The sequence below is a fragment of the Pleurodeles waltl genome, chromosome 6, assembly GCF_031143425.1.
Source record: "Pleurodeles waltl isolate 20211129_DDA chromosome 6, aPleWal1.hap1.20221129, whole genome shotgun sequence".
NCBI classification, from domain to species: Eukaryota; Metazoa; Chordata; class Amphibia; order Caudata; family Salamandridae; genus Pleurodeles; species Pleurodeles waltl.
Window position 1 is genome coordinate 428722422 of NC_090445.1, and position 144179 is coordinate 428866600.

The 144179-nt window shown below is 47.6% G+C and overlaps 1 protein-coding gene across 3 annotated transcripts; it reads left to right on the top strand.

The window, feature by feature from the left end:
- The first annotated feature begins 51534 nt into the window (after nucleotides 1-51534).
- On the top strand, nucleotides 51535-104366 carry OPTC (opticin). Of its 3 annotated transcripts, none has more exons than XM_069238444.1 (7): nucleotides 51535-51732; nucleotides 74057-74336; nucleotides 75265-75415; nucleotides 81718-81876; nucleotides 87356-87558; nucleotides 88900-88995; nucleotides 102684-104366. In XM_069238444.1, the coding sequence occupies exons 2-7, from the start codon at nucleotides 74064-74066 to the stop codon at nucleotides 102852-102854; spliced, it is 1053 nt and encodes a 350-aa protein (XP_069094545.1). In that variant the 5' UTR covers nucleotides 51535-51732; nucleotides 74057-74063; the 3' UTR covers nucleotides 102855-104366. The 3 variants fall into 3 exon arrangements, with proteins under 3 accessions (XP_069094545.1, XP_069094546.1, XP_069094547.1); XM_069238445.1 differs by having other exon boundaries at nucleotides 51535-51690; XM_069238446.1 differs by lacking the exon at nucleotides 51535-51732 and adding an exon at nucleotides 52809-52912.
- Nucleotides 104367-144179: the final 39813 nt, after the last annotated feature.

Sequence of the window (144179 nt, forward strand, 5' to 3'; positions counted from 1 at the left end):
CCAGCGTGACGGTACGCACCGCCGCAGACGTGACCACCATTTTAAATCTGTTCATTCACTTGCTACCTGACCTTCAACAGGAGAGCACCTACTGCATTTGCTGCTGTGACCTGTATCTGGAACCTACCATGGCTCGTGTGACTGGGGAAAGGGCCCCTGCCTTCACCTCGGTGGAGTTGGAGGGACTGGTGAATGGGGCCTACCCCAGTACCGACTGCTGTATGGGCCTCCAGACCAACAGGTGAGTACACTGTGAGCACGATGCATGGGGCATGAATGCATGGAGTGGTGTGTGTGCAGGCCTCGTGTATGAGGGGGGTGTATGTCCCCTGGGCAGCATGCAGCATGCATGCAGGGCCATGTCTGTGCTAATGAGGATGGGAAGGGGCATGGTGGGCCATGAGTGTAACAGGCAGGACGGTCTGACTAATACCTTTCCCTGTGTGTATTTCTCTGCAGGTCAGCGCCCATCAAAAGAAGGGTATATGAAGTGCCATCAACAAGGATGTGCGGACCCTGGGGGTCTACGGCAGGCGGAGCACCCACTGTCGGAAACGGTGGAAGGACCTGAGACGCTGGGCACGGAAGATGGCGGAGGCCCAGCTCGGGATAGCCTCCCAATGAGGAAGGGGTGCCCGTTGAACCCTGACCCCCCTGATGGCCTGCATACTGGCGGTGGCCTATCCGGAGCTGTATGGTCACTTGGGGGCTTTACAGCAGCAACAAGGGGGTGAGTACAGTGCCCTTCATTACAAGTTACGCCTGGTGGGGTGGTATCCAGGTGGGGGATGTGGGCCTGCGGGTGCCCCTAGGCCAGGCCTGACATTGCAGAATAGGACCCATGTTGGGCAGGGTTCCGATGTGAAATTCCTCCAACCTAGCTAGTAGGCATCCACTACTGGGCAGGGGTGTGTGGGTCTCAGGTATGCTCCAGTTGGCGGTATGTGTCCCTACCCAGGTCCTGGTGACTAGCATTGTAACTGGTAGTGCATTGCCTAGTGTGTAGGGCTGCCCCCGTGTGTGAGTGTGTTGTGTACGCCAACAGTGGTGTTGGTGCCGCCACTGACCAAGTATATCTTTTGTCTCTTCCCCCCCTTTTTGTTTTGTCATCCTGTTCTTATGTGCATTAGCATCATCTGCCGGAGGAGCAGAAGCACTGGCGACAGAGGGAGCTGCATCCAATAGGACCCAGGAGGCTGAGTCCACCGACGGTGAGGGCACCAGTGGGATAGAGGGCAAGGGGAGCACCACGGTGGAGACTGGAGGGGACAGTTTGGACATGGATATCTCCTCCGATGGAAGCTCCCTGGTGGTGGCGGACACCTCTGTGGCCACCCCAGCTACAGGTACAGACGCCACCCACGTACCACCACTGCCCTCCCTGCATTCCCTTAGTGAGTTTCCCATGCCCGCTCACCCAGGAGGGTGGGCACCTCCTTCGTCCAAGGCACCTCAGGCCCTGTCCCAGTTAGCCCTGCTGCCATGAGTGAGGAGGCTATTGACCTCTTGCAATCCATCTCTGTTTGGCAGTCAACCATTGTGATTGCCATCCAGGGGCTGCCAGCCCAAATGCAACAGTCCAATGCATTTCTGGAGGGCATTCACACTGGCTTGGCGGCCCAACAAAGATCAATCCATGCTCTTGCCTCCTCTCTGATGGCAGCCATTGTCCCTGTTTCCACCCTCCCCCCTACAACTTCCTCTACCCAATCCCACTCCCCTCAACCCCACATCCTATCCCAAGCACACAGGCAGATGAGCATGCACACAGGACAACACACAAGAGTGGACATGGCAAACACAAGCACCACACTCCATCCCACAGGCACTCACTCGAACACCATTGAGATGCAGACATACCAACATCCACTGCCTCCACTTTGGCCCCCTCCTCCTCGTTGTCCACCTCCCTCCCAGTTGTGTCTACACTCACACCTGCATGCCCTACATCCTCATCCACTACTCCCATCACCAGCACACCTATCAGATCACACAACTCACTGGCAGTCACCACCCCCACATCCATGCACACGTCCCCTGTGTCCTCTCCCACTGTGTCTGTTCCCCCTTATCCCAAAGTACACAAACACAAGCACTCAGACACCCAACAGCAATCCACCTCACAACAGCATCCAGCCCATGCACCTGCACCCAAACACAGCAGACTGACACCTCCTACAACCACTCCCTCTTCCTCCACTCCCAAACCTTCTCCACCTTCCCACCCCAATGTCCCTAAGAAGCCTTTCCTCTCCACCATTGACCTCTTCCATACCCCTCCCTCCCACCGTCCTTCACGTCAGGCCAGGGTGGTCAAAACCCAGGCAAGCACCTCAGCCACCCAGTCCACTGGCACAGTAGTGTCCCCAGCAACTCCAGGTGGGAAAGGATCCCGGCCACCAGCCAGCCAGACGGAAAGGGTGCCTGCCCCAAGTGCTGCATGAAGGAAGGGCAAGGAGCCAGCCCCAAGTGCTGCAGGAAGGAAGGTCAAGGAGCCAGCCCTAAGTGCTGCAGGAAGGAAGGGCAAGGAGCCAGCCCCAGGTGCTGCAGGAAGGAACGGCAACCAGCACCATTGGGCAGCCGTCCGAGGCTGCAGGGGATGGGCTGGAGCTTCCCTCCACCACCACCACCAGCAGAAGCACCACTGCCTCCACTGAACAGCCGTCACCGCCAGCGGACATTCTGTAGACCTGCATCCAGGGGCTGTTGTGCGGCCTGCCCCCTGCAAATCCAGTGGGTATGACACCCACCTGAGAGACTGTGACCTTGCACTCCCCAAGATCTGCATCACAGGGCACGATGCCCCCTCCAGAACCAGTGGAGATGCCATCCACTCACCCTATCCTCCCAAAGGATGAAGCCCACAGGGCACAATGCCCCCTCCAGAACCAGTGGAGATGCCATCCACTCACCCCATCCTCCCCAGGATCATGCACAGGGCATGTTGCCCCCTCCAAAGCATGTGGGCAAGTCACCCACTTGAGAGATTGTGGCCTTGCACTCCCCAGGATCAAGCACAGGGCATGTTTCCCCCTCCAGAGCATGTGGGCAAGTCACCCACTTGAGAGACTGTGGCCTTGCACTCCCCAGGACAGAGTAATGGCCATGTTGGCCCCTCCAGGACCACTGGCGTTGTGCCATCTTCAGGCTGAGGTGCCCCCCGTTTCCCGGCTGAGGTGCCTGCCTATTTTCGACCTGATGCCCCTGCAGTGTTCTCTCCGTGTTGTTGCAGGAGTAAAGTGGGGCCTTGGACTTTGTAATGTGGCCCTGTGGCCCACGAACATTGAGGACTGGGCAGTGTCCCTACATTTGTAAATATGTATATACTTTTTGATTTTGGATCATGTATTTCTACTAGTTTATCTTATTACACTCTTTTTACTCTATTAGAGTTGTCCTTGCATTACTCCTGAGGTGTACGGGGTAAACATGTTATGTTGCTGCATCTGCTTATGTGTATGGTGTTGGGGGTGGGGGTGTTGCGTGTGTGTGTCGCTCTCTTTTTCCTCCCTCCTTCCTGTGTGTGCTAGGCAGCTGTACTCACGTGGTCGTCTTCGCCATCGTTGGTGCTCGTAGTGGAGCAGCACGTAGAAGAGCACTGGGAAGACATGCAGCTGGGGCTCCATGGCAGCGTGGTTGTTCCCTGAGTCTCCACAGGTGAATTGTTTCCCTTCTATGTAGTGTTTCCGCCAGGCTTTTGATTTCATAGGTACCACCCCATAAAAGGTAGCAGATTGGTGTGTCTTAATACATTGGGCGGAACACTGTCTTCCACCTGGTTTAGGCGGTTACCGCCGTGGTGGCTGCTGTTTCCACCCTGGCAGTCGGTGTGTTAAAGTGGCTGTCTGTCTGAGCTGTTTCCGCCATGGTCATAATTTGGTGGTATTTACCGCCGGCCTGTTGGCGGTATTACCACCACTTTATTACCAACCGCCAGGGTTGTAATGAGGGCCATAGTGTGGGCAGGGGTCGGTTGGGGCTCCAGAGTGGATGCTGCTCATTCTGTCGCAGAGCCCATGAGATGGAGGGATGTTGGTGGTCTCGGCTTGTGGTTTGGCGAATTCTTTGATGACGCTGAAAAGTTATTTTGGGTTGTGTGTGGTGGAGCTGATGCGGTCCTGCATGGCAGATTTCCTGGTGGTCCTGATGAGGCTGTGGTGGGATCTTGTGGCGGATTTGAAGGTTGGAGGGTCTTGCTGGGATTTGCGGTTTCTCCATTTCTTCTACAACCTCCTGCATGAACGCTTTGATTTCTGGAGTGCGGGGTGAATCAACTGGCTTTCTTGGAGGAGTGTGTCCCTGTGGTTGTCCTGAGAGTGGCTAGGGTGTCGGCGCGGTCGGTGATCCATTAGTGGAGACTATGAGCAGAGGTGTTTGCATCTGTTGTGTCGGGGTGGTGAGTTGCTGAGGGTGTTGATGAGTTGCTCCTCTGAGATCTGGTTCCATTTCCCATAGGCGGGGCGCATTGAGTGAGTGTGTGTTGAAAGCGTGGAGCAATGGATGCAATGGTGGTTGGTCCAGTGTAGCAGGGTTGAGTTGACAATGGTGACGTTGTTCCTGGAGGAGAAAATGGGGACGAGAGTGTGTCTGGTGGTGTGCGTTGGTGAGGTGACCAGTTGCTTGAGCCCGACTTCCAGGGTTTACTTATCTTCCACAAATGCATTATGGTACTTGTATGCCTTACCCGATAATGAGTGCTGAAGAGGTGACTTTAAGTGAATCTTGTTATGCTTGGAACTCCAGCTTACCTTTTCCATCATGCCCATGTGCTCCCTTGCATGAATCCCTGTCACATTATGAAATAAGATCCCATCCATATTTCACTCTTTATTTTCATTGTGCTCACTGGTTGCTTTGAAGAACCTCTGTGCACTCCTTCAGGCAGAGAACTGGAAGAGGGACTTTGACTGCTCTCACCTGCACTGTGCTGCAGCCTGCTCATACCGATTCTGAATTCCAATCAATCTGTGGGGCTGTGAGCTGGGAGGTGAGATTTAAGTCTAGCTTCAGCGTTCAGAATGCTGCTGTAGCTGGATGATCCTGCTTTCTTCTCCAGCTGTCTGCACTCCTGAATCCTTGAAACCGTGAGAGGAGTTCCTAATTCCTGCTACTGCTTTTTCGGGTCCCAAGACCCTCCAAGCCTCCAAACAACTCCCAGATCCATCCCATCGAACCACTACAGACCCTGCACCGCTTGACCACCCTCATCACAGACGAGACCCACACCATCATGAACAGCATCCACTCCGGAGCCCCTACGGACCCCTGTCTTCACCACATTTTCAACAAGGCCAACACATCCATCAAACCCAAGCTCCGACACACCCTCATCTGTTCCATAGAGACAGCCACCTTCCCAGAGGACTGGAAGCATGCCGAGATCCTCCCACTCTTGAAGAAACCCACGGCCAACCCCCTGGATCTCAACAATTACAGCTCCATCTTTCTGCTGCCTTTTCCAGCCAAGATCATCGAAAAGGCCATCAGTGCTCAGCTCCGTAAGCACAACATCCTGGACACATCCTAATCAGGCTTCAGGAGCAATCACAGCACGGAGACCACCCTCCTCGCCGCCACAGATGACATCCACTCGCACCTTGACCACAGCCATACAGCAGCCCTCATCCTACTGGACCTATCGGCTGTCTTCGACACGGTCTCACACCTCACCCTCAGACTCCCGCCTTACCTGTCAGCACCTACGGAGATCAGCTGCAGAGTTTTACAGGGCTCCTCCCTGAGCCCCACACTCTTCAACGTGTACATGGCCCCTCTCACATCCATCGTCAGAGACCACAGACTGAACATCATCTCATATGCTGATGATACCCAGCTAATCATCTCACTGACCAAAGACCCCACTACTGCCAAGAATAATTTTCACAACGGGATGGAAGCCATCGCCACCTGGATGAAGAATAGCTGCTTCAAGCTCAACTCTGACAAGACCAAGAACCTCATCCTGGCCCATCCAAATCAGCCTCGGATGACTCCTGGTGGCATCAACCCTCAGCACTCACTCCACCCCAACAAACTGCGCATGCAACCTCGGTGTCATCCTGGACTCATTGCTCACCATGACCCGCCAAGTCAACTCAGTCTCATCCTCCTGCTTTCACAGACTCCAACTTCTTCGGAAGATCTACAAAAGGATCCCAAAGGACTGCCGCAAAACTGTAACCCATGCCCTGGTTACCAGCAGACTCAACTATGGCAACACCATCTACGCCAGTACCACCCAGAAGAACCTCAAGAAGTTACAGCACATCCAAAATGCCTCCGCCAGACTCATCCTGGACATTTCCTGACGCAAACATATCTCCAATCACCTAAGCGACCTCCACTGGTCCCTATCGAGACAAGAATTAACTTCAAGCTCCTCGTTCACGCCTACATGGCCCTCCACAACCTCTGACCCGCCTACCTCAACCACTGCATCATCTTCTACTCTCCCACCAGACCTCTCTGCTCTGCTCAACAAGCAGTAGCCACTGTACCCTGCATACAGAAGACTTTGGCTGGTGGGAGATCCTTCGTCTATCTCGCGGCAAAGAGCTGAAACACCCTGCCTCTGCATCTCAGGCAGTCACCATCGCTACCCCAATTCAGGAAGGACCTTAGAATCTGGCTCTTCAACTAAACATCTGTTGAACAGCTTAGCGCCTTGAGACACCTACGGGTGAGTAGTTGCACTTTATAAACCCTGATTTGATTTGATTTTGCAGTTTCCTGTTTTCCTGTGGCTGCCCTGAGCAGCATTGTGTTATGTGTTTTCTTGTTTCTCAGTCTCACCTTCCTTTTTAGCCTGATATCCTGATTTCTCTGTTTTCCCTATTGGGCTTCTGACCTTGTATTCGCTGAGTTGACAGAGGTTCCCTTTATTTCATTGTTCTGAATCTCTGTTCTGTCCTGGTTCTGAATTACTGTGTTTATCCCATGTACCAGTAGGGCATAATTTGTTCCAGAGCCTGTTGAGTATGTCCTCAAGTTCCTTGCTAGGAATCCTAGTTCCAGTTTCTCTGAAGCAACAAGGCATTTCTTGTTCCAGTGCCTCTTGGGTACAGCCTTGAGTTTCCTGCCCTAAATCTAGTTCCAGTTCCATGTAACTATTGGGCCATTTCTTGTTCTAGTGCATGTTGTGTACAGCTTTGAGTTCCTTGCTCTAAATCCTAGTTCTAGTTCCCTGTACCAATTGGACATTACTTATTTCAGTGCCTGATGGGTATAGCCAGTCCTTAATTTCTGTATTGCTGTTCTTTACTTCTGAAGCCCTGTTCATAACTCCTTATCCTGTTTTTCTCCTTGTCTGATTGCTGTTTTATCTGTCTTGTATTCTGGTTATTATTCAATTCTGGTTTTCTGTTCCAATCCAAATTTGGTTGACTGTTTGTTGCAGTTCCTATCCGTCTGGCTTGGTCTCTGTTCCGATCAGGTAAGGGAAAGACTTCTGTTGTTGCAACCAAGTCATTTGGAGTCTTACCCATCTCAGTGTCGTCAGTTTTGGTCCATCTTGCACTGAGGGCAACAAGCTCTATACAGCAGGCTCACTATTACTTCGCTTTATGACTGTTTCTAAGAGTAATCTGCTGGTGTCAGTCCAAAGGGTTTTCTCTAAGCTACCTAGAGACTTCTTCTTCATATACCAGTAAACCCCTTACTTTGATTATACTTTGTTCTTGTCTATATCCTGTCCTGTGTTGTTTTGCGCCTCAGTTATATCCTGAGTAGCCTGGTACTACACTGTCTCCTTGCTAAATGTTACCTCTGGAATCAATCAGCCCTGCCTTTGTTCCCTGACAGCAAGGCCCTGGAACTATCTATCAGTGGCGAACCTCAGAATTACATGACTGCTCATGTTTGTCAAAAAAGAGCAGGGTTCTTTTGTTGACTGTGCACAATCCCATTGTTCATATTTGTGTTTAAACACAACCCGGCTGTAATTAAAAAACAAAATTGACAATGAGATCATCATTTTTCCACTTACCACACAATGAGCTATTTAGCACATGCTCACAGGATGCTGCTAAACATAAGGCATACCACAAAATAAAGAAGGAAAACTGTTGTGCAAATCATTCAATTTCATACAATCATTCTGACTTAACCCCTTTGCTGCTAAGCCTCCACCTCCTTCCCCCGCCCCCCTCTTCTCCCTTCACTGTGCTAAGCCTTTTTTGCCTATTTGCCAAAAATACAGCTAAATTTGGGGGTTTTGGGGAAAAATTTGAAAAAGTGCTGCAGAAGAAAGCATCTGTTATTTCCCTGCAAATGGCATCAATGAAGGGTTTGTGATGCTAAAATCACCATCTTCCTAGCTTTCAGGAACAGGCATACTAGAATCAGAAAACTACCTTTTTCAACACAGTTCTGGCATTTTTCCTATTTTTTGTGCTTTCACCCTTCTTGCAATTAATGACAGAAATGGGTGTGAAACTAATGGTGGATCCTGGAAAGCTATACATTTCTGAAACGCAGTTAAATTCTGAATTTAGGAAGGGGTCATTTGTGTAGATCCTTTAAGGCTTTCCTATAGAAAGTAATAGTTAAAATTAAAACATATTGAAATTGAGTTGGAAAAACAGCCATTTCTGTCAATGGTTCAGCTGTACCTTTTTCCAACTATGGCAATTTTTCAAAAGCAACATACCGTTACATCCGCTGGACCATTCTTGTTGCAGGAATATTTAGGGCTTGTAGTTTCACCAAGAACCCGAGGTACCTACAGCCAATAAATGAGCTGCACCTGGCAGCGGGTTTTCTTTGTGTATCAGGTATACAGCAATTCATTGATAAAATGTAAACAGTGAAAACTAGGTATCAAGGAAACCTATGTATTTCTGAAATGGGCAGAAGATATGGAGTTTAGAGGCAGTGATTATTTGCACATCTCTGAATTTGTGTGTACCCTTACTAGCATGTGAATTAGAGGGCATTTCTCAAAATGACTTCTTTCTAACAAACTGTCCTGCATTTGGAAGATGCAAATGCAGAGAAAGACAACTGGCAATAACACTTGTTCAGCTATTTTGTTCCTCCATGTCTCCCGATAAAAATGGTACCTCACTTGTGTGGGTGGGCCTAGTGCCACGACAGGAAACAGCTAAAAATATAACATGGACACATAACATTTTTCCACTGAAAACTGACCCTATTTTTGTAATGTGCTTAGCTGTGAATTTTGGACTCTAGCTCAGCCGGCACCTAGGGGAACCTAGCAAACCTGTACATGTTTAAAAACTAAACACCTAGGGTAATTCAGGATGGGGTGACTTGTGTGGCTCCTACCACATTATTCTACCCAGAATCCTTTGCAAATGTCACAATTGGTCTAAAAAAACACATATTCCTCACATTTCTGTTATGGAAAGTTATGGAATCTGAGGGAAGCCACAAACTTCCTTCCACCCAGCATTTCCCCAAGTCTCCAGATAAAAATGATACCTCACTTCTGTGGGTAGGCCTAGTGCCCACGACACGAACGCCCCAAAACCCAACATGGGCACATCACATTTTTCCACAGAAAATTGACAAGTTTTTTGCTATGTGCCTAGCTGAGAGGTTTGGGCTCTAGCTCGCCCTGTACCTAGGGAAACGTAGCAAACCTGAACATTTCTGAAAACTAGACACCTAGAGGAATCCAGGGAGGGGTGACTTCTGTGGCTCCTGCCAAACTGTCCTACCCAGAATTCTTTGCAATTCTAAAGATGTATCTAAAAAAACACATTTTCCCCACATTTATGTGATGCTCAGGAATCTGAGGGGAGCCACAAACTTGTTTCCAACCAGCATTCCCCAAAGTTTCCACATAGAAATGGTACCTTTGTGTGGGTAGGCCTAGTGTCCGCAACAGGAAACACCCCAAAATGCAACGTGGACAGATCACATTTTTCCACTGAAAAGTGACTCATTTTTTGCAATGTGCCTGCCTGTGAATTTTGGGCTGTTGCTCAGCCGGCACCTAGGGAAACCTTGCAAACCTGTACTTTTCTGAAAATCAGTCACCTATGGAAATCCAGGATGGGGCAACTTGTGTGGCTGTCACCAGATTCTTTTACCCAGAATCCCTTGCAAACCTCAAACCTTGTCTAAAAAACACATTTCCCCACATTTCTGTGATGGAAAGTTCTGGAATCTGAGGGAGGTCACACATTTCCTACCACTCACTATTTCCCTGGGTCTCCCAATAAAAAGGATACCTCAATTGTGTGGATAGGGCAAATGCCTGCAACAGGGAAGGGTAAAAAACCTGTAGAGATTGACAGGGCATCAAAACGTGTGTGGAAAGGCCTAATGCCACGCACACTGCCAGCCAAGCGCCAGTCCACGGACACCACCATCACTTTTTTTTTAAACAAAAAAGAAAACACAAACCAAATGTGAGTAAATCCAAACTAGTAACACAACAGCTCTAACTAAATACATCAAAATATTTCCAAACGTGAAACTGCACAAAAATATAAAACGATACAGACCAGCCAATGCTCAGGGGCACTCCCCAAAATTATTTTGCATGTGGTACATTCTAAAACAAGTTGGCACACAAATGCCAGATTTAGAAGGACAACCAGGGCAGTGCATATGACTCGTCTTCCGCATGCCTCTTCGCATACAGACTCTACATCGCTTACAGGGATTGTTTTTTTGGGGCGTGGAAGGAATGTGATAAGCAGAGTAGAGATAATTCAATCTAGCCACATCCTCCACTAGTCCAACTCTAGGAACACTCTCCTATTCCACTACTACAAGGCTGCCTATCACAGACTCCTGAAACTGAACAAAAGTCATCTTTGACTCTGGAGAACAATCCTTGAGCACAACAAAAGCATTAAAGGTTGCTAAATGAAAGAGATAGATAGCCAACTTCTTGTACCAAATGTAAGCCTTACAAAGAGCAGTGTAAGGTTCCAACCTATGATCTACTCTATCTAAACCAACCATGTGCTTATTGTAGTCTAAAATGCACTTCAGCAACCTGACCCTAAACAGTCACAGGTGAAGTACTTTCATCATGGATGGTAGTCAGTATGTAGACATCCCTCCTGTCAGCAAATTTCACAGCTAGCAGTTCATCACTATGCAAGACACTGCACTGTACCCTCTCACATTTTTACAAACAAGTTCATTTGGATAACCTTTATAGTTAGAGCTGACTGTGCCACAAGCAACAGTGTCCACTTTGAACAATTCCCTGAACAATTGCACACCAGTGTAGAAGTCATCTAGGTACAAATGGTGACCTCTGTTAAAAGTCCCCTACCAAGTTACCACATAATTTTCTCAGTAACTCCAAAAGTGGACGGACAACCAGGGGGGTCAGTAGTGGAATCCCTACCAGTGTAAACCTGGAAATTATAGACATATCGTGTACTACTCTTAGTATATACATCTCAATTCCATAATGTGCCCTCTTGCCAGGAATGCACTGCCTAAAAAAACAATCGGCCCTTGAACAGGACTACAGACTCATCCACAACTATTTATTTCCATGGATCATAGATCTCTGAAAATCGAACTACAAAGTGATCAAGGACAGGCCAAATCAAAGAAAGACGGTCACAATCGGGGTGATCTCGTGGCAATGATAGAGCATTATCAACAAAATGCAGCACCAAAGCAGAAGCAAATACCAGTCACGACTCATGATTGCCAGGAAATATGGCCATTGCCATCAAGGGACTGCTAGGCCAATATGAAGACAGTGACGGCTTCCTAATCAAGCCCCTCAAACAAGTTAACCCCAAGAACTTCTTCAACTTCAATCTTCCAGATTTGTGGGAGTCCACCGGGTAGCTCTACAGCGAGACTTAAGTCTGGCACTGTTGTCCCTCAAATACTGTTCAGCATAGAAATTAGTCTGCTCAATAATCTCATCCAAAAATACAATGTTTATTAACAACTGAAATAAATTTATAAGCAAAAGGTTTTCAGTATTCACTCTACACCCTGCAACACCAGTAAAGGCATGCACACCAGCTACACCATGTCAGGAATATCCCAGAGTTCAGCTGTTCCAATGGGAAGCCTTTCAGCCCCAGGCAGCAATCCAGATACCTCTTGCTGCACTATTGCAACATCAGTGTCACCCTATGAAACAGGTACTTCATCTGCACTGACAGCGGTTTCATTATCAGATGATTCCTCTCTGACAGAAAAGTCAAAGCCAGTATCTTGCACTTCCTCTTCTCCCTCATATGCAGAGTCAGTCTGATAATCATAGTAAAAGGAAGATTCAAAAAGCATACCAACAACCTGCTCAGCGGTCATCTTGGGACTAGTCATAATCCTTATTAATAAAAATAACACGACAAATAAATCAACAACACCCACACTGTAAAATAAATAATAAACAATGTGTGGCTTTATCACAAAGACCTATATACTTACAAACGATACCAAACACTTGCCAGAGACAGCTAGATTCACCAGCACCTATTCTGCCCAGACACAGCAAGTACCAATGATATCCCACTAAAAAGGAAAAACAAAATAAAATTACACATAAGAAAACACAATACACATTGTGCACAAATCCAAGGAGAATTTCACACACAATAAAACATAACCTAAATATGCTGCATTATTACACCATTTACAAAAAACTCATTCATGCATGGCAATGATACTCATTTGGAGAAAACAGTACAAAAAAGTTTTACCACAGCCAGAACCACAAGCAAGGTCACAGCAAAGGAATCAAAAGCTTTGCACTAGAATAAAAAAAAGAAATAGAACATGATCACAAAAGCAATGTATGTGCCAGTCCACTCACACTGCGCTACCAAACAATCAGAAACTTTCCCTGGTATCTAGTGGTTTTCGGCACCCCTTGGGAGCACATGCACCTCAAAATAATTGCCAATGAGACAGCCAAAATATTCTCCCATAAAAGAGGAGTGATCCTTTCCCAAGGGATCACTCCCCAAACACAGAAATAATACATGTATATAAATCCCTGGTGTCTAGTGGGATTTTGCCTCCATCTGAGGGAGATGACCCTAAATTATAATGGCTGATTTTCCCCCAAGGAGAGGCAGAAATGGCCAAATTATTCTCCCCCAAAAAGGAAGTGACCCTTGCCCAAGGGGTTGTTCCTCAAACACAAAAAAATAGAAGCATACTAAATGCCTGGTGTCTATTGGTTTCTGCCTCCTTGAGGGGAGATGGGCCTAAAGAAAAAGGCTAATGCCTGAATACTTGCCCACCACTGAGGAGCAACTCTTGCTGAAGGAGTCGCTCATCACAACACAATAATCATGGTCAAAAATTATATCCCTGATGTCTAGTGATTTCTGCCGACCTTTGGGGGCAGATCAGCCTAAAGAAAAAGGATGATCTGCCCGTAAGGGTGGGTGGGGGGTCGGAGATGGTAAAAATACTTGTGCCCCAAAAGAAGGGGGTGCTCCCACAACAGCATGCTGCCCAAATAAAACATCTCTGGTGTCAAGTGGGCATTCCTGCTGCACGAGTGCAGCACCATGCGTGATCGTGCAGCTGGAATGCACACTGTTAGAAATGGCCCTTTTTGCAGGGTTATCCCCAAACTTTTTGCCTTCTTCCTCCTATTTTTTCAGGTCTGTTTTTGCTGGTTTATTGTCTCTGCGCACTTTACCACTGCTAAACAGTGCTAACGTGCATATGCTCTCTGTGTAAATTGTACAGTTGATTGGTTTATCCATGATTGGCATATTTGATTTACTGGTAAGTCCCTAGTAAAGTGCACTAGAGGTGCCCAGGGCCTGTAAATCAAATACTACTAGTTGCCCTGCACCACTGGTTGTGCCACCCACATTAGTAGCCCGGTAAACATGGCTCAGACCTGTCACTGCAGTGTCTGTAAGTGCAGTTTTAAACTGCCAATTCGACTTGGCCTAAATCTTCCCTTTTAATACATGTCAGGCACCCCTAAGGTAGACCATAGGTAGCACCAGGGACAGGGTGCAGTGTATGATCAAGGTAAGACATATACTAGTGTGTTTTATATGTCCTAACAGTGAAAAACTGCCAAATTCGGTTTTCAGTGTGCAAGGCCTATCTCTCTCAGAGGTTAACATGGGGGCTGCCTTTAAATATCCTTAAAGCATAGATTCCCTTTGAGAGCAGATAAAAAATATGGAGTTTAGGATCTCTGAACTCACAATTTAAAAATACATCTTTTAGTGAAGTTGTTTTTTAAATTATTTGTTTGAAAATGCCCCTTTTAGAAAGTAGGCAATTTCTTGCTTAAACCATTCTGTAACTCTGCCTGTTTGTGGATTCCCTGTCTGGATCAGTTTGACAGTTGGGCTGTTTTGCACCTTTCTAGACAGTGACACAAAAAGGGGCAGGGTGTAGCCTGCATATCCTGATGAGCCATCTGAGCTAGAAGGGAGGGAGGAGTGGTCACTCACACCTGAAAGGACTATGCCTCCCCTCACACAATGCCGTCTCCAACCCCCTAGTGAGTGTCTGGGGCCTGGCCTGGACAAGGAAGGATCTTGCAAACACTTGAGACTTTGCTTTGAAGTTTGCAAACTTCAAAGGCAGAACTGGGTATAAGAAGCAGACCCAAAACCCCAGACTTTTAGAATCTTTCTGGAATCAAGAGGAACCTCTGCAAGGAGAAGAGCTGAAGGAGGAGTACTGTCCCTTTGCTGTGCTGCTTTGCTGGACTGGCCTGCAGTTGCTGCTTCTGCCTGAAAAGAGTGCAAAGGGGGAACTTTGCTGTGTGTTCTGCTTGAGAAAGTTCGCCAAGGGCTTGGAGTAGAGCTTGCCTCCTTTTGGAAGTCTCAGGGACACCAAAGACTTCAGTTTCCTCGACCTGCAGCACTGGGAACTGTGTGTTTTGTGCTGTTCAAGAGGAGAAACCACTGTGATGCCCCCAACGAAGCCGCTGGGCGCACTGTGACCTACCACCGCCACACAGAGTTGCATTGCCGAGCTTCGCACCGCAACCCTGGTTTCACCAACGCCGTCATCAGGCGACTTCACCAACCCACTGCTCGCACCGCGACCTTTGGGCCCCGTACTCCAGAATCGCCTGCTCACACCACAGCCTGGGCCCCCTCGACGACGACACTCCTGCTGAAACCGGTGCCCCTGCCTGCACTGTAGCCTGTGAACACTGCTTGTGAGGAGCACAAAGCACCATCCTGTCCCGCACCGCAGCCCCAGACCTCCGATGCCAGCACCATTGACTCAAGTGTCGTCACCAGGCATCCCTTCCTGCACTGTGGCCTGTGGACACCGCTCGTGAGGGTCATGAAGCACCATCCCGTATCGCACCGCTGGCTTGGGCCTACCAATGACAGTGCTTCCGCAACGACGACGACGCTGTCTGCACCGTGACCTGTGGGCACTGCACATCACATCATCCCGCTTCGCACTGCAGCCCAGACACCATCCATGCCAGCGTTTCTGACTTCATCAGCCTGGAGTTCGATCTGTAACGTGTGGGGCTTCAAGGGTCCAACGACTCATGTACCGACTCTGGAACCAACAACGCGACGTCAGTAACACCGCTCTCCGGAGCTCATCGAGAGGATCACGACGACCTGCAAATCTGAGGTATTGTTTGCGGGTCTTCTCGACACCTTAGCTGGCCCGTGGCGCCATGGCCAGCCTGAACTGTTGGTTTTGTTGATCACGACGCCGTGATAGCCCCAGGTGGAGCTATTGACTTCAAGGAACTGTATTTTTGAGTAAATCTTGCACAATTCATATATTTATTACTGTATGTTGGATTTGTATCGTATTTGGTCTTGTTTTAAATAGATAAATATTAGCTATTTTTCTAAAACTGGTGTGGTGTCCTTTTGTAGTGTTTTCACTGTGTTACTGTGTGTTATGTTCAAATGCCTGACACATTGCTTCTGAGGTAGGCCTGACTGCTCGTGCCAAGCTACTAAGGGAGTGGGCAGGGGTTATCTGAGCAAGTATCTCCCTTATCCTGACTAGAGTGAAGGTCCCTACTTGGACAGGGTGCAAACTGACTTCCAGCTAGACACCCCATTTCTATCACACACCAAAGAGACATTGGGGGAAAGGAAAACCCTTTACTTTTCCCCAATGCCTCTATGGCTGTCCCAAAACCCTCTGCAGAGAAAAAAACATACTTTTCCTCCACTGCACTGAATGCAAATGGCTTCAAGCTCGGTCCCGGACGGTTTTGATTATGTCATTAGATCGTCGGGGCATGGTTCCGCTGCCACCCTTGGTGGCGGGTGGACAAGGGCGGCCCATGGAAGGAGCGCCATTGCTTCCCCCGTGGGTAGGTGTCAGGGCGGCCAGGAGCCGTCCGATGCACACTCTCACCATGTCGTCGTTCACCTTACGACTGTCTGGAGCACAGAAAGCATTGAAAAAGTAATGTTTTTTCTGTAAAATTATTTGTGAAAGCGACTGAAACAGTAACAGTGGCCATTATTTCAACATGATCCCACAGATACCATTTTTCAAGAGAACCCAAGTCAAGACAATCAGCCATTTTTGTTCAGTGTGGAAATGACTTTGTTCAAAAAAGTGCATAGTTTGCAGATAGACACAACTATAGCACAGGTGAGATGATTGTTTAATGTGTTTTTCCTTTTCTTAACTGCTCTGAATTACTGTAAATCTGCAAGTAGTAGCTACATCCCTTTCCTGTACAATTTTGCGGAAAGTTGTATATGTGTTTTGTTATCTAATGTTTCATATAGAGATGCTGCACCTAGAAGCAGTTGTCTTCTACATTTTACACAGAACACTAGTGGGCTTGCAATATAGGCTTGCAATGACCTTCGAGGAATGGAGAGATTGCAGAGCCAAGTCTGAACATATTGGTGGCAGAACTGCCAAATTGAAAATAATATTTGCTGTCTGAGAAGGGGGCATGGACTTTGAGGGGTCAGAGCTTTATGTGGAGAACTGCCTTTGAGGCCTGTCTGCACACCCATCCCAATTCCCTGCCCCCAGTGATCTACTTCTGCCACGGAAAAAACAAAAACACAAAAGTTGTTGAGCCTGCCTCTGATATCCTAGGATGCTTACATGCCCCTTAATGGACATCGGCTGCTTATAGCCTCTAATCATGAGCTGGAAATCCACTCTGCAGTGGTTTTCAGCTCGCCTTGCCTGTCACTGTTTGATTTCAGCTCCACACTGGGTGACCATGTGAAGGGAGCCAATATCATGAGGTGCACATTTGTACCATATGGGTTGGCAGGTCTATGGTCTACCGTCCTTTCTACCTTTCATTTTGAGTACTTGTTGTAGATAGTACCATGGGGAGTGCTTCCACTGTCTCCTGCTACAGATCCATTTTATGGTTGTTCTCTTTCAAGCTTCCTTCTTAGACTGACACCCCCAAGACACCGGTAAAATAAACATTGATAAAAGAGAGGATAATATCCTAGGCTGGCGCATCAAAGACTTAGGTATAACCCTCAATCAAACTCACCATAAGAGCTGATGTCAGTTTTGCATTTGGTAGAGGATGAGGATTTAATCAATAAATGTATTCACATTTTTTAAGAGAGGCTTGGCCTTTTGGAGGACTTTGTGTGTAAGCTCATAGTAAAAAGGGAGGTAAGCCTTCAGTCCACAAAGTGAGAAAGGTACTGCTTCTTTTAAAAAAGCCACTGAAAGATTAACTTCATAAAGTAAAACTTAGAGGGGCCATAAAAGAAACAGAGGCTTTCTAGTGATTTGGGCTGGGTTTGCTGATGACTAGAGCAGGGGGTAGGTGCCTTAGGATATGTATGAATCTTTGAAATCTGAACAAAAATATATGGATTGATACAGTGTTATTGCTCATCAGCTCAGAGACTTTGGTGATTTTAGGGGAGGCCTAGCAGGTCACTGTCGTGGACAAATCTTCTGAGTATCACCAAGTGGTACTGCATGACAAGTCTAGGCATTTGGCCTCTGTTCTAACACCTCGAGGAATGTTACATTTCAAATGGATGGCCTTTGGTTTAGCATCAGTTGTAGCATGCTTCTAGAAGGTTAAGATGGTATTGGGAGACATGTAACATAGACTGTTTCACGACTTCCAATGCTATATTTATAAGCTTCTAGCATAATATCTCGGTGTACTAGAAAGATAGGATAAATTCTGACAAGATTCTCTTGGAGGTTTTACCAAGGCTGGAATAGGGTGAGCTAACATGAGAAACAAATGTCAGTTTTGTGTAGACACGGGTTGCAAACTAGGACACAGAATTTTGTGGGAGGGCATCAAACTGAAATTTAAGTTGGTGGAATCTGTTTGTGTTAGAAATGGGGTCTCTAGTTGGCAGTCAGTTTGATCCCTGTCCAAGAAAGGACCCTTATTCTAGTCAGGATAAGGCAGATACCCACTGAGATAACCCCTGCTCACCCTCTTGGTAGCTTGGCACGAGCAGTCAAGCAATGTGTAAAGCATTTGCACATAACACACATTAACAAGTGAAAACACTACAAAAGGACACCACACCAGTTTTAGAAAAATAGCCAATATTTATCTGTGTAAAACAAGACCAAAACTATAAAAATCCAACATCAGATATGAGTTTTGTAAGATTTAGCTTAAGAATACAGTTCCTTGAAGTCGATAGCTCCATTGGGGCTATCACGATGTCGTGAGCAACAAAAGCAACAGTTCAGGCCGACCACAGCGTTGCGGGCCAGCTAGTGTCTGGAAGACCTGCAAACAGTACCTTGGATTTGTAGGGCGTTGTGATCCTCGTGGTGAGCTCCGGTTCCAGAGTCGGTGTGCGAGTCATCAGACCCTTGCAGTCACGCACCTCGGGGATCGAACTCTGGGCTGATGAAATCAGTGCACTGGCTTGGATGGCGTCGGGGCTGCGGTATGAAGCAGGATGATGCGACGTGCGGTGCCGACAGGTCACGGTACAGGCAGCGGCTTGGTGACGGCGTCCAGCGGCATCAGTGAGACCAGGGCTGCAGTGTGAAGCGGAGCGGTGCAGGCAGCAGCATCGTCGTTGCTGAAGCATTGTCGTCGGTTGGCCTAAGCCAGCAGGACGGGACAGTGCTTCATGACCCTCACGAGCGGTGTCCACAGGCCATAGTGCAGGCAGGACACCTGGTGATGACACTGGAGTTGATGGTGCTGGCATCGGTGGATCGGGGCTGCGATGCGGGACAGGACGGTGCTTTGTGGACCTCACGAGCGGTGTCCACAGGCCACAGTGCAGGCAGCAGCGCCAGTGTCAGCAGGAGTGGTGTCGTCGGGGATGCCCAGGCTGCAGGGTGAGTAGGCGATGCCGGAGTGCGGGGCCCACAGGTCGCGATGCGAGCTGCGGCTCGGTGAAGTCGTCTGATGATGACATTGGTGAGACCAAGGTTGCGGTGCGAAGTGGGGCAAGGTCATAGTGCAGGCCAGGGGCTTCATTGGCAGCGTCGCTGTGGTTTCTCCTCTTGAACAGCACAAAACACATAGTTCCCAGTGCTGCAGGTAGAGGAAACTAAAGTCTTTGGTGTCCCTGAGACTTCCAACAGAAGGCAAGCTCTACTCCAAGCCCTTGAACTTACTCAAGCAGGATAGAGAGCAAAGTTCACCCTTTGCACTCTTTTCAGGCAGAAGCAGCAACTGCAGGCCAGTCCAGCAAAGCAACACAGCAAAGGGACAGTACTCCTCCTTTAACTTTTCAGCTCTTCTCCTTGCAGAGGTTCCTCTTGATTCCAGAAATATTCTAAGAGTCTGGGGTTTTGGGTCTTCTTCGTATACCTTGTTCTGCCTTTGAAGTTGGCAAACGTAAAAAGCAAAGTCTCAAGTGCTTGCAAGATCCTTCCTTGTCTATGCCAGGCCCCAGACAAACGCCAGGTGGTTTGAGACTGCATTGTGTACTCGCAGGCACAGTCCTTTCAGGTGCAAGTGACAACTCCTCCCTCCGCTATAGTTCAGATGGTTCATCAAGATATGCAGGCTTCACGCCAGTTCCCTTTATGTCACTGTCTAGAGGGGAGGTGTGAACTGCCCAACTGTCAAACTGACCCAGACGGGGAATCCACAAACAGTCAGAGTCACAGAATTGTTTAAGCAAGAAAATGCATGGTTTCTAAAAGTCGCATTTTCAAACTCACAATCTAAAAACCAACTTCACTAAAAAAAAAAAAAAATTCAATTGTGAGTTCAGAGACCACAAACTCCATATTTCTATCTTCCCTGAAAGGGAATCTGCGCCTTAAAGTTATTTAAAGGCAGCCCAAATGTTAACCTTTGAGGGAGATAGGCCTTGCAACAGTGAAACCCGAACTTTACAGTATTTCACTGTTAAGACATGTACAATACACCAGTACATGTCCCACCTTTAACATACACTGCACCCTGCCTATGGGGCTACTTTGGGCCTACTTTAGGGGTGACTTACATGTAGTAAAAGGAAAGGGTAGTGCCTGGCAAGTGGGTGCACTTGCCAGGTCGAAATGGCAGTTTAAAACTGCACACACAGACACTGCAGAGGCAGGTCTGAGCCATGTTTACAGGTCTACTAATGTGGGTGGCACAACCAATGCTGCAGGCCCACTAGTAGCATTTGATTTACAGGCCCTGGGCACCTCTAGTGCACTTTACTATGGACTTATCAGTAACTCAAATATTCCAATCATAGATAATTCAATCAACAGTACAATTTACACAGAGACATATGCACTTTAGCACTGTTTGGCAGTGGTGAAGTGCCCAGAGTCCTAAAGCCAACAAAAACTGATCAGAAAAATTAGGAGGAAGGAGGCAAAAAGATTGGGGATGACCGGGTAAAAAGGGCCAGGTCCAACAGTTTGTAAAGACGAATAACAGGTTCGGTAAGTTCTAGTCCAGCCAGAGTCCTATTCTTAATAATTAATCCAAGAATTTGCTAGTTTAGTTCATTCGAAGTGATGAAGAAAGGGAAGGATATACATAGTCGGGGAATTATGCATTTTGACAAGATGAAAAGTGAAATAAGGGAAAAGCCTAGAGTACATTGATGTCCATTGAAGACTGTATCAACCACTGACATTAGTATGCATTTACCTCCCATTCCTTATGAAGGCGAAGTACAACTATTCAGTAACAGAGAGACACTGAGGCTATTAATGGGCAATCCATCACTTCAAATTCTTCCTGTGCGGGATTCTGTTTACAAGTTGAATCATCGACTGTTAGTACATATATTTTTGGGAAGCAGTGCTTGTTAATCGGAGGACCGAGAGGTGGTCGAATGACTACTGGAATTCACTTTTGTAGTAGAATATTTGCCAGGACTGAGGAATGCAGCAGGCAATTGTTGCCTACCAGCTGGTGTTGTGTTCTTAAGGAAAGAGGAGGCTGTACTAGCGGTGGTGGAAGAGCAGTGGGCTGTCATACGGGTAAGAGAGTCAGTGTTGGAAGAAAAGTATGGAAAAAACATGGGATACATACATGCCAACATTTTTTAAGAGGAAAGTGGGAAATTTAAAATAAGTAATCGGGAGAATGTATTTTCCCCATTGACTTCCATTGAAGCAGAGGCAATTTCAGGTGGGAGACAGCCAAAATGAAACCCCTTTTGGTTTAAATAAAATCGGGAATCTCACACCTGAATGGGGTCTAATGTCATGTATGGGGATAGTGATGCTGTTCAATCAGTGGACAAAGACTATTGGCCTGATTTAGAACTCAGTGGACGGGTTATTCCGTCAGAACAGTGACAGATATCCCATCCACTGAAATCTAAATCCCATTGGGAATAATGGGATTTAGATTTCCGCGGACAGGATATCTGTCACTGTTGTGACAGAATCCCCTGTCCGCAAATATCTAAATGATGCTCTATGTGGTTGAGGGATGAAAGTTTGTCCAGAGCAGAGAAACAATTTGGAATGTAAAGAAGGAGTTTTGCATATACAAGGGTGCGCTCAGAAGGGAAATAAGGTAGATTCTCTGGAAAGTCTTGGAAAAGGAACTGCCAATCTGGCCCACAATGGGCACATTGGTAAGAATCTTACAAAAACTAAGGTCAGGGAGGTGTACTGGTGACTGGGCGTACAAACAAAACGGTTGAAGGGCTAGTGCCAGACTGTAGTTGGTGTGCAGGTAGCAATAGGTCCATGAGGGTCCTGAATGCACCACGTTTCCTGGTGGAGTTTCCAAAGGTATTTTGGAGCAAGTTGGGCTTCAATATGAGGGAACCAGTGGAATTAGTGCATCCTTCACAGAGATAAATTTTTGATCTGGTTAACTATATGTCTAAACGGATTACCTTTAGAGGGGTGAGTGTCATGAGTACAAAAACTGCAATTTAGTTTTTGAGAGATGGGTTTGCAAGCAAATGGATACCTAAAGTGCTGTCTGATGTGAAGTTGTTTTAGGAATTTAGGGGTGGAACATGACAGAGTTGTACTCTCAGCAGGGCAATGGCTTAGCAGAGAGGGCAAATAGGTGAGAGCCAGTTTGTGTGTAAAGAGCTTTTGGGATGAGGGCTTCTTTGAAGGTAGTAACTCCTAAATGTGATAGGAGTGTGACAATTTGTGTGAGGGAAGGGCCGAGTGCCAGGTTCCAGACTGAGTCCATTCTGAAGTCTGAGGGAAGAGTGGGTGGCAGTTTGGGAATCGCAGAAAGCACTAGGAGGCATCAGGAGTACTATAGAGACTGTTATGCCTATCACTATAGGATTGATGCTATGAGGTTGAAGGTTGGTGGTGTACAGTATGTGAAGAAACCGAAGTAGGTGAAATAGGGAAGATTAGGATACTCTGGTTCTTTTTATTTTAATGGTGTGACAAATAGTATGGTTGAATTGATCTTTGGAGGGGTGTACAACATGATAAGGTTGGTCATCGCCCCTGGTCATAGAATGACAGAGATTCCAAAAACTGAGCATGATGGTGTAAGAAAACATATTGAGTGGAAGTGAGGGAAGATTGTGGAGAAAGACAGCAAAAAATATGATTGATGGAAGATTAATGTTTAGCATAAGGTTAGGTATCGGGCACTAGTACTAAGCTAATAGACATTAACATAGGTAACAACACTTAACCTATTAGAACCTATTAAAACTGGTATATATTGTCTTGATGCCTTTTCAGTTGTTATGCCAGATGTCCTTCCTATGCTATACAGTTAGATGACGTAATTGGTATTTACTGAAAAGCTGGTGTGTGATGGGCTATGTGTCATGGTTGGGTTTTGTTCTAATGAAACGTGATGAGGACGGGGGAAGGTTATGCCTTGAGGGATGGAATGTAGTTGAGGGCAGTTGCAGGGGGGCTAACTGCGGAGGGACATCGGTTCTGTTGCTGCACTGATTAAAGTGCGTTTAGGAAATCCTGCCTAGTTCACAAACCTTGACTTGGAAGAAGTGGGGACACCATGATCGGTGCAAAAAAGGTGTATACAGACACCCACGCTTTCTAGATTCCTAACCGGAACTCATACCAAATCCCTCACACCCCGTAGAGTGGATCGACTTATCTAGCATCATAATGGACTAGCACCCTCTTATTGTTCAGTTGGGCGGGGATGTATTTTTGCCTCCACTACACACTAAGTAGACACTCTGGTGCATGCATACTCCAAACGCAAGCACAGGAAATCAAAAACCTGGGACAAGGTTATGAGCCACGCATGGTGGACGCCGGACACATTGATAACCCCGCTTTCCTGTAGATAGCTAGCATTAATTATTCAATATATTGTTATGGCTAAAATTATATCTTTTTCCTAACTACACTTGATGTATATCCCTTCTTTCACGTTATTAACTTGTCATTTTCTGGCCATAGCTCCTCCTCGAGTTCGGGTACTCGAGGGTCAAAGGTCACTGTTGTTGTGTTGAGATTATCTTGTCATGAAGTGAGCTGCGCACCACCCTTTTGATTTTCACTAGATTGATTAGCATGAAAATTACCAGATTCATTTAACCACGTTTGTGTGTGTGCAGTGTCACCCCACAGCTCCATTCCAGGCACGAATGGTGAGCATGAATTAGTAATATTGATAAGCAATACTGTTGTCTTTACTCAGGTCCTGCAACTGAGGCAAGTACATTGCCTACAGGATCACTCCGTCAAGCAGTAGGTTTGTTCAACCTTCTGTCTTATCTACACACTATTGGTAGGGTTCATATGAAGGCTTGTTTTCTGGTAATGGCAAAAGTCCACTACACCCCCACGAGGGTAATAAGAGGGGCTGAAATATGTTGACATTTAGAACAGTTGAACATACTATATGCCTATACTGAACAGGGACTTGATTAAAGATTTGGTCCCTCATCATTATTAGTTTGGCACTAAATCCCGCTTACCGCCGCGGTGACAGCAGCCAAAATACCACTGCGGTGGCAGATAACCATTCGGCATATTATGACACACACACACCGTACAGAATACTGCCACATACACAAATCCGCCAGCCCAAAGGTCTGTGCTAAAGTGGCGGTACCAACACCCATACCTTTATGCCAAGAAAACAACGCCCACCACATCATGACCCACGAATCACCATGGCAGACATTCAATGGTGGTAAACCATTGGCGGTACACACCAGCGTGCTCAGAATGTACACCCAAATACTAAACTACACAACATTGGCCAATACCAGATACACACAACTGACACTCAAACACATACCACACACACCCACAGCACTATGAAACACACACCCACATCATCCACAGCCCTTTACGAATACAGATTATTGCCACCCGACTGATATCAAGACCATTGCGACTACTAGACACACACACCCAAACATCCCTCACGCACCCCACTTCGCACACCCAACCACAGTACCCAACACCCACACACTTACACACACCACACAACACCCATGTCCCCTCAAAGGCACCCCAGTTTCACAGATGAGGAGTTGCGGGTCATGGTGGTGGAAATAGTCAGGGCAGAGCCACAGCTGTTTGGAGCACAGGTACAGCAAATATCCATTGTCAGGAAGATGGAGCTACGGCGGAGAATCGTGGACAGGGTGAACGCCGTGAGACAACATCCACGTACAAGGGATGACATCAGGAAGAGGTGGAAAGACCTATGGGGGAAGGTACGTTCCATGGCAGCAAGACACCAGCACGCCATACAGAGGACTGGTGGTGGACCCCTACCTCCTCCCCCACAGCTCACAGCTCACAGCATGGGAGGAGCAAGAATTACTGCATCCTGAGGGACTCACTGGAGTTGCCGGAGGACTGGACACTGGTGAGTCATCATTTACTACTTATCACCCCCATACCAGCATGTCATCTCACACCATCACCCTCACTCCCATCAATCCGCTCCATCCCACACACTGCACCTACACATCTGACTAACCCCAATGCCAAGCCCAGCATTCTATACCAATGCATGGACAGCCCTCCCCGCCCTGAATGGACACCCATCACCGAAGCATGCACAGCATGGAGAACTACAATCCCACAATACAGCACCATACATAAACAAAGGTGGCAGGGCAACAGCAAAGATAGAAGGGAAGCTAGGGATGTACAATATGTCACAGACATGAAGCATAATACATCACTTACATCCCCACAGGTGCCCTAGCCAATCTCAGCGGAGAGGAGGTGCCACGACAAACCAGTCCCCCAACAAAAGATGCCCCCCAGTGATGACAGTAACTCTGGACTTCAGGATCTGGATGAACTACCTAGCCGATCAGGGACCACTGGTCAGTCGGTCACCCCAGCCCACTCCCAGTCAACCACAGAGCCTCCCCCATCAGTATCCAACAACACAGCACCCACCCAGCATCCCCACACCTCTGTCCCCAGGACACGTCAATCAGCAGTGTGCCCACCTGTATCGGGACCCCAGTCCACACCTCACACCCAAGACAATAAGGGACCTGGGGTCAGTGGCAGTGGGCACACCGTTCAAGGAACACAGGCACACGGCAACAGGAACACTGGGAGGACAGCTGTGCACCAGGGGGAGTACAGGCCCAGGGAACCGACTCTCCAAGAGGCACTCACCAATGTCCTGGGGGCCTACCAACAATCCCAGGACATGATCCTTAACAACATGCAGGGGAATAAGCGGCTGCAGGAGGAACGCCATCAGATCAGGGAGGTCTTGCAGGCTCTCAACACCACCATGATCTCCATAGCAGGGGTGCTGGCAGACATGGCCAACATCATGAGGGAATGGTCAGCAGAGCAGCGGGCCCCTACCACTAGCCAGTCTATTGACCAGCCCTCCACTTCTGTTGCAGCAAGTGGGCAGGAGGCCCCGCCACAGGAATAACAAACCACCAGCACCCCTTTCCCCTGCAGAAGGTGAACCACTCCGCAGACATTCACTGTGACCCAGACAGAAGCCAGAGACACTTGCCAAGACCAAGACCACCGCCAGGAAATGAGACTCTCCTGATTGTCCCCCTTGTGTCCCACCCTGTCATCTTGTCCACTTTTAACTGCCTTTGCTCCCCTTCCTATGGCCCTGAGACACTGGACCTGTGCTACAAACAGACTGGGACAATACCCTGAACTTTCCTCTACCATCACCGCATTCCATTGCACTTTTTAGTCAATTATTTGCACTACAATAAACACCCGTGAACACAATATGAGTGACACCATTTTATGTGTTGAAAATGAGCATTTATGGGAACAGTCACATCTAATGCAAATGACCTGAACACTGTGAAAGCATACAAATAATGACCTAAAGCTGTCTGTAGTAAACACATAAGGACACTGTTGTCATATCACCAACATCAGTGAAAGGACAAGCCATAGGTGACACTACGTTGAGATGCAAAGGAACTGAATGCCTTCATGCTACAGCCACAGAGAAAACATCAATAGTCAGAGTAATGGTCAGTTGCACTGTCTCACCTATGTGTCATTGGAAGTATTGATGTATAACTGATGTTCTGTTGTTCACATCCTCATCGTCTGCCTCCTCATCTTCACTGTCCTTGGGGTCCACTGCTGCCACAGGGGCATCTCCAGTCCCATCCTCCTGCAGAAAAGGCACATGTTGTCTGAGGGCCAGGTTGTGCAACATGCAGCATGTCACTACTATCTGGAAGACCTTCTCGGGTGAGTAGCACAGGGATCCACCTGTCAGATGCAGACATCTGAACCTGGCCTTCAGGAGGCCAAAGGTCTTCTCGATTATTCTTCTGGTTCGCCCACGTGCATCATTATAATGGTTCTCAGCCCCTGTTCTGGCATTCCTCACAGGGTTCAGGAGCCACAATACATTTGGGTAGGCAGAGTCACCTGCAAATAGTGAGGGACATAATTTAGCCTTACACAATCGTATGGGGATAACACTTGAAGGCATACACTGACATACAGTGGGTGGGGACTCTGGCTCACCTATTAGCCACACCCTGTGCCTCTGTAGTTGGGCCATCACATTTGGGATGTTGCTATTCCTCAGAACGAAGGCGTCATGCACTGACCCTGAATACTTGGCAGTGACGTGGGAGATGTACTTGTTTGCCAGGAACATCATTTGCACATTCAGTGAGTGGAAACTCTTGCAATTCCTGAACACCTGCTCATTCTGGTGGGGGGGGGACAAACGCAATATGTGTACCGTCAATCGCCCCAATAATATTAGGTATATGTCCCATCGCATAGAATCCAGCCTTCACAGTGGCCAAATCTTCCACCTAGAGGAAAGAAATGTAGCTGCACATGTTTCACCAAGGCAGACAATACCCTTGCCAGCACGATTGAAAACATTTGCTGTGACATTCCTGCTCACAAGCCCACTGTCACTTGGAAAGAACCACCAGGAAATGGAGCACAGATAGATCTTGTACCAGAGGGGGGATCCCGGTGGGATGGCGGATAGCTGATATCAGGTCAGGCTCCAATTGTGCACACAGCTCTGTGATTGTGGCCATGTCCAGTCTATAGGTGAGTATAATGTGCCTGTCCTCCAGTGTAGCCAAGTCAACAAGAGGTCTGTACATGGGGGTTTGTCTCCTCCTCCTATTCATCCTCAGTGGTAGGTATCTAAGGGACACAAGAGTGAGTAGGCCGTCAAACATTTTAATAATGGAACCACCACCGCAGTGCGCATACAGCATTAATGTGATGGGACAGTGGGAATGGCAATGTATGTGCAATGTTCAGCAATGACGCAGTTATGGAAGATCGGTATGTAGTCCACCACCATGAAATGGCGACCGCCTGTCCTGTACCTAGGGACAGGTGGAAGTGAGGTAACTCCACCGACGTTGGGTGTTGTGGCGGAAGGCGGTCTTGCACTGCCGCGAATTCCTCATTGGCTAAAGAGGGTCTCTATGGAGTAAAGTGGCCAATGGGGATCAGCCTCGGCAGTGACGCTGTACACTCCCACGGATGTTACTGCCATTTTCTGTCTATAACCTCACTTGATTCCTGACTTTCCACAGGAGAACACCTACACTGCTTGTGCTGCTGTGACCTGTGTCTGGAACCTACCATGGGCCGTGTGACCAGGGAAAGGGCCCCTGCCTTCACTTTGGAGGAGTTGGAGCGCTTGGCGGATGGGGTCCTACCCAAGTATGGACAGCTGTATGGGCCTCCAGACCAACAGGTGAGTACACCTTGGGCATGATGCATGTGGGAAGGTTGCATGGAGATGTGTGTGCAGGCATTGTGTCATTTGGGGGGGATGTCTGTAGATAGTGTACATGGTGGGTGCCGGCCGATGTGTGTACCAATGGATTTTGAAACGGGATTTGTGGGCCATATGTGTGACAGGCTGGATTGAATGTGAAATGGTGTCCTACTGTCTGCATTCCCTCTGCAGGTCAGCACCCATCAAAAGAAGGGATTGTGGCGTGTCATTGCCAAGGATGTGTGGACCCTGGGGGTCTACAGCAGGCGGAGCACCCAATGCAGGAAACTGTGGGAGGACCTGAGATGCTTGGCACAGAAGACCGCAGAGGCCCAGATGGGGATGGCCTCCCAACGAGGAAGGGGTGCCTGTTGGAACCTGACCCTCCTGATGGCCCGCATACTGGTGGTGGCCTACCCAGAGCTGGATGGGCGCATGAAGGCATCACAGCAGCCACAAGGGGGTGAGTACAGTGGGCATTACTACAATAATTGGAAGGTGGCATGGGATCCGGGTGGTGCATGTGAGTTAGTGGGTGCCGCTTAATGACAGGCAGGGCATTGCAGCGTGATCCAGCTCAAGGGTAATGGGTGTATGGTAAATGCAGGTAACCTAGCTTGCTTGCATTCCATTTCAGTCAGGGCTTTGTGGGTCCCAGGAGGGGTGCAGTTGGCGTTGTTTGGCTGTCATCTTGCTGTGGCATCTAGCCAAATCAATGCCAGTACAATGCATAGTGCTCAATCCTGATTCCTGTGTGTGACGGTGCTGTGTATGCCAACTGTGGTGTTGGTGCTGTAATTGACCCAATGCTCCCTTTCTCTCTCTCCCCCCTTCTCCTTCTGTCATCCTGTCCATGTGTGCATTAGCATCATCTGGCGGAGGAGCAGGAGCACTGGCGACAGAGGGAGCTGCAATCCACAGGACCCAGGATGCAGAGTCCACCGACGCTGAGGCAACCAGTGTGAGGGTGAGGGGAGCACAACGGCGGTGAGAGGAGGTGACAACACTGACTCAGATACCTCCTCCGATGGAAGCTCCCTGGTGGTGGCAGACACCTCTGTAACCACCCCAGCTGCTGGTACAGCCACCGCCCCCGTACCAGCACCGCCCTCCCAGTAGCCCCTCAGCGAGTTGCCCGTGCCCGCTCACCCATGAGGGTGGGCATCTCCTATGCCCCAGGCACCTCAGGCCCTGCCCCAATGAACCCTGCTGCCCTGAGCGAGGGGGCTATTGACCTCCTGAGATCCATCTCTGTAGGGCAGTCAACCATTTTGAATGCCATCCAGGGGCTAGCATCCCAGATGCAGCGATGCAATGGATTCCTGGAGGGCAGCCACGGTGGATTGGCGGCCCAACAGAGATCGAGTCAGGCTCTGGCCTCCTCTCTGATGGCAGCCATTGTACCCGTTCCTACCGTTCCCTCTCCAACTACCACTTCCCAGTCCTAGTCTCCTCAACCCCAGCCCATCCCATGCACACATACAGACGAGTATGCACAAGAGACATCACACATGAGTGGCCGCAGTCAAACACAGGCAAAACTTCAGTCCACAAGCACTCACACAAACAACAGACAGTTGTACACACATCCACACTCACTGCCTCCACTGTCTACCCCTCCTCCACCTCCCTGACAGTCACGACTACACTCACACCTGCTTTATTCTACTCTACAACACTCTACTACACTACACTCTGCACCGCTCCACTCTACAACACTTTTTGTCACTCTATGACACTTCACTCTAAGCCACTCTATGCCCCTCCATCCTATAACATTCCACTCTACGCCCCTCCACTCTGACACTTTACTACACTTTATGCTACGCCACTCTACTCCACTCTGTTCCACAACACTTTACTCCACTCCAAGCCCCTCGAGTCTTCGCTCCTCCATTCTATGTCACTCCACTCTATGACATTCTACCACACTCTATGCCACTCCACTCTGCCACTCTCTGCCATTCCGCAACACTCCATTCTGACACTCTGGGGGTGATTCTAACTTCGGCGGGCGGCGGAGGCCTCCCGCCAAAGTTCCCCCACCAAAATACCGCTCCGCGGTCGAAAGACCGCTGAGGGTATTTTGGGATTTGCCCTGGGCTGGCGGGCGGCCGCCAAAAGGCCGCCCGCCAGCCCAGGGCAAATCAACCTTCCCACGAGGACGCCGGCTCAGAATTGAGCCGGCGTAGTGGGAAGGTGCCACGGGTGCAGTGGCACCCGTCGCGTATTTCAGTGTCTGCAAAGCAGACACTGAAATACTTTGTGGGGCCCTCTTACGGGGGCCCCTGCAGTGCCCATGCCATTGGCATGGGCACTGCAGGGGCCCCCAGGGGCCCCGCGGCACCCCCTACCGCCATCCTGTTCCTGGCGGGAGACCCGCTAGGAACAGGATGGCGGTAGAGGGTGTCAGAATCCCCATGGCGGCGGAGCGCGCTCCGCCGCCATGGAGGATTCTGCAGGGCAGCGGGAAACCGGCGGGAGACCGCCGGTTTCCCGCATCTGACCGCGGCCGAACCGCCGCGGTCAGAATGCCCTGCGGGGCACCGCCGGTCTGTCGGCGGTGCTCCCGCCGACCTTGGCCCCGGCGGTCTCTGACCGCCGGGGTCAGAATGACCCCCTCTGTCACTCCACTCCACAACAGTCATCTCTACTGCGCTCCATGTCCCTCCACTCTATGACCCTCAGCTCCATTACACTCCACTCTATGACCCTCCACGACACTCCACTTAACTCTATGACACTTCACTCTGCAACACACCACTCTTTGCCATGCTACTCTACTCCATTGTACACCACTCCAAGACACTCTACGCCCCTCCACCGTAAGGACCTCCATTCTATGACACTCCACTCTACAACACTTTACATGCCACTAACGCTGCAAGACTCTACCCCACCATATGCCACTCTATGACACTTTATTCAACCCTACAACACTCCACTCTATCACTCCATTACACTCTATCCCACTCCTCTTTACAACATTCTACTCCTCTCTACATCACTGTACTCCACTCTATATCCCTCCAGCCTACACTTCTCCACTCTACACCCTCCACTCTATGCCACTCTACATCACTCCACTTTTCACCACTCTACTGCACGACACTCCACAACAGTCCATGACACGCTACACCACTCCACTATACGCCACTCTACACTGCTAACTTTTAGCCATGTTAAACAGCAGCCCTGCTGGTGTACAACATTGCAATTGTAATTGCATTTATAAAGCGCTTACTACCCCTGATGAGGCACTGAAGTGATGTACGGTGAGTAGCATGCTAATCCGGATTCCAAGGTTAGTGGTTAATACAGTGGTTATTGTTAATTATTGTGATTAGTCATGCGCACTCAGCAAAAGATGACATGCATTTACCCCAGTTACTTTGTAATAGATTATATGAATTCCTCGTAGGTGTGAGCATTAGTGAGATCTAGGTTGTTTCAGGTGAATGGTTGGTGACATAGGCTGGCAGAGGATTGATCGTGTTAGATTAAGGGATAGGATTCTACAGAAGGATAGGTTATGGACTATTAAATGAGTTGTCATACTGAGGAACCAGGAAAGATTAGACCCCCACCCGGGGTCTTCTTCCCAGCGGTGGAGGGACACCCTTTATGTCCTCAGGGTCAATTTAGCAGAGAGTTCACAAATCAGACGGAGTCACCAACTAGAGGAATAAAGAGAACTTTATTACATGGATTATAGCTCGAGCTAATACAGAGTCCCAGGACAGTCAAGTGACTATCCTACAGAGGCTGCCCCTTCACTCTAGGGCACCCAACCTTATATACACACAAAACTGCTTAGTCAGAGGACAACTCCACCCCTATCGTATTCAAGGTCCTCTGCGGTCTTCAGAATATTTCAGTGATACACGTGTGGTGGGAGAAGGTACAGATGCAGCTGGCAGGAGGTGGCAACGACCTGTACAAACTTGTTCTGGCAGTTACTGATTAGGCACGACTATTCACGGAACTGTAATTGGAAAAAGTAATATGGCAGCGATAAGCAGATTGCAGCCCAAGGCTGCGAGCACAAGGTCAATCATCAAAGTTCAGGAGGTTTGTCGAGCACATGGCAACATAATAAAGATAAACAGATGCCTAGCAGCTATGGTGTATGATTAACTTTATGTACATTTTCTCAATCCCTCCTTTTGCCATTGTGAGGCAAGTTTGAACGTCATTCAGTGTCTATGTTAATGGACATAAGGTCTTTTATCTCCTGCTCAAGGGACAGCATAACCGTGTGTTGAGGAGGGCAAACAGGCCAGGGGGCAAGGGATGCCATGCAGCAACCGCACAAAGCAGGTAGGCACTGTACACAAAGACAACAGGTGAGGAATACAGCAGCAAGCACAAAAAGGAATATTAGTATCTTTCAGCCCCATTGGGAAATCAAGCCCCAAAACCAGTCGGTCAAGGACCATGTTCGTTCGTCTTGGTGTATTGTGGAAGCTATCATATGCAACCTTTGAATAGCTTTATACACTGAAGGGGCATTGTCTGGTATATAAATGCAGCAGCTCGATCCGATCAAAGTACAAACTCCACCACGGTCTGCCAAGATAATGTCAAGAACCATTCTGTTTTGAAGAGTAACAAGGCAGTCAGCAGCGAGCTCTGCAGTGATGTTACTCAGAGCTCCTGCTGTTTAATTTATTGTTGCTTCCACGACTCGTGTGAGATGTCTGATATCCCTACTGTTCATCATAGGGCCCCAAAATGGAAGGACTCCTTTAAAGTAGTCCAATGCTTCTTGTGCTAAGGTATCTTCTGCAGATATTACCCCTCTCCGAGTCCTGTGGTGTTGAGGGCCAGCTGTGTAAGTTGGTGGTAGTAACCAAGCAATGTAACATGTGCCGGTCCAGGTGGGTACCAAGGAGGTGAAGGCATTATTACCACAAACAAAATACGAGTTTCATGATGGTATCATGTTAGGCCAATTAGTTCCATTCAATATTACTGTAGCATTACAGTTACTGGCACCTATACTTCTATTACCACTTTTCTGAAAACAAAGTGGAGCCTTGACCTGTGTTACAAAAAATCTTTGGCCAATCCGGGGTGTGGTATTAAAGGATAAAAAATGTCAGTAGACCTATTTCGACGGTCAGCATATTCTGACTTTTCTTCCTTTGTTCCATAAACTCTTGTTCCAGTGGGCCAGCATAACCGGTATAGGTGGGTGACCAATAGTCCGGAATTAGTAGCATCCATTGAGGTAGCCCAAATGGCTGATAGTTCATACCAGGCGCTGCAGGAGCCATCAAAAGAAAAAGGGAATGCAATATATGGCAACCTTCTTTGCACAGAACTTGGTAGCAAGCCACATATCCAACAATTTGTTCTATTTACAGCCAGCTGATGTTGATGTAACATAGATATGAAGGTATTGTTTTCATATTCCTTACGTCGTCCTTCCTCATGGGGAGGTAAGGAAACATGGCTGTGTTCTGGAGGCAGTGGCGTAGTTGGTGAGACCTCTGAGTCAGAATCATGTATTACCCACCCAATGCAGGACAGAAGTATCAAAAATAGTATTGTTATGGTGAGACAAGCGATACGTGGGCCTAATAGTCTTTTTAAATTACTTATTTTCTTCTTTTTCCTCTTGTCTTCTTGTATAACATCCATTTCTCTTTATTGCTTGTCTCACTAGCAGTTCAGTCCAATCTAGGTGCTGCCCGTGACTGGTGGTTGCTTCACTGTGGGGTGATTCCAGCAGTCCTATTGACACACTCTGGTCCGCCCCGACAGTCAAAATCACGGCCCTGCAGCTATCGTCAGACTTAATACAGGGGACAAGCAATCAGTTCATTGTTCATTTTCTTTTTTTCGTGGGTGGAAATCGTATCTTGTGGACTGTGGTATGGTATGGTCAGGAAACAATTGTTCAGTGTGACCTAAATCTGAGGGAACCTCCTGCAGCACACTGTCGTTCTGTTTTTTATCACTCCGCGTAGTGTTGCTGAAATGGTCCTCAGTCGTCGGGTGGTCACCACTTTTTATTTCATCAGAGGGTACGAGTAGGGGTACTTCCTTACAGTGGGATGCATGTATCCAATTCTTAGCTCCCTCGACTTTAACTGCTGTTCGAGTAGCAAGGAGGACTTGTCGCGGACCTTTCCATCGAGGTTCGAGACTCTTTTTCCGCTGGAAATTCTTTGTGAGGACCCAGTCTCCAGGTAGTATCTTGTGGCCTGGATCAGTGGATACAGATGGGAGTGCTTCACGCAGCTGTTGGTGAATAGAACGCAAAGAATTAGTGAGTTCATTTAAATAGTCCATCAAAACAGGATGTTCTAGTTCTGAGTACTTGTGAGGTCGAGGGACCCCCCAGACATTTGCTGGCCTACCCATCACTATCTCATGGGGTGACAACCCTGATCTAGAGTGAGGTGTCATCCTGACAGACATTACAGCCAGGGGCAACGCGTCCAGCCACCGTATACCGCGTTCTGCGCATATTTTTTACATCTTCAATTTAAGTGTTCCATTATATTTTTCAACTAGTCCTGCTGATTGGGGGTGGTTAGCTGCATGAAACTTCTGGCGGAGGCCCAACCCTTCACACACCCTTTTCATCACCTGCCCTACAAAATGACTCCCATTATCTGACCAGACACACCTTGGGACCCCAAACCGTGGGAAGAACTCCTTCAGAAGTACCTTTGCGGTGGTAAGGGCAATATTATCTTTAGTAGGGTAAGCTTCTACCCACTTACTAAACATACAGACCACAACTAGGACATATTTCAAGTTGTTACACCTTTCCATCTCAATATAATCCATTTGTAGTACTTCAAAGGGATACGTTGGTGGGGAAAAATGCCCAGCGGGGACTGAGGCACCCTTCCCTATGTTATGTTGTAAACAAATCATGCAGGATTGAACCAGTTGGTCAGCTACTCTTCTGATATTTTTATTAGACCAAACCGGATCAAGCAAATCACAAATGCTTTTCGCACTAACGTGTGCAGGACCATGGGCCATAGTCACTACTGGCAGAACGAATGCATCGGGTAACATCCATCTGTCCCTCTGTGACAGATCTGTCCAGCACAGCGTATTTTCATCTAACTTGGCCTTCCCTTCTCCCCATTCCTTTCTCTCCTGTTCAGTTGCCTCATCCTGTATCTTCCTGACACTCTCTACCGTGTTCCCAAATATTTCATGGGGACGAACCTTCTCTGTACTATCTATCACATACATGTGTCCTGTCTTTGCATACGCTGTATCTTTTGCTGTCTGATCGGCTAGGGCGTTGCCCTGTCCAGTTTCATCTGTCACCTTTTTGTGTGCACTACACTTCATGATAGCCATTGTTTTGGGCAACGCCAGGGCAGAAAGTAAGTTAGTTATAAGGGTCCCATGTTGAATACGTGTCCCATGTGAAGTGAGGAATCCTCGTTCGGCCCACAAGCGACCAAAATTGTGTGCTACTCCAAATGCATACTGACTATCCGTGTAAACATTCACATTAAGGGGGTCATTCTGACCCCGCCAGGGTCGGCGGGAGCACCGCCGACAGGCTGGCGGTGCCCCGCAGGGCATTCTGACCGCGGCGGTTCGGCCGCGGTCAGAAGAGGCAAACCGGCGGTCTCCCGCCGGTTTACCGCTGCCCTTAGAATCCCCCATGGCGGCGCAGCTTGCTGCGCCGCCATGGGGGATTCTGACACCCCCTACCGCCATCCTGTTCCTGGCGGGTTGGCCGCCAGGAACAGGATGGCGGTAGGGGGTGCCGCGGGGCCCCTGGGGGCCCCTGCCGTGCCCATGCCAATGGCATGGGCACGGCAGGGGCCCCCGTAAGAGGGCCCCGAAAAGTATTTCAGTGTCTGCTAAGCAGACACTGAAATACGCGACGGGTGCAACTGCACCCGTCGCACCCCTGCAACTACGCCGGCTCAATTCTGAGCCGGCGTCCTCGTTGCAGGGGCATTTCCTCTGGGCCGGCGGGCGCTCTTTTGGAGAGCGCCCGCCGGCCCAGAGGAAATGTCTGAATGGCCGCCGCGGTCTTTTGACCGCGGTGCGGTCATTCAGCGGCGGTACCCTGGCGGACGGCCTCCGCCATCCGCCAGGGTCAGAATGAGGCCCTAAGTCCTTTACTTAACTCACAGGCTCGTGTTAGAGCTATTAATTCTGCGGCCTGAGCAGAGTTATGTGGTATTTTAGCTGTTTCAACTACAGTGGTAGCTGTTGTAACTTCATAGGCTGCAGAGGTAGTGCCATCGGGTAGCTTGATGCATGAGCCATCTACGTATAATATGCCATCAGGGTCTTTCAGTGGAGTGTCCTGTAAGTCCACTCTCCCTTTTGTTTCATCCTCCGTCCGGAGAATGCAGTCATGTATGTCATCATAAGAATCTTCCGTTTTTTCAGTAATTGGCAATAAAGTGGCAGGATTGAGCGTGTTGCACCTTTTTAATGTTATATGACTAGCTAAAAGTGTCAGTTCATAAGTAGTTAATCGTGCATTAGTAAGATGCTGTGTTTTTGTTTTGTTTAATAGTGCGTCAACAGTGTGTGGGACCAACAGGGTAAGGGGTGAATCCATGACTATCCCGGCCAACTGGCGCACTGCGACCGATGCAGCGGCTACTGCCCGTAGACAGCTCGGGAGTGCACGGGCCACTGGATCCAGTAGGGCTGAAAAATAAGCACAGGGGCGTTGTTTGCCACCATGCTCTTGGGTTAACACTGATAGTGAACATCCATTTCTCTCGCTCACATATAACTGAAAATCTTTGCGATAATCAGGCGTACCCAGTACAGGTGCTGTGCAGAGTGTATTTTTCAGTTCATCAAAACCAGACTGAAAATCATCATTCCATTCAATCTTTTCAGGACAATCTTTGTGGGTGAGATGCAAAAATGGTTTTATCAAAAGAGAATAATTAGGAATCCATTGACAACAGAAGGAGGTAATACCTATAAAGGCCCTAACGTCTCTCTGTGTCCTTGGAACCGGTATGTCTGGTATAGCTTGTATTCTCTCAGCCGTTAACGAACGTCCCTCCTTAGACAGGAGGTGTCCTAGGTATATAACCTCCTGTCTACAATATTGCAATTTGGAGAGGGAGACCTTATGGTGATGGTGTGCTAGATGTTTCAATAAGGCTACAGTATCTGTTTTACAATTTTGTTCTGAAGTGGATGCTATTAAAAGGTCATCCACATATTGAACCAGCGTCGAGGAGCAAGGAAAAACAAGGGCATCTAATTGACCCTTGAGGGCCTGGCTAAAAATGCTAGGCGATTCAGTATAGCCTTGTGGAGCGCAACAGAACCGGAAACTGCGACCACCCAGTGAAAACCCAAAGATGTGTCTACTATCTGGATGAATGGGAATGCTAAAGAATGCATTCTTAAGATCGATAACAGAGAACCAAGTAGCGGAGGCAGGTATCATTGTTAATAATGTCGTAATGTCAGGAACAACAGGGAACTGGGGTATTACAATCTTATTGACCGCCCGTAAATCAATAACAAATCGGAGTCCTGGAGACACAGTGCCATCAGATAATTTTTTATGAACAGGAAGGACAGGACTGTTAAAATCATTACCACGCGTTTCTTCAATGACACCCAAATCAATCAACTGGGTCACAATATTTTTGAGTTGTTGTTCAATGTGTTGGGATAATTTTTATTGGGGAAGACGAGGCAATTTGGCATTGGCTTTCAAACGTATGACATACAGTGGTATGTCCAGACATCCAACATCGTCCTTATGTGTGGCCCATAAAATGTCTAGCAAATCTCGAAGTTCGGGTGGAAGTGGTTTTGACAAAAATTGTGACGGGGAAATATTTGGACCTAGAGTGACATGAACTCCATCCGGAGAGCAATAAATGGTGGCGTACAATTTCTTTAATAAGTCCAAACCCAATAAATTCTCACTACAGGCCAAAGTAAGAATGAGAGGGGAGCTAATGGTGTAAGGACCTATAGCAACATGCAGCGGCTGGGAGACGGGGTTAGCCACCGGAACACCAGAAAAACCCATAGAGACGTTAATATTGCCAGACAGAGGGACCCCCTGGACCTCTTCCTGTTTAACAGAACTTTTGGTTGCCCCAGTACCTACCAAAAAATCATGTGGAGAACTGTCTAATTGTACCTCAACGTGAGGGACATTCTGCCTAACAGGAATAGAAATTGGTCCCACCCCCCTCTGTCGAAGGCTGTCCTAGTCAAAGGAGGACCCCTGACCTTCATACGCATCATAGTTGTCATTAAAATATTGACGCTGGGATGAAGTATCAAAATAATTCGGGCGGGGGGTACTGTAGGACCGTGGAGGGGCCTGCTGGCTGTCTGCCGGACCAGACCTACCGCGTGGTCTGTAGTCCTGTTGCGGTGGGGGCATGGGGCGGCCTGTGGAGTTGTCCTTATTGGGGCAGTCATTCTTTCAGTGGCCCTCCTGCTTGCAAGAGGCACACTGATTGTAGGAGAGGGAAGAACGGGGAGGGCGTTGGGACTGCCTTCTGTCATTGGGAGGTACTTGTGACCTTGATCTGGACTGCTGTTGACGGGTCTGAGGGTAGGCCTGCTGAAATAACACCTTTGTTTTCAACTCCTTCATTTTTTTCTCGTTCTTTTCTTGTTCTTCTATCTCCCCGTACTCATAATATTGGGCCATTGTCAGTATTCCAGTGGCAGTAGAGACTGGCCACGTACTTTCACACAATTTCAATTTTCCCTTTATGTCTGGTAATAAATTGTCCACGAATTTGTCAACAAAGAGTCTTATCCCCCCTTCAGTAGTCATGTCTTGGCCGCTGTAATCAGAAAAGACACCCTCAAACCTTGTATAAAAGTCTGAAACACCCTCATCCTTTTTCTGTTTACAGGCGGCCAATTTATCCCAATTTATACTGTGTGGTGCAAGTATGGTCTTCATTAAATCCAAAATACGCAGTGGGAGAGCCAATATAAGTGGGTCTGGTTTCGCTCCCCCAACCCTGTCTCTTTCTGCTGCTTGCAATTGGTCCCACGTGCCCCCTAGTTCAGCATGGTCGTGCCTCCGTATTTTTGACCAGACTTCCTGCGGGACTACTGCTGCCATTAACATGTCAATATCAGACAACATCATAGTACATGATTCAAGAATTTGTTGCAATTCTTTATAATATCCTGCAGGGTTCTTACGGGGGTCAGGTAAGGCGGCTTTTAGGGTATATGTTTCAGATCTTTTCCATGGGGTGTGTACCCACATTTGTTGAAAATGCCCTCCGGTAATAACTTGGCCAGCGTCACCCGTCACCGGTTCTCGCCAAACCGGCGGAACCTCTCTCATGGGAAACATGGATGCCCTTATAGAAGGGCTACATGTCCACAGGCGGTCCCTATATACAAGAAGAGTAACAACATAATCATATAGACCAGAACCAAACGGCAGCCCAGTAGGGGTGCGTTTTCGGAGGTCCACCAGTCCTGCAGGAGCTGAGGAACCATCATCCTCATATTCTTGTATTATAATGTTGCACATAAGGACGGCTGCATGTAACTGAACTAAACTATCCCATTGTTTCATAGTGTGGACAATGTCCCTGACCCCATAGTCATTCCAATTAGTCATCCACCTCTGTGTCATTTCTTCAATGACATCTTCCTCTTGTGAATTAGAGAACAAATGTCCGCGCAGGGTGCGCTTTCGCGGGGTCATGTGGCGGGGGGTATGTGTGGTGTCTAAACAGGAGTCAGGGGTGGGCCAAACGGGGGCCAATCGAGGGGTGGGTATAGTCGGGCGGGGTGTATCCTCTATAGGTCCGGTGACAGGAGGGGTGGTGGTGGGTGGCGGAGCACTTGCCTGAGATCCATCCGGGGGTGGCATAATAGGGTCACCTGGTGCAGGTTGAGGATGTAGTGTAGGATATATTGGTGGAGTATATAACGGGGGTTTATCTAACATATCGTTTAAAAGGGGGTCTTCCTCTTGTGGCTTATCCACTACTGTCCTGGAAGGGTAACACTTATCAGTTTGTAAGTGAAGGCTTCGGTCATGTTCTAAAATTTTCTGTTGATGTTCAGCTACGTCAGAGTCATATACCTTTTCACTCACAGTCCTGGTCTTATGTCTCTGTAATTCTTTCTCTGCCTTCCTACGTCTTTGGTCTGCTCCTTTCTGCCACGTCCGTAGTGAATCAAACATCCCTGGTCTACTTTTTGTTACAAACAAACGTTCCTGTAAATAGTCTAATTTATCTTTATCAAATGTCCCGTGAATAGGCCATTGCAAATCAAAACTACCTTTGGTTCATTTTCTCCATATATCAGACCAGATAATCGGACCTATGCCATATTTAACATATATATCATAATTCGGAGTCCCGGCTGGAGGAGAGGGGCATGTTTCCTCCAGGCGGGAGTCCCTACTGCAAAGACAACAACACAATTTCCTGAAACAACTGAACGCAGGCATTCTTCCAGTATATTATTTTTTTTTTAATTCTTACATCAGTGGTTTGAATACACCAAAGGAGTGGCAAATATGCCTTTTGCTTCCTATATACTTAAATGACAACTGAGGTCAGTCTTACCACTGACGTCGATCTTTGCAAAGAGCGATAGAAACCGTACAATACTCACAGACCTATTTTTAGACAGGAATCTTTCAACTCCCGTCCTTACCTGACACTTCTGTTATGGTCCGACAGTTGGGAACTCCAGTAGTTCACAGGAAACAGAGACCCAAATTCAGACAGCGCCAGGAGAAGTTGAGCCGGCTGGAAGACACACAGTGGAGATCTGCAGGTCCACGACAGAGAACGAAGCTCAGAATCTGGTGTGGGGCGCCTCCCTTGGAAATCCAATCGTGAGTCCTCCGTCACCTGGTCGGTCCCCTGGATGCCTGACTCGGGTCCCTGTTCGGGCGCCAACCGAGGAACCAGGAAAGATTAGACCCCCGCCCGGGGTCTCCTTCCCAGCGGTGGAGGGACACCCTTTATGTCCTCAGGGTCAATTTAGCAGAGAGTTCACAAATCAGACGGAGTCACCAACTGGAGGAATAAAGAGAAGTTTATTACATGGATTATAGCTCGAGCTAATACAGAGACCCAGGACAGTCAAGTGACTATCCTACGGAGGCTGCCCCATCACTCTGGGGCACCCAACCTTATATACACACAAAACTGCTTAGTCAGAGGACAACTCGCCCCTATCGTATTCAAGGTCCTGTGCGGTCTTCAGAATATTTCAGGGATACACGTGTGTTGGAAAATGGGTTATTGGTAGGGCAGGTAGGTACCTACACCTAGCAACAAGCCACTAACCTCCACCTAGGTACAGTTAGGTCTCAGTAAATTAATCCCAGCTCAACCCTTGGTAGCTTGGCAACGAGCGTCAAGGCTTAACTTAGGAGACAAAGTGTAAAGCATTCAAATATCACAAAACAGTAATTAAATAAAACACAGGAAACAGTTTAAAAATCCAAAACCAATTTATAAAAATAGTTTATATTTTTATCTTTAAAATGACACAAAAACGATTAAAATCGGTTCAGGGGAACCGGAGATATGAATTTTTAAAGAATTGTTACTTTTCTAGCGCTTAGAAACAAAAAGCGCCAATCGGGTCATCTGGTTGCACCTCGACCGGGGCAAAGTCAAACTTTCAGGCCGACCGCGATGGAGCCCTGCTCGGCTACAGGTCGCGGGAGGCCTCGGTTAAAAAGTTACCTTCTGACTTAGTCTTTATTTTGAAGTTTTTCTTCACCGGGACGAACCTGCCAGTTGAATCCGACCTCCTGGAGCCCTTGTCTGGATACACGATGTGGGTTTCCTCGGTGGAGACTTTTACCTTCGGACTTAGTCGTTTTTTCGAGATGAAAATCCTTCGACCGGGGTAAACCTGGATCTTGATCCGACGTCCATGGAGCCCTTCTCGGATACGATGGCTGGGAGGTCCCGGTCAACTTTTTACCTTCGGACTTAGTCTCTTTTTTGGATGTTTTTTTTTACCGGGACGAACCACGAAGTCATGCCGGGTCGCGGTTGAGGCAAGCCGGCTAGAATTTCCGCGGCGGGTCGGTCCCTCTCTGGAGCTTTTTTCCAAAAATTATCAAATCTTTTCCAAACTTCTGGGGCTTCACCCAGATGTTCTTTTAAGGTTCTTTTGGGGTCCACAGCTCACCCCAAGGGTCCAGAAGTTCTGTGATGGTCCTTGGGGGGTGCGGACTTCAACTCCCAGAATGCACCTGGCGCAAACTCCTTTTTGGCCACTGGACAGTGGTCAGCTGGTCGCTTTCTTCAGGAGTTGGTGCAGGGGACTCTGGTTAGCAATTTTTCACCTGTAGCAAACAGGGAGTCCCTCCTTGAACCAGTTGAAGCCAGGCAAAGTCCTTCTTGTGGTGAAGCCCAAGTGTGCAGCTGGTGCAGTCCTTCTGAGTGCAGGTTCCAGGTGCAGGCCAGGGGTCCAGCAGGGCAGTCCTTCTTCTCCTTAAGTTCTTTCTTCTTGAAATTTGGTGGGGATCCGAGGTGTGGGGGCAGGTCTGCCAGTTTTATCCTTGCTCCTGGGTGAAAAGCAGGGGGGCCCTGGTTCTCCAATCAGGGACAGGGTCGTCCCCCTGTGATGACCACTTCCTGGGAAGTGTGGCAAAAATCCATCCCAGAAGGCAACAGTCTCTAAAAATCCAACATGGATGAATATGATTTTTGGAGGTTACATCTGGCTGAGCCCACCCACTGCTGTGGCTAAAAATCATAAACACACCCCTCTCCTGCCCTCTCCTAATCTAATCAAGGGGGCACCTAATTGTCTGGGGTTGCAGGATGTGGGGGTGTTGCTGGGTGCTGCAAATGTCCTTCTCTGCCTTTGAAGACCCGTTTGGCAGCCCTCCCCCTTCCTGCCTCACCATCTGCTGAGGGGAGATTCTCTCCCCCAAGCACATTCCTTTGTGTGAAGCCTGGCCACTTCACACCTCATCAAGGCAGCCTGGCAGAAGCTGCTGCAGGCTGGCCAATCAGAGCACAGCAGCAAAAACAATGCAGAGCTGAAATTGGCAACTTTTTAGGTAAAGTCTAAACTTTTTACCTGAACAAGTTATATTAAATCCAACAACTGGAAGTTGTGGGATTTATTACAACAATTAATTTGATACCAAATTCTTGGTATGTAACATTTAAGGAGACTTTAAAATTTAAAATAAAGTCTGCCCATTCTAGCCTATGAAGGCCATTTACTTCAATGAGGGAAAAACGAATTTGGCTGTTTTTACCTCACCAGGGCTTATAAATCTATTTTTATAAAGTCCCTGCTTATAGTTACATGGCACCCAGCCCTAGGGGCACATAGGGCACACCTTAGGGGTGACTTATATGTAAAAATAAGGTAGTTTAAGACTTTGGAAGTACCTTTAATTCCAAAGTCGAATTTGCATATAACTTTAATTTAAAAGCAGCCAGCAAGGCAGGCTTGCTTTTAAAATGACACTGGGCACCTCAGCAGTGCACCTAGGTGTGCACCACCTATGCTGTGGTCCCTAAACCTACATGCCCTACCATATACTAGGGACTTATAGGTAGGTTAACTTAGCCAATTATAATTAGCCTAATTTGCATATCCATTTTACACAGAGCACAGGCCCTGGGACTGGTTAGCAGTACCCAGGGCACCATCAAAGTCAGGAAAACACCAGCAAAAAGAGGAAAATGGGGGCAAAAAGTTATGGGGCCTCTGCAATCAGCCCTGTTTTCTCACACAACCCCCCCCTCAGCCCACACGCCCAGGAGACTCAGCCCAACCCTGGGAGAGTCTTCCTGGCTTGTTAGGCGAGGAAGACAGTGAAGAAAACTGGCTGTCCCTTTGCAGGGCCTACTCTGCCTTATATCCTCCTGTCAGGGTCACTCCCTATGGGTAGTGAAGCCATCCCAACAGTAAAAGGACCCAACTCAAACTGAAACTTTCCTCTAGGGGGGTCTTCCTCCTTTCTCTCTGCCAACTTGGGTAGTGAGGTGCCCACCTCCCCTACTCCAAACTTTGCTAGGGCAACACCTAGCTTACCCAAAGAGGTCACCCAACACTTGAGCAACCCCACCATGACCAATAGGGTCAGGGGGCCTACTTTGCTATTGGCCCTGGGGTCTGCCTCCCAGGCCAAGTACATTGCTGCCAGGAAGGCTAGCACCCAGCAGAGTCTACTGACAGCTGTCAGTACCCAGAACCACACCCTAAGCTCTCCACTGACAGGTGGCTGAGCTGCTTTAGGGGCAACTTTGGGGTCCTGGCACCCCTCTTGCTGTCTAGAGTGGGGGGCTACCACCTCCTGTGGCAGACACCCTCCTTCCACTCTCTCTTCTGTCAGTGCAGGGGCAACACCCTGCATCTGGACAGCTGCCTGACTACTCAGGACTTCCTTGGTGTCAGGTGAGGCCTCACCAGTGCCAACTCTGGGTTCCCCCCTTACTGGGGCAGAAGGCCCTTGGCTCCCTGGAACTCTCTTTAAGAGTGGCCTACCCTTCCTTTTCTTCTTTCCTTTTCTTGGGGACCCCTGTCTCCTAACTGTAGGGACTGACTCCCCAGGACTTTGGGTTGGGGGGGCGCCCTGGGCGACCACCCCATCTGTGACCAGACTCACCTCTGGGAGGTCATTGCCCAGGATACAATCTAGGGGAAGGTCAGCACTGACTACCACCCTAATCCAGTCAAGGATACCCTCCCTCTCTAGGGGCACTATGGCTATAGGTTTGGAGGTGACCTCCCCTGTGGCTATCCTGACTTTCTTTGTCTTTCCTGGGACATACATGTCTGGGGTCACTAACCGGTCACTCACTATAGTGTGACTGGCACAGGTGTCTCTCAGGCCAGTGGTAGGGATCCCATTCACTTGAATGTGGTGGAAGTGCCTACTTCCACCCTCAGGGATCACCAGCTTACCATCTGGTCCTGTCTCCCAGCACAATGCTAGGAGGACTTCATCATCTGAGGAATCCTCCTCTATGGCTACACTGGACAGCCCAGTGCTAACCACCTTCCTTGGACAGGCTGCATCTCCTCTGAAGTGACCTGTCTGCCGACAGTCAAAGCAAGCTCTACTGTCCAAGAGATTTTTTAACCCTGGGTCTCCCTGTCTCTGCTTGTCAGAGTGGGAGTGGGATTTACTCTCCTCCTTCTTAGGTTTCTGGGGTACAGAGGGAGTCTCTGTGGTGGGCTTACCACCTCCCTCCTTAGGTTTTTGGGGACCTGTCCCCCCCTTCTTGGAGTCTCCCCCCTGGGACTTGACAACCACCCTGGTTCTCAACCACTCATCAGCTGCCTCCCCTAGCTCTCTAGGGTTGGTCTGCTTAGAGTCCACTAGATGCTGGCGTAACCTTTCTTGGGTACAATTGGTCAAGATGTGCTCTCTCATGATCAGATTGTATAACCCCTCATAAGTATCTACTTTGTTACCAATAATCCAGCCCTCTAGTGCCTTTAGTGAAATGTCCACAAAGTCAACCCAAGCCTGGGTACTGACCTTCTGGGTGTCCCTGAACTTCATTCTATATTGCTCTGGGGTCAGACCAAACTTCTTGGCTAAGCACCTCTTCATACTAGGGTATGAATCTGCCTCCTCCCCCCTTAAGGTCAGAAGCCTATCCCTCCCTGAGTTGGGGACCAACTCCCACAAAAGGGAACCCCAGTATTGAGGCCTAACCCTTCTCATTTGGAGTGCCCTCTCAAAGGCCCCCAGCCACTTATCTATGTCATCCCCCTCTACATAAGTAGGAACTACCCCCTTGGGTAATCTGGAGCAAACTCCCCCACCCATGGACACCTCAGCTTCTTTATCGCTGCTTCCATCTCTTTTCTCTTTGTATGCCCACTTTTTCTTTTCTAGGGCCAGCTTCTCTGCTTCCAAAGCTATGTATGCTAGCTGGGCCTCCAGCTCTCTTTCTCTGATGGATGGGTTCTCTCCTCCTGAAAGGACCCCCTTCCCACCACTAGCTTTGGATCTGCCCCTAGTGACTGTGTTTACTGAGGACCGTTCTTCCTCATCCTCACTTGGGCTCAGATGCCTTCCCTCCCCTGAGTGGTTAGAGCTTGCATCCTCCCTTCTTTCTCCCTCCTCTGGAGCTTCTTCTGACTCTACCTCTTGGGCCTCAGCCCATGCTGTCAGGGATGTGATCAGGATTTGCTTCCTGAGATCAGTGGTTGCAGGCAACCCTCTTTCAATACACAACCCCCTAAGCTGGACTACTGTCAGTGTGGGTAGGCTAGCCAGATCAAGCTCCATGGTTCCCTAGTTTTGTGTCAACAAAAACTTTTTGCAAAAATTGGAAACAAGAATTTAGAAAAATTACAAAAATTCAATAATTGAAATGAATCCAAATTAAAAATTAAAAACAATTTTTGCACTAGGACAATTTAAAGGATTTTTAATTTGTTTTACCTAAAACTGTAACGTGATATTGAACACAAGTACAGGATCCCGTCGCTGCTTCCAATTATGTTGGAAAATGGGTTATTGGTAGGGCAGGTAGGTACCTACACCTAGCAACAAGCCACTAACCTCCACCTAGGTACAGTTAGGTCTCAGTAAATTAATCCCAGCTCAACCCTTGGTAGCTTGGCAACGAGCGTCAAGGCTTAACTTAGGAGACAAAGTGTAAAGCATTCAAATATCACAAAACAGTAATTAAATAAAACACAGGAAACAGTTTAAAAATCCAAAACCAATTTATAAAAATAGTTTATATTTTTATCTTTAAAATGACACAAAAACGATTAAAATCGGTTCAGGGGAACCGGAGATATGAATTTTTAAAGAATTGTTACTTTTCTAGCGCTTAGAAACAAAAAGCGCCAATCGGGTCATCTGGTTGCACCTCGACCGGGGCAAAGTCAAACTTTCAGGCCGACCGCGATGGAGCCCTGCTCGGCTACAGGTCGCGGGAGGCCTCGGTTAAAAAGTTACCTTCTGACTTAGTCTTTATTTTGAAGTTTTTCTTCACCGGGACGAACCTGCCAGTGGAATCCGACCTCCTGGAGCCCTTGTCCGGATACGCGATGTGGGTTTCCTCGGTGGAGACTTTTACCTTCGGACTTAGTCGTTTTTTCGAGATGAAAATCCTTCGACCGGGGTAAACCTGGATCTTGATCCGACGTCCATGGAGCCCTTCTCGGATACGATGGCTGGGAGGTCCCGGTCAACTTTTTACCTTCAGACTTAGTCTCTTTTTTGGATGTTTTTCTTTACCGGGACGAACCACGAAGTCAGGCCGGGTCGCGGTTGAGGCAAGCCGGCTAGAATTTCCGCGGCGGGTCGGTCCCTCTCTGGAGCTTTTTTCCAAAAATTATCAAATCTTTTCCAAACTTCTGGGGCTTCACCCAGATGTTCTTTTAAGGTTCTTTTGGGGTCCACAGCTCACCCCAAGGGTCCAGAAGTTCTGTGATGGTCCTTGGGGGGTGCGGACTTCAACTCCCAGAATGCACCTGGCGCAAACTCCTTTTTGGCCACTGGACAGTGGTCAGCTGGTCGCTTTCTTCAGGAGTTGGTGCAGGGGACTCTGGTTAGCAATTTTTCACCTGTAGCAAACAGGGAGTCCCTCCTTGAACCAGTTGAAGCCAGGCAAAGTCCTTCTTGTGGTGAAGCCCAAGTGTGCAGCTGGTGCAGTCCTTCTGAGTGCAGGTTCCAGGTGCAGGCCAAGGGTCCAGCAGGGCAGTCCTTCTTCTCCTTAAGTTCTTTCTTCTTGAAATTTGGTGGGGATCCGAGGTGTGGGGGCAGGTCTACCAGTTTTATCCTTGCTCCTGGGTGAAAAGCAGGGGGGCCCTGGTTCTCCAATCAGGGACAGGGTCGTCCCCCTGTGATGACCACTTCCTGGGAAGTGTGGCAAAAATCCATCCCAGAAGGCAACAGTCTCTAAAAATCCAACATGGATGAATCTGATTTTTGGAGGTTACATCTGGCTGAGCCCACCCACTGGTGTGGCTAAAAATCATAAACACACCCCTCTCCTGCCCTCTCCTAATCTAATCAAGGGGGCACCTAATTGTCTGGTGTTGCAGGATGTGGGGGTGTTGCTGGGTGCTGCAAATGTCCTTCTCTGCCTTTGAAGACCAGTTTGGCAGCCCTCCCCCTTCCTGCCTCACCATCTGCTGAGGGGAGATTCTCTCCCCCAAGCACATTCCTTTGTGTGAAGCCTGGCCACTTCACACCTCATCAAGGCAGCCTGGCAGAAGCTGCTGCAGGCTGGCCAATCAGAGCACAGCAGCAAAAACAATGCAGAGCTGAAATTGGCAACTTTTTAGGTAAAGTCTAAACTTTTTACCTGAACAAGTTATATTAAATCCAACAACTGGAAGTTGTGGGATTTATTACAACAATTAATTTGATACCAAATTCTTGGTATGTAACATTTAAGGAGACTTTAAAATTTAAAATAAAGTCTGCCCATTCTAGCCTATGAAGGCCATTTACTTCAATGAGGGAAAAACGAATTTGGCTGTTTTTACCTCACCAGGGCTTATAAATCTATTTTTATAAAGTCCCTGCTTATAGCTACATGGCACCCAGCCCTAGGGGCACATAGGGCACACCTTAGGGGTGACTTATATGTAAAAATAAGGTAGTTTAAGACTTTGGAAGTACCTTTAATTCCAAAGTCGAATTTGCATATAACTTTAATTTAAAAGCAGCCAGCAAGGCAGGCTTGCTTTTAAAATGACACTGGGCACCTCAGCAGTGCACCTAGGTGTGCACCACCTATGCTGTGGTCCCTAAACCTACATGCCCTACCATATACTAGGGACTTATAGGTAGGTTAACTTAGCCAATTATAATTAGCCTAATTTGCATATCCATTTTACACAGAGCACAGGCCCTGGGACTGGTTAGCAGTACCCAGGGAACCATCAAAGTCAGGAAAACACCAGCAAAAAGAGGAAAATGGGGGCAAAAAGTTATGGGGCCTCTGCAATCAGCCCTGTTTTCTCACAACGTGTGGTGGGAGAAGGTACAGATGCAGCTGGGAGGAGGTGGCAACGACCTGTACAAACTTGTTCTGGCAGTTACTCATTAAGCACGACTATTCTCGGAACTGTAATTGGAAAAAGTAATATGGCAGCTATAAGCAGATTGCAGCCCAAGGCTGCGAGCATAAGGTCAATCATCAAAGTTCAGGAGGTTTGTTGAGCACACGGCAACATAATAAAGATAAACAGATGCCTAGCAGCTATGGTGTATGATCAACTTTATGTACATTTTCTCAATACAATTGCCTAGTTACAATAAAAGTGATTAAACTATTGTGACCGTGTTACAGAGATCTGTTTTGCTGCATGCAAAGCAGATGTCACATTTATGGTAAAAACAACATATGGTGTGCAGCCCTGATTCTTTATATATACCCTGTTCCGGTTTTTGGTTTCAAACGCTGGTCACCCTAGAACGTGACCACTTGGTCAAAATGATGGATGGCGCCAAGCCCCTTCTTTCATTCAGGTGTACCCCCATCAGCTCAAGCGATTAACAACTGCTAATGGTCCCAGCAGAATTCAATAACGTTTCTGTGCCAAATATCTCCTACTGGAGAATGTGATTACCTTTGAACTGGCCTACGTGCAAATATATGTCTAATAAAAATGATTATTAATAACGAAAATCCGAAAGCACAACACAGCCACCAATATAATTGATCGGACTCGTCACCGCGATGTTGACGCCTATGCTTCCCAAGAGCCATGGCTAAAACACATTGGCAAAGCCAATGGCTCTTGCATGCGTGAGACCTATTGGCTTTGACAATGCTTGTTATTTGTAGTTGGCATGCACCTACAGTTGTGGGACATTACAGAATGTTTGCCTTAGTATATGAACTCTTTGTCTTCTATATGCTGTGTTTGTATCGTATATACAACTGAGTACCATAAATTGTGTAAAAGTAAAGCCTGCCACTTGCACCACTTAGAAAGGGAAGAGCTGCCCTATGAAGTTCTATATAAAAAACACTGGCAAAGCCAGTAGGTCTGGTTTTAACATGCTAAAACGCGAAGCTGGGTGTTGTGCATGCCTATATTTGCATGTGATAGTCCATTAAAGGCACATTTACTGGCTTTAGCAAAGCGTTTTCGTTAACATGAAAACAGATAAGAAGAACAACGGATTGGAAACAGGTGGCCTGCAAGTAAATTATGAATTAAGTCGTGAGTAAAATATTTAAACAATCATGCTGCAGTGAAAAATCAAAAAATAAAGCATTGCTTTCTGGATGCAGATAAATGTTTGACTCAACGTACTGTTAAGATGCAAAAAAGTTATTTGTCCACAACAAACCAAGCATCCCATACGAGGCGGAATAACACACCGAACTGCCAATAATATTAGGTGAAAGAAACATTCGCCTCTAGGCGGACTAAAGCCTACTCTGAGTATATGTTAAAGAATAGGTAACAGGTATACAGACAGCTGCGTTGTCAAACCAGACCTAAAGAATTAAAAAAAGTTATTATTCCACCTAGTAATTGGGGTACAGTTATCGGGCATCCTTCGACTGTTCGTGGCTCCTGCTGGTTGGAATGTGGTAAGAGTCATTAGTTCCTCGTGTTGCTGTTCGAGGGTTATTGACACTCAGTTGCAGGAAGGGGAGCTAGCCCTTTGCTAGTAGGGGCCTTTTGTCGCCTACAGTTTTTAGTATTAGGCAGCTTCCTGTTAGGAGCCTCCTGCTGGTAAGGGTCTCCCTTTCCTTGGTGTTATAAAGCCTCTTGTCCTTTCAGTCCCCTTACTTCAACCCTTTTCCCCGACCCCTTTAATGGGAGCCCTCTCCCCCAAATCCGTCTACGGCTCTCCGTGCAGTTTTGGCACACACTGTATTGAGCCCCTCGCGGTATTTTGTAATCTGGGATTAGGCACAGTTCAGTTCACTGCCTGTTCCCAGGACCCCCTCCATTATAACTCCACGTCCCTACCCCACGGTGGCCCCCGCCTATCCTCAGACTAGAGACCGGAGTCACTGGTAAACTTCAGAGGGCCTGTGAACGCCTGGGGCCCGAGGGGACGCCAGCCAGGGACAGCTGCAATAGTAGGTCTGATTGGTCCCCTCCCCACCTTCCACTTCAGCCCACCCCCCTTCTCTCATGGACCCGCACATCCTCCCCCTGAGGCAGGTTCTCTAGCCCTACCCACCACCCAGACCCCTCATTAAGACTTTTCTGGAAGCCCTCACATCCTTCCAGCAGAGGCGGCTGCGTGCAGCTCCCCAGCACTGTCTAGGGTAAGCAGTGGCGGGGTTCGGCTGGCAGGGGCACGCGCATTGGTAAGCACGAGGCGGGCACAGGGAGCAGACCATGGCCGGGGGTGAGGGCAGGCATGGCAAGGGGTTGGGTGTGCCAAGGCTCATTGTTTGAAACGGGGGCACAGTCCAGCGTAAGAAACAAAGGGCATATGAAGCGGACCGTGGCAAAGGGTGTGGGCACACGGGGATGCCGGGGCACACTGTAAAAAAAAAATGGGGGCACTGGGGCTGAATGGGTGGGTCAGCGTATTGAATGGGAGCCGCCCCCGGAAGGGAATGAAGACACGGTGGGGCGGGTGGTGACACAGGACAATGTAGAGAAGAAAGGGGTAAACAGGGGAGGAGGGTCGCAGGTCACGGAAGTTAGCAGAGACCGGAAGGTCAGAATAGGCCATAAGGGTATGGGGAGGGAGGAAGCACACGAGAGATGTAAACGGGGCTGGTGGGGCGGTTGTTGGCGGGGGCACAGCTCAAACAAGGGTAACTAATGTTTAATGGAGATGGAGGCTGGGAGGATGGTCGTGGGATCTCCGACCAGGGTAAAAGGAATGAGGCATATTAGGTGGGTCACAGATGGCGGGGACAGCCCAGGAGCTGTGTTAAACTAGTGTCGATAGTTTCGACGGTCGATCTCGCCTTTCACGCTCTCTAGGTCGATGAGATAAATAAGCATCATGGGGCCACGTAAGGGTAACACCTGTTGTTTTCACAGCTACTAAGCAATAAAAAGAGCACCCGTCACATTTGAGGACAAAGTTAACACAATGCTTTATTTTTGCGTCCATGTTTTTGCCTTCCCTCGTGACCTGTTAGATTTGTGTTTGTTCTTAAAAGGATCGTATGAAGCCTTGCAGTAGTTGGCGTGCTCCTCACCAGGGCGGGGCGGCCTCTTGGTCCTTTGTGCACCCTGCGGAGCGAGCAGGAAGTCGCCCACGTGGTGTCAGTCTTTATTAAAGGTGGTTTCGATGTTCAAGGCTCTCCACGAGTTACAAGATAGGAGTTTGAAAAAAGGGTTAATGCCTTCATGAAAAAACTACGGTTCCCAGATGCTGTATCAATTATTGTAAACCGCACTTCTGTAGTTAGCACGGCCTCATAGTGCTGAGGGTAGTCGCGGCGCTGCGAGGATCGCATAATACTGAGAACACTCGTGGAGCGGGCTGGGACTTTGAAGCATAATAACCATGCTGGAGTTTTGAAGGTGAATGATCAATAAAGATATCTTTCAAAATTGCTTTTAGCTTGTCACGTTTACAATGACTGAGGTCAAACATCAAGCAATGCATTCTGTCAAATTGCTGCTTATTCTTTTAATGGAGGGCTGGGTGTTCACTTAACCTTCTTTGACTACAAAGTTAGAGGATTTTATAAAGTGAAAAATCTGACACTCTTGCGGGGCTACTAGAGTGTGAAAGGAAAAAACTAACACCCTTTCCTAATACGCAACAGCATTTAAATACCTGTAAATTAAATGTACACATATTTCAAAATATATCAGCAGTTGGGAAAGAACAAATGAAGCACATTTATATTTTTGGTAAATGTGAAGTGTGCTGGAACCAAAGATTTTAAAGGTATCAAACCAAATCACAACACTAAACTTGATGACTCTGTAAATGATTCATCTCTGCTGAAATCTGGTTTCCACACATTGTCGTTTGTACACTATATAGTTTTGCCAGTAAAACTGCATGTCATTGCTAAATATTGGGCCATTTCAGTGGAAAGTGTGCTATCTGTAAGTTACAATGAAGTACCACACCGCAGTTCAGTACCATATTTGCAACAGTGCTGTCCAAAATGCACCATGAGGTACATACTACACCCTTACTACTGTCCTGCTGACTGGGTGTGACTCATCTGCTACACGTATTCTTTATGTGACACTTGGATTTTTCACACACCTATTACTTCAGTGCTGTAACATTGATGGCAGCACCACACTGAAAATTGTTCGAGGCGCACTGATTTGACGAGTGTAGTAGTCTGTGTAGAAGTTTAGAGAGATAAGAGTATGCATTGCCGTAACCAATGAATGCACCTACCCACTGCAAGTGGTTCGCTGCTCAATGTGTGTCAGTTTTTCTTGTCCAGTGTTTGACACTCTGTCTCAGTAAGCATCTCACTACTACAGTGTTCCCCTCCCCTCTGTCACAGTGATAGTGTCTCCCTGTCACACTCTTTGTTCCAGGAGCCATGGGAGCCGGGTTTACAAACATGTTAGTGGTGCCCGTGTCCCAAGACTAATTGTGAATGTAAATCAGGATCAATTGTAGGAGGGAATGGAATAGGGCAAACCTACGCTTGTGATATGTATCTTATTTGATAAATGTTAAGATTTGGCCATGCCACTAATTTTTTATCTGCAAATCTCTACTTCCTGCTCTGCACACACACTTCCTCCTCTGCTTCCTGCACCCTGCACAAGGTTTCAGATGTTGCTCAGCATACATGCTCAGCATACATTAATCAACGACTCGAACGTGGCAATCAAGTTCTGATGAGTCTAAGTCCTTAAGGTTTTCCAGTTTTATGATGTCCATGTGTCATCAGTGTAACTGTAGCACGTTAGGTTGAATGTAAGACACGGTGCTTCCCATGACATGCCCCAGTTCCTCCCAGTAAAACATGTTCAAAACAAGGCTGAGCACAAAACACACTATCTTTGCAGTTTATACTCATCAGAAGATCATTTATTGGATATCTTGAGTTATATTGGAATTACTGAGCCAGACAACAAAAAACAGAACATTTAGTATTTATTCAGACCGTTTTGTTCCCTTTTTATCCCTCTGACATGTCACAGGGAGGACAAAACATCCTCCCTTCGCCCCTCTACTTGGCTCTTGGCATCACATAAGAAGCTTGGAAATAGTTTAGGCAAAGGACAAAGTGGGGAAGTCTCCACCCATGGTTCCACTCTTAACAATTAAATGGTTGTCTGGTGCCTGGCAGTGGCAACAGCAGAGAGTAAGCTAACCTCTCAGAACCTGCTAACTTTCTGTGTGTGGTGCTTCCCTGTGACCTCTGAGCCAGGATTTCCAAGGGCTAGATGCAGAACAGTGATTCATCAATTAATGATGAAATGGGAGTCAAATGCTGAAAGGTTGAGCATCTTCCACGGTCCGTATGTAGGTCAGCAAGTGCTCCTGTAGAAGTTGTTCTTGTCAGGTTTTTCACTAAGAAGGAGATGAGGTGAGGGTTGCAATGCATTATGGGGAAATTTACTGTGACAAGTCCTGGCAGAGTGAAGATTACCTCCAAGGCATGTCCCACTGAAATTGTCAGCACAGAGACAAGTTAGGAGAAATGCTTGGCCTCTATGGCAAAGGTTGAGTTAGTTGAGATGTCCAGGTCTTCGAGAGAATGCTGTGGTTTACTGAATAGGCAGAAGAATGTAGCAGATAGGGAACAGTGGACTAGAAGAGGTTTACATTTGATCATGTTAAAACCCTTAAAACTGGGGTCTGTCTGGCTCTCTGGTAATAACGAATATGCCTCCTTTCATCTTTGTGGGCCACCTTAGGGTCCTTAGTCTCTGTTCCAATCGGATGACCGCATAGCAGTTCGGCCCTACGTCACCACCTTGCCAGGTTTCAGTGAAGAACAGATCTTCAGTTGAATCTGAGGTCAGTTCATAGATATTTAGGGTGATTCTTGTCCACTGAATGTGCCTTGATGAAGGGAAACAGAAACAAACAAAAGGTCCCTTTTGTCCGGGGGAAGTGTCAGCCTTGACTTAGACGGAAAAATTCACCCACTCAAAAGGCAGGATTTCACCCCTTGGCCACTTACGAAATCGGTGCTGACTGGGTCCAGATTAGAGATGTCGCAGCACGTTTTTGACATCACGTTTTTGTGGCCTGCTGAACAAGTTGCGGCCAGGTGCCAGATTCATCTCGAGTTCATATATGCTGACAGTTTTCATATACCAGTTTTTTCAGGAAATTGATTCGTGTAACTTGGTGTGGGTGCTTCCTATTGTATTCCTTTGGTCCTGATGATGATCCGCTGGCAATTGGTTTACCCTTGGGGTCGTAACGTCGTCAGTAATTTACTGTGGTTGTAAGCAACAGTTTTATATGTACATATTTGTAAATATTCAGGGATGCACTTTGTCACCCATTCACATTTGCACTGCGCCATCACCTCTTATGAGCACCTTATTTTAGGAATGCTATTTTTCATTTGGACAATACCAGTGAAATTTGTTTTTGACATGTATATTGTTTGCTAATAAGATAGGAATTATATATATTAAAAGCTAGTAAATAAAAATGGTTAGAGGAAATTAACAAAGAAATTGAGGAAAATGTTTTCATGCAATTAATTTGGATGTACTCTGCCTTTTGGGTGGGTGAATTTAGCTGTGGAAGTCAAGGCTGACACTTCCCTCGCATGGACCTTTTGTTTGTTTCTAAATCGATTTACCCTGGTCCACGGGTTACAGGCATGCCCCTTATGGGTCGACAAACTGATGAAGGGAAAGTCAGTTGGGCGGTAGAGATTGGTTGGGGATGGTTAAAGGTAAGTGGGGGTTGAGGAGTAGGAGTGGAAGTGGGAATAAGCATTAAGGTAGATGTAAAAAGCTCAATGTAAGGCTCCAGGAGGTGCATGAGGACCTTTATAGGGTGAGAATGGGAGGGGAACAGGTCGGTGGAAAATAGTTATTCATGCAAGGCAGTTTGAGGTATTGCATCACATGAAAGGAAGAGTGTCCACAGTGAACAGAGGCCAGGGGATGGAGGAACAGACTATAATACAGGGAAGCTTAGTCGGGGAGGGGAGGCTGCAAGAGAGATGGGCTTTCACCTTCTGGTAAGCTGTGTATGTGGCTCTGGAGTGTTCTAAGGATAAAGTGGAATATGAGGTGAGGCAAGGTGATGGGCCCAAAAGAAGGTGATGAATGTGATGTATGAGGCATCCGAATGAAGCACAGTAGTAGGATGGAGAGGGAAGAAAGAAAGGTATTAGGCAAGGTGCGAGGAATTAGGAGAGAGTGAGACTGGGATGGGGAGCGTTAAAAGTGGTCAGAAAGGTACAAGGCATTGGAGGCATTGTGGTAGAAGGTGGTGTAAGGTGGGTGAAGATTGTTTAGGTAAGGGCAGGAGTGGTTATGGAGTGGGACAGGTGGTTGTGTAAGGGAGGGATGTGGTGGAGTAAGAGGGTTGCGGGGGATTGGATAGATGACTGTTATGTGGGTAAGAATGAGGTGATAGGGAGACTGATGGGTTAAGCAGAGTAGGATGCGAATAGTCGGGTAAGGAGTTGAAAGATGGAGTAGAGGCTTGGAGGCAGGTTGCATGGGGTAGGAAAGTATTACAGATGGTAGCTGAAATTAAGTAAGGTAACTGATTACATTTAGAGTTAGCTAAAAGGGGGTAAGGCACTTGTAGACATCCATGTGTACCCAGCAAATTGTAAGATATAATATTGCCAATAAAAGCTCAGTTGGTTAATGCACTAGAAATTCACTGACTAAAAACAAAGGTTAAAGTGGTGTTATACTTAGGTGCTGAAATGATACAAAAACTAACATTTAACAAGCACTGGCAATGCCAGTAGGCCTGGTCTTGAATGAATGTTGTATGGTAAAGCATTACAAGTAAATAGCTTGGGAATAGATATGTATTTGTCTGGAAGCAAAGAACTTGTGAATATTATTGGTATAGGTTAAAATGTGAGGTGTCTGTTGCACTTTCAAGTCAGACCTAAAAATCCATGCAGGTTAATGACTGCCCTTCTTCCATCTGTGCTCCTGCCAGAAAATAACAACATAAATTATCTTGTTATCTCAGACACGTTATTAACATTCCAATACCATGTGTGTGCTCCTGAAAGTTCAAGCTTAGGCAGGTGGATACATAAAATGGTCCAAGTTGCATTGACAACAAGCACATTTTTTTTGGTAGAAGCACGCAACTTCTGCCCAAAGGTATTCCTGGCTCACAAAATGTGGGCGGAGCAAAAGTTCGCCTCTAGTGATGCTCACATAATTGTTTGGCAACAGCTGCACTGTCAAGCCAGACCATAAACACCATTGACATTCAACAGGTATAATTTAATAAGATAATTATAACTAGTGCTCCCATCATGCACTGCATATGACTTCACATATTACTCTACTCATGACATTTTAAATTACATCAGTGATCACATTACCAATGACATCTAAAGCTCTTATTAACATACCATAAAGTGCAAGCTGCCAAAAAAAGGCAATAAAAGCAAGCAATAAAAGTCAACCAACATAAATTCTTACTGACATAACGTCATGTAATCCCATGTTTTTTTCAGTGAATATCTAGGTTTTTTTGAGCTCATGTTCTCCCAACTCCTCTGCTGAGCATTGGTTTTAGCTGTGTGCAGTGGTGGGTTGGCAGCAGGGCCTGACCTTTAGCCAGTCCCTGTGCACATTCCCTAGGGGCACACTACCCCCAGCTGCTCACCGCCTTGCATGGTGTGGGGTTGGTCTCAGGGCTTGGCAGCACCTAGCTGTAGAGGCCACACAACCCCCCGGCCGCAGAGAATGTCGTGGTGGTTTTGCTGTAGGGCCAAGCCCCTGTGTCTTGTAGCAGCGGCCCTAACATTTCTAGTCAAAGTGCGGCCAACCAATCATATCTCGTGTGACGATGATGATGTTGGGGAAAAAGCTTCCTTGGCCAATCAGATCACTCTTTTTATTTTGTTTCTAATTTACAATACTATGGGAGTCTCGCAAGACCATCCATTCAGAGAGACACCTATTATAATTTTTAACCCTTTGACGCCTACCCTGAGCATCTCATTAAACACAAATTCTCAAAAATAGCTGAACAAATTCACACCAAATCACAAAACGCTCCTTGTATTAGTAAAGTTCCCTCTTTCTGCCACCTTTTTTGTATCGCTTTCCAAAATTTCCTATGGGAATCAACATTGGAAAGTGACGTTTAGGGCCTCCTTCTTTTTCTTAGCCCACCTTGACGATCCACCCCTAAACTTTCCAAGATGAGCTGAGGTGCATAAACTTATTTTTTGGAAGGTTTTGTAAAGATTCTTCGAATGGCACCTTAAATTTTAGTTATTAGCAAAACAAAAAATGCTCTTCCCATGGTTTTTTTTGGAGTAGTTTTTAGTGTTCAGGCATAGCTCGTTTTTATGGTTCAGGACTAGGTTGTTGTCATGAATGATTATGAGTTTTTATAATTCAGGGATTGGTGGCAAAGGGTTTGTAGGATCCAAGATGGGTTACTTTTAGGTCAAGTGTGCAAGCACTTTTTGACCTGGTGTAAATATTCTGTGGGCTTTTAACCACGGCCATTTCATACCCATCCCTTTTGCTCGTTCGTGGGCTTGCCTTGTAAAAAAATCCCTTAATGTCATTGGTAAATGCTTTACGTTTGTCCCACCTTGGGATGGTTTTGTTACCGCCTTGCAGACTGACCCTGTTACGTGGATTATTGCATGACTGCCAATATTCTTCAGCGTGGGCAAAATATTTTTTTGTTTTGTCTCTTACCTTCATGCTCCATGGCGCTCACAGGCGAACAGTGCAGAACAGCAGCGCAAACTCCCATTGGTGATAATGAAGCACTGGTCATATTGTTCACACTGTTACCTAATCAGAGTAATTTCTTTTGGCTCTCCCCTTCACGCTCCATAGCTTTCACAAAAACATCTGTAAATGATAAATGCTTTATGTAAAAAACACAAAAATCCTCAAAGCAGCTTTCCTGACACGGTGGGAGAGGCAATACTACAATATTCACTGCACTCGGGAAACTGACCTCATAATGCTTTGCAAGCATTCTTCTACAACATTTTTTTGCTCATAACTCAGCCTGTGGTGGTCTTACAACAATGGGACCACAACCAAAACGTTCAGCACGACACACTCTTTCTGTCTATGTGCTCTCTGGGTCCCCACACTGGGTTAGTGGGGCCCCCAAAATAATATCCCCTCCCACCATTCAGTGTCTTTTTAAGCTGTTTCATGGCTGGAACTTTTGTTTTACAGACGAGTAGTTTGTGTTTTAAGATTCTTGTTTGTAATATCAATATAGGAGGTCTGCTAGTCTTGAAAATGTGTAATGCACTACTCCCTCTAGGGGCTAAATATGTGGTTGCACTGCATTATTTTCTGCCATTCCGTTTTCATGTGGTTATGCCCTCTAGAGGCTAACTATATGATTACATGACCATGTTTCTTAGAAATGCTATTTTATATGTGGTGTCATCTCGGGTCTGTTCTGAGCATTACATTCAACATATTACAATATTTGCGACACTCTGAATTCGCCCCATAATGATTTGCAGAGCATTTCTTTTACAAAAATGTCAGCTCATAACTCAGCCTATGGTGGTCCTAGGACAATGAGACCACCTTCAAAAGGTGTTCACCACAATGTGCTCTTTCTGTCTAGAGCATCTCTGTGTCCCCACACTAGGTTGTGTAATAATAAGCCATCCCACCATTCAGTGTATTTGTAAGCTCTCTTGTGGCTGGAGCTTTTGTTTTGCACCTGGAATTAGTTTGTGTTTTAAGGGCCTTGTTTAAAAAAATATTCCAGTAGGCCTGCTAGCCCTTTAGGTGTATGCAGGGCCACTGCAATTATGTGCCAGAAGCAACACAAATATGGAGCAGGGTTGACCAATTATTTGTGGCAAAAGAAATCCAGTTATACATTTACAATGCCAATAGCTTCAACTCAAGTAAATGTGAGACCTATTGCATTGCAAATGCTTGTTTGGGTTGTAATGAGTTATTAGGATTTAGGACTGTGTAGTCTCTAGGGATATGAAGGGGCAGTAAGGATCTTTTTAGAGTTCAGGGCTGGGGAATGTTGAGAGGTAGTAAAGTATTCTTAAGAGCCAGGGATGGGAAGAGTAAAATTACATTTTATTTAAATTAAATAAATTAAAATAAATGCCACAAAAATTATAATTATATTACATTTTTAACAGTAGTACCATCTTGGTTAAACATATTAAAGTAAATCCTCAATATTAAATATTTTAATATTTAAAACGTGTATGTGTGTGTGTGTGCATATAGATATATATATATATATATCCATATATATATATCCAAACGCGTCTCCATCAAAAGACGATTCATGCGCTCTCAATGCATGTGTTTATTGATCCAAACAACCAGCCCCTGCGACACATTTTTGCATTGAATTGGGGTGGAGTGGGATAGAGTGGGGTATATTGAAATGGAATGGGGTAGATTGGCCTGGGATATAATGGAGTAGATTGGAGTGAAGTGGGATAGACTGAGTAAGAGCGGAGCACAGCGCATTGGAGGAGATTGGAGCAGGGTAGATTAGAGTAGAGTTGGATTGTTTTGAGTGGAGTGGGGTACATTAGAGTGGGGTAGAGTGGAGTAGTTTGGAGTGGAGTGGGGTAGATTATGGTGGAGTGTGGTAGATTGGCATGAGATACGTATGAGTGGGGTAGATCACTGTAGATTTGAGTGGAGTGGGGTGCATTGAGTGGACCAGGATGGAGTGGAGTTGGCTAGAGTACTGTGGAATGGATTGGGAGGGGTTAGGTGGATTGGAGTGGGGTGAATTGGATGGGATAGACTGGAGTAGGGTAGTTTGGGGTGGAGAGGAGTGGGTAGATTGGGTAGAGTAGAATGGAGTGTGGTAGATCAAGGGTAGGATGGAGATGGATAGATTGGGTGGCGTAGAATGGAGCTAATTGGATTCGGCTAGATAGGAGTGTGGCAGACTGGAGTGGGGTAGATTGGAGTGGGGTAGATTGTGGGAGAGTGGGGCAGAGTGGAGTGGGGAGAATGGAGTGGAGAGAAGTTGGATAGATTGCAGTGGAGTTTGGAGTTGAGTGGGGTAGATTGGAGTGGAGTAGATTAAAGTGGGGTAGGTTGGAGCTGATTTGGGTAGTTTAAAGTGGGTTGGATTGAGGTAATTGTATTTATATAGTGCTTACTACCCCTGACGAGGCGTGGGAGTGCTTTTCAGCGAGTATCACGCTACTCCGGAACCCAAGAGCAATTAGTGGTAGATTAGTACTTGGAAATATGAGTACAGTATTAGTATGAGTTAATTTGAGCGGAGGATAGGTGAGTTTGTTAGTTGGATTGACTATTGTAATGGAGGGATAGAGGAGGGACAAATCCAAAAGTGTTAATTGGGAGTTTATCGTAATAGGATGAGTAAAGGAGAGATGGAGGAGGGAAGAGTCTGTGGAAAGGGGTTAGGGAGATCATAGTAGTAGAAAGGGTTTGGATGAGTCAAAGGTGAGAAATGAGGGAGCATTTAGTAGGGTTGTTAGGGAGATCATAGATCTGAGGTTTGGGGTGAGCTAGATGCGGTAAAAGGAGAGAAGAGCTTAGGCAGTTATTTTGGAGATCAAAGTACTAGAATGGGTTTGGAATGAGCCAGAGTGGGGATGGAGGGCAGACTAATAGAGACATACTGTGAAGGGAGGACAGAGTAAAGCTTACAAGAGAGTACATTTTATTTCATATTGTTTTTCCTTTTTTTTAAATTGTATTTATTATTATTTTTATTTTTTATTTATTTAATGTTTTTCTCTAGTGCAGTAGGACTAGAGTAATAAATAAATAGATATGTAATACATATTAAGGGAATATGGCCCTCATTCTGACCCTGGCGGTCGGTGATAATGCGGCGGCCAACCCGCCAACAGGCCGGCGGTCCAAAATATGCAATTCTGACCCTGGCGGGAACCGCCAACACAGCCCGCCGCATTAACACTCCGCCCGCCACGGCGGAACAAACAAACAGCGCGGCGGTCCCCGCCAACAGCCAGGCGGCAGACAATGTACCGCCCACCCTATCACGACCCACCAATCCGCCACCTTTTCCGGGGCGGGAGCACCGCCGATAAAAACACGGCGGAAACAGACTACGGACGGGAAAACGCTCACCTCTACGCACTCCACGCGAGATTCCGGCAGTATGGAACCCGAGTTGCAGGTCATCCCCGCACTCCTATACCTGCTCCTGTACCAGGAGCACGCCCGGCGGCGCGGAAGACATCGGTGAGTACTGCGCAAAGCCACAGTCCATACAGTCCATACAGTGGGTGGCCTGCCCACTGGGCCATCCTGGGGAGAGCAAAGCCACAGTCCATACATTCCATACAGTGGGTGGCCTGCCCACTGGGCCATCCTGGGGAGAGCAAAGCCACAGTCCATACATTCCATACAGTGGGTGGCCTGCCCACTGGGCCATCCTGGGGAGAGCAAAGCCACAGTCCATACAGTCCATACAGTGGGTGGCCTGCCCACTGGGCCATCCTGGGGAGAGCAAAGCCACAGTCCATACAGTCCATACAGTGGGTGGCCTGCCCACTGGGCCATCCTGGGGAGAGCAAAGCCACAGTCCATACAGTCCATACAGTGGGTGGCCTGCCCACTGGGCCATCCTGGGGAGAGCAAAGCCACAGTCCATACAGTCCATACAGTGGTTGGCCTGCCCACTGGGCCATCCTGGGGAGAGCAAAGCCACAGTCCAAACAGTCCATAACAGACTCCACTGCCACTGGAGGAGGCATGTTGGCCAGAGGACATCCTGCAGCCCTGCCCGAGACAGATCCTGCCCTGCCACGTCTGCCAAAGGGCCAGCGCTTCTTGCCTTGAAGGGCCCAGTTCAGCGCTTCTTGCCTTGAAGGGCCCAGTTCAGCGGGTCTTGCCTTGAAGGGCCCAGTTCAGCGGGTCTTGCCTTGAAGGGCCCAGTTCAGCGGTTCTTGAGACGGCGGTCCCCAGCGGAGCTGTGCTGGAGACGGCGGGGCCCAGTTCAGCGGTTCTTGAGACGGCGGTCCCCAGCGGAGCTGTGCTGGAGACGGCGGGGCCCAGTTCAGCGGTGCTTGAGACGGCGGGCCCAGTTCAGCGGTTCTTGAGACGGCGGGGCCCAGTTCAGCGGTTCTTGAGACGGCGGGGCCCAGTTCAGCGGTGCTTGAGACGGCGGGGCCCAGTTCAGCGGTTCTTGAGACGGCGGTCCCCAGCGGAGCTGTGCTGGAGACGGCGGGGCCCAGTTCAGCGGTTCTTGAGACGGCGGTCCCCAGCGGAGCGGTGCTGGAGACGGCGGGGCCCAGTTCAGCGGTGCTTGAGACGGCGGGCCCAGTTCAGCGGTGCTTGAGACGGCGGGGCCCAGTTCAGCGGTTCTTGAGACGGCGGGGCCCAGTTCAGCGGTGCTTGAGACGGCGGGGCCCAGTTCAGCGGTGCTTGAGACGGCGGGGCCCAGTTCAGCGGTGCTTGAGACGGCGGGGCCCAGTTCAGCGGTGCTTGAGACGGCGGGGCCCAGTTCAGCGGTGCTTGAGACGGCGGGGCCCAGTTCAGCGGTGCTTGAGACGGCGGGCCCAGTTCAGCGGTTCTTGAGACGGCGGGGCCCAGTTCAGCGGTTCTTGAGACGGCGGGGCCCAGTTCAGCGGTGCTTGAGACGGCGGGGCCCAGTTCAGCGGTGCTTGAGACGGCGGGGCCCAGTTCAGCGGTTCTTGAGACGGCGGCCGGTCTATGGCCAACTGTTCATTGCCTGGTGGTGCCCTCCTGGGCAGCGGGGATGGTGCTCCTTCAATGCCCACCTGGGCTGTGGGTGGTGGGGCCCTCCTGGCCAGCTGGGCTGGGTCCTCCCTGTCCAGCGGCTATGGGGGTGGTGTGCTCCTCCTGGGCAGCAGGCCTGCAGCCTGACCTCTCCGACTTGCTGCCCTTGCCCTCCTTAGTCGGGAGTCTGTGGCCCTTTCCTCCCTTTGGAGCTGTGGCTGGTGACTGTGTCTGGGTGGTGTCCGGGGGGGATGTAGAAGCCGGGCTCCTGCGGCGCCCCTTCCGCCTTCTGCTCCTCTTCCCAGGGGGTGGGCTGGCTGTCCCCTTGCTGCTGGGCGAAGATCCAGACATGCGGGCTGGTGGGCTCCAATACCCCTGCACCCTTGTCAAGGGGGCTGCAGGGCTGGTGGTGGCTGAGGTGCTCTTCTTACCCCGACGAGAAGGAGGGGGGGGCTCAGGGTCAGGAAAGAAGTTAGCAGTGGCGAGGAAGAGTTTCTTGGGACAATGGAGAGTGGTAGGTACAGTGGGAATGGGAGTGGAGGGAGAGGATGTGGTTGTAGGTGAGTCACGTTTGCTGTCTTTGGGTGCAGGTGCAGGAGGGATAGGCTGTCGTGAGGTGGATGGCTGTTGGGTGGGTGGGTGGCTGCGTTTGTGTGGTGTGGAAGAGGGGGTGACAGACACAGTGGGAGAGGACACAGGGGACGTGTAAATGGCAGTGGGGGTGGTGACTGCACGTGTGCGGACTGGACTGGAGGGTGTGCTGGTGATGGAAACACTGGCTGATGGTGAGGTGAATGGAGGTGTGAGTGTAGACGTCACAGGGAGGGAGGAGGGATACGAGGAGGTGGGGGTCACAGAGGTGGTAGTGACTGTTGGCATGTCTGCATCGGAATGTTGCGTGTGTGAATGTCTGCGTGATCTGTGGTGCTTATGTTTGGATGAGCTTCTCTTGGGTGTTGAGGTGTGTGCAGGCTGGTCTGATGGTGTGGGTGGGACAGGCAGAGGAACAGGAGACTGGGAGGAGGGAGTTAGTAGAGGGAGGCAGGAGACAGGGACAATGGCTGCCGTCAGTGCTGAGGCCAGAGCCTGGAACGATCGCTGATGGGCAGCCTGACCCGAATGAATGCCCTCCAGGTACGCATTGCTGCGATGAACCTCCCTCTCCACCCCCTGGATGGCATTCAAAAGGGTAGTCTGCCCAACAATGAGCGTCCTCACGAGGTCAATGAGCTCCGCACTGAGGGCAGCGGGGGTAACAGGGGCAGGGCCTGAGGTGCCTGGGGCGAAGGAGATGCCCGGCTTCCTGGCAGAGCGGGCACGGGGCGAACGCTGAGGGGCTGCTGGGAGGGCGGAGATGGTGCGCTGGGTGGCGGCTGTACCTGTAATGGCGGGGGGCACGGATGGTGCCACCCCCGCAAGGGAGCTCCCTTCCGAGGACGTGTCCGTGTCGCTGCAGGGTCCAGTCGTCCCCGTTGTGGTGCTCCCCTCGCCCTCCGTCTCACTGGTCCAGTCAGACTCTGTGGCATGGCCCTCCTGGGCCATGTGAGATGCAGCTCCCTCCTGCCCCGATGCCACTTCTCCTCCACCTGATGATGCTGATGCACACAAGCACAGAAAGACAAACAAAAAGGGGGGGGGAGAGAGAAATAAAGGGATATTGAGTACATGGATCTCCGGTACAGTTAGCGGACATGACAGACACAGATGCCCCCTGCACTAAGTTGCGCACTTGGGGTCCGCTACGCATTCCGTGGAACATGCCCTACACGCCTAGAGTTGACAACTGCACCCATGGATGACACTGCCCAGGGATGGCTGTACTGACACACTACTGAGGGTGGTGGCTGGGGACACAGGGGCTTACGGGGGTGCCCAGCCTACAGATATCGCCCTGGCCTAGGGGGACCCACAGCCCTCCTCCCCCACCCAGACACCTCCACTGCGCGACAACAGAGTAGATAATGCTTGGACTCACCCCCTTGTGTCTGCTGTGCTGCCCTCACGCGCCCATCCAAATCAGGGTAGGCCACCGCCAGGATCCGGAACATCAGGGGGGTCAGTTGACGGCAGGCACCCCGCCTACGTTGGGAGGCCATCCCCAGCAGAGACTCAGCGGTCTTCTTGGTCCCGCGGCGGATGTCCTCCCACCTCTTGCGGCAGTGGGTGCCCCGTCGATGGTGGACCCCCAGGGTCCGGACTTCCTTGGCGATGGCACGCCAAATCCCGATCTTCTCATGGGCGCGGACCTATGTGACACGTACAGGGAGGGAGAAATACCACGTTCAAGTTTGTCTGCATTTTCGTTGCCAGTGGCCCAACGCCCCCCATCCCCGCCAGGCCCCCCGCCATGCCCCCGCCATGCCCCCGCCATGCCCCCGCCAGCCCCAACATGCCCCCCATCCCCGCCAGGCCCCCCGCCAGGCCCCCCGCCAGCCCCAACAAGCCCCCCATCCCCGCCAGGCCCCCCGCCATGCCCCCCGCCAGCCCCAACATGCCCCCCATCCCCGCCAGGCCCCCCGCCAGCCCCAACATGCCCCCCATCCCCGCCAGGCCCCCCGCCAGGCCTCCCGCCAGCCCCAACATGCCCCCCATCCCCGCCAGGCCCCCCGCCATGCCCCCCGCCAGCCCCAACATGCCCCCCATCCCCGCCAGGCCCCCCGCCAGCCCCAACATGCCCCCCATCCCCGCCAGGCCCCCCGCCAGGCCCCCGCCAGCCCCGACATGCCCCCCATCCCCGCCAGGCCCCCCGCCATGCCCCCCGCCAGGCCCAACATGCCCCCCCATCCCCGCCAGGCCCCCAAGCCAGCCAGTGGCCCCAAATCCATATTGAATTAAACTCACTTGTTGGTCTGGAGGACCGTAGAGTAGCGCATACTGGGGGAGGACCCCATCCACAAGTTTCTCCAACTCCTCTCCAGTGAAGGCAGGGGCCCTTTCCCCAGTCGCAGCAGCCATTGTCCCTTCCAGACCGAGGTCACAGCAACACTTGCAGTATAGGTCCTCTCCTGTGAAAGTTCAAGTCGCAAGTGGATAAGTAGATAGAAAATGGCGGTCACGTCCGCGGCGGTGCGTACCGCGGCGGTGCGTACCGCCACCGCCGGCGCCCTTCGCCATTGGCTCCTGAAACCCATAGGCTTCAATGTTAACCAATGCGGCTTCGCGCCGCGGTCTTCGACTGCTGACCGCCGCGGTGTGCCACGCCAGCGCATTGACCTCAAATCCCATTGTCACACTTCACAGGTCAGGCAGCCGCCATTTCGAGGGTCCACATGGCTCAATTTCAACTGCGTCACACAGGCCTAGGCCTTGCATAGCCACTCAGACACGCCATTCACTGCATAGAGAATCGTTTACTGTGCTAGCTGTGAGTACGTACCTGTGGGTTGCTTGACTGTGTGCTCCATGTTGTCCTTCCTAGGCACCGTCCGCTGGGTTTGGCGAGGAGACGGATGAATCCTCCCGTGTACCGACCGCTGGTGGACCTGTCGACAATGGAAGAACGCCACATTATCCTGACCTACCGTCTTGACCGTGCCACTATCCATGAACTGTGTGCCCAGCTGGAGCCCGACCTGATGTCCCCCATCCGCCAACCCACAGGGATTCCCCCTCTGGTGCAGGTCCTGTCAGTACTCCATTTCTTGGCAAGTGGGTCATTTCAGACAACAGTGGGAATTGCTTCTGGGATGTCTCAGCCCATGTTTTCGAAGGTGTTATCCAGAGTGTTGTCTGCCCTGATGAAATACGTGAGGAGCTACATCATTTTCCCTGAGGTGGGCGAATTGGCTACAGTGAAGGGTGATTTCTACACCCTTGGACATATTCCCAACGTCATTGGTGCCATTGATGGGACCCATGTGGCTTTGGTTCCCCCAAGAGACAGGGAGCAGGTGTACAGGAACAGAAAAAATTACCATTCCATGAACATCCAGGTGGTGTGTTTGGCTGACCAGTACATCTCGCATGTAAATGCCAAATTCCCAGGGTCAGTGCATGACACCTACATCCTGAGGAATAGCAGCATCCCTTACGTGATGGAACAGCTAGAGAGACACCGTGTATGGCTATTGGGGGACTCTGGGTACCCCAACCTGTCGTGGCTACTGACCCCAGTAAGGAATCCCCGGACCAGGGCAGAGGAACGGTACAATGAGGCCCATGGGCGTACTAGGAGGGTGATCGAACGCACCTTTGGCCTCCTAAAGGCCAGGTTTAGGTGCCTGCATATGACCGGTGGATCCCTAATGTACTCACCTAAGAAGGTGTGTCACATCATCGTGGCCTGCTGCATGCTTCACAACCTGGCTTTGCGCCGCCAGGTGCCTTTCCTGCAGGAGGATGGTCGAGACGGTGGTGTTGTGGCAGCGGTGGAACCTGTGGAGAGTGACGAGGAGGAAGACGACAGGGCTGAAACAGACAACAGGGACAGAATCATTGAACAGTACTTCCAATAGGACACAGGTAACAATTCAAACATAATTTAGTAAATGTGAACTACTCTCCTGCATCTCTGCTGCCTGTCTATTTGCCCCAGTGTATGATGACTGAGTTGTGGCTTTTCCCTCCCTATTTCAGATCTGGGGTCCCCACTACGAGTCCTGTGCTTCGTTTCCCCATGGACTACAGCTTTGTGGCAGCTGTTTGTTGACTTCACTATGTACAAGGACATATTTGCACTGTCATGTCAATTACAAAATTTTGAAATCACAGCCAGACTCCAGATAGTTTTGTGCAAAATAGGTGTTTATTTCAGTGCTCAAAATGGGATGGGTGGTTTCAAGTGGGTGGGGGCTATGGTGAAGGAATGTCCATGGCAGAGTCCAGAGTAACAGTCACACAGGTGCATTGTCCAGAGGCCTGTGGAGAGATGGAGCATGGGCAGTTCAAGGATGGACAGGGTGACAATGTGGGACAGTGGGATGACATCAGGTGGTATCCTTTGCTGGCGGGGGTCTTGACATCCTACTCTGTCTTCTTGCGAGATCTCAGGGCCCTCTTGCGGGGTGGTTCTTCTCCTGCAGGAGGTGGGGGTCTGGTGGGCTGCTGTTGTGCGGGGGCCTCCTGTCCACTAGCGCCGGCGGAGGTGGTTGGCTGTTCTTGGTCCAGGCTAGTGGCAGGGGCCCTTTGTTGCTGTTGAGTGTCCGTCCTGGTGTTGATGAGGTCCTGCAGCAGCCCTACCATGGTAACCAGGGTGGAGGTGAGGGCTCTGATGTCCTCCCTGTACCCCCGATAGTGTTCCTCCTGCAGTACCTGGATCTCCTGGAACCGGGCCAGTACCGTCGCCATCGTCTCCTGGGAGCGGTTGTATGCTCCCATGATGGTGGTGAGGGCCTCGTGGAGAGTGGGTTCCCTGGGCCCGTCCCCCCCCTGTCGCACAGCTGCCCTCCGAGTTGCCCTGTTTCCCTGGGCCTCTGCCCCCTGGCCGGTGTGCCCACTACCACTGCCCCCAGGTCCCTGTTGTTGTTGGGGTGGTGGGTTATCCTGGGTGCCCTGTAGTGGTAGACACACCGCAGATTGACGCGCCCTGGAGACAGAGGCATGGGCCCGCTGGGTGGGAGCTGTGCTGGTGTTCCCAGAGGGGTTTGGGTCTGTAGTGGCCTGTGCCTGTGTGAGGGGAACCGACTGTCCAGAGGTCCCCGATGGTCCGGGCTGGTCATCGGTGTCCAGGTCGACAGAGCTGCTGTCATCGCCGACGGCCTCTTGGGTGGGGGGTGTGGAGAATTCTGGGCCCTCCGTGGCGGTGTGTTGACGGTCGGGTCCTGCAGGGGTATAGAGGTATGGTTATAGTTTCAATGTGTGCCATATGGGTGTATCTGTGGGTTCCCGTGTCCCCAAGTGCTGGCATTCGTGTGTGGGGGCTTTGGTGAGGGTGGCTTGTGGGGGGGATGTGTATATGCATTGGGCATGCTTTGGTGATGGGTGTCCATGCTTAGTGGACGCATGCAGGCCTAGGTTTTGGGATGTGTGGGTTGTGATGGTGAGACATTGGCAGGGAATAGGTGTGCTGGGGGTGGGGGTGAGGATGGTGGTGGGGGTGAGGATGGTGGTGGGGGTGAGGGTGGTGGTGAGGATGGGGGTGGGGGTGGGGTTCGAGGATGGGGGTGAGGGTTGGGATATGATTTGGCATGCAGGTGGGGGGGAAGCAGTATTGAAGCTTCAACTTACCAGTATCCATTCCTCCGCCGACTCCTGCGAGGCCGTCAGGATGCAGGATGTTCAAGACTTCCTCCTCTCATGTTGTAAATTGTGGGGGTTGAGGTGGGGGTCCTCCGCCAGTCTTCTGCACGGCGATGTTGTGCCTGGATACCATGGAACGCACCTTCCCCCGTAGGTCGTTCCATCGCTTCCTGATGTCTTCACGATTTCTGGGGTGCTGTCCCACAGCGTTGACCCTGTTGACAATCCTCTGCCATAGCTCCGTCCTCCGGGCAATGCTGGTGTATTGGATCTGTGTGCCGAACAGCTGGGGCTCTACCCGAACGATTTCCTCCACCATGACCCTGAGTTCTTCGTCTGAGAAGCGGGGTTGTCTTTGGGGTGCCATGGGGTGGTGTGTATGATGTGTGGGGTGGAGTATGTGTAGTTAAGTGTGTTGAGTGTGGTGGTGTGTGTTGTTTTGTGTGTGGATATTGTGTGGGTGATGGTGTTGAGTGGCTGTGGCTGCTAGTTTGTGGATGGTGGTGTCTCGCTCTGGCCTTCTTTCTGAATTTTTGGTCGTAGGGGTTTGTGGGTGATGTGGGTGTGTGTTTTATATTGTATTGTGTGTGTGGGAGTGGTGTGTGTATGTGTACCAGGTGTGTGGAATTCAAATCGGCCAATGTGGCTGAGTTTTGTTCGTTTGTGTGTATTCTGACCGCGGCGGTGTGTCCCGCCAATGGAAAACCGCGTTTGAAAGACCGCCGCGTGGATTCGTGGGTCGTAATGGCATGGGCGTATTTCTGTTGGCGTGACGGTGGAGGTTTTGTCACCTCCACTTTTCCGCCGACCGCTGGTCTGGCGGTCTGTTGTGGCTGTCGGATTTTCGGAGGTTTGGCTGCTGCGGGTCAGAATGACCGTGGCGGGTTTCCGCGACCGCGGCGGGATTATGGAGGATTTCTGACCGGCCGTAGGCGCCTTTTACCGCCGAGGTCAGAATGACCACCTATGTGTGTAAGGAATATAATAATGGGTATAATAATATGAGATGTCAAGTTGTATTGTATAAACACAGGCTTTCAAGATTTGCAAAATTTGATGTTAATTTATAAGTGTACTTTTCTAACATTCATCTTTCCTCAATTTTTCAATAGCGAAATGCTTGCTGTTAAAATAGATAACATTGCTCATTATGATATACAAAAGAAAGCAAGGATTCATGAGTATCTAATATAACAACTTATCTAGGATCTATGCAATGACATATGAACATGTTAAGCATAGAATAATATACACATATATATGTATACACATATACATATGCACACATACACACACACATATACATTTAACCAGGAAAAAAATACATTTGTTAAACAGGCTTAAAGAGTATGAGTGTATTTTATCATTATGAAATAGTAACTATACATATTTCTTAAAGAACTAAACATATCTAGAATCAGAAATATTTATCAACACAGGCATATGCAGTCAATTGCTGTTTCGATATGGCGGTTATGAAGGAAGGATCCAACTCTTGAGTAGGCTTATGAAGACAAGATAGTTATCAGTTGATGTTATATTTGGGGGTAATGAATTCCATAGTGTGGCTGCTTGAACAGAGAAGGATGTAACACCTATTGTCTTTTCCTTGTATGGTGGTGTGTTAAAGTGGGGTGTCAATCTTGAGCAGAGGTTTTTTTTGTTGAATGTATGTGGTTAATATGTCTCTAATGAAAAGTGGTCCTGTTCCATGTATAGGTTTGTGGATGATACAAAACAGCACCAAGTTGGATCTTCTGGCAACCAGTAACTAATGTAGTGCTTTCAAGGCAGGGGAGACGTGGGCTTGTGGCTTTACTTTGGAGTGGAGTGGATTGGGTAGATTACAGTGAAGTGGGGTACACTGAGGTAGATAGGAGCAGAGTGGTGTAGATTTGAGTGGAGTGCAGTAGATTAGGGTGGAGTGGGGTGGTGTTTATTGAGTTAATTTGAGTGGAGTGGCATAGTGTGATGTATGCATGGTGTGCTAGCACACTGCCATTGTCGAAACACAGTTCAATTGAAATGGCCATTACTTTTGCACCGACATACAATTTTACTGCACATAAACGATAATGTGTGCAAATATCATCATCTAGTGTATTGATGTCTTGAATATTTGTTTTCACCACACTTCAGAATTACAAAGAAATTGTGCTTCGTTTGTGATATATTCTAAACATCAGCACAGTTCATTTTTTGTAGTGTGCTAGAAAAAAGGCCTTTACGTCCTACATGGGTGCTCAGCAGGATTGTTGCTTAAATTGTCTCCCTTGTAAGTCAGAGAAAGAAAAATAAACACCAAGCTTCCTATAAGAGAGAGCCTGACATTTTACCTCCGTCTTTGAATGTACAGCAAATGTGACAAGATGAAAACAAGATTTAAAGGCCTGTTTACAGAAAGTAAGTTTGTGGACAAATACAGTAAACACAGATTAGGCAATGGGAGGGACAAACTGAACCTGGAGATCCTAAAGCAAATAAAGCCAGCAAATAGAAAGCCACAAAGTGTGAAATACAAACCACACAGGCAATGGTGATCAACGTGTAGAATGTTATTCTAGGTCAACTTTCTGAATGTCCCCAAGCTGTCTTAAGCATACCAGGCAGCTGTGTTGTCTGGTAGGTTGTGACCTAAAAAGGATGCATGTGATGTCAATCAAAAGGTGTTGACTAGCGTTGACAGATATTACAGATGAAAACACATCAACCTTGAGCTATACAAAAGCAGCAACCTTATTTTCACAAATAATCCACATCCCAACAGTGAATGGCTGGACTCTAAAACACTTGAACAATTCCCTTTTATGCATAATGCCACTTTTTACCCTTCAGTAGAGGCAGGGATATTGCCAGCAAAATTTAATTATCCATGGTGTCAGTCCCACTGTACTTTAAACATTAGTATGCACAGAGGGATGATATGGACTGTCCTATACAGGGCAGTATCTCATATTTTGCCAGATATGTAATGAAGCTTGAATAGTTTTCAGCATCTTTCTTTGCTACATTTAAACAAATGCAAAGTTCTTTCAGACCGAAAAATAAGATCAACTATGGAGCTTTCCTCACATATACAAGATTGGGTTATTGTGTCCTGGTTGCTGCTATTTGGTATTGTTGGACGTTGGTGGAGTTTCTTATTCCCATTTGGAATAATTGGGTCTTGTTGAAGATGTTTTCTGTCAGTTGGATTTATTGGGTCTTGTCAGATACTTAAATCACAGTTTAACATATTAGGTCCTGTTAAACATGTTCTGCTATTGGGCTTTATTGTTTTCTGTTGGACACATTTTCTCCTGTTTTTAATCTGTCAGATACGGTTGGTTGGACATATGGTAATAAGACTGTGAGTTCAGCTATTCTGTTTTGGTGTTTATATGTTCAAAGCCTTACTTATTTGCTGAAGATGATGCATTGATTTTCACTAAATAAACTTACAATGTCACCTCTTCTTTATATGGTTAGAAATAACAAAGTTGGGATATTCAGCTCTATACAAAAAGTATTGTTATGTGATCTCTTACCTGCATCTATTGATCAGTAGTCATTGACCTTCTCAGGTGTCTGATGTGTGCTAAAGGAATAATGAGTGAACTAAAACCCACAATTGCACTGTTCTTTAAGGCTACTGTCATTTGCTGTTCTCTACAGAGGCAAGATGAGGATCCCTATCATTTGCTTCTGGGCACTTTCTTTGACAGTGAACCTGGTCTTGGCTCGCCCTTCTCGGGGGCCTAGGGGACCAGGCAAAAAGAAAGCAGAGAAAGCGATAATGGAGAAACCAAAGGTTGAGAAAGTCAAGACCCCGGAGGTGAACACCTATGAAGATCTCATCCTGGAGAACTATGACCTCAACCTGGACAACTATGGCGAGGTCATCGACCTGAGCAACTACGAAGACCTCTATGACTATGGAGAACCTGGACCGAAGGTAAGTGACATCTGCCAATGTGCACTAATCCTCATTTGTAGTACACTTTTCTATTACAGAACTAGTTCACTACACAACTCTACCAAAGTTTCTGAATCCTTTCCTGAAGCCCCTACTAATCTTCCAGTGTGTGAACTACACTGGTCTGCCAAAGCACCTCAGTGATGCTCTGGAGTACTCCTGCTAATCAACAACTGGTCACATCATTCCATTATGGTTGCTTGTTAACCTCTAAGGTTGCCTCAGAAAGTTTAGGACAAACATAACTTAGAACATAGGTAAGATGAAAGGTAGGAGGGAGAAAGAAAGAGCAACTAAGGGTATTGGGACCACACACTGCTCTTGTCAAGCAATTCAACTCGGCCTTGCTGGACTATTTGCAGTTCCGGTAGTGTAGCAACACTAGGCTATACAAAGGCACTTCAGTAGTGATCTGCAGCACATCCTGCCATTCCAGTTCAGTGACTCGCACCCAGCTCAGCCACAAAACCCAGACCCATTGGCAATTACCAGCTATCCAGGTAATGATGAACCCCCACACAGCTCTTCCAGTGTACATACATCCTGATTTGTAGCATCCCTTGGTATACCAGTACTGGGAATCACAAACTACCTGATTACAGGTGCTCCAATGGGAATCTAATGTGCTACACACGGATTTACAACTCAAACCTGATTACAGGCGCTACAACGCGGACCTCATGTGCCATAAACAGACTTCTACCACTCACCAGCGGCATGCATAGGTTTAACCTTCATGCCTCTGTCATCAAAAGGGCTAGCCATGGGAGCTACTGACACTACTACCTGCCCCGCTAGAGGGCACACTAAATTTAACCGGCTGCACCCCACAAGAAACCCAAGGTTGACACCAGCAAATCCTGCAGGTATTTTGTCCATAAGCTGACTGCTTGTGTGTTTTGTCTAGATTGAGGTCGGCACTCTGGCACCTCTACCTAAGATCCGGGAAACTACTACACGGCGCGCACCTACAACCAGAGTACCAACGCAAAAGGCCCTCCCTCCCACATCCGACAATACAGAAGAGCTGGATCTGTTTGGATCTATGACTGATCAGGGTGAGTGCCATCCACTGTACCAGGCCAGAGAAAGGAGATGAGTAGGGGCAATGTGTCAATTCAGTCTGTTCCTTGATGAAAGTCAGTTGTTACCATGTGATGCGCTACATCACAGTAATCATATTGTGATTACCTTAGCCTTGCAATGTTTTACTTTGTGGGACCTTGGTATTCAATTATATATGTATATAACCTTAAAACTCCTTACTATCGCCTAACATTACCTATCCCTGAACCCTAAATAACCTTTACTACACCTTCACACTACCATCCCAGACCCTTAAAAGCCCCTTACTACGCCTTAACACTACCCATCCATGAATCCTAAAACCCTTTTCTACTCCTTAATACTACAGATCACTGAACCCTACCCTTCCCTAGCATTACAAGCCCCTTATTGCCCCTTAACGCTACCCATCTCTAAACCCCCCCTTACCAGTGCTTAATTTGAGCCGTAGGTGGGGCCCACCAGCACTTTTTTGTAGGAACCGGGACTTATTTTTAAGTATCAGACTTTTACCCAGAAGAAGCGAGAGAAAAGCAGCAAAAAGGGAAAGAGAGGAAGAGAAAAATAGAGAAACAATGGGAAATAGGAATTGCAGGGATGAAACCGAACTTGCAAGAGTGTGATATAGAGGAAAAGATAGCACATTGGTGGATAAAAAAGGCATGAGGTGAATTAAAGGCTAGATAGTCTTAGTATTCAGCAACCCGGAAAATGCAAATGAACAATGAATGAATTATGAGAATCATACAACAAAAGCAAAGTCAAAGCAAAAGTTCAGATGGGATGTATGACAGTGTACAGAAAAACAAAATGGAAGAAGCCTGAATCAGATTATGAGAAGAAATTATAGGCGTATACTGAAACAGGGTTGCTAGAACCAGAAGCAAACCGATTGGCAGTACTTAGCCATCCATTTTTGTATTTATGCAGGCCTCAGGTTCATAGAAAGAAACCACCAAGGTGATTGTTCAGCATCAAAGTACTGACCTGGTGTAAGTAACAAGACTGAGAAAATGAAGCATCTAAGTAGATTGGGCTGCACCAACACATGGCTTTCATTAACTATCGCTTTGGCCAAAGAGCATGAGGTTTTATTATATTATACAAGATACTCTCTGCTGAGTTCTAACAGTAGCGCAATGCGACTTGGAAGCTCAGAGAGGGATCAGAAATATTACAATGGACAGAAAATATTAGCCAAAGATCACAAGCAACATGCACATAGTGCAGAATAAAAGCACGGAGTTCAAACAAGCAAAGATACACAATATCAAGGGAATTATTGAAAGAATGTAGAGCTGAGAAAGTTCATGGAAATGCAGCCAAAGCTGCAGACTTATAAACAGATATCGCTGCCCATACAGTATAAATGTGGCACAAGAAACAAGCGATAGCAGTAGATTCAGACCTGGCATATGAACAGGGCTAAAAAGGAAATCCCTGGCTAGCATATAACCCAGAAATCAACTGTGTTCAGCTGACACAGGAGGAGAGGCTTCTGGTAACCTAGCGCAAACATGGCTCAGAACAGGACATCCTGACAAAAAAAGAAGGAACTCTAATATAGGCATTGAAGCAGAAAGACTATAAGTCAAGTAAACACTAGGCCTGGGTACAGTTCATGGAGTTTTGTTATGCGGAACTCCACAAAGGGCCAGATGTAGCAACCGTTTTGCATGTCGCAAACTGCAAAAAACGCAGTTTGCGACATTCAAAATGGCCATCGCGATGCAGAGTCACATTTTGCGAGTCGGTACCGACTCGCAAAATGTGATTCCGACTCGCAAATAGGAAGGGGTGTTCCCTTCCTATTTGTGACCGCATCGCCATGCTGAGTTGCTTTGTGACCGCGAAAGCGGTCGCAAACCAACTCGCAGTTACCATCCACTTGAAGTGGGTGGTAACGCATTTGCAAACGGGAAGGGGTCCCCAGGGGACCCCTTCCCCTTTGTGAATGTCGCTGAAAATATTTTTTCAGAGCAGGCAGTGGTCAAATGGACCACAGCCTACTCTGAAAAAATGAAACCAAATGGTTTCATTATTTTTTTGAATTGCAACTCGTTTTCCTTTAAGGAAAAAAGGCTGCAATTCAAAAAAAAAAAACTGCTTTATTAAAAAAAGCAGTCACAGACATGGAGGTCTGCTGTCTCCAGCAGGCCACCATCCCTGTGAGTGCAGGGACTCGCTATGGGGTCTCAATTTGCGACCCACCTCATAAATATTCATGAGGTGGGCCTTTGCGACCCCATAGCGAGTCGCAGAAGGTGTCTGAGACACCTTTCTGCATGCACTTTTGCGAGTTGCAATTTGTGAGTCGGTATGACTCACAATTTGCAAGTCGCAAAATATTTTCTTGCTACATCTGGCCCCAAGAGACCAAAAACATCCACCGCGCCACCACGGAGTTCCGCAAGGGGCGGAGTGCGTTAGGTCGTACCATTCTCACTGATATTTAGCTGCGGGTGTTTGTCCCGTGCTGAAAAATCCGCGCAAACTGCACCATGGGCAACGCAAGAGGGCACTGCTTCTAATCTGCCACTCAAGTAGATCTTCTACTCGAGCGGCAGCTTTCTCAATGCGAACGGAAGGTTTCTCAATGCGAGTAGTAGCAACCATCCGCGGTGGCCTGCATTGAGAGATCTTGCTGGGAGGTGGTCTGGAGTAAGATTTTCCTTGCTTGTGCTCACCAACTTAAAATTGGCAATTGCATATGAGGAAATACTCCACTCTGTGGAGTATTCCAGAACTCCGCGCTCTAAGTGGAGTGCAGAGTGACAAAATATCTGCAAACTTTGCGAGTGGAGCGGAGTTCACCACCTACCCCTAGTAAACACACACAACCACGGAATGGAGACCCAAGAGAAGAGCAGGAAAGTAGTTATCAGCGGTATAGTGGCACAGAACATAGAAATTGGAAGGGTTACAGCCTGCCCTGCACTGTATGCAGTTGTTCTAGCAGCCACCTGATCACATTTTTCAAAACACAAAGGGCCTCGTTACGACCCTGGCGACCGGCGGTACACTGGCAGGAACACCCACAGGCTGGTGGTGTACCGCCAGTGTATTATGACCGTGGTGCATTAGCCACAGCCATACTGCCGGCCCCTCCACTTGACCGCCAGGCGGTCATAATCCCCTACCGCCAGGGGACTCGGGGTGCCCCTGGGGGCCCCTGCACTGCCCATGCATTTGGCATGGGCAGTGCAGGGGCACCCAGGCACAGCCCCATCGCCCATGTGCGACGGGTGCTGCTGCACCCGCTGCACATCAACTTTGTCGCTGGCTCTATTATGAGCCGGCTGCAATGTTGATGTGACTTTTCCGCTGGGCCAGCGGACTGAAACGCTGTTTCCGTCCACTGGCCCAGCAGAAATGTCAAAATAGGGAGCCACAAATACCGCCAGTACTGACGGTATTGTGGTGCCCGCGGCTCAAGACCGCCGAAGTCGTAATGAGGGCCATAGTCTGCACGTGGCCTGGGTTTGTGTTTACCTTTATAGGAGGTTGGGTGGGACACAGAGGAGTAGAGAATAAAGAAGAAATGATGAGAGAGGAAAGGCATGAAAAGAGAGGTGAAAAGTAGGAAAGTGAGGAAGAGAGAAAAATGTGACAGAATGGGAGAGGCGATAATGAGATAAGAGAAAGGAAAAGAAAATGAGCAAAAAAAAGAAGGAGAGAGGGGGTTCACAAACAAGGATGTCACTGAGTGAAGTGACGAAGGAGATAAGAACACGTTAGCGATGGAAGGAAGCGGGACACCAAGAGGGTAAGGGTAAAGAGAGAAGATTCTGAAGGGGGCAGTGAGATGAGTAGAGAGAATGAAAAAGGGAAAAGAGAAGGAAAGTTGGACACAGTAAGGAACTTGACCTGTAAGCGGGGGCACAGCTATCACTACTACAGCAGGTGCAGTGACACCGGAGTCCTGGGCCTGAGGGCCCAATGGACCCCGATTATTTGTATATTTTAATAAATACACAGGGAGGATGTTGGGGGCTTATTTACTTATTTGCGAACGGAGAAGAAATCCACGAACTAAGGGCACAGTTCATCTAAAACTATGATGACGACAAAGCTGAAAATGCGTATACCAGGAACACAGCCAGGGATGGACGTTATTCCACACCTGTGGACAAACGTACTCAAATGGGTTCATATGTTCATAGCCGACTCTGGCTTCATGGCAGTCCGTGGGGTGTGGCAAACGCCACCTGGGAGTGGGGTGCCTGGTTCCTGACCCTGAAAGGGACAGACTGCACGCACACGAGGGCATAGACCACCCCCAGAGGGACAAGGAGGTCACCACTATCGACCCGTAGCTGTGTTTGACTTCTTCTTTTCATGTTTTGTTGGCAGTAACTGAAAGATAGAACAAAAGTTTGGTCCATGTTGCAATGTGGGACCTCCCTGTTTACCGTTGCTATCTATACAAAGCATATCAGTGCTCATGGTGAGACACATAAAAGCAGATCCACACTGATTTGTCTAGTTTAGGCGTTTGTTACAGGCACAAATACACCAGCTGAAGATATTTATAAGATTTGAAAAGCATGTTTTTCCCAAATTATTAATAATTGTTAGGCGGGACTTACTGTTACTTATCTTTCCTATTTGTTGTCTTAACCTTCGTATTCCTGTTTCCTGGAGTACTGCACACAGCCCATGCTCTCTTCTCTCCTTATCCTCTGTAGTCTTACTCTCCGACGTTACCGTCTGGGAGTACCTCTTACCTTCTTTCTGCTGCTTCACTTACCTTCTTCAGTGCATTGCTCTGGTCCCCGCCTCTCGTGACTCTCACCATCACCTCTATCATGTCTTCGGTTCAGTTGAAGTTGCCAGTTTCCTTACACCTGTGTTCCATGATCAATGATGTAATTTGAGATGTCATTAGTGATGTCATCAATTATGTCTTTTTACATGCTATGAGTGATGTAATATGGGACATCATAAGCAGTGCATGATGGAGGCGCAAGGTATATAGTCAGTTATGTAAATGGCGATTTTCAATGTTTGTTTTGTTTTTTAAATGTTAGTTTTTAATTAATTTCAGCATCTAACTAGAACGTCATTATAACATAATTGGCAACAGAGCCTACCCACCTGTGAGCGTCTAACTGTCCTTTCCTACTGCAAATGGCTTCTTCCCCTGCATAGCAGCGGACGGGCCACACGTGGTTTCAGCCAGGCCCAAGCCCCTACATGCAGCCAGGCCAACAGCCTGCACAGTGACAGTTGGCACAGAATCTGGGCTACAACCAGACGTATCTGCCGTTTTTTTTTGTTTTATTTATTTTTGGAATGGCAGTACTTCATTGGACCTGCGGTACCACACGGGAAAGCTTGGAGGGACACCATGGACCCAGATTTTGGGTAGCCAGCTCATCGAAACCCCACACCCCGCGGTCAGGGTGTGCACGTCCTTTCCCCTTATATGCCCTTTTCTTTTCTTTTCTGGGACTTGGGGACAAATTCCCTGAGTGGTGCAATGTTAGATGCAATATTTCTTTCTTGTTGAGGCCAATCACTCACATTGTCCCTGTACAGCTGATCCTTCTCCAGATCCACTGTACCAATGTGTTCGATGGGAAGCGAAAGCTCCAATAGTCAATCTGAACTATGTTTTTTTTTAAATATTAGGAGTCAATTGAGTACTACAAAGCGGTTCACATCTCCTTAACAATGTATCAGAATTAATCTCTTCATACCCTCCAAAGCACCCTTTTGGTTGCTAACTTCTCGAAAACTAATGAAGGAATTTACACTAAACAGAAAAGCACACTTTCTGACTAAGGTTCTAACTTTGTACCAAATTTGGTATGATTCAGTTCAGCATTTTGTCTGTATGGGAGACCAAACTTTCTTACGGGAATGTAGACTTTGGCTCTCTTCACTGTGAGAGATTACATTTTTCCTCTTGCACATGTGCCCTTATGCCTAGAAAGTATCCCACGTCAGTGTCAAGGCTGGTAGTCCATTGTCTGCTCTCATTTTTAGTATAATTTAATATTTTGTATCTATTTATTTTTACAGTCTCATTTTTACTTACTGTTTTGTACAGCTGTTTACACCCCACCTTTAGACAGCAGTTTTTTATTACTTTTACCCTTTTAATGTCCATTGCAAATGTTTGCCAAAAAACAGAAGTAAATAAAAAAACTTACACGCTTACCAAGGCCCAGCCCATTGTCTTTGTCTTTGCCAGTACTCGCTTCCTTTCCAATCCTGTGTTTTAAATCCACATGCTTTCCCCTCTGACCTCTGCAAATCACTTTTGCTTCCATATTTTTTTTTCCTGCAGGGCTGCCCACATGCCTAGTCTGTGTGTGTCTCGGCACGTCTGTGTACTGTGATGATGCTGACCTTAAAAGCATTCCGAAGCTGCCAAAGGAGACCACCTACCTGTATGCCCGCTTCAACCAGATCACCCACATCCGAGCTGCTGACTTCACCGGCCTAAGTATGAGACCTCTTTCAGCTTGGGGACCTTTCCAAACTGGTAGCTCTGAGGCTGTTTCTTCGGGTCTTGGGGCAGTCAGTGATTACTGTGCAGTATCCAAAATGGTTACTTTGGTATGTCACTGATGTTCTAAAGACTCCAATATCATTGCGATTATATAATCAAGTGACTTTTTTAGGCGCTTGACTCAGCAGGGGTAGTGGAATCAAGCAGTCTAGCTCACTCTTGGGGGTGGTAGCATTTAGAAGATCAGACACAGCATGACACAGTAAATAACACACAGAAAACCCAGTGTCCAGCCAGTGATATATCATCAGAGACAAAAGGAGTAATATTAAAAGTCACTTAAAAAGAAAAGTTAAAACTACCCTTTGGCCAATACTAACACATAGGGCAGTGTTCTGGTGTGCTTGGAAATCTTCTAGACTAGTCAGCTTTGTTTTAACATTTGTAAACAAAACATAGTACAGGAGATAGAAATGTCAAATAACAGGTTACTGTGTAGCTGGGTTGCTGCAATACGTCTGTTATCAGTGTCTATGAATGTACAAGCAAAGTGGACATCTTAGTAGGTTTGAAACTTTGCAATTGCAGTTCCAGTTTAAAAGATTCCAAACATCACTGACCGAAAACTGACCAGCCTAACAAGAACTAGGGTCCAACCTAAGAGAAAAAAAACAAGACACCAAAATAGTGAACTAGCCATATCACCCTGAAATGACTAGCATATAGCTTATCAAAAACAATCAGACATAATGTGGAGTCAAGACATACTTCAGGGTGAGGCCAGTTAGGAATCCAACTGGTCTCATGGTCTTTTGTGATATTTTTAAATATGGGACAAAAAGTGAATTATATGAGTATACCCACAAAGGCGACCCCATATCTAAAAAACACCTCGGATCTCGTTCTCTACTTTAGCGGTCAGGTTTGTCGGGGAGTCAGGTGAACCTGTGGAATCGAGAGCTAAGTGGAAGAAAATTCTGAACTATTCCCAGTGGTGAACTGGGTTAGGGTATGAAAACAAATGCAAAATCAATTACCTCTGTAACCTTACAAGGTGATGATTATAGGGATGAGTCAAACTATTCCAGAAGGATGCCACTTGCCGTAAATAAGGGAACATACACCTAATGGAAACTGCGAAGAAAATAGACTTCTGTGTGCCTCAGGGGCTAGATGTAGGCTGGTCTTGGCACCCATAGAGTCCTGAGCCAGGCATAGCCAGTGCCTGCTCACCAGATGTGTTGGGAGGAAAGTGCATTAGCAATACCACAAATCCAGGTGAAGATCTTAGCTGTTTCAGTTGCTCTGGCTAGATGAGATGCAGAGAACGCATTACTTCTGTAATTTGAGGGAAGACTTATTAGTTTCAAATGAGTTGCTTCAGTCACCTGGATCATGAAAAGATCTTGCTACCAAGCCGGGGGCATATTCCTCTACTGAAAGAGTAGTTCAGCCACCCCTACATCTGGGGTCGGTGACATTGGTGAACATTCTCCAGCACTATAGATGTGCAGAATCCTGCTGACATCTGACAAATCACAAGTCTGTGGCTCAAGGAGGGAATCAGTGAGCAAGTGCATACTTTTAAGTACTTTGCCAAGAATAATCTAGGTGCTAGGACTAAGAAAAATGGTCTAACAAAAACCATATTAGCAAAAAAGGCGGCTCATCATTGCCTTGCACAAGATAGATTAGCTCTCAAGAAAATCAACAGACAGCTGGCTCCAGAGCTGCAGGTTTAAAACAGGGAAAATTCTGCCTCCCAGTCGTGCATGCTGAAAGTATAGAACAAAAGAGAAAAGGACGAACCAGGCACTTTGGCATGTCTACAGGTTCATCCTATTTTGTAAAAGACCTAAGGTATGACAGAAAGTGCCTGAACTATATACCTTGGGGCACTGGGAGGTTCTGCAGCTCACTGTGGGCCTCTTACACATGGTCCTGAGATTGTAGAAAAGGTTTAATCACTATGTTTTGTTCAGCTTGCAGCTTCTGGATCAAGAAACTAGAAGGCCCAGATAGCTTGAGATGCCATAATCATATATTGAGAGGGATTGTAACTTCCACTACTGATGAGTGCAGGTGTTGGAGAATAAAAGTAAGATTTTTTCTGAAGACTCTCATTTGATGTATATAATAGGCCACTACAAATGTATCTTTGTCCCCAGCTTGAGGTCCTAGGTCAACTGAAGTAATTTGGTGTCTTAACATTAACTTGTTCCTCTTAAGTTAAGAAGGTTCATCCTTAAATCTTGTCCTGTTTTTTGTGTGCTTTCATTAAACACACACCTTAAAGTTGAGGCCTTTTTCAACTGGCAGTGGCCATTTTGGGTGGTGAAGCTAGGTGATAGTCAGCAACAGAGGAAAGGGGGGGGTGGGGAAGAATTTCACTGTCCATATGAAAAACCTATCCTTAAATAGAAAGCGATGGGAATTATCAACCCTGAACTCACAAGGCAACTCCAGTATTAGATGGAGCACTATGATAAGTGAGAGGCAAGCTGTTAGATCCATGGTGGACATAGGACAGTAGAAAAAGAAACCCTTCACCATGCACATGGTGTCCCAAATACACACTGACCAAGCAGGTCATCCACAAGAGAATATATGGAACATATATCCCAAAGAGGGAAAAAGGCAACAACACCAGTTATAGGAACTAGATGAACGTTTGCAAGTGAGGGTGAATAAGCACCCTTGAACTACAATCTAGCATCCACCACCTCCAGTTACTCCATAGCCTTGTGTGACCGGACAGTAAGTACCCTCACTCTAGTGATGGGATACAGCTTTGGTGTACCTCCTTTCAGCAGAGGGACTGGATTCAGTATTAGCAGGGAGGATGTCTTGTGATTACTTGGTGAAGCATGTGAACTCTTATCCACCCTCGGTAATTGTCCAAGTTAATTTTCTAACTGTACCTGACAAGGAGGTGTACATGGAATGCCCAGTGTCTGTTTGCTCCCAAGCTAGTATCATTGCCCTATCATTGCCCCTTTGTGATTTGCACATTACGAGACCTCTTTGTATAGACTTGAGAGTATTTTTTCACTTAACGAACATTTCTTAGCAATTATCCGGGAACAAAACCTAACCTCTAGAAGCACTCATGGTTAGTGAAAACTGTGTGTCACCACCCATCCCAAGTACTTCTCCTTGTACCAGGAGCTGTGAAAACTAGAAACTGGAAACCAAAGACTAAGGCCCTCCTTTTGACATTGGCAGTAAAAACCGCCTACCGCCACAGCGACGGCCACCAAAAGACCGTCGCCGCGGCTTCCATCCGTCTGCCATATTATGACCACAGCCGGATTTCTGACACAAGAAGGGTGGAAATCCAGCTGTGGCCATACTGGCAGATGGCGGTAAGGTAGTGCTGCTACCACTAGCAGCGCCACAGCAGTAGACCCCCGCCTGCTGTATTATGACAAATCATACGGCCTGGCAGTGTTCTGCTGGGGGGCGCTGCTGGCGGTAGCAGCGCCCCATCCCGTCCCCTGCCGGAAGACCCCCCTGGATCCAGGTAAGTCGGGTTTCTGAGAGGGGAGGGGGGCATTTTGTGTGTATGTGTGTGGGGGTGTGCATGTATGTGTGAGTGTGTACGTGAATGCGAGTGTGTCTGTGGTGTTTGCGTGCCTGTATGAATGTGTGTGAGCGCGTGTATGGTAATGTGTGTGCGTGTCGGCATGTATGTTATGATGTGTGTGCGGATATGTGTGTGAATGAATGTATGCATGCGTGTATATATGTGTGGATGTGTGTGTCTGCATGTGTGTGTGTGTTTTGGGGGGCATGGATGTAGGGGGGGTGCAGGACGTCGTGACAGGGGAGGAATTCCCTGTCACTGATAGGGCCTACTACCATGGTTTTCGTGGCGTTACGAATGCCACGAAAACCATGGTGGTAGGGAGGGACATAATACCGCCGGTGGCACAATGGCGGCCGCCGGGCTGGAAAATTCTCATCTCCAGCACGGCGGCTGCTACCGCCATAGCGGTCGGAGTGGTACGGAAGCCAACCCGCCAATGTCATAATGTGGCGGTAAGTAACGCCAGCCTGTTGGTATTACCGCCACATTAGCACCTACCGCCGGGGTCATAAGGACCCCCTAACTGTTCATGTTGGATACAGGTGTGCAAATCAAAGACTCTTCCATGGAGATGAATTTAAACATGGCAAGTCTTCAAAGATGTGAAGAAAATGCTACAGTTGACACCTTGCAGAGAATGTCCTCAACCTCACCAATGACCACTATAATTACTCCTCCTCATCTGAAGATTCCTTATCTTTTATATACAAATGGAAGAAGGAAGAAACTGGGGCACATCCAATTCAAAGGGCCAGTCTTCGGTCAGTCGGACAATCAAAACTATATGGAATACTAATAAACTAAAGGTCAAAAATTAACAAAGCATCATAACTCAGGTGTTTCTTTGGCTACTGGTAATTTTCCCAGTATCCTGTTGACTACTACAATGATTGTGACTGTCACTGTTTCGGTTTGTAATCTGGCTTTCATGCTGCCAAAGTCAGGGCTAAGAAGCTGTGTTTTACTTCAAGCATCATCACCCCTGTACTGCACTAGCATTAGACAGGGTTACAGGTGTGACAGAAGAAATTGACTATGTGTAGGTCTCTTCAAAGAACTAAACCCATAGCCTCAATTGGATGCTTCAGAAGCAAGGAGTGGGGTAAACGGGGTTTTTGTCCCGCTTGTCTATGACATTCTGAGAGGCCTCCAAAGATACCACTGGTGAAAGGGAAAAGGCGTTTGAGACACTTCTTGGACAGAGGCTTCTCTGGTGAACTGACTGTTCAGACAAGAAGAAAAGGGGTAGGAGCTAGTTTCTAATTCAAGAGATTTGAGCATCAGCACATTCATATTAGCAATCAAAACATTTCTTGCCCATTTATCACTTATTCCACAGTACTTTATATAAGTATAGACCATTATCTATGACATGCAACCTGGTAAGCACTGGGCTTGCAAGATAGCTCCACTGTCAAGCACCCACTCCAAAGTTCCTGGTGTACTCCACGGGGCATAAGGATGAACTGAAAACAGGGCGAACAAGTCGTTAACTCTTCGGAGCTTAATAAAATGATTACCATCTAATTGGTTAATTGTAACTCATTATTAAAGTTAAGACACTAGAATGTAGTTATGAAAATGCTGGTTAGTACTATTAGGATGCAAATATGCTAAGTATGGAGAAATTATAACCCTTCCTTCAGGATAATTGGCACTACGTACAAGGTATTAAGGCCAAAGTAATGGGTATTTCATTACCACAAAGACACATGTTAATATAAATACAGTTTGATAGGATTTAAGAGCAGAGCTGTGGATCTAAGGCTGCAGGCATGGGAACTGTATAATTCCCACGGCTATGGTTTAAAGCAGGACTGTATTTCCAGAGCTCTTCCACTGCAGCAGATGCTTGAGTTCTAATGGTGATTGCTTGCATTCCAGAGAAGCTGAAGCTTGTGGACCTGTCCTCTAACTCCATCACTCACATCGATGAAGATGCTTTCCGCCTGCTGCCAGCCCTGCAGGAGCTCATCATCTCTGAAAACCAGCTGAGGGCCCTCCCCGAGTTTCCGAGCTCCATGAGACGCATTGATGCCCGGATGAACCATCTGCAGAGTTCGGGAATCAAGCACGAAGCTCTCAGGGTGAGAGGATGCCCATACCCCACACTTTCCTGCCGTAGGCCTTTACTTGCATCATTGCTCTCACTCTTGGTTTCAAGCCGAGCTTCCTCCACCAAGAACTCCTTGTTCCAACCAGACCTGTCTATATTGACTAGGCTCACTCCATCAACACCAGCTCGCTGTGTCAGTCCGACTTCCCTTTGATAAGACTGGTACCTGCACCACAAGGAGCCCCAAGTGCTAACCATCGCTGTTTGTGTTTATCATAGCTCCCTAAGCTGACCAAATGATGCTGTGCCAAGGAGAGACAACTGCATCAACTCTAGCTTTCTTTGCAAACCATATCTCCAATCACCAGCTGGAGCACACTGCATCAGATAAAGCTCCCTGTGCTGACTTCAACTCCTTCTGCTATCCAGAGCTCCCTGTGGCAGCCTGAGGTCCCAGCATCACCTGCAAGTCCACGTGCCAGTTTATGCACTCTCAGCCCATTCAAGTTCCCTGCATGATGCAGAGCTTGGTACATTAGCAATATCTCACTGTGCCAAGCAGGACGACCTCTTGAACTAAGCATAGCCCATTGCACCAATCAGATCTCTACATTGCATTACTCAGCAACAATCGTAGCAATCCAGCACCACCTATTACTCTTCGAGACCAATCATCATCCCCTCTCATCACCATTTACTTCCCATCACCCATCTAACTTCTATGAAGCAGTATTCCTTGCAGCTACCCGCCACTAACTACCAACACCCACAGAGCCTTGCAGCCAAATCACACTGCTTCCCACTACCATCACTTCCTCACCCAATCGTTCCTGCCAGTACCCCTAAACCATGATAATGCCCACTGCCACCTTCCACCACCCTCAACCTTATGCGCCATCATCACCCACCAATCCCCTGCAACTTCCACAGATCATTATCTTACTCACTACTGATATCAACCCCTGTTCCCTTCTACCACCCTGTGCTCAGTATCACTTGCTTCTACTGACTGCACCTCCCTACCACCACCCAATGCTAACTGATACAACTATGCCTCCTGCCCGAGTCTACCGGTCACCCGGTCCTTCCTGCCACAACACAGCTGTATCCCACCTCAAACTAGTGTTGGGCCACCTCCTTCAACTCAGTTACCACTACCCAACAATGCTTGATATCTTCAGCAGCTGATTGCACTTTTCCTTAGTCATCTCCTACAGTTGCCATCAGTGCACAGGGGCCCTTTCTGGTTTTCTTCATCCCATCAGTGTCATGAATTCCTTTCCTCTAGGACCGGAGTGTCCTTCACTCATTTACTTTCTCCCACCATCAGGACTGGAAGCATATGATTCACAGCTTGATTCTTGTTTTGCAGGATTTAAAGAAGCTACACTTTCTTTACTTATCGGACAACAAGTTGGATCAGATCCCAGTGCCCCTGCCAGAGAGTCTGCGCTCATTGCACCTACAGGTGATGTAACATTTTCACACTGCCTGGTATTCAGGACACAACTATATGTGGCACAATTCCTTTCTGCACCCCCCTTTGCTACAGGCCTGGACTCCACACATACATCTGCCATTCCACCTCACTCCTGACCTGCAGCTCCCATGTTTTTGAAGTACTGGTAGCTACGCACAGCTCTGTTAGTGCTCCACTATACTGCCATGTTGCACATCTTCAATTTCCAGCCTTGGGACTCACACACAGCTTTGCAATGCTCCTTTGACCTGATCTACTGCACTCCCAGTTTTTAAGTTTTGAGACTCTTGCATAGTACTGCTTATAAAACTCAGTGTAGGAAAGTACCCTCTTTTGGCATGGTTACACCCACTTTTTGCCTGCTGTCAGTGTGTTTTGACTGTGTTTACTGGGATCCTACTAACCAGGACCCCAGTGACTGTACTCTCTCCCCTAAATTTGGTTGCTTAGGACTTAGGACACACCACAATTGGCATACTGGTGCCCCCATGTAAGTCCCTAGTATATGGTACTTATGCAGCCAGGGCATTGGGGCACCAGGGGTTCCCCATGGGCTGCAGCATGTATTGCGCCACCCATGGGAGCCCATGCAAAATGTGTCTGCAGGCCTGAAATTGCAGCCTGCGTGAAAAGATGCATGCACCCTTTCACCACAGGTCACTGCACCAGGTCACTGTAAGTCACCCCTAATGCAGGCCCTCCCAGCCCAGAGGGCGGAGTGCAAGTAGCTGTGTGTGAGGGCACCCCTGTATGAACTGGTGTCCCCACGAACTCCAGCTGTATTCTCCTGGACTTCCTAAGTGCGGCGAAGGCATTTTACCCATGTAGCCTCCCCAAGCCACTGGTATGCTTTGAAGGGCACATTTGGTGCCCTCCTTGCATAAACCAGTTTGCACCAGTCCAGGGACCCCCAGTTCCTGCTCTGGCATGAAACTGGCATGAAACTGGACAATGGAAAGGGGAGTTACCACCCCACTGTCCATCACCACCCTAGGGGTGATGCCCAGACTATCTCCAGGTGGCAACTTGCTTAGGACTTAGCACACCCCACAATTGGTATACTGGTGCCCCCATGTAAGTCCCTAGTATACCGTATTTAGGTACCCAGGACACTGGGGCACCACGGGGTTCCCCATGGGCTGCAGCATGTACTCACCTCCTAGTGGAGTATTGCCTATACAGTATTTTAGTATTTGTGTTACCATAATAAAATACCTTTATTTTTGTAACACTGTGTGGTTCTTTCATGTGTGTAAGTGCTGTTTGACTGTAGTGGTATTACATAAGCTTTGCATCTCTTCTAGATAAGTCTTGGCTGCTAATCCACAGCTACCTCTAGGGAGCCCTGGGATCCTAGACACTGCCTACACTTCACTAACAGGGGATACCTGGACCTGGTATAAGGTGATAACACCATAGGTGCACACCACACACCAGGCCAGCTTACTACAGTCAGAACTTGCGGCCACTGGTATTCCAGCACTGTGACCCTAACACAGCTCTGCCATTGCACCTCAATCACATCTTGCAGCAGTCCTGTCCTTAGACCCGAAGGCTGCTCTGACGCTTCACACTTAGCTGTCATTACAGTGTTACTGCTTTTTAGGCCGAGCCTTAGAGACAGCATAGCTGTCTTGTTAAAAAGACCTATTGTGGGCTTACCAAAAGCCTACAAAGGGCTTAGGACCTGCCCAGTGCTTACCACTGGTTGGGGTTATTGTCACTAACTGGCTCCCTTTGTCCCCTCTTGTCCAGCAGGGCCCATTGGCTCCAAATGCAGGAGATGCTTCAACATCTGCCATCTGAATACCAACAGAGAGGGAGGAACTAGTCACAGAGGGCAAAACAATTTCTAACACAACTATACATTGCACCCTCAGTGCAAGAGACATCGCAGCACAGGAGATCAATACAAGTGTCCTGATTTGGCTGAAGGCATGGCTCCGTATCTCAGGGTTTAAACCTGAGGTGCAACAATACCTACTTAATTTCCCCTTTGATGGGGAACATAATACAGGCCACAAGTCGACCATAAAAGAAATGAAGAAGGATACAGATATAATAAAAGCTATAGGGGCTCTCCAAACCACTAGCCAGAGTGTGTCCTTTCGTAGGCAGAAATACTGTGGACGTTCCAAGACCACCTACACAGACAGAAGCCCTTGCTAGAGGTAGCAACAGCGACCCTACCACCCTTACATCACTAGAGGTTACACAAGGGGAGGGTATAGGGGTAATATCAATAGAGGAAGAGCTAAGGAGGGTTCCGGTAAGGAAGCCTCCACCACCACTCAAAAATTACCCCTACAGCTCCCACGTAACAAAACAGTACCTATAGGGGGCAGAATCAAGGATTTCCGGCCACACTAGCAAGAATTCATTGCAGACAAATGGGTTCTAGCTGTAGTTCAACATGGTTACAGCCTAGACTTTCAATCATACCCCCACACATCTCAGTGATGATCACACACACCTTTTAGAGGAAGAAGTACAAAACCTCCTACAGAAAGGAGCCATCGAGACTTTCGCCTCAAAATGCTAAAAGAAGGAAGTTTACTCTCTGTACTATCTTATCCCCCAGAAAGGACTGGTCCCTCAGATACAATCCTCGATCTAAGACCCCTCAACCGATACAGCCACTCAGAACAGTTCCACATGTTAACCCTTCAGGAAATCATACCTCTGCTACAGCAAGGTGACTTTATGAGAGCATTAGATTTAAAAGCAGCATATTTCCACATCTCCAGCCACCCAGTCCAGTGACACTACATGCACTTCGTGGTATGTGGCCATTATTCAAAATTCAAGGTCTTGCCATTTGGCATAACTGCCAACACAAGGGTCGTTACCACATACCTAGCGGTGGTCGCAGCACAACTAAGATGAGAGCGCATTCATGTCTTCCCCTACTTGAATGATTGGCTAATCAAGAGCTCATGCGAACATCAATGTCTGGCCCATAAACAAACTGTTGTATCTCTTGTACATGCCTTAAGCCTTACCATTAACATCAGTAAGACACACCTGTTCCATCTACAGTTACAACTCTTTCTAGGGTCAACTATCAGTTGGGTAACAAGCAAAGAACACCCCAGCCAACGAAGTGTCTTGGCTTTCCAACAGCCTGTTCCTCTTTTTAACTCAATTCATCCTCCACCAGTCAGAATAGTTTTGCCAATTCTCAGCTTCACTTAATGGCCCCATATCAGACAGTACATGTGGCTGCTTCCAACAGTACCTTGCAGCACAATGCTCCCGTGCAGAGGGTCACATAGAGGGTCTAGTGCAGAGGTCTTCAAACTGGGGGGGCGGGCCCCCTATGGGGGCCTCAAGTGATCCCAGGGGGGGCCCCAGACTCTGGCCAAAATAAATATTATACAGAAAACAGGCCTTTGTTTTAAGCAGAAGCATGTTATTGCAGTTTTAAAAAGGTAACAGTACTTAACTGCAATGTTTAAATAGGTTTAGACATATTTAAACATTGCCATGTTTATAAAATAATTGTGAAAAATTCTGAGGGGGGGGCCCAATGATTTTTATTTTTCAACTGGGGGGGGGGGGGCGCAGCATTAAAAAGTTTGGAGACCTCTGGTCTAGTGCATAGAGGATCTAGTGTTGGTAAAGGCAAGTGGTCATTGCTCTCTGCAAGTGTGAAACAGCAACAACCTGTTGCAACACCAACCTTTCAGAGAACCTTTACCACTGGTTACTGCCACTACATATACATCACAAGAAGATTGGGGGAGGCACATCTTAATCACACACCAGTACAAGCATTGTGGACCCCAGAACAGAAGGTTTACCAAATCAATTACCTCAAACTCCTAGCAATCCAGCTAGCCCTCGGTGTCTGCCTCAATCTTCAAGTCCTAAACAGTTAGACCTATTTGCCATCCCCAGAGAATCCAAAATGGACAATTTTCACCTCTAGGTTCTCACACCCACAGTCCATGAGGAATTCGCTATGGATGAACTGGTCAGGTATACTCGCTTACACTGTTCCGCTGCTCTGGTTCCTTCCATTAGTGATGCGAATGATGCAACAAACATCCCAGACACTCATCCTTCTAGCTCCCACCTGGGCCAAACAGCCCTGATAATCCACTATACCCAAAATGTCCATCAGTCCCCACAAGAAGCTCCCCAACAGTCCAGACCTTCTCTCCAGAAATCAGGGTCAGATCAGACATGCAGATCCCAAACAGCTCAACCTAGCGATCGGGCTCCTTAGATCCTAGAGTTCGGCTACCCAGTCCTCTTACAGGAGTGTATAGACATCCTCATGGAAGCTTGCAGGCCAACTACTTGAGCTTGCTATGCAGCAAAATGGGAAGGATTTGTCTATTGCTGTATCCCAAGTACATAGATCAGATAAACTTGGTGGTCCAGGACATTATATGCTACCACCTTCATCTGCAGTATTCTGAATTAGCATACACTTCCATTAGATTCTATCTTGCAACTTCAGCAGCTTACATGCAAAATAAAGAACACTCTTTCTTGTTCCATATATGGGCCATCAAGGTTTTCATTGAGAGCCTCAAAAGAGTCATTCCTGGCGACAGAATCAAATGCTCCTTGAGCAAGTTCTGTGCCAGCCTGCTATGTAATCCTGACATATCCATGCCCAACCCACGGCCGATGCCCTGATATTTGTCCCTGATGCCCATGGCATGCTGGGACTGACCAGTGGATGAGAATTTGGCTGAGTTCTCAGCTCCGAGGGGCTGAAATTTCACAGCGTAGCCAAGACTTGCTCTGGGCATAGAGAGTCAACCACTCCTGTTAGCGGAGACCCTTCTGCTAATATCAAGAAAGAAGTTCTGCTCAGACTCGACAAGCCTTTGGCATATGGGCAGGGAGAACCCAGTCCAGAGTTTCTGTATCACAGAGCCGATCCCACAGTCACATTGCCAGTGCCAGTTGCAGAGGCCACTGCTGACGAAGGGGGTTTATCCTGTTCATGTTCCAAGCGAGCAAAGGCATTTGGCAAAGGATGAGGAGCACCCAAGCCAGTCTCCTGGTCCTCTTTAGTGCAACTGTAGGAAGCTGGCTTAGTGTGTGGTGGGTACCTATGGTACTTACCCCTTATACCAGGTCCAGGTACCCCCTATTCGTGAGGTGCAGTCAGTGTCTAGGAAGCCAGGCTCTCTAGAGGTAGCTGTGGGTGAGCAGCCAAGGCTTATCTAGGAGACATTTAAAGCTCATGCAATACCACTGTAGTCACACAACACTTACACACTTGAAAGAAAACACTCAGTGTTACGAGAATAAAGGCTCTCTATTACAGCAACACAATCACCAAAATACTAGCTAGGCAATACTCTAATAGGAGGTAAATAAACCCACTATATATGTATAGTAACAATCAGGAATAGGCATAGAAAGCAATAGAAAATGGTGAAAAGCAATAGGCAATACTGAAAGCTTAGGGGGAGACCAAACCATAAACTAAGAAAGTAGAATGCAAAGGTCGGGTCCCCACCCAAGGAAGTGAAACCGGTAGAGGGGAGCTGGAGGAACTAGGAAACCCCAACGGTAAGTACCAGAGTGCCCTATGATGACTACGAGAGAAGAGGTAAGTTATTGGTTTTCCCCAAACCAACCCAAAGGACTTTAGAAAAGGATATTGCAAGACAAGACTGCAAGAAACCAAAGGTGGATCCTAGAAGAGGAAGACCTGGAAAAGAAAGAGACCAAGTCCAATTCATGTTAGATTGTCCGGTGGTGGCAGGAGCCACTACCCACCCGTCTGTGGATGCAGGAGTTGGTCAAAGTGAGACGTAGACGGTCAGCAGTGCAGCACTGGAGTCTATGAAGAGTTCCTGCAGTCAACGTCCCACTCCGGATAAAGGATTGCAGTCGGTCTGTGGTGTGGAAAGATCACCAACAAGCCTTGGCAAAGGCAAATGTCGCGAAAGAGTGGAGCTGCCGGGGACTATGAAGGTCCAGGGGGGACTCAACCCACAGGGGGAGTCCCAGGTGACCCTCAGCAGTGCAAAGAGACCAAAGAAGAAGAGGTAGCCCCCACAGAGGAACCCACAGGCAAGGAGCCCAGGAGTTGCAGAGAGGGCGCAAGCAGAACACCTGAAGAGAGGTCCCACGTCGCAAGAGAAGCACACAGAGGGCTGTGCATTGCAGAGAAAAGTGCTGGGGACTGGGGCTACAGGGAGCCTGAGGATACCTCGGAGGAGATGCCAACAAGCCTTGGTAGCTGCAAGAGGTGCAGTGCACTGGGGTATTGTCCTGCGTGGTAAAGCAAGGGCCTACATTCACCAAAGTTGGACAGCAGGTAGAGAGGACCAAATGGACCACTCTAGACCACCACCCATGATGCAGGGTCCATGCAGCTCAGGGTGAGAGGAGATCCACACAGCCAGTCTTCGTTACAGTTGGTGCCTGCCGATGCAGGGAAGTGACTCGTTCACTCCAAGCGAGATTCTTGCTTGCTTGTTGTGCAGGCTGAATACTTGCCGCCCTCAGAGGATGCACAGCCAGGGAAATGTTGCAGTTGCTGGAAGGAGCTGGAGAAAAAATGTTACAGAGCAGAGACGTCGCTGTAGCTGCAGATTGCAGGTTCCTGTGGAGTCCAGTTGCAGTTCCAGTGGCCAGAAGTCGAAGTAAGTGTTGCAGAGGATTCCTGCTGGAGTCTTGCATGTTGAGTCTGAGGACCCACCCAAGAGGGAGACCATAAATAGCCCTGGAAGGGGAATTTGTCACCTACCCAGGTGACCACCTATCGAAAGGGGGCTGTGACGTCACCTGCCTGACCTGGCCACTCTGATGCTCCCAGAGGCCTCTGTCACCTTGGATTCAAAATGGCAGAATCAAGGGGCCATCTGAAGGAGCGCTGGCCACCACCCCTTGGTGGTGGCCAGAGTGACCCTGAGGCTGCTGAACAATCAGAAGCCAGAAAATGCAAGTGACCAGAAAGCCTACAGATTGTTAGTATGGGGGTGGGTTCTAAGTCCCTTTAGAGATTTTTTTTTTATCAACAAAAAAACTTCACCAGCACAGCGCACAAGCGCATGCCGTGCAGGTGAAACCTAAAGAGAGTCATTCCTCCAAGGGTGCCAGCAGACCCTCAAATAAATTACAATGTAGTCCTCACCTTATTCATGGATCCCCCTTTTTAGCCAATGCATTCATGTATCCTTCAGTTCAGTTTTGTTTTAAGATCTTCCAACTTTAACAATGGCAACATAAATTGTGACTTCATGACAAATGTCTGATCTGAGAGGGCAATAAACGCAGCACATGCATCGCACTGCAAGCCTATAAATTTCATTAGCACCTCTCCTCAACCTGAGCAGCTGTGGGGTGAAAGGAAATGTATATCCCCTTAAGACTTGTTACTTTCTGAACAGGATTTTTTTATGGCAGAAGAGCTGAAACTCCTGCACGGTGCTATATATTTCCTTTAGGCCGAATGCCAGGTAACATTTCACTCTGCAGACTGTTTACCCTGCTATAATTATGTCTGGGCTTAGCTCAGTTACTTGTAGTTTTTAACATTAACCATCGACCACTATGGAAAACTTAAATGTATTGAGCTAACTCATCCCCTAATTTAAAGGTTTGTGCAAAATGTATAGATAATTAGCTGCGGTGGTCATAACCCACCCAGTTTGCCTTCATATTCAAAGTTTTGCACAACTAGGTACCGCTGGTCTGGCCCATGGACTACTGGAGGGCTCAATCATCTCCAGCGCCAACACCTTGACAACCTCAGCCTTGATGCTGGCCTTGACCTGGTCAGACAAACTGTAAATTTTACTTTTGACAGGCAAGCTGTCACCATTGCCCGTTTCATGGGTACACCATGTTGTCAGACCTGGGGTCAGAGAAACTAGTCCAGCAAACTTCTTGAGCAGGTGATAGTTGTCACTTTGTTGCTGGTCTGTCACTTCCATCTTAGTAGATGGGAGGTCTGGGTGAGGTTCACTCTCTTCTTCCTTGACCCCATCTGTTACCATCAATCCTCTCTTGGTATAGCTTGAGCCTGTTTACATGGCTCTCCCTGTGAGTATTCTTGGCTGTACCCAAGTCCACAAAGTAGGTGAACTCCCACTTCTCTAAGATGGGGTAGGGCCCAAGCCACTTGTCCTGTAATATCCTGGGTACTACAGGATCTAAGACCCACACCAACTATCCTGGCTGTTATTCCACCATGGAGGACTTTGGTTATGTCAGTGCTTAACAAGCTCCTGACTGGCCACCAAATTCTTGTTTGCCATCTTCATGTACTCATCCATTCTGGACCAAAGTCCAAGCACATAGTCCTCAATGTCCTTCTTAAGTTATTTGAGGGGTCTCTCCCACCCTTCTTTAACCAACCTGAGAGGACCACTCACAGGGTGTTCAAAGAGGAGCTCAAAAGGACTAAAGCGAACTCCTTTTAAAGGGACCTCCCTGACATGCCACAGTAAATTCAAGAATGGCAATAGAATCAGTAGTCACTGTCACAGGGGAGCTGGGAGGATCTAGAGGTTGTTACAATGCAAAGTATAGACGGAAATGGCATGGTGGAACATAAGCAATATAGCTGTAGGCAGACCGTTTGTACAATCATGTCCATCAGTGGCCATCACCACAGATGCATCCCATGCAGGATGGCGATCCCATATGGGAACACTGAACATCAGAGCTTATAGAAAACAAGGGAGGCAGTACAACACATGCATATGTTGGAGCAAAAGATAATCTTCCTAGCTTAAAGGACCTTCCAAACAAAAGTAAATGGAAAAACAGTACAAATCCAAACTGAAAATACCCCCCCCCAATGTATTACCACATCAAGCAAAAAGGACAAAGTCAAATGTACTGTCAAAATTACCTTAATACATTTGAAAAGGGGAAGACTGATAGCAACACACCTACCAGGTATACAAAACACAGAGGCAGACAGATCAAGAGATAAAACAGCAATTATTAGAAAAGGTTTTCCAACAGTGAGGTATACCAGAATTAGACCTATTTGCAACAGCAGAAAAGACAAAATGGACAAAAATCACATCCACGTAATCACACCACACATCCCAGGGTAATGCCATATTGATAGACTGGTCACTGAAATCTGCATATGCATTTCCCCCTTACCACTGACATCACTAGCAATAAGCTCCTGCATACTTGTCTCCATGCCAACAATCTTAATAGCGCCACAGTAGGTAAGACAGTCAAGATTTTCTGGCCTTATTAAGATGTCACAAGGAAAAGCAATATAGTTCCCAGCCTTGCGGGATTTTCTTTCAATGCAAAAGAGCCTGACCTAGCACCCAGACCCAACCAGCCTGATTGTGGCAGCTTGGTTCTTGAAGACTTAAAATTTTGACATTTGGGCCTCACAAAAAGAGTCATGGAATCCAGAAGACCAAGCACAAAGAAATTCTATGCCTCTAAACGTAAAAGGTATGATCTATGGTGCAAGAAAGAAGACCTCTTTCACTTTCGAACACAGGAGACCACAGTCATTAAGGGCCATATGTACGAACACATTTTCCCATTGACACAGAATGGGAAAAACCCTTTGCTACATCTGGCCCTAAATACCTACAATAACTGTTAGTTAAGAATCTAATTTACACTTTTCTTAAAGTCCACCTGTCTGCGATAGTACACACGAGGGACACATAGGTAGATGTTTTTTCAGTGCTCCAGTCATCAAAACGTTCCTAGAAGGAGCAAAGAGAATAGCACCACCCATATCTGCACCATCATCCACGTGGCACCTTATCCTAGAGCTCACACAGTTAATGAAAGAACCATTTGAACCAGGGCATTGGCAGGAATAAATTACCTACCACTAAAAACAACATTCTTACAAGCGATTACATCACTGCACAGTGATCTACAACCGCTAACTACACGGGATGGCAACTTTCAAAGCCACAAAGATAGAGTAGACATGTAGACTAACCCACACTTCCTGCCAAAAAATCATATTACACTTCCATATGAATACAACTATCCTACTGACAGGGTTTCTCCAACAAAAAAGACAAAAGCAGAAAATACCCAAAATATGCTTGACGTCCTTAGGGCAGTCCTGTACTGTATGAAGAAAACTAAACCCTACATATGCTTGACGTCCTTAGGGTAGTCGTGCACTGTATGAAGATAACTAAACCAATCGGGAATTGGGAAACAAACTCTTTCCTCCTATTCACCAGAAAACAAGGGCTGTAACATAAGGTACCATTGATAGTTTTAAAAATACAAATGCGTTATGCAGAAGAAGGCGTCCAGTTAGAAGGAAAGTCTAAAGCCCAATCACATGGAAAAAAAGAAGTACCTCTTTCCTTCGTGGCAAACGTTTCTTTTAACAACATATGTATGACAGCGACTTGGTCGCCCATATTCACTTGCACAAAACATTATTGTGTAGATATTCTGAAAGAAAAAAGCACACTGGGTCAAAGAGGTTTAAGCATCTGTTTGCAAGCACAAGCTCATTTCAAACCAACCTCGAAGTGAAGAAGGATAATATTACAAAATCAATGTACATCATGTAAATCCAGAATACATTCATGCTGCAAAATATAATGTTTGCATACCTGTAGGTGTGGTTTTGGAGCTTGGAGACTTTTCGGGATTCAAGTGTGATTCTTCCACCTCTCCAGGGGGGGGGGGAATAATCTAAAGATGGTGGCCATCTTAGACCATAGGTATTGTCTGATGTCACAATGGTACATATATACCACCAGGTAGTGATTGACAGCGCTCACCAAAAAAAGAGGACAAAAAAGAGAAAAATTCCAACCAGAATCACTTAATGGTGGAATAAAGCACAGCAAGTGAATCCAAAAAACTCTTCAAGCTGCAAAACTAGACCTACAGGAAGGTAACCACTTTTTTACTGCATATTGTGACTTTAATTCCAGCCTGGACTAATAAATTTAAACTGTAAAACTATGTGGTAACCTGCTGCACAGCATGAGCAAAGCAATTATATCCAAAAGACAAGACCAATTGGCTTCACCAATGCTCGTTTAATCCATCCTTTCAAACATGGCTCTGTTGAATGTTCAGTAAACACACACACACACAGCAAGTCCTTCTTTGTTACTGGTATGTAGTTCCCCTGGTTTGACAGTCATGTGAGCCACACACAGCTCTACTAGTGCTCCTCGTCCCTGACCCGCAAAACATCATGGTATTTTTAATGAGACCTCTAAACAGAGACTCAAGAGCACAACTCAATACTGAGTATCAACGCACATAAAGCCCTACCAAAACACTGTGCTCAGCACCCGCTGTGGTTACAGTACACAGATACGCAACTGCTCTGCGAATGTGCCTCCCCAGTAATTGCTGGTGATCTCCAAAAGTGGTGGGGTGTAATACCCGCTAGGAGTTCCCCTATTTAGTTTTTACATTTTTCTTCTCTCAGACTCACTCCCTCTCACATTTACACTCTTTCCCCTTGCTAACTCTACTCACATTCTCTCATTTACTCATACTGATACTGGTTCTCATTCTCACTTACAAACATACTTACACACAACACACTCAACCTTTCACACTCACTGACTTTGGGCTATCGTGCAACTGTACCTGCGGAATCATTGGTAGTTACACCCCTGACTCTCTTCCACTCCCTCTAAAGATCTCTAATCACTCATTCATTCTAACGCACTCACACACCTTCATTCACTCCCTCGTACTCACTTTAACGTATTCATACACACTCTCAACCTCAGATTCTCGCTCACTTTCACTCTCATTGACACTCCAAAATACTCCCACAAGCACATACATACAAGAACAGAGAAATATGTTGTTCACTTATCTTGATTGGTGACTCAGAGGCTCCATGGCAGCAGCAGAGCAGGATCTGGTGCTGGACATTGGAACTAACAAACCAGGATTCAGTCAGAGCAGCAATGGCAGGTTGGAAAAGGGTAAAACCCACCTCAGTCTCTCTCCCAGCTGATTGATGGGACTGAAACCACAACCATATAAGAACCTGTGACAGAGCTGGTGATCCTGCTCCTGCTTCTCTGTGTGGCTTCTCTTTGCCCCTAGAGATGTACTTGTGTGTTCTGACATCCACATTTTAGCAGATATACTGTGCTGCCTGATGCATGTGTAGTATGCCTGCTAAATCAAATTGTTGTGTAGCCATTTTAGTTATAGCTCCATGCATGTTAGTTTAACACACTAGGCCGCTGTGCACTTCGACCTAGATATATTTTATTCGGCTTCGCATTGTTATTTTTACAATAACCAGTTTTACGGTCTTATTTTATTTTCATCTATCTAACTGTTTTGCTTAGCCCAGCACTGTGTTCTCAAACAAGACATTCTTGATCACTTTGTGCTTCAGTCAAGGCTACAGTTTGGTACATTGCCGGTGAACGTGGTAGAAGTTTAGTCTCCAACAATCATAGAAAACACACATCCTTACGTAGGGACATTTTCTTAGTACATCAGCGGTGTTATTATAAAAACACTTCCTAGTCCCATTACACGTTAAGAGGGAGATTCCAGCCAGAGACCTATGACTGTATGGCGATTGCTGAATGCTTCACTGCAGATGCTAACGCAGACTACAGGCCTTTGCTCAGGTATGAGGGTCGATGTCCTCCCGGGGGAACCTGAAAGGCAGAATTAGAGTTTAACATGCTGTGCTCAGATAGGAAGTAGTCTATAAATCCTAGTGACAATATGATAGCATTATACTTATGCTTCACTGTCCTCGTCACCATTTTAATTTTGTCATGTTGTGTCGTCCAGGTTATTGCAGCTCACGCTTTACTATCTAAAGTGCAGTTGTTTTATTAAACCAGTCTTTAAAACTCATACTGCTTTTTATTGTCATTTATATATGAGACCGAATTGTGAATGAGAGAACCGGATGCGACCTGAGTGACAACGACTTCTCTGAGAAGTATGAAATGTCATGCGCTCGGCTGCCCAATCATCTCTACTTTTCGGGAGAGAAGAGGCACTGCTAGTTAGCCGGAGCAAAACCCGGATTTGGTGCGACAGGTGTCACCCACAGTGGGTCAGACTCAGTCTCCCACACCGTGAACGAACTTGCTGCTCAAAATCCAGTAGTTCCATTAGAATAATGAGAGCCTACGCGACAAAATGGATTGGGCCTGTGTGAGGGGACCATAGTTGAACTACGCCGCTCAGACAAGTGCAACTCAGGCATCTACCTACAGAGTGTAGTGTGTTATCAGCAGTCGATTGCTGGATCCTGCCTCCTGCCCCTCCTCCTGTCATCAGGAGCCTGAAAATGAGGCAGAGAGGGTTGACCTGCACACTAGCAGTATTCATGAAAATACGAAAGTCATGTTTTTATGAACACTGCTAAATTAAATGATGCGCAGTGCCAAAACTAGGAGATTCAAAGTGCAGAATGTGGGGCCTTAGAGGTGGCAGTGGGGGGTCGTGCCCTGGAGCCCCATACAGTTAACCCCAACTAGCCTCCACCCTGACCTGTAGCACCCACTGCTATTCCAGCACAGGGACTCACATTGTCAACACATCTTATTCCTGACCTGTGTCCCAATTTGCCATTTAGGTACTGAGACCTACAATCATATGCATCAATGCACTTCAATCCTTACCTACTTGAGCTACAGCATCCCTTGCTATTAAAATATTGAGATGTACAGCGAGCTCTGCCAATATCTCTCACTCCTGTGTTTTATCTTTTTTATCAGAACAACAACATCCAGTCAATGCACATGGACACCTTCTGCAACAGCCATGACCTGAGCCATATACGTCGTAGCCTAGAGGACATCCGTCTGGATGGAAATCCCATCAACCTCAGCAAGTTCAACAATGCCTACTTCTGCCTACCACGGCTTCCTACTGGGCGCTACTACTGAACCATCCCATGGAGGAGATGTGGTATAATAATTAAGCCATTAACTGTGGATTCAGGAGACATGGACTCTCTTCCCAATCCCCCATTTGATTCCATTGTGTGATCCTGCGTAAAACACTATCTCCTGACTCTGTGCACTGGTTACTGTATAAGTCAATCCATGGAGAGCTTAAAATGAGATAAAGACCCGTATAACGCACTGTCTATCATTTGGGATCCAGGTTTGATATGCTCCATGTGGGAGGCCAGTTGGAGGACCCTGTGGATGGTGAGATGCCTTATAGGGAGGCCTCTCTGTACAGCGGCAAGGTCCTGATTGCTGGTTGGCCTACTCTCTCCTCACACAATGTGGCGAGAGCATGTGGTGCAGAAGTTCATGTCTGACTTCTGTGCACCTCATATAACTTTGACTTTAGTTCATTGCCTCCTAATCATCTTCCTTGTCCCAGTCCTTACCTAACTGAGGTTAGCCCACCCTTCCAGATAGGCACCTTTAGTCACTATCTCAGAAACATTCTAACTTACATCATGAGTTATGCTATAGGATCCTCCCTCCTCCACCACTCTTCCTGTTTCTCTCTGTCATGCAGAATGATTTCTTACCTACTATGCATGACTTTATACCAAGGCCATGCAGTACGAAACCAGCATCCAGTTCAGGCACTCCTTCTCTGAGTAACTCTATCATGAATCAGTTCCATTGGCTAAAGGTGCGTGCTCTGGTTCTTCTCTTGTAAGATAGCGTTGAAGAACTGGGTCTCACCAGGGTATAGACATGCATTTCCCGTTCATCATCTTCTCCTAGAAATTTGGAACAAATCATTGCACTTGAGTGGAGAAATGCACATTTATGATTTCTCCTGCTATACCATGGAAAGAATCCATTCCAGCAGCTCCTTCTCATATGGTCTGCCCCTGAAATCTGTCCCCTTGCTGCATCCAAATGCTGCTTGGCTCTTTTTCTATTTCATGTGCAGTCACCACAAACCTTTCACTACTGGTCAGTGATAATCCAAATCAGGTTCTTTTCCAACTCCAGGACTGCATCTATTCCATGAGACTCCAAAATCCATTCACATTTTAATCCTGTCATGGTCTACACTGTGAGTACCTCCTACTGTGACATAAGCATCCATCTCTGGTTCATATCTTCCTTGTGACTCTGGTAAGAACCCATCGATTCGGACGTAGAAAGCCATCTCCGGTTCTTCCCTTTTACAGGATTATCCGTTCCACCAAGGCACAAAAATCGATCTCCAGATCTTCACCATCACCCAGGAAGAAAAATCATTCCTCCGGGGTTCAGAACGCAGACCCACTTCCTTTATCGAGTTTTAGAAATAGTTCATTGTTGTTAACCCCTCCAGATCTACTGAACCTGCCTAGAATCTCTCAAGTCTGTGACCCCTTGCACTACTTCCCAATGTGCCTCATGTATTACTTTATTCCTGCCCCTTTGTTTATGTGACCCCTGTCTTGCCTTTTTAATAAATGGCTTTGTTGATCTATGTGACCCCACCGTGGCAAAACAGCGTGTCTCCTTCCTTGTCACACGTCTTCTAAGTTGTCATTTATATACCCGTGTCAAAACATGGCACAAGTGGTGTCCTGATAGTTTTGATGGAAAGGTCAGGACATGAGTGCAGTCATAAATATGGGTTGAAATAACATCATCCACATTCCAAAAAGTTAGAATTGTCAACTATGATGCCACTGAGGAATCTGAATTCCAGATGCCCTTTTAAGTGTACTGGAAATACTATTTGCTGCAAACACAATGGCCCTCATTACAACCCTGGCGGTCGGTGTTAAAGCAGCGGTAATACCGCCAACAGCCCGGCGGAAAAATAAATGGAATCACGACCATGGCGGAAACCGCCAGCATAGACAGCCACTTTAACACTCAGGCCGCCATGGCAGTAGAAACAAACACTGCAGCGGTAACCGCCAACAGACAGGTGCAGGACAAAGTACTGCCCACACTATAAGAGGCCTTTCCGCCACCTTTTCTGGGGCGGTACCAACGCTATCAAAAGCACGGTGGAAACAGGACTTGGAACGGAAACCACTCACCTCTCAACACCCAACGAGGAACCAGGACGCCATGGAACCCGAACTACAGGTCCTGCCCAGGCTGGTCTTCCTCCTCTTATATCACGAGCAGCAAAGACGCCGTCGACGACCATGGTGAGTACTGCACCTACAACACAGGGGAGGCTGGGAGAGAAAAGAGAGTGACACACACACACGCAACACGTAATACCCCCAACCTCACCCACAACACCATGCACACAAATACATGCAGCAACATTACATATACACCCCCTCACCCCCTGGAAGAACGCAAGGACAAAATGAAATTATTGTAACAATTGTAATCAATAAAAATCAGAGTGCAATTTCAAAAATCAGTACAGACAAATATGTACAGCAACTACACAAGTCCGGATAGTGTTCCAATCATTGACCGTGGACCAGTGGTCCCAAAATGCATGGGCTAAGCACACAAGATACCTGACTCGAAACGGAGAGAACACTGCATGGGCATCAGATGGAAATGAAACAGGCACCTCAGGGGGAGGGGGAAGGGGGGCAACTCAGCCGGATGAACGCATGATGCCACTGCTCCACAAGGGGGCTCCATGCCCACTGCTGTATCCTGGGGAGTGCAAAGCCACAGTCTCTCAAGTCTTTCCAGTGGGTGGTTTGCCCACTGCTCTATCCTGGGGAGTGCAAAGCCACAGTCTCTCAAGTCTTTCCAGTGGGTGGTTTGCCCACTGTTTTATCTTGGGGAGTGCAAAGCCACAGTCTCTCAAGTCTTTCCAATGGGTGGTTTGCCCACTGCTCTATCTTGGGAGTGCAAAGCCACAGTCTCTCAAGTGGATGTCAGTCTCCACTGGTTCTGGAGGGGGCTTTGTGCCCAGAGTGCTTCATCCTGCAAAGGACTAAGGAAGTGGATGTATCTCTCCACTGGTTCTGGAGGGGCTTTGTGCCCAGAGTGCTTCATCCTGCCAAGGACTGAGGAAGTGGATGCTATTCTCCACTGGTTCTGGAGGGGGCTTTGTGCCCAGAGTGCTTCATCCTGCCAAGGACTGAGGAAGTGGATGTATCTCTCCACTGGTTCTGGAGGGGGCTTTGTGCCCAGAGTGCTTCATCCTGCCAGGACTGAGGAAGTGGATGCTATTCTCCACTGGTTCTGGAGGGGGCTTTGTGCCCAGAGTGCTTCATTCTGCCAAGGACTGAGGAAGTGGATGCTATTCTCCACTGGTTCTGGAGGGGGCTTTGTGCCCAGAGTGCTTCATCCTGCCAAGGACTGAGAAAGTGGATGTATCTCTTCACTGGTTCTGGAGGGGGCTTTGTGCCCAGAGTGCTTCACATGCAGTGTGGCAGGTTCCATTCCCTCACCTGGATGTGTGTGCCACAAGATTGCCTGGGAACAGGTAGCATGATACGCCATGGAGGCAGAGACACACTCCACCCTGCTGCGACTTTGCCTGCCACCTGCAGGTACAAACAGTGCTGAGAGTCATGCCTCATGGACGCCTGGCAGGGTCCAGGATGTCTCCTGCAGCCTCGGACGGCTGCCCACTGGGGATGATTGCCATGTCAGCCGTGGTTACACTGTCTGCCGTGGTGGCACTGTCTGAGCACGTCGCGGGGCTGGTGGCGGTGGTTGCGGCGGTGTCTGTGGAGGAGGTGCTGGCGGTGGTGGATGTGTCTGCACCTGTTGAGGGACACAGCAGGACATCTCCTGCAGCCTCGGATGGCTGCCCATTGGGGATGATGCTGGGGACTGTTGCTGAAGCAGCAGACGTGCAGGTGGCGGTGCTGGTGGCGGTGTCCACCGCCGTACAGGTTGGTATACTGGTTGACAGAAGGGGTGACTCTGGTCCCTCAGCCGGAGCCACCGTGCCCTGTCCTGACCTGCTCTTCGGTTTGTGTCCCTTCCCCACCTTTGATGTTGCTGCTGGTGTCTTGCCACTGTCCCCTTTTGGTTTGGAGGAGCCCCTGCTTCCTGGTAGGTGTGGCTTCTCCCTCCAGCATGTGGGCACCTTCTTCACCTTGGCAGGTGGCGGAATGGCCTGCTCCTTGGCCTCGCTAGGTGGCACACTGGCAGCCCTAATGGGTGGCGGCCACGATGAGCCCGGAGTTGCTGTGACCACTGTGCTTGGGGATTTGGTGGCTGAGGTGCTGGGCTGGGACCTGGACAGCCTGGCCCTAGGGGGAGGACGGGGGGGAGGTGTAGGGTAGAGGTCAATGTTAGCCAGGAAAAGTTTCTTAGACACACTGGGACGGGAACATGGAGGGGGTTTGGGAGTGGAGGAAGAGGTAGTGGTTGTAGGAGGTGTACGTTTTCTGAATTTGGGTGAAGGTGCATGGGCTGGAGGCTGCTGTGAGGTGGATGGCTGTTGGGTGGGTGTGTGCCTGCGTTTGTGTACTTTGGGAGGAGGGCTCAGAGACACACTGGGGGAGGACACAGGGGATGTGTGAATGGTAGTGGGGGTGGTGAGTGCACGTGAGCGGTGTGTAGTGATGGGCGTGCTGGTGATGGAGGTAGTAGCTGAGGATGTAGTGCATGTATGTGTGAGTGTAGACGAGATGAGACGGAGGGAGGAGGAGGGCGTGGAGGAGGGGACCACAGTGGAGGCAGTGGATGTTGCTTTGTCTGCATGGGGATGGTGCTTGTGTGAGTGCCTGTGGGATGTGTGGTGCTTATGTTTGCCAAGTCCACTCTTGTGTGTTGATGAGTGTGCATGCTGGTCTGATGGTGTGCTTGGGATAGGCTGAGGTATAGGGGATTGGGTCTGGGTGGAGGAAGTTGGAGGGGGAAGCTGGACACAGGGACAATGGCTGCCATCAGTGCTGAGGCCAGAACCTGAAATGCTCTCTGTTGTGCTGCCTGGCCAGAATGAATGCCCTCCAGGTATGCATTTGTTTGCTGCAAATGCCTCTCAACACCCTGGATGGCATTCAAAATGGTAGACTGCCCAACAGTGAGGGATCTCAGGAGGTCAATAGCCTCCTCACTGAGGGCTGCAGGGCTGGCTGGGGCAGGGCCTGAGGTGCCTGGGGCAAAGGAGATGCCCACCCTCCTGGATGAGTGGGCATGGGACACACGCTGAGGGGCTGCTGGGAGGGCAGTGCTGGTGGGGGGGGGGTGGTGGCTGTACCTGTTGATGCGGTGGGCACAGAGGTGCTCGCCACCTCAAGGGAGCTCCCATCAGAGGAGGAGTCGCTGTCGCTGGTGTATGCTCCTGTTCCCGTCGTGGAGCTCCTCTCGCCCTCCGTCCCACTGGTGCCTTCAGACTCCGTTACTTCACCCTCCAGGGCCATGTGGGATGCAGCTCCCTCCTGCTCCGGTGCCACTGCTCCTCTGCCAGATGATGCTAATGCACGCAAGAAGATACACATGGTCAGTGCATCCAACACCACCACGTTGGCAGACACAACACACAGGGAGCAGCCCTATGCACTAAGCCATGCACTAACAGTGCAGGGGAAAAGCACATGCCCAAGGGGGACTCTGACTAGACCCATTTCATGCACAGCTGGCACCCATGGGAGCCTGACTAGGTGTAGAGGACAAATACCACCTTTGGGGTTGGACTGGGAATGAGGCTGCAAAACAATGGAACTACCTTTGCGCGTATGCCCTTGCTTAGGGGAACTCACAGGCCACCACCCACCCCCACCCAGACACCTCGTCAAGCATGCAGCGTCAGCTGAATGAGAGTGTACTCACCCCCTTGTGGCTGCTGTGATGCCCTCAAGCGCCCATCCAACTCCGGATATGCCACCGCCAGGATCCAGTACATCAGGGGGGTCCATGTTGGGAGGCCATGCCCAGCTGGGCCTCCGCCGTCTTCTTGCTCCAACGGCACAGGTCCTCCCATCTTTTCCGGCAGTGGGTGCTCCGTCTATGGTAGACCCTCAGGGTCTGCACTTCCTTGGCGATGGCACGCCAAATCCCCTTCTTCTGGAGGGCGCTGCCCTAGAGGAAAAGTGAATTAATAATGGATGTTACTATCCTGTACTGTTCTTCTCACGCATCGCCTAAAAACCTCCCACCCTGGCCCCGACATACATACACACACACTATCCTCACATGCTGGCCTGTCCCCCTCCCCTCCCTCTTCCATTTACGGCACTCCATACAATCATGTGCTATCCACCATGCTCACAGTGTACTCACCTGTTTGTCTGGAGGACCGCACAGTCGCGTGTACTAGGGGAGGACCCCATCCACTAGTTTCTCCAACTCCTCCGAAGTGAAGGCAGGGGCCCTTTCTCCAGACACTGTAGCCATTGTTGCTTCCAGACACAGGTCACAGCAGCACTTGCAGTGTAGGTCCTCTCCTGTTGAAGGTCAGGGATCAAGTAATTTAACAGATAGAAAATGGCGGTCACGTCCGCGGCGGTGCGTACAGTCACCGCCGGCGTACATCGTCATTGGCTCCTGGAACCCATAGGGCCCAATGTTAACCAATGCTGAATTGCGTCGCGGTCTTCGACCGCCTACAGCGACGGTGTCCAACGCCAGTGCAGTTACCTCATTTCCCCTTGTCCCTTGTCCCACCTTACAGGTCAGGCAGCCACATGGCAGGCCAAATAACTGCATCACACCTATTTAGGCCTGGAATACGGACAGACAAAGGCATATAGAGAAATTGTTACATTTTTGCAAAACAGCATTTTGATACCTAAGTGTTGTATGACCCTCTGCTCACTGTTCTTCTCCATAGGGCACGTCCGCAGGGGCAGGGGATGAGATGGCGGCATCCTCCGGTATACAGACCCCTGGTGGACCTGTCGACAATGGAAGAGAGACACATAATTATCACTTACAGATTTGATCGTGCAGCAATCCAGGAACTGTGTGCCCAGTTGGAGCCAGACCTGATTTCAGCTATCCGCCATCCCACAGGAATACCCCCTCTAGTGCAGGTCCTGTCTGTACTCCATTTTCTGGCCAGTGGGTCTTTTCAAAGAACAGTGGCCATGGCATCAGGGATGTCCCAGCCAATGTTCTCTAACGTGTTGTCCAGAGTGGTGTTTGCCCTGCTGAAACACATGCGCAGCTACATTGTTTTCCCTCAAGTGGAGGATTTGCCCACAGTGAAAGGTGACTTTTATGCCCTGGGACATATCCCCAACATCACTGGTGCCATTGATGGTACACATGTGGCATTTGTCCCCCCCCCCCCCCCCCCCCCCACAGGAATGAACAGGTGTACAGAACCCGGAAAAGCTACCATTCTATGAATGTGCAGATGGTGTGTATGGCAGAAAAGTACATCTCCCATGTGAATGCCAAGTATCCTGGCTCACTGCATGACACTTACATTTTAAGGAATGGCAGCATCCCTTATGCCAACTCCAGAGGCACCGTGTGTGGCTAATAGGTAAGCCTAAATTCCCCACACAGTTTAATTTGCTGTCTGGGTATGGGAGATTCCCTAATGTTTGGAGTATGTCTAACAGTTGTCCCTCGATATTTGCAGGTGACTCTGGTTACCCCAACCTGTCATGGCTACTGACCCCAGTGAGGAATCCCAGGACAAGGGCAGAGGACCGCCACAATGAGGCACATGGGCGAACCAGGAGGATAATAGAGCCTCCTGAAGGCCAGATTCAGGTGCCTCCATCTGACAGGTGGCTCCCTATACTATTCACCGAAGAAGGTGTGCCAGATCATCGTGGCCTGCTGCATGTTGCACAACCGGGCTTTGCGACGGCAGGTGCCTTTTCTGCAGGAGGATGGGCCTGATGCTGGTCTTGTGGCAGCTGTGGAGCCTGTGGACAGTGAAGAAGAGGAGGCAGAAGAAGAAGATGTAGACAACCAAAACAACACCATCATGCAATACTTCCAGTAAGACACAGGTAAGAAGATGGAACTGCTTCCCTCATCTCATACTATTGTAGGACCTAGCATAAGTCTGCCTTTTTACCTCTGTGTATGGAACCTGACTTGTCACTTTGGCTTTCCATTTCACAGATCTGGGTCCCAATTTGTGCCCTCTGCTATGTTTACTCCTGGCCTACAGCTGTGTAACACTGGTATGTGAACAAGTACATTGACATTGCTGTATTCCAGAGATTTAGCAATTACACATTTGTGAAAGCACAGACTGACTCCAGATTGATTTGTGATTCAAGGGTGTTTATTTCTGTGCAAATAAGTGGAGGGGTGTGTGAAATGGGCTGGGGTGATGGTGGAGGAATGTCCATGGCAGAGTCCAGTCTCTTGGGGCCAGATGTAGTAAGCGTTTTGCATGGCGCAAAATGAGAAAATCGCAGTTTGCGCCATGCAAAACACGCATTGCGATGCACATTCCCATTTTGCAAGTCGGTACCGACTCGCAAAATGGGAATGCGACTCGCAAGTAGGAAGGGGTGTCCCCTTCCTATTTGCGACTCGCACCGCGATGCAGAATTGCTTTGTGACCGCAAACGCGGTCGCAAAGCAATTTGCAGTTACCACCAGTGTCACACTGGTGGTAACCCATTCGCAAAAGGGAAGGGGTCCCCATGGGAATGTGAATGTTGCTGTTTATGTTTTTTCAGAGTAGGCAGGGGTCCAATGGACCACTGCCTACTCTGAAAAACCGAAACCAAATCGTATTGTATTGCAACTCGTATTCCTCTAAGGAAAACAGGCTGCAATACAAAAAAAAAAACTGCTTTATTTAAAAAGCAGTCACAGACATGGAGGTCTGCTGTCTCCAGCAGGCCACCATCCCTGTGAGTGCAGTGAATCTCAATGGGGTCGCACAATGCGACCCACCTCATTAATATTAATGAGGTGGGTCTTTGCGATCCCATTGAGATTCGCAGACGGTGTCTGAGACACCGTTCTGCATCCGATTTTGCGAATCGGAGTTTCCTACATCTGTCCCTTGGTCTCACAGGTGCATTGTCCAATCGGGCATAGGAAGTGGAGCTAGGGGTCTTATTTCCTGGCAGGGGTCTTGGCAATGTTCTCTGTCTTGTTCCTGGATCTCAGGGACCGTTTGCGGACTGGTTCTCCTTCTGCAGGCGGTGGGGTGCTGGTGGCCTGTTGGTCCTGTGGCGGTGCCTCCTGTCCACTAGCGCCGGCAGAGGTGGAGGGCTGTTCATCATCCAGGCTAGTGTCAGGGGCCCGTTTGTGTGCCACTGTGTCCCTCAGGGTGTTGACAAGGTCTGCTAGCACCCCGGCAATGGTGACCAGGGTGGTGTTAATGGACTTCAAGTCCTCCCTGATCCCCAGGTAGTGTTCCTCCTGCAGCCGCTGGGTCTCCTGAAACTGGGCCATTACCGTGCCCATGGTTTCTTGGGAATGGTGGTAAGCTCCCATGATGTTGGAGAGTGCCTTGTGGAGTGTCTGTTCCCTGGGCCTGTCCTCCCCCTGTCGCACAGCAGTCCTCCCAGCTTCCCTGTTATCCTGTGCCTCTGTCCCCTGAACCGTGTGCCCACTGCCACTGACCCCAGGTCCCTGATTGTCTTGGGTTAGTGGGTTTGCCTGGGGTCCCTGTAGTGGTGGCCACACTTCTGATTGACGTGTCCTGGGGACAGAGGGATGGGCCCGCTAGGTGGGTGCTGTGGCAGTGTTTCCTGAGGGGGGAGGCTCTGTGGTGGTTTGGGACTGTGTCAGGGGAACCGACTGTCCCGAGGTCCCTGATGGACCGGGCTGGTCATCTTGATCCAGGCGTGCAGAGCTGCTGTCATCACTGTGGGCCTCTTCTGGGGGGGGGGGGGGGGGGGGATTGGATATGACTGGCACCTCCTGTCCGGTGACGTTGAGTAGGGGTCCTTTTGTGGTGTAAATACATAGTTTTAGTATCTGTGTGTGCCATCTTTTGCATTGGGTGAGGTACCCTCTACTCCTGTGCTTACGTCATTGTGTTAACCCTTTTGTGATAGTTGGTTTGGGGTCTGTGTGGGTTTCCGTACTGGACATGCTTTGGTGACGGTGGTCCATGCATAGGTGTTGCATGCAGGGCCTTGGTATTGAGATGTGTGGGTTGTGATAGTGGGACATATGGAGATGATGGTGTGATGGGGGTGAGGGTAAGAGTGGGAGTATGTGATGCCATGCAGGTGGGGTGGCGGGATGAAGTAGTTAAGATATTACTTACCAGAGTCCAGTCCTCCTGCGAGGCCCTCAGGATGCATTATTGCCAAGACTTGCTCCTCCCATGTTGTTAGTTGTGGGGGAGGAGATGGGGGTCCGTCGCCAGTCCTCTGTACAGCAATCTGGTGTCTTGATACCACGGAACGCACCTTCCCCCATAGGTCATTCCACCTCTTACTGATGTCATCCCGTGTTCTTGGATGCTGTCCCACTGCGTTGACCCTGTCGACGATTCTCTGCCATAGTTCCATCTTCCTTGCAATGGATGTCTGCTGCACTTGTGATCCGAATAGCTGTGGTTCTACCCAGATGATTTCCTCCACCATGACGCTGTGCTCCTCCTCTGAAAACCTGAGTGTCTTTGAGGTGCCATGATGTGGTGTGGGCGATGTGTGAGGTGCTGTCTGTTGTGATGTGTGGGGGGATGTGTTGGTGTGTGTTGTTTGAGGTGCATGGATGTTGTATAAGTGATGGTGTTGTGTGTCTGTGGATGCTGGTGTTGTGTTAGCTAATCTCTCTCTCTGGCCTTCTTCGAACTTTTTGGTTGTAAGGGTTTGTGGGTAATGTGGGTGTGTGTTTTATAGTGTTGTGGGTGTGGTGTGTGTGTATGTGTATCAGGTGTGTGTATTTTGAATTGTCCAATGTGGTTGTGTATTGTAAATGTGTGTGTATTTCGAGCGCGGCGGTGTGTACCGCCAATGGATTACCGCGGTTGAAAGGCCGCTGCGTTGATTCGTGGGTCGTGATAGTGTGGGCGTATTCTTGTTGGCGTGACTGTGTAGGTTTTGCTATCGCCAGTTTATCACTGACCTTTGGTATGGCGGACTTGTGTGGGTGTCTGTATTGTGGCAGATTTCGCGCTGTGGGTCGTAATACCTGTATTGGATTTCCACCGCCGCAGCGGTATGTTGGCGGTCTTCAGCACGGCGGAAAGCAGGATTTACCGCCAGGGTTGTAATGAGGGCCAATATGCCTGAACCAAGCGGAGTTCCAAATGAGCAGCAGTAGCCCCAAATCTTTGAAAGGGTGTGGAGTTCATAAAGTTTCTGAGTGACCCAGCTGGAGTCATTAACTCATCTTGATGAGATTTTTAGGGGGTGAGGTTCAATGAAAGAAACTAAGTAACCTGTTTGTGAGGCTGAAGCTCTTCCTAGCATTCTATTGCTAGGGGAGGCACAGAGACAGTGTATGTTCGCATAGAAGACACAACTTACCACAGGACAAAAATAAGAAAAAATACACAAGCATTCTATCAGGGAGGGAGGCAGTTCTTGAAAACAAGGGTTGGGTAAATGTAACATCTCTTATATAAATAATTAAAACAACAATAGAACCTCCATAAAGAATGCCATTATTATAATTTTTCAAGCACACTTTTTCCCAGGAGGGTTTCTTGATGCTAAACTGTCAACCAAAGTCCTCACGTAAGCTAATGCATCTGTAAACAGCCAGTCTGCAGAGTTTACTAAAAACCTATTAATTTCGGAAGCAAGTGTAGGGCCAAGGACCAAGAATTTCCTGCCACCAAGCCTAAGACCATTTAAAGCACTCATCTTTTGAAAGATCCTGTCCAGAAGACCGCAGGGATTCCATACAGCACTCACATTGCAGTTGTCAGCATAAGAAACAGTAGGGATTGCCAAAGATGCATTTGTAAATAGTGCATAGGGCCTTGAAAGCCATTCCTACCTAGATAGGTAACTAATGTTACATTCATGAATACCGGTTTGGCGTGGTTAACATTTAGGGTCCCTGCCCACAAGGCTTGCAGCATTATTTTGCACAACTAGTAGTCATGATGTCATGAATGTAAGAAACCCTATTTAAGTAGGCTTGCCATAGTGTAGTGAACATATTGTGGCAGGAACAGCAAGGTCTTTACCCTCTCGTATCCGAAAATACATTACAAAGTTTGGGAATGTGAATGCAGCAGGACAATACTATAGGTGAAACTTGTGCGGTCAAACTCAAATCATGGTTGAACATGAAGTTTAGGTTCTACACCTAGAGGTGTAAAAAGAGTTCTGCACCTCAACATCCCATAATTCTATCAAATACTACACTTCCATTAGTTCACAATGATTTGTGCATGTTGGTTTTCACGTTAAAAGCGGGACTTTCACACCCCTTTCATGTCATTTTGGGGGGAAAAAAATCACCAATATCCATCTGTGTTTTGAAGGTCACAAAGATTTTTTTTTAAAGTTAAGTTGTGAGAAAACAGCTGTAACAGTCTGGCTGTTACAACCGGCCCCTCTGTTCACATGGGGCTGATAAACAAGTGCCCCGGGGGCACTTCGAAATGCGGCGCGTGTCTTTTTGTCTCCACAAACCCGGAAGTAAAGGGTTATGTGGAGACGCCAGAGAAGGGTGAAAAAGCCGAGACAGGCGTGGAGAGGGCGTCCATACAACCTGAAATCGAGGAGGACGCCAGACTGGAGACGGAGGAGACAAGCTGGGGGGAATCGAGGAGACGAGCGCGGAGGCTGCAGCGACGGAGAGGACCCGAGAACCAGAGGTCTCTGCCGAAGTCAACTCCCAACAGGAGAACGCTAACACTGCCCGCCACGTCTCAGGAGGGACGTGGCTATTACAGAAGAAACTTGTAAAATAAGAATAAGCAAGAAAATCATAAATAAGAAAAGAAGATAACCACAGAGAGAGAGGGAGAGAGAAAAGAGAGAGACTAACAGAAGACAGAAGGACAAACAGAAGGAGAAACCCCAAAAGAAGGAGAGATTATAAGGAAGAAAGAACAATAAGACTATCAAAATTAATCAAGTAATCTAAAACCAAATAAAAGGGAGAGATCCAGTAAAGAATTGCATGATCTCTGTTTTCTTTTATATATATCAAAACCTGACACAGAACTACACCCACAACATATTGGTGTCAGAAGTGGGATAGAAAACATGGATACAAAACCTACTCTGGAAGATATGGTACAACAATTGGCAGAAGGACAGAGACACCTTCAGATGCTAAGGGAAGAACAAGTACGGGAAGCACGGACTGATAGGAAAATACTGCAAAATGCATTGAAGAGCCAAGCAACCATAATTGCTAACAATCAATTGGTACATGAAACTGCTTTACAGAAACTAACAGATACCATTGCAACCACTAGATTACACCCCAATGTACCCCGTTATGTGTTACAAAAATTCCAAGAAGGGGAAGACACCAATGCGTTTTTTACTAATTTCGAAAGGGTTGCGTCTTCTGCAATCTGGCCCCAAGAACGGTGGGGTCAATACATAGCCCCCCTTTTGACAGGAACCTTACAGTCCGCATATCAGGCTGTAAATCCTGGTGGTACAACTCCCTGTGGTGAGGTCAAAAAAGCTATTTTAGAGCGAGTGGGTTATGATACAGAATATTATAGAATAAAGTTCTGCAAAACAAAATGGATACCCATGGAAATCCCTCGAGCTCTTTATTATTGAGTACAGGATTTAGGATTAAAATGGTTAGGGCCAATTAAAACAAATAGGGAAGAAGTTATATAAGTGGTATAACTAGAACTATATTTAGAGGCCCTTCCATTACAAACTCGTAATTGGATAAAACAACATCCTAACATCGATACCGCCACAGCCATAGATTTGGCCTGTGCATTTCATAGAGCTCTGGAATTCAGAGTCGGCCATCAAAATGGACCATCTCTTGGGGGAAAACCCTCTTCCAGACCAGGGATAACAAGAGAGACCGAAGAAGGCCCCAATATGCATGTGCCAGAGAGAGAACCCAACCAGGTACCTCACTGTTCTAGCTGCGCAGAATGGGGGCATATCGCTCGTAATTATCTCCACAAAACGTCCAAGCCCGAACCAATGGAAATAGGCATTACTCGAGGGAGGGTGTTATGTACAGCCCGAGGAATAACCCAAGAAAGCGGAGTTCGTAACCCCAGAACAAATAAAAACACATTTGTTTCAATCTATTGCATTCATGGGGACATGAGACAATATCCCTAAGCCGAAATCCAAGTAGAATGGAGAGGAAAAGAAGAATCCCTTGTAGTAGGGGTAATACCACACCTCACGGAAGAGGTTACCATAGGTACAGACTACAATGCATTTCCTGATTTGTTAGATAACGTAACACAGAAAGTGATGTCGGATCCATGGCTATCAGTGGCCCCCTTCAATCAGACGCTCATTAATCCGGGTAAGGAAAAGGTGAAATTAAGCAGATCAGAAAAAAGGGAACATAATAGACTACACCATTTAACCACTAACTCTCTGTCTGTACCTTCACCTCTGTTAAAGAAGCCTGTCCTGGCTACAATACTGACCTTCCAGGCTAGTCAAAGGGACGATCCCACTTTACAACTTGTGTGGACCTCGGCACTTACAGAGGAATCGGACAGGTAGGTCCACATTTCATCACTCAAAATGGGATACTATACAGGGTAACACAACATAATGATCTGGAGAAGAAACAATTAGTGGTACCCAGTCATTATCTGTAGGAAGTTGGCTCTGTATGTGCTATTTCAAAGTAAGGAATAGCATGCACAGAGTCCAAGGGTTCCCCTTAGAGGTAAGATAGTGGCAAAAAGAGATAATACTAATGCTCTATTTTGTGGTAGTGTGGTCGAGCAGTAGGCTTAGCAATAAATGAGGAACACACACTCAGAGACAATTCCAGGCCAATAGGTTTGTTGTATAGAAAAATATATTTTCTTAGTTTATTTTAAGAACCATAGGTTCAAATTTTACAAGTAATACTTTGAATGAAAGGTATTGCAGGTAAGTACTTTAGGAACTTTGAATAATCACAATAGCATATATACTTTTCAAATAAAACACATAGCTATTTTAAAACTAGACACTTAGTGCAATTTTCACAGTTCCTAGGGGAGGTAAGTAATTGTTAGTTCTTGCAGGTAAGTAAACCACCTACGGGGTTCAAGTTTGGATCCAAGGTAGCCCACCGTTGGGGGTTCAGAGCAACCCCAAAGTTACCACACCAGCAGCTCAGGGCCGGTCAGGTGCAGAGTTCAAAGTGGTGCCCAAAACTCATAGGCTTCAAGGGAGAAGGGGGTGCCCCGGTTCCAGTCTGCCAGCAGGTAAGTACCCGCGTCTTCAGAGGGTAGACCAGGGGGGTTTTGTAGGGCACTGGGGGGCACAAGTTAGCACAGAAAGTACACCCTCAGCAGCACGGGAGCGGCCGGGTGCAGTGTGCAAACACACGTCGGGTTTTCAATTGGAATCAATGGGAGACCAAGGGGTCTCTTCAGCGATGCAGGCAGGCAAGGGGGGGGCTCCTCGGGGTAGCCACCACCTGGGCAAGGGAGAGGGCCTCCTGGGGGTCACTCCTGCAGAGGAGTTCCGATCCTTCAGGTCCTGGGGGCTGGGGGGGGGAAGGGTCTTTTCCAGGCGTCGGGATCTGGGAGTCAGACAGTCGCGGTCAGGGGGAGCCTCGGGATTCCCTCTGCAGGCGTCGCTGTAGGGGCTCAGGGGGGGCAACTCTGGCTACTCACGGTCTCGTAGTCGCCGGGGAGTCTTCCCTGAAGTGGTTGTTCTCCACAAGTCGAGCCGGGGGTGTCGGGTGCAGAGTTGCAAGTCTCACGCTTCTGGCGGGAAACGCAGTCGTTTTAAAGTTGCTCCTTTGGAAACAAAGTTACAGTCTTGGGTGAACAGTGCCGCTGTTCTCAGGAGTTTCTTGGTCCTTCTAGAGCAGGGCAGTCCTCTGAGGATTCAGAGGTCGCTGGTCCTGGGGAAAGCGTCGCTGGAGCAGTTTCTTCAGAAGGGGGGGAGACAGGCCGGTAGAGCTGAGGCCAAAGCTGTTGGTGTCTCCGTCTTCTCTGCAGGGTTTTTCAGCTCAGCAGTCCTCTTCTTCTTAGGTTGCAGGAATCTGAGTTCCTAGGTTCAGGGGAGCCCCTAAATACAGAATTTAGGGGTGTGTTTAGGTCAGGGAGGGCAGTAGCCAATGGCTACTAGCCCTGAGGGTGGCTACACCCTCTTTGTGCCTCCTCCCAAGGGGAGGGGGTCACATTCCTATCCCTATTGGGGGGATCCTCCATCTGCAAGATGGAGGATTCCTAAAAGTCAGAGTCACTTCAGCTCAGGTTGCCTTAGGGGCTGTCCTGTCTGGCCAGTGACTCCTTGTTTTTCTCATTATCTCCTCCGGCCTTGCCGCCAAAAGTGGGGCCGTGGCTAGCTGGAATGCCCTGTGGTGCTGTAACAAAGGGGGTGACCCTTTGAGGCTCACCGCCAGGTGTTACAGCTCCTGCAAGGGGGAGGTGATAAGCATCTCCACCCAGTGCAGGCTTTGTTACTAGCCACAGAGTGACAAAGGCACTCTCCCCATGTGGCCAGCAACATGTCTCGAGTGTGGCAGGCTGCTAAAACCAGTCAGCCTACACAGGTAGTTGGTTAAGGTTTCAGGGGGCACCTCTAAGGTGCCCTCTGGGGTGTATGTTACAATAAAATGTACACTGGCATCAGTGTGCATTTATTGTGCTGAGCAGTTTGATACCAAACTTCCCAGTTTTCAGTGTAGCCATTATGGTGCAGTGGAGTTCGTGTTTGACAGACTCCCAGACCATATACTCTTATGGCTACCCTGCACTTACAATGTCTAAGGTTTTGCTTAGACACTGTAGGGGCACAGTGCTCATGCACTGGTGCCCTCACCTATGGTATAGTGCACCCTGCCTTAGGGCTGTAAGGCCTGCTAGAGGGGTGACTTATCTATACTGCAAAGGCAGTGTGAGATTGGCATGGCACCCTGAGGGAAGTGCCATGTCGACTTACTCGTTTTTTCCTCACCAGCACACACAAGCTGGCAAGCAGTGTGTCTGTGCTGAGTGAGGGGTCCCCAGGGTGGCATAAGATATGCTGCAGCCCTTAGAGACCTTCCCTGGCATCAGGGCCCTTGGTACCATGGGCACCAGTTACAAGGGACTTACCTGGATGCCAGGGTGTGCCAATTGTGAAAACAAAAGTACAGGTTAGGGAAAGAACACTGGTGCTGGGGCCTGCTTAGCAGGCCTCAGCACACTTTCAAATCAAAACATAGCATCAGCAAAGGCAAAAAGTCAGGGGGTAACCATGCCAAGGAGGCATTTCCTTACATTATCGTAATCAGGTATTACATTTAGCCCACAGCCAAGTATGTGGTGGACATTATGGAAGAGAAAAAAAATGTATTTACTCAAACGATTTTATTGGCCTGGAGTTTTTTCAGTGTAATAATAAAAAGCATATAAGAAACCTTGTGACACACCTTGGCCTCCTTGATTGTAGGAGCCACTGGAAGTCATCAATTTTTATACAACCACACTCTGCACTACTTGTACATATCACCGTCACTCACTTGCACCTTCACACTTTCACTGTTTGTTCTGGAGCACCTACCGTCGTTCATGATGCATAATATGACAATTTATTATTAATATTATATGTTAACATAAGATGCAAATGAAAAAAACATTTGAAATGCTCAATAAATCTTGTTTGTTTGACATTTATGGCACAGAGAGATTTCATTAAGTTGTTAGCATACCGTGGAAGTCTAGGCTACTTCCCCCTTGCACTGACCTATATTATTATTACATATATTACCCTGGTCATGAGGGTTAGTGGGCAATTGCCTCATTGTATAATTTACTGGAGTTTTTTCAGACATTCGAAGATTTTGGGCCCACTGTCGGAAATGTCAACTGGTTAACCCCGTGATAGTCAAGAAAGCTCCCTTGAACCCACTGCCAATTATTGATATCCCTTTTTCTCGAGTGGGTATGGACCTGGTAGGACCCTTAACACCTTCCTCCAGGGGAAATATGTACATCCTTGTATTAGTAGATTATGCTACTAGGTACCCTGAAGTGATCCCTCTTTCCAGCATGACAACCAAGAACGTGGCACATGCCATGATTGGGTTTTTCTCCAGAGTTGGGTTTCCCTGAGAATTACTAACAGATCAGGGCACCCCATCCATGTCGCGGCTTATGGCCCAAATATGCCAGCTATTGGGGGTGAAACATCTTCGTACTTCTGTATATCACCTACAAACAGATGGTTTATTGGAGAGATACAATTGAACCATCAAAACAATTTAAAAAAGATCCATAGCCGATTCTGGACGTGACTGGGACAAAAAACTACCCTTAGTGTTATATGTCATAAGAACACACGTACAGGCCTCAACTGGACATAGTCCATTTGAACTTGTGTTTGGTCGACAACGCCGAACCTTATTAGCTATGGCTGTTGAGAGTTTTGAAGAGAAAGAAACAGAAGATAAAGAGATACTAGAGTATACACAACAATTAAAGGATCAAATACAGACAGTATGGGAGGATGTTAGAATACATCTAGAGGACGCTCAGGATAGACAGAAGAAACATTACAATCAAAGAACATCACTAAGAGAGTTAAAAGTAGGGGGAAAAGTACTTGTCCTCTTACCCAGTTCTGACAATAACCTATTAGCGAGATGGCAAGGTCCATATGAAATAATAGAACAAATAAAACCTGTTAAATATCGCCTTCAAACCTCTGAATCACCTAACAAAACACAGATTTATCACATCAACTTATTAAAGAAATGGGAAGAACCAGACCTCTCTTTCCCACATTTACACACTGGGTATTTCATAAAAAAAATAAAGCCCCTAGACATAACATCATGTCCCCAACCAGATAATATGGGACACTGGCTTCCTCACATCAATCCTCACATATACCCTGAACAATAAGAACAGTTATTAAAGATCCTTGAGCAGCATAAAGGGCTATTTTCCTTAAAACCTGGTAAAACCTTGTTGATACATCATAGAATCAAAACACAGGAGGGGAAACTGGTACGTCTTAGACCAAACCGTATTCCCAAAGCTCGTAGAAAATTGGTAGAACAAGAGGTACAATCCATATTACAAATGGGTATCATTGAACCCTTCACCAGTAGTACTAGTTCCTAAACCGAACGGGACCGTTCGTTTTTGCATTGATTTCAGACAATTAACATATCCGACTTTGACACATACCCAATACCAAGAGTGGATGAATTAACTGAACGTCTAGGGAAAGCACAGTATAGGTCCACTTTAGACTTAACCAAAGGATACTGGCAAATACCCTTAAACCCCACAGACAAGGAAAAGACAGCCTTTTCTACAGCATCAGGATTATACCACTTCACAGTTCTCCCCTTCGGTTTACATGGGGCTCTGTCTACGTTTCAACGCCTAATGGATACATTATTACGTGTACATACAGGGTATGCATCCGCCTATTTAGATGACATAGTCCTATACAGTGAGACCTGGAAAGAACACCTACATCATTTATCAGTGGTTTTCATACCTTAGGAGGAGCAGGTTTAACCGCTAACCCAGAAAAATGTAGTCTTGCCAAAGAGTCCAATTCATATCTTGGGTATTTTATTGAAAAGGGACGTATACAACCACAACTCGGTAAAGTAGAGGCTAATCGTAGATTTATTCCCAACTATTCCACCCTGGCAACTCCTTTAACTATCCTCCTAAAAAAAGGATCAACCCACTAAGTTTAAAGGGCTCACGTCCACCCAGTTGAAAAGTTATGAATCCCTAAAACGGAGCCTAACTACAAAAACAGTGTTACGTTGCCCTGATTTTTCAAAACTTTTCTATTTGCAAACAGATGCTTCTGATGTAGGTATTGGGGCTGTCTTATCCCAAAAGGATGACGACGAGGAAAATCATCCTATTGTCTATATCAGTCGAAAACTGTTGCCTCGAGAAACACATTATCCAATAATTGAAAAGGAATGTTTAGCATCAAGTGGGCTTTTGAATCCCTACAGTATTACTTACTTGGACATCCCTTTGTCCTAATTACTGATCATGCTCCTCTTACCTGGCTGACTAAAAATAAGGATACAAACTCGAGGATTTTACGATGGTTTATGGAACTGCAACCTTTTATGTTTCAGGTACAGCATAGTCCAGGAAAGGATTTGGTCACCGCAGATTTCTTATCCAGAAATCCCCTGAACCCAGGACTCGATCAGCCCACTTTCAGGGGAAGCGTATGTAACAGGCTGGCTGCTACAACCGGTCCCTCTGTTCACGTGGGGCTGATAAACAAGTCCCGCGGGGGCACTTCGAAATGCAACCCCTGTCTTTTTGTCTCCACAAACCCTGAAGTAAAGGGCTAAGTGGAGACGCCAGAGAAGGGTGAAAAAGCCGAGACAAGCGTGGTGAGGGCGTCCGTACAACCTTAAACCGAGGAGGACGCCGGACTGGAGACGGAGGAGACTAGCTGTGGGAGAATCGAGGAGACGAGCGCAGAGGCTGTAGCGACGAAGAGGACCCGAGAATCAGAGGTCTCCGCCAAAGTCAACTCCCAACAGGAGAACACTAACACTGCCCGCCACGTCTCAGGAGGGACGTGGCTATTACAGGAGAAACCTGTAAAATAAGAAGAAACAAGAAAATCACAAATAAGAAGATAACCACAGAGAGAGACCTGGCACAGACCTACACCCACAACAACACATCCTTTTTCAATGCCAACAAGACACTCTTGAAAAAATACTGCCAGTTTAAGTGGAATAACAATGGTGGCACATAGATACTACAAAAACTCTCAGTAAGCAAATTGCAGGGACACAATACTTTGCTAGCTTAACAAAAAACATTTCACTGCCCTACTTGCTACTCTTATCAGACATGAAAAGCACCCAATGGTTTCAGGTCAGTAGGATGTGGATTCCTGATGAGCACTCCCTTACCCTATCAAAACCTCCATTTTTTCAGAGTCTAATTTGAGCCAGTGGCTGCCCATCCACTCAAAGTCTTACCTTGTACTTGGATGAAAACACTTACCCAAATATACCTCTACTCTCAGACTTGCGGAGAAGAAGAAGCTTTGTTTCTTGAAGGGTTTGGCACAGGAATGTCCCCTGCATGGTGCACAGTTGTGGTCCTTGCTCTGCGTGACTGCTTGCATTTGGTAATCTGGTTTTCAGATTTTATCCCAAGCCTCATGCTAGCATAGCATGTGCAGGAAGACATAGACCTATGACTTGGCCTGGACCCAGAGGGATGTACCAAGCAGACGCTTTGTAGTGACAAGATGACTATCATCCCTATCACAGGTTTACACGTGTAGCACTGTGGGGGCAGCATACCATGTTTTGTAGTGCTTTTTATCTGTGTCATTTTGCTGAGATCTCAACAAAAGGAGGGATAGGGAGGATTAAAGGTCCAGTGTACGTTCTCCCAAAAGGATTAGCCAACAACAAAAAGGTACACAGTTCCTAGTTCTAGGGAGACAGATAAAGTATCAGGAGCAAGAGCCCTCACACACCCAAAAGGGTGTCATGCTTCATCATCGGGAAGCTCCTCGTCAGACCGGCGGTGCAATATCTGACGGGCTCCCCTTTCGGGGGCTCTTTACCGGAGATCTTTTTATTGTATTGCTGCCGTTAAGTTTAAGCAGGTCAGACGTTTATTTTTGCAGGAGAGTGAATATAAAATTGATTAGGAACCCCTAAGTAATCTACTTTACTGGTTATTTCAAGGAGTTACGATCAAGATTAAAAACCAATCAGAAAGTGGAGGATGAGAATAATGCTCAACCACTTTAGAAAAAGCCTGGAGATCTGGGAAATTGTCACCTGACCCCTAGGGTCTGGTCAACATGTTTCGCGTAGTGTGGTCATGAAAGATCCCTTAACGCTTCATCAGGACCTATAATGGACTGAGCTTCTCCTGACTCTATAGCATTATTTCTAATATATATATGAGAGAGAGTAACAGTCACTTACATTTGTAAAAACTGTCTCGTCAAAATTTTGAATCAAAAAAAGGTCGCCCATCCCTCACCGTGTGGGGGGCCCCTTGGGGAATAGCACGAAACAGCCAGTCACTTTTGGGACTCGGCGTTCTCCTCGCAGAAACCTACCCGCGGCGTGCTGACCCCGAAATGGTTTTTGTTGTTCATTTTGCTGAGAGCCAACTAGCTCATTTCCCTAAGGTTCCACTGCTAGCGTTGAACTCTGAATCCAATTCTAGGGCAAAGAGCTCAAACACCTGTTTATGTGTGTGTGTTTGGTAGCAAGGTTTTGCATGCATTGCATGAGTGCCTGAGTGAACCTGAGTGACACCAGCCTATTGGTTCCATTTTGGAAGGCCTTGGCCTGTTCATGTGCCCAAGATGGAGGTGAGGTTGCTTTCACAGACAGTGGAAGTGTTTTGCTGACTTTCCTTAGAATGGACACTAAAGTAAAGGCATATATGACAAGTTTGCACTTATAATTCAGTTAGGTCCTTTGAGATACAGAGGGCTGGTTAATCTTCCTGAAACTGCTAATTAAGGATTGAAGGGGTGGGACTGCAGTTTCTGTTGTCAGGATGCAGCAGTCCTTTAGAAAGACAGGACCCTCCTGTGAAAAGCATCACTCAAGACAAAGGCTGAAGCTGGAAGAGAGATTCAACCGCACCTTAAAAGGCATGATCATGGGCCTGTCAGAGCCCTAGAGGCGGAAGTGGGACGTCCTCTTGCCATGCCTTCTGTTCGCCTACAGGGAGGTGCCTCAAAAGGGACTTGGGTTTAGTCCCTTTGAGCTAATGTATGGCCACCCTGTGAGGGGACCTTTGAGTCTGGTTAAGAAAGCTTTGGAGAAAGCTCCTAGTAAACCCACCCAGGATGTATTCAGTTACATGTTGGCTTTGAGAAACCAGACTGCCCGCTTCAGGAGTGTCGCTCAGGAGAACCAGGAAGCAAGCCAGGATGACATGAAACGCTGGTAAGACCAGAATGCCACTCTGGTCGAGTTTCAACCTGGACAAAAAATGTGGGTGATGGCACCAGTGGAGCCTAGGGAGCTCCAGGATAAGTGGACTGGGCCATTTGAGGTGGTGGAGCGCAAGAGCGAAGTCACCCACCTAGTGGACTTGCGGTCTCCAAGGAACCCTTTAAGGATCCTGCATGTCAACTGCCTCAAGCCACACTTTGAGCGGACTGAACTGTCAATGCTCCTTGCAACAGATGATGGGGTACAGGAGGAGAGCGAGCCTCTTCCTGACCTCCTGTCTGCAGGAGAAAAAGATGGGTCAGTGGAGGGAGTGATCCTCTCCCCTCCCTGACTGAGGAACAGCAAGGTGACTGTCGCCACATGTTGGGACAGTTTTCCTCACTGTTTTCCCTGATCCCAGGAGTCACACACTTGTGCACACATGATGTTGACACTGGGGACAGTACACCCATTAAACAGAAGGTTTACAGGGTGACTGACAGGGTGAGGGCATGCATTAAGGGTGAGGTATACAAAATGCTTGCCCTAGGGGGTATTGAGCACTCCAGCAGTCCTTGGGCCAGCCCAGTGGTATTGGTCCCAAAGGCTGCTGCACCTGGTGCCACTCCAGAACTCAAGTTCTATGTGGACTACTGGGGACTCAATGCGGTCAGCAAGACTGACGCACACCCCATCCCTGTGCTGATGAGCTCATTGACCGGTTGGGAGCTGCCAAGTACCTCAGTACGTTTGATTTAACATCTGGGTACTGGCAGATTGCCCTAACTGAGGGGGCCAAGGAGAGGTCAGCATTCTCTACCCCAGATGGACACTTTCAATTTAAAGTGATGCCATTTGGGATGAAGAATGCCCCTGCCACCTTTCAGAGGTTGGTCAACCAGGTGTTGGCTGGGCTGGATGAGTTCAGTGCTGCCTACCTGGATGACATTGCTGTGTTTAGTTCCACATGGGAGGAACACCTGCAAACCCTCTGGAGAGTGTTAGAGGCCCTGCAGAAGGCAGGCCTCACTATTAAGGCGAGCAAGGCTCCCGGCGCGCGGACGGCAGCAGGTCGGAGCTGAGAGCGCCCCACAGGTAGTGCGAGCGGAGGGGCCCGGGGTGCAGGCATCGGGAGGAGGCGCCGGGCAGCAGAGACCTCCTGATAGCTGCAGCACTTCTCCGTCTGCTAACTCGTGTTATTGTGACTGCAGTGCCTGAAAGCATTACAATGTTACATTACCACTGACATCTTCACCTAAATATAACGTCGCTGATTTGGCCAGGAGTCCGGGGGAAGTGACGAGAGGCAGGGCAGGAGCCCTTTAAATTGGAAGAGCGCTCCCGCCGTCGCGGGACGCGCTGATTTGGCCAGGAGTCCGGGGGAAGTGACGAGAGGCAGGGCAGGAGCCCTTTAAATTGGAAGAGCGCTCCCGCCGTCGCGGGACGCGCTGATTTGGCCAGGAGTCCGGGGGAAGTGACGAGAGGCAGGGCAGGAGCCCTTTAAATTGGAAGAGCGCTCCCGCCGTCGCGGGACGCGCTGATTTGGCCAGGAGTCCGGGGGAAGTGACGAGAGGCAGGGCAGGAGCCCTTTAAATTGGAAGAGCGCTCCCGCCGTCGCAGGACGCGCTGATTTGGCCAGCGCGCGGGCGGCGCCCGGGCGAAGCCCGGGCCAAGGGCGGGCCCGTCCTTGCCCGTCATTGCCCGGAAGAGGCCGGGCTGGGCCACCCCCCTTTCGCACACAGGAAGCACGTTGTTGCCAAGGAGTTGTTGAAAAGAAGGAGCCTTGTCAACCCACATCGTGTGGCCAAAGGAGGTCGGCCTGAATTATATCATTCTTATCCCGACTCCCAAGGCCCCTGGGCAGTGGTTGATAACTATCTACCCACCCGGACACCTTCTCAAACATAGGGCCCGTCTACGCCTGTCTTTGATCGTCTGAGGCCGGGCTGGGCTCCGTCTCTCTATTCTGTTACTCAGATTCTGGGACCTGATTTGACACAAACCACAACATACCTGCTAGAAGGATCGTTTTGCTGCCAAGAGTCCGGTAACAACCTCAGCTCTAATTACTTGTACCTGCTGTTTTTATTTAGAATTATGGGGAAAAGGAAGGCTGTTGGCCCGCCGGCTCCACTGGAAGGTATAAAAAAGCAGAAAAAACGACCTAGGAAAACAACTATTAAACCTGCCCAAGGGGAATCGAAATCACTCGATGAGATTGATCAACTTTTCGAGGAGGTAGAGGCTATACTTAACAGCGAACTAGGCACTCATGGCTTTTTGCCCTTGAAGAAGCCTCCACTCCAACCTAAAACGATTCAGGAGTTTTTTTATCAAGAATAGGGAAGCCCGACCAGTAAATACTGGGGGTTCAACAGATTGTGCAGGGAAATCATCCGCTGTTAATGCCACTGCTCCCTCTTTCCTGCAGGGTATCGTGACTGGTAGCAGTATCTCCAATCACTTTCAAACCGAGGAGATTTTGCACATGGAGGAAATGGAACGCACACCCCTACCATTGAGTCCGGAGATAAGGCTGGTCCCTAATATTCCATGCAAAAATCGTTTCGAGCTTCTGTCTGAGGGAAGCGCTGTGATTGAGGTCCACGACCCTCTTACAGCTGCTAGGGCTATTGAAGCTGCCTCTTCCCTGCCTATTACTACTGACATGTGCTCTGATGTGTCTGACAATGCAGCTAAATTGCCCTTAATTCTCCAGAGAGTAGACGAAATTAAGAATCTAGTCTTGCAGCTAACTAAACTGCTACAAGGGAATATGGCCAAACTATCGGGATGCATTTGCCAGAAGACAGAGGCAGAAGGGGCAGGTGGGACTTTGGCAGCTGATTCTGCTACATTTAATACTAAAGCACGTGAGGGGCTAATTAATCACGCCCAGAGAGCTGGATCCCATAGGAGGGTCGCTGAAGGTAGTATACCTTCCTATATTATGAACCCTAGAAATATACTCACTGGGTGCAATAGTATCCCCCTCGGCGGAGACAAGACAAGGAACGGGGAAGATCCTATTGGAAGCCTCTTTGCCCCATTGAACCGTCAGTCTGCTTCAAGGCAAAATCCTACTTCCAATTCACCGATAAATAGGGACAGCCCTCTGTCAACCAATAGGAAGTTATTTGACAACCATCAAATTAAGGATCCAGCTTGCATTTTTCCTTCTCGAAGAACAAATAGTGCTTTAGGCGGGACTCCTAATAGTATTGGTCCTAGACACAGAGCCAACACTCTTTTCCTAAGCAATGTCCCAAAGTTGCCACCCAGGTCTGTTGAGGACCAAGAGTCTAGACTTAATAAGGTTATTTACTGGATACGCAATCGACAGGGTTGCCTTTCAATTATACGTTCGGACATTCAAAAAACAGAAAGATGGAGTCCCCCTGGGTCAAACCTCGATGTAATCATGATTGTGTTCCACGATAAATTCTTGGCAGACCAACTTATTGACTCTGTTGAACGCAAGGGACAACACAAAGAGCTAAAAGGAGGAGGCATCAGGCTGGCCGCTAATTTAATTGACCCAAAACAGACTCCTGTGTTTGTCCCAATTGCTAATACCAATGAGAGAGGCTCTAGGGAAGAAGGTGTCTTTCTGCATCCGGGGCATGTATGACTGTCTGCCCAGGAAGCCGCCTATCAGGATAATCTAGTGGCACCTTCAATAGACAAATTAGAGAAGTACCTTGCTATCGAGTCGAACTATAAGGATGTTCCATCCCCTAAACATGGGGCTGCATTGGGAACTAATGGGTTATCCATTATGACTTGGAATCTTGCGGGCCTTGCTAGGAAATTGGATGATGTGGACTGGGTTGCCTATATAAAGTCACAAGATGTGTGTCTCTTTCAAGAAACTTGGGCCGAGGGCCAACCAAGCATGGATGGGTTTCTTTCATTTAATATCCCTGCACTGCCTTCAGAGAAAGCAACTGGTCGCGCAAAAGGGGGTCTTTTAATCCTTTTAAATTCAAAGCTCCAATGCGACTATAAGGTTTTAGAATTTGATTGTCCCGACTTGATGGGTTTACAAATTTCTTTTAATCAAAATTTTAACATAATCTTAATTAATGTTTACGCCCGTTCTGTTGCACGTGGTACAGAATCACACATTTTAACTTTACTCTTTGACTTTTTAGACACGCTACAAACTAATTCCTATTTAATTATTGCAGGGGATGTAAATTGCACTTTCGAACCCTCAGCGTTTCTTAGTGATTTAACTGCGGATGAGGACGAATTATGGGGTATTGCACAATTGGATGGTGATAGTTATCCTCCACGCTCTCGTGTAGCAACTCAGCTTGCTACACTATGCTTAAAGTTTGGCCTAAGGGCCTGTAATGGTCGAACTCCTTCTGATTTAAACTTGGCACCGACATTCCTACGAGGTTCTGTGGCCAGCGTAATTGATTATTTTCTGGTGGATGTGCGTCTTTGGCCATTGCTGCTAGATATGAGGGTAGATTCAAGATGCGAGAGTGATCACTTTCCATTGTTGCTCACCCTTGCTGGGAATATCTTTGGTAGAACCTTGAATATGCAAACATCAATGGCCCCTCCCCCTATTTTAAACAATGCTTATACAAAGGTGAGGTGGCCAAAAGTCATGTCAAACCCCTATTTGCTATGTAAGATCTACCAAGTGTTCTTAGATAATCTGTCAGCCTATGAAGACTTCGAACCAGAAGCCATTCCACTTCTTGATATTCACGAAGATATGATGGTTAAACTTCAAAGTGTCTTTTATAAAAAGGTAGCCACGGCGAACCGGCAATATGGGGGTTCACCTAACAGCAGTTGGTTTAATGATGCATGCATGAGAGCTAAGACTGAGTTAAGGAAGGCTATACTGGCCGGGTATACGGGGGCAATCAAACAAGCAAGATTCACGTATAAAAAGATAATCCTACAATCAAAGAAAGCTTGGGAAGATGCTATTTGGCAGGACTTGCTAGATGCTACTAAAACAAACAACAATACGCTTTTTTGGGAACTGCTGACTAAGCACGAGAGAGGGGGTAGGTTTATACAAAGGAACCATATTCAACCTGGTACCTGGGTGGATCATTTCTCTCTCTTGTACGAAGGAACTGCCTCCACTGGGACTGTCGATTGTGAGAAAGTGTATAAACCCCCCATTTTCACCCAATGCTAACCTTGCCACTTCTCCGTCCAGTGGGAATCTATTTAACTCTGGAAGCTATATTTGCTTTTCTCTAGAAGAAACTGCAGACGCCATTAAATCTCTAAAGACAGGTAAAGCCCCAGGCCCTGATAAAATTCCAGGTGACCTTTATAAATCAGAGTTACCCATCTGGACCTGGTACATTAATATGCTGTCAAACAAAATCGCAAAAGGAGGACAGATCCCTGAGACGTGGAAGGGTGCAGAAATTATTCCAATATATAAAAAGGGCAACGTAAATCTTCCAATTAACTACAGACCGGTCAGTTTAATTGACAACCTACAAAAAATTTTTGCAAAACAATTGTTAGTTAGACTGACGAGTTGGGTGACGGAGCAGCAGATCCTATCACCACTTCAGGCAGGGTTCCGCTCTAGAGTTAGCACGGTTGACCAGGCATTTAGGTTGACCGTGCTACACTGGAAATATGTAGTCTTGGCAAAGCAAACACTATATGTCACTTTTGTAGACCTGCGCTCTGCCTTTGACCTGGTACCTAGAGACAAGCTTTGGGGAGTGCTACACAAAAGAGGGGCACCATCTGATATCATTCATTTATTAACACGTATGCATGAAGGCACATACGCTCAAGTAAGATGGGGTAACCAAGGCGAACTGACTAACAAGTTTCCCATTAAAAGAGGTGTTCGTCAGGGATGTGTCCTAGCGCCACTTTTGTTTTCTTTATTCATTAACGAGGTGGTCCAAGAACTCATGACATGCCAGAATGATGCTCCCAGCTTAGGCAATCAGAAAATCCCAATTCTTCTTTTTGCGGATGACTCTCTATTGATCTCAAAGACCCCTATGGGGCTGCAAATTCTTGTGGATAGATTTAAATCATTCTGCTGGAATTTTGGTTTAGAGCTGAACTCGAAGAAAACAAAATTGATGGTGCTTCGCTCTGGCTCTCGTAAGAAGTGTACGATCAGGTTAGATGGAGCTATTTTGGACCAGGTTAGCTCTATCGACTACTTGGGTGTGAGGCTTACAGACTCACTCCTCTGGGACGAACAAGTCGGTAAGAGTGGCGGGCTTTTGCAACATCGGGCAGCATCCATATTACGCCTTTACAGGAATACGATCGCTAAAGTTGTGTCTCCAGCAGTAAAGATCTATGTGGCCAAGGCACAGGGTGCTGCTGTTTATGGTGCAGAGATTTGGGGCATGACAGATAGCAGTAGGATAACTAAAATTGAGAATAGCTTTGCACGGGCTCTATGTGCTTGTCCCACTAGCACCCCATTAACCCCCCTTTTTTTAGATCTAGGGCTTAAACGTATAGCCGATTTGATTATCTTACGGCCCCTACTATATTGGGTGAGGCTTTGGGTAGTTCCTGAACTGGCTATATATAAGTCTTCCCTATTAGAATTGTTAAAAACCTCTAACTCCATGTCCATACCATGGATCAAACACGTATCTAGTTGGTTTTGCATGCTAGGACTGAGGAACTTCTGGGAGAATCCCCAGCAACTTGTGAAGCCCCATGTAAAAGTATTGAAGAGAGCTTACTGGTCCCACATATGTAATAATTACATTTCTCAGAAATCGAATGGTCATTTAACTAACTCGTTTATTAATTTTAAATGGTACCCTGAGTTTGAACCATACTTAGATACAATACCTGATTTGTTAGGCAAAAGTTTGTATGCCAGATTTCGATTTGGAACATTACCCCTGAAGGCCTTAACGAGCAGATGGGGACCTAAGTCAAGCTCTGATACCTGTCCTGTATGTGGCATTCCTTCCGAAACAGTAGAACATTTTATGTTTTTTTGTCCCGCCTATTCAATCCCAAGGTTTAAATGGATACATAAAATCTGTAGGGAATTGAATTTAAGGAAATGTTTTCTAGCTTTGCGGATCTTAAAAAGCCACAATTCAAATGTGACAATTTACACAGTAAGTAAGTTTTTAGCAACAGCATGGCGCATACGCACTTTTTATTTACAATGAGTTGAAATTGTTTTAAGACGGGCAAACATGGATCATTCTTTTTTTTAAAATTTTTCTATGACATTATGGTTTATATTATTATATTATATTGTATTGTATTGTATTGCTTTGATGGTCTGTTGGCCGAATAAAGCTTATGTGAAACACACAACACACAAGGCGAGCAAGTGCCAAATAGGGCAGGGTTCTGTGGTGTACTTAGGACACCAGGTGGGCAGGTGGCACCCCAACAGCCTAAGATTGATACAGTTCTGGCTTGGGAGCCTCCCAAGACCCAGAGTGAAGTGAGAGCCTTTTTAGGTCTCATAGGATACTACAGGAGGTTTGTTAAGGGATATGTGTTATAAAGTCGAATACAACGCACATTTCTCATAAGTCTGACTTTATTTTTATCTCCACTGCTTCAATTCTTCCTGCCCTCTCCACAGCTCCTTGTTCACCTTGCTCTCACAGCCTCACCAACATTCTAATGCACCCTCCTCACTCAACATTCCGAAGCTACCATTCCAGAAGTAGGGGAGAAGGATCTACCATTATTAATAAACTATAATTTCTAACTATTACTATATATCTTCTAAAATATAGGTTCCCCATATTTTACAACTATATTACAACACATCTTCCCTTCTAACAATTGATAAATGAGAAGATATAACAAATTCCATTGTCAAACACCTATACAAAATGTTTTCCCATAAACATGGAAACATTACCAGAAGTACATTTTTGTGATAGTGTTTTCAAGTGGCAACGTTATAGTCCTTATGCCATGTAGGAGGTTTGACTTGACGGTGACTTGATCTTCTTTGGATAACACCTCGTGATGAGTCTTGCAATTTCTTTTCCCATGAGGATTCCTCTTCACAATTTTCATTCTTCATTTTGTCATATATCGGTTGTTTGACAATACAATCCATGCTCCAACCACCAGTTTTCAGAACGCTGACGTATGTTCACTGAGAGGTACACGTTGTTTTAGTCAGCACTTATTTTTATTTTTGAAAATACTTCACTCTCTTCTCTCTGTTAATATTACGCTGTGCCCATCAGCGAGGTACACAACAGGCTAGAAGTCAGATTTATGAAATCTACAAATGCGCGCGCATCTTCCTATACAGCTGATTTTGAAAGCTGCCAGGTCCGTCAGAGAGGTTACCAACAGGTCAGAAGTCGGATATTATGAAGTTTATGCATGCGTGCTACCAGCTGATTTTGGAAGCTGCAACGCGTCTCTTCCTACACAGCTGCTCCGTCAGCGAGGTTAACAGCAGGTTAGAATTTGGAATTCTTTGAGTTGCGCGCGTATTCTTCCATATAGCTGATTTTCACAAGTGCTGTTTTTCACTGTGGGAGCATGCTGCAAGTGATGTAAATAACTTAATTGAATGTGCGCTCTGCTCTCCTCTGATAATAGGCTGCGTTCGTATGACAATCACATCGCGTAGCGTTGAATACTGCTGCTGCTGATTACATTTTATGCTTTGAGTCAGGTAATTCACAAGCTGCGCATGCGTTTAAATTGGTAATGAAGACAAGGTAGCCTATTAATTAGTTAATATCAGCAAGGAAGGTTATGCAGAGATTCTCCATATATTGTAGAGGATACAAGGGCGATAATTGAAGCAATACCTTCAAAGGGGTAGAGATGAAAGTGTCCCCTTACGCACCAACTCGTCGCCAGTGTTATAAAGTCAAATACAACGCACAGTTTTCAGAAGTCTGACTTTATTTTCATCTCCACTGCTTCAATTCTTCCTGCCCTCTCCACAGCTCCTTGTTCACCTTCCTCTCACAGCCTCACCAACATTCTAATGCACCCTCCTCACTCAACATTCTGAAGCTACCATTCCAGAAGTAGGGGAGAAGGATCTACCATTATTAATAAACTATAATTTCTAACTATTACTATATATCTTCTAAAATATAGGTTCCCCATATTTTACAACTATATTACAACAATATGGTACCATTGTTACCCCCTTAACTGAGTTGACTTCTAAGAAGCAACCCAGGAAAGTGATCTGGACAAAGGCTTGCCAGAACGCTTTTGATGCCCTGAAGGTTGCCATGTGCACGGCACCTGTGCTGAAGGCACCTCACTACTCCAACGAGTTTGTTTTGCAAACAGACACCTCAGAGCATGGTATTGGAGCAGTACTCTCACAGCTTAATGAAGGGGGCCTAGATCAACCCATAGTCTTCATTAGCAGGAGGTTACTACCCAGGGAACGTCGGTGGAGTGTCATAGAACATGAAGCATTTGCTGTGGTCTGGGCACTGAAGAAGCTAAGTCCCTACTTGTTTGGGACTCACTTCCGAGTTCAGACCAACCACAGGCCCCTCAGATGGTTAATGCAGATGAGGGGTGAGAATCCAAAACTGTTGAGGTGGTCCATTTCCCTACAGGGGATGGACTTTACGGTGGAACACCGTCCTGGTACAGAGCACGCCAATGCTGATGGTCTATCCAGGTTCTTCCGCCTTAGTGATGAGAACTCCCATGAGGTTGGGTAGTTGCTCCCCACTTTCAGCTGGGGGGGGACAAGTGTTAGACTTTTCATCCTTGGCGTGGTCTCCCTTAACTTTTTGCCTCTGTTCCCCAGGTTGTTGATGTGTGCTGGACTCTTGATTTTGCTGTTTTTGTTACTCTGGGCACTTTACCACTGCTAACCAGTGCTAAAGTGCAAGTGCTCCTTTACAAAATGTGTATGTAATTGGCTTATCCATGATTGGCATATTTGATTAGTAAGTCCCTAGTACAGTGCACTAGAGGTGCCCAGGGCTTGTAAATCAAATGCTACTAGTGGGCCTGCAGCACTGGTTGTGTTACCCACATAAGTATCTCTGTAATCATGTCTCAGACCTGCCATTGCAGTGTCTGTGTGTGCAGTTTTAACTGTAAATTCGACTTGGCAAGTGTACCCACTGTACCCGTAAGGTAGGCCCTAGGTAGCCCCAAGGGCAGTGTGCAGTGTACGGTTAAGGTAGGGCATATAGTAATGTGTTTTATATGTCTTGACAGTGGAATATTGCTAAATTCGTTTTTCAGTGTTGCAAGGCCTATCCCTCTCATAGGTTAACATGGGGGCTACCTTTAAATCTGATTAAAGTGTAGATTCCCTTTGGGAGCGGATGGACATATGGAGTTTGGGGTCTCTGAGCTCACAATTTAAAAATACATCTTTTAGTAAAGTTTATTTTAAGCTTGTGTGTTTGAAAATGCCACTTTTAGAAAGTGAGCATTTTCTTGCTTATACCATTTCTGTGACTGCCTGTTTGTGGATTCCCCGTATGGGTCAGTTTGACAGCTGGGCTGGTTGCACTTCACACTAGACAGTGACACAAAGGGAGCTGGGGTGTAGCCTGCATATCCTGATGAGCCATCTGTACTAGGAGGGAGGGGAGGAGTGGTCACTCACACCTGAAAGGGCTGTGCCTGCCCTCACACAATGCAGTCTCCAACCCCATGGTGAGTGTCTGGGGCCTGGCCTGGGCAAGGCAGGATTTCACATTCAAAAGAGACTTTACTTTGAAGTAGGCCTACTTCAAAGGAGAAATTGGGTATAAGAAGGGCACCCAAAACCACAGACTTGAAGAAACACTTCTGGAAACAAGAGGAACATCTGCCTGGAGAAGAGCTGAGGAAGAAGAGCTGCCCTGCCTGTGACTGTGCTCTGTGGAGCTATCCAGCAGTTGCTGCGTCTGCCAGTATAAGAGGGCAAAGACTGGACTTTGTGTGCCTTCCTTCTTGAGAAGAAATCTCCAAGGGCTTGATCTAGAGCTTGCCTCCTGTTGTTTGAAGTCTCAGGGACAGCAAAGACTTCTCTCTGCCAGCACCGGGAGTCTCTGGAGAGACTCCTACTCTGCCCTGTGGTGCCCATCCAGTTCCTGGGACACTGAAAGGAGAAGCTGCAGCCTAAAGACAAGGAAATCCACGCACAGAGCGCCGTGCGGGGAAAAGATTGAAGCAACTCCGATCTGCAGCTGAAGAAACGATGCGTCGCCGGCTCCGCAGCTGAGAATCACCGCTTGCAGGAAGCGCAACCAAAGAATCGACGCCCGGAGCAGAAGAAACTACGCGCAGCATCGCTGACGGAGGCTGAGAGATCCCAACCCGCGCTGCGGGGTTTTCGGATCGTGCGGCTGGATTTCCGACTCAAGTACTGCTGGGCGTGGAAAAACAACTCAAAGCCTGCCCGGACCCGAGAGTGCTGACCGGATCGACGCATCGCTCTCCTGCAGAGAAAAGACACGACATGCCCGACCCGGCAAAAGGAGAAACGACGCAAGGTCCCACTCGTGAGTGGAACCAACGCATCGCACGCCCTTTTTGATGCGCACTCGCCCGTGCGGGGTTATTTTTGACGCACCCAAGGTATTTTTCCACGCTGACAGCATTAGTGTGTGTTTGAAACTACTTAAAGACTCTTTTTGCATTTTTATTGATAACTTGACTAGTGTATTGTGGATTTTTGTCGTTTTGGTCTTGTTTTGTTTAGATAAATATTTCCTATTTTTCTAAACCTGTGTTCTGTCATTTTGTAGTGTTTTCATTAAGTTACTGTGTGTGTTGGTACAAATACTTTACACCTAGCACTCTGAAGTTAAGCCTACTGCTCTGCCAGGCTTCCAAGGAGGTAAGCAGGGGTTAGCTGAGGGTGATTCTCTTTTACCCTGACTAGAGTTACGGTCCTTGCTTGAACAGAGGGTAACCTGACTGTCAACCAAAGACCCCATCTCTAACACTCTGGATCTACCATCTTACCTTAGCCATGTGGTAAATGATCCATGAACAACTTCTCTAATACCTGATCAAAAGAAGTTGGCCTACCTCCAGACCCATCACTCCAAGTTAGGATTATGGATTCAAACCACTCACAGACCGTTCTAGTGGCTCAAATTAGAAGTGGATCCTTTTCTATCCAATGCATTAAGTGCTAAATAGAGGGATGGGTATCAGAATGCATGACTGCATCTATTTTGACACTAATCTTCGAAACCTTGTGCTTTTGTGCGGTGATGCCTTCGCACAATGTTTAGGGCACGTCTTCAAGACTCGAGCACCTCACCCAACAACTCCAATTTGCATCTGACAGTAACTATCATCCTATTTAACCACGTGCTCCATAAGTGTGCCTCCAAATCTATTAAAGTTGGGGTGCTTCCAATTATTCCATCTGGGATATGACGTATTATATAACAGCTACAAAGCAATACAATAACATCACGGGCCTCATAAAAGGAAAGCACTTGATTCACCACAAGACGTTTGTCATCAGCTGGATGGAGAGATCCATGCCTGCAGGGATGATGAAACATGTTTGGGAGCAGGAAACAATATGGAAAGTTTTTAATACATTATCTCCCTGCTTAGAGAGAAATCGTTTGTGGACAGACGATGGACACCTGTTGATCTGGGGACTATTCAGCTGGAAAGCATCCAAACGAGAAGTAGGAACTTTGAAACGAGCACAGAAAAGAAAGTTTTTCCATTTACTGCAAGGTTGTTCAGAGCCGCAAAAAGAATGCTGTAGTAAGGCGAACAATCACAAAAAGTGATACAACATGCAGGCCGGCACCTCATGACCCCCTTCCCTGGACTCTCCAGAAGCAGGTTATTTGAGTGTCCCCGCGGCTAGGGCACTGTTCCTGGGCTCCAGAAGTAAATCCTGAACGGTACAAGGCAGAAACACGGCTCAGAAATGTACTCACTGGACTCGTATACTTTAAACCACTAACTCAGTAGCCTTGCTGACCACATAGGACAGACAGAAGGGGAGAAGATAAACCTACTGTTTACATACCAAAAGAGGCACAAAAGAATCTCTTTGGAGTATTGGAAAGTGCACAGGTCCTCAAACGGGCGTGCGAGGAGGCTCCAGGCTCTGGCCATATGGAACATATATTATGCCCCTTGGATCAGAAGCAAACATCGTGCTTAAAACAGTGCTGTGTTTTTAGTCAAAGAAAACAAAGTGACATTCATTTTGTAATGGGCCATCACTAATGTATTTTTTACTCATGTACTTCCTGGTATCAAGGTGGGTGGAGGGAGTGGTGAGCTCCAAATACCCCTCAAAGAGACTTCCCCCTTTCTAATAAAGAATAACACTGCAGATATGTATTCACTTTTAGGGCTAGATATACAAACAGTAGTAATAGCAATTACCAAATAGAGATTTTTTTGTGAATCCGTATTTGGTAATTGCTGTTACTAATGTACAAAGGGGTTATCTAGCCCCTATTCCCTAAATAGCGATTCGTAGTAAGTCGTAAAAAGATCTACCTCATTAATGTTAATAAGGTAGGTCGCAATTTGTGACCCAGTAGGGTTCGCCACCATCACGGATGTTGGCATGCTGGAGTCGGCAGACCACCATGTCTGTGACTGCTTTTAAATAAAGCAACCTTTTTTAAAAAAATGCATCTCATATTCCTTAAAAGAAAACGGGATGCGTTTTTTAAAAAATGTAACGTTTCAAAATAATTTTCTAGGAGCAGGCAGTTGTTCATAGGACCCAGTGCTTAATTTGTGCTTGTTGTTTCCAGTGCTGAGCACCAGCACATATTTTTGAGGGCCGGTGGTTATTTTTCTGCCTCAAGCATTTACTGCAAGCAAAAGACACATATGGGAAAGACAGAGGAGGAGAAAAAGCATCACAAATAGAGAAAGCAGAAAGCTGCAAGGGTGAGATGAACGGACAGGGAGTGTCTGTAAATGGCTGCCTCAGTGTTCTGTGTTCGCACATTTAATTGCAGCAGCCTCATGCTTCAGAGGGGGTCTTTGGGCACTGGCACATTTTTATTTACAAATGAAGCACTGATAGGACCACTGCCTCCTCTTACAAAATATTTTTTTCAAACATTCTCAAAAGGGAAGGTGTCCCGTGTGGGCCCCTTCTTATTTGCCAATGGGTTACCACCAACTTTTAGTTCGTGGTAAAGTGTGAATGTTTTGCAACCACGGATTAGTCACAAAACATTCATACATCCCATTCTGTTTTGGTATTTAGAAGGGACACCCTAAACACACCCCTTCCAAATCCCGAATCGATATGTATTTGACATTCCAAATTTCAATTCAGTAACATATTACTGAATTGCAATTTAGGATTAATACATACTAAAGTGTATTTTTGGGGTTGCAAACGGCCAAATTCTGCAAACAGCAAAACTCTTTCATACATCTAGCCTCAAGTGAGTCCAGACTGCCACTAGTATGTTGGCAATCAATGGTGCAACAAAACATGAGGGGCCCCCCCTTGCAAGATATGTTGAAGGGCCCGACACACACTCAGTAGGGGCTGAGGAGGGTCCCTCCAGTACGAGTAAGCATGGGCCTCAAAATGGGCTGCAGGGGCCTCTGTTACACCCCTGTTGGCAATCCTGCCTTAGGTTGTATTTTTAAAGGACATAACTGGACAATCTTTAAACTGGTAAATATTAAAAGGGGCGAGCCAACAAATTAACAGGGCGAGCTGAGCCACTCCAAGGGTCTGACTGGCCTCTAAAAGCCTATGCACAAGCTAAGACTTCAAACTATTTGGCCGAGAAATCAAGCATAATACATCATGTGCACTGGTGGCTGGTGGAATGTGCAAGGGGTGGAGCACCTCTGGTATGCTTTTAACTTGTGGGAGCGTTTCACGGTAGTGCGCCAGTTTGTATCACTATATTGAGAGGCATTTATTAAAGCTGTTAATAAATGCCTCTCAATATAATTATATAAACTGATGTACTAAAGTGATACGCTCCTGCATTTTAAAAGCATACAAGAGACTTGAGCGCTTTTAAATATGTGAGTTCAAGATGCACACATCCTGTACTCACATACTTAAAAGTGCTCTCTTGTATGCTTTTAACATGCAGAAGAGTTTCACTTCAGTACATCAATTTATATCACTGTAGTGAGAGGCATTTATTAACATTTTTCATAAATGCCTCCCAATATAGTGATATAAACTGATGTACTAAAGTAAAAGGCCCCCGCATGTTAAAATCACACAAAGGGAGCACTTTTAAATGCATGCGCTCTGGGTGTGTGCTCTGCTGTGCCAGCCTGCTGTTTGTTTTTATTGTTTCAAAAACAGTAAAAACGAACCGCAAGCATGATGGAAGCCTCCATCCCCTCCGGACCCACTTACCTGCAAATCCTGCAAATCCTGCAAATCCTGCTCTGGAATAGGACCAGCGGCCCGCCACAGAGCGTGCAGCTGCAGTTCCAGTCCAGGATGGGAGGCTTGAGAGTGCCAAGTGTGCCCTCTCGGCTTCCGATGGCTAGAGGCCACAGAGTCTTGTGACTCTGTGACCTTGAGTCACAATACTGCAATCCTTCACAGGCTGCAAGCAACACCCTTTCCCAACATGTCACTGGTGATGAGTTGGGAAATGTTCCTCACATCCTCTGAAAGTGATTGACAGGCAGTCTCAGGAATACAGGTCTTGTGCCCTAGATGCCCGGGACTGCCTATAAATATGACGCTGCTGGCGTCATGAAAGGGAGGTCTCTTCAGACCCCCTAACATTGAAGGGCGTTCAGCCCTGTGCCTGCATAGGGATATTTTTCATAAAAGGGAAATGCTGAGGGACACATTCTCACTAGATCATGTGTACTAAGCAGTACCCGGCACAGACTTAGAGCCATTATTTAATAATAAAAAAAGTATGTGGATGGTAATTGCTCTTTACAAATTACCATACACATAACTTGAAAAATTATGTGGGTGGCGCCCTGGCACCCTCTAGTGGCAGCCGCTGCTGATCATGTGTGAGGAAATGCCCTGCAGGACCACCTCACTTTTTGCTCCCACCATTTGCTAGATTTAGTGCTGGTTTACTGACTCCAAACACAGTGACGCTGACATCCAGCATCCAGTGTATGGGCTCTGCTCTCTAGGTTCTCAAAGTATGTCTACAATAGGATAATACCTGATTGGCATATTTTACTTACATATAAGTCCATAGTATGTGGTACTTTCTGTACCCAGGGCCTGTAAGTTAAATATCACTAGGGGACTGCATTGCCATCACTACAGTGGCAAAGTGAAAACATGACTCTAGGCCTGCCACTGCAGCCTAGCATGGAAGTTATAAAACTGCCATTTCAACCTGGCAAACTATATCCTTTGCCAGGCCTACACCTTCCTTTTCAATACTGTTAAGTCACATCTAAGATGTCCCTAAGTGCCCAGCAGGCAAGGTGCATGGTATTTAAAAAGTTGGACATGTGTTCTTAAGGTTTACACATCCTGGCAGTGATAAATCTCATAATTTTTGCACACCTTATAATGTATAACTCCAGTTTGGCCAGAACCATGATTCAAAGACTCAAATTAATAGGAATTTAAAATCCAATCTGATTGTAAAATCTGACTTTTAATTACTATTTTGAAATTACCATGTTTAGAAAGACTGTGTTTCCCTGCCTAAATCCTCTAATAGCCCTTTCAGAGATAACCCCCAGCTGTCAGCCTGCTGGGAGGTGTGAATTGCTCTCAGGAAAGGGAACAAAGGAGCCTTGGCTGGGAGATGTAGCCACCAACTGTACAAGCTTCAAAGGGGTAGCACCTGTGACAAGCAGATGTAACTCATACCTAGGCCTTCCATTGCCATTATGTAAGTAGCCAGAGAGGCACCAATGCCGGGGGAGGGTGTTTCTCAAGAATTGGCAGAGGCAGAGTTCCTCTGTTCCCTAGACACTTCTCTGGGGTGTCCCCAAAGCCCTGACTCGGTGAAGAAACATTCTGACATCTTGGATTTGGACAGAGAGATGCACTATAGGATTGTTTAGTGCCAACCCCACAAAGAAGTAATGTATGAGTGGGTAGGGTTGTCTGTGGGAATTTTACTCCTATTGGCAAGAGAATGTCCCTCACCCATAAGCTAGTGCCAGGCATAAAAGGGGCACCACTGGCTACCTTCTTCAGAACATTGCTGGACCGGTGAAAAAAGAAGAAGGACTTCACCAAAAGACTGTAACTCAAAGGAAAGATTGAGCCTGCTGTAGAGAAAACCCAAGGGTTGGACCTGCTCTCACTTAAACCCAGGACAGAAAAGTGGACTCCAACTGCTAGTTTGCTACTGTCTTGTTAAGCTCCAGGAACATAAAAGCTGCAAAACATCTGCAAGAAATAAGAGCTCAGCTGACCAGTTCCATCTGGATTGGCCCTGGACTCTACTGGTGGATTCAGGAAGTTTGAGTCCTAATTCACCAAGCAGGATGTTATTTCATCTGGAGGACCCTTTGCTGGTATTAGAGTGTACTCTCTTCCCCACAAGACTGCAAAAGTGGAGACTTAGAAACTTTTTCCTAAAAGACCCAGACTGCCACAAAACCTCCTCCAAGCTGCAGCCACTGTCATCTCATTGTCAGTCGGATTCAACCTATTGGTTTGTTCATCTGAAAGCAGCTTGCTTTCCAGAAAAGTTTCTAAGTCCCAACGTGAAGGATTTCACCAGAACCAATGCCAAGCAGTACCCAGCAGTTGCCGAGCCCTATGTTGGATCCAGCCAGCAGCCCACTCAACCAATGAGGAAATTCCTTCAGAAAAAAGAGTAAGGGCCTGATTTAGATCTTGGCAAAGGGGAATACTCTGTCACAAATGTGAATGATATCCCACTCCCTGTGTGACATTCCCACTGTATCCAATGGAGATTGTAATATGGTGGACGCGCCCACTAGAACTTCAGTTCCCACTGCAGAGCATTTTTTACCAGCAGGATGCAGGAGACCATGAGGCCCAGCAGCCTCAGAGTCAGTCTCACTGAAACCCTGGATAGAGGTCGAAACTTCAGTATCATAGGCTGAACATCCTGGACTCGCTGCTCTGGAGGATAAGCCCAAAACTGCACTGTGTCCAGAACAGCTCCTATGAAAGACAGCATCTGAGAGGGAGTCAGGTATGACTTCTGCACGTTTTCAGTGAATGCAGGAGGCTCGCCGTAGTCTGGAGGTAGGAGTCAACAGCCTGGGACAAGCCCACCTTTAACAGCCAGTCGTCGAGGTAAGGGAAGACTTAAACTCCTGACCTGTGTAGATGAGCTGCGGCCACTGCCATCACCTTGATAAACACACAAGGGTGCTGGTAAGGCCAAATGGCAGCACGGTGAACTGAAAGTGTTTGTGACCTACCTTGAACCGCAGAAGGTTCGCCATAGTCTGGAGGTGGGAGATGACAGCCTGGGGTGAGCCCACCTTCAACAGCCAGTCATCGAGGTAGGGGAAGACTGAAACCCCTGACCTGCACAGATGAGCTGTGACCACTGACATCACATTGGCGAACACCCGAGGGGGGCTAGTAAGGCCAAATTGCAGCAT

Excerpts from the sequence above, each read along its gene's own strand:
- OPTC (XM_069238444.1), top strand. The coding sequence starts at position 74,064 with ATGAGGATCCCTATCATTTGCTTCTGGGCACTTTCTTTGACAGTGAAC. Across the intron at positions 74,337-75,264 it reads ATGGAGAACCTGGACCGAAG|ATTGAGGTCGGCACTCTGGC; the intron begins GTAAGTGACATC and ends TGTTTTGTCTAG. Across the intron at positions 88,996-102,683 it reads TGCGCTCATTGCACCTACAG|AACAACAACATCCAGTCAAT; the intron begins GTGATGTAACAT and ends CTTTTTTATCAG.